Consider the following 144179-nt stretch of genomic DNA (forward strand, 5'->3'; position numbering starts at 1 on the left):
ATAATATCAATCACATTCTATATAAAACTCTTATTTTTAGTTCAATATAAAAAGAATAGTTATTTTTTATAGATAATTATCCCAATTTAACCGATCTGCCCTATTATGTTGATGTCATTATCAAAAAATGACACATGTCATAATCCTATTAATTTAAGAAGCCTATAAATAGAGGTATGGAGGATGGGGTATAGAAATTGAGAATTCTATAAATCTAGAATTACAGAGTAAAATACATAAGTTCTGCCAAAGAGTTTCAGTATTTATTAAGAAGAGTTTTTATCTATATTATTATTAGATGTGCAAAGACTTTCAGTATTTATTTATTTATATAAAAAAAAAATATAAACTCTAAAATCTACACAATAAAGTGTTTCTATAAAAGTCTAACACAAATTACCTATTTATCTATTTATTGTGAGTTTTTTAATAAAATAAAATCTAATTAGACAAGTATTACTAATATAAAAAATTATTTATTAATTGATATAAAAAGAGGTTCAAAAGAGTTTATATAAAAAACTCTAACACAAATTACCAATTTATTAAAATAAAAATATTTATTAATTGATATAAAAAGAATTTTTAAAAGAGTTAAACTCTAACACAAATTACCCATTTATTTATTTATTATAAGTTTTTTAATAAAAGAATTTCTAATTAGACAAGAATTATTAATATAAAAAATATTTTTTAATTGATATAAAAAATAAAATAATTTTTCTAAAACTCTATCACAAACTACTTTTTACTATGAGTTTTTTTTTTTTTTTTTTTTTTTAATAAAAACTAATCTAATTTGACAAGAATTATTAAAATTTAAAAATATTTATTAATTGATATAAAAAGAGTTTTTAAAAGAGTTTCTATTAAACTCTAATACAAATTACTGATTTACTTATTTATTATAAGTTTTTTAATAAAAGAAAATCTAATTAGACTAGAAAAACTCTACCACAAATTACCGATTTTATTTTGAATAAAATTATAAGACATTAGACAAAGATATATTTTAAGATTTTATATAAAACCTCTAATATAAATTACCTATTTATCTATTTATTTTGAGTTTTTTAATAAAAGAAAATCTAATTAGACAAGTATTGTTAATATAAATAATTATTTATTAATTGATATAAAAAGATGCTTTAAAAGAGTTTCTATAAAACTCTAACACAAATTATTTATTTATTTATTTATTGAAATCTAATTAGACAAGAATTATTAATATAAAAAAAAAAGATTATTAATTGATATAAAAAGTATTTTAAAAATAGTTTCTATAAAATTCTAACACGTATTACCTATTTATCTATTTATTATGAGTTTTTTTAATAAAAGAAAATATAATTAAACAATAATTTATTTAATGAAAATAAAATAATTTTTATAAATTTTACCACAAATTGGCTGTTTTATTTTCTATAAAACTCTATCACATTATTTACAAAATATTCAACACGTGCATCGCACGTGCTTTTTCCTAGTATATATATATGTGTGTGTGTGTATATTTTTTGTCTGTGGTGTATAATGACTAAAACCCTTTTTAGTCATTTCACAAAAATATATATATTTTTTATATATTATAAAATGTGTTACAAAGGGCATTTTAGTCCAATTTTTATAAATATGACATATTTGCACAAATGTCATAGTTTAGTGGTGTTTTTTGTACTAGAGGGGTGCAATATGCACTATAAGCATACTATAAGGGTGTTTTTGCACTTAACCCTACATAATTATCGACTACTTGATACTGCGCTAACAAAATTAAGGTATGATTTGATAATCCAATTCTTTATTCTTAATGAATTAAATGCTTATATATTTAAGTGCGTTTAATAAAACAGCTTTGATATCGTTTAAAAAATAAAAGTCAATTAAAAAGATAAAATTATAATTTATAAGTTATAATTTATCAAACACCACCTTAATGTTTTATAGAGAAATTATTTTATAGTAGGAGGGAAATCATATAAGGCCAACTATTCACAAGTTGCTATTCAATTAATATATCAAAATTATTTAAATCATAAGCTGTTACTCAATTAATTTATCAAAATTATCTAAATTTTTTTAACTGTATATTTAATGGTGTGACAATTTCAAATGAGATGAGCTTACACATAGACCCCAAACCATTTAATAATTTTTAGGGTAAAGTGCAAAAAACTCCCTTGAATTATTGGTTTTTTTTAACTAATCCCCCTAAACTATTAATTTGTTACAATTAAGGACAAACCCATCACAAAAGACTATTTTATCCTTTGTTATTAAATTTGTCATTTCTTATTAAATTATTTTTTATTATATTTTATCTTATTTAAATATTAATTATACTTGTTGAGGGTGAAATCCACGCAGTCCGATACGGTACCATTTTCCTGCAAAGAAAAGAGTAGAAGATCGATGAAGCTTGATGGCACCGGTGTGGTGCCTGCCAAGAGCTCTCCGATGATCAAGTCAGTCACCGGAGATCTAAAAGAAAGGTAGGGATTTAATAATAATTTTTTGTCGTACCTTTATTAACTGGTAGGATCTCATTCTTATAGCCGCTTTCCCTTAGTTCATTTGTGAGATCAGAGAAGATCGTTTGTTGCCAGATGTGTCGGGGATATGATTTACCCCTTTGACTTTCTCAAATTGTGTTAAAGTTATCCTTACCCTGTTGAACCATGTCGTCTTTCATTATCCTGGATAAGAAATGTCATTATTCTTATTCAATGGAAATCTTTATCTTTGATAACTAAATATTATTGTTCAAAAGTAGAAGAGGTTTGGCGGCTGGTCAACACTTAGTTACCTCTATCTTTAGGTCAAGGTAGGTTTATTTTTCCCTATCAGTTGCCCCCCATTCCCAAGCTTGCTCGTCTAGCTTTGGGAATGTAATTTTTTTTTTTTTTTTCTTGCCCTGCGGACAGTTCCCGCGGGTACTGTTCACATGAACAGTAACCTCTTTTTTTTTTTTTTTTGCTACCATTGGGAACTCTTCCCTTGGTAATATTTCCTTGGGTACTCTTCCCTTGAATAATCTTCCCTTAGGTAATCTTCCCTTGAGTACGCTTCCCTGAGGTAATGTTACCGTGGGTAATCTTCCCTTGAGTAATGTTCCCGCGGGTACTATTCCCTTGGGTACGCTTGCCTTGGGTAATGTTACCGTAAGTAATCTTCCCTTAGGTAATGTTCATTTGGGTACTCTTCTCTTGGGTAATGTTACCGTTGGTAATCTTCTGTAATACCCCTAATTTTCAAAAGGATAAAATGGGAATTTAAATTTGATTTCTGGTGCATTTTTATTTGGTTACGTGACTTATGTGTTTATTTGCGTAATTGTCTAATTGGGTATTTATTTAAATTAATTGTTTAATTGTAATTGGTATTTGTTTTGAATGATTTATTTAATTATAATTATTTATTTGCTTTACTTTATTTATTTGTTTTAATTGTAATTATTTAATTGTAGTTACAGATGTGCTTTATGGTGGACGTAATTATTTAGTCATTTATTTATTACATTGTTTGCGTTATAATTAAGTTTAGGATTTTATTTTATGTAAGTAGGTTAGCCGACTTATAATTAGGCTGGAATTAAGATTAGGGTTTTATAGGAGCATATATATATATGAGTTTTGGGTCTGTAAGGGTTTTAGAACCCTTTTCCCGTAACTGGAGGTAGAGAGAAAAGAGAGAGGGAAAAACAGAGGGGAGCTTGAGAGGAAACTATGAGAACCAGTTAGGATTTCGGCCATAGACTAAGGCTCAGACCAAGGAGGAAAGAATTGATGGCTTGTGGGACTGAACCTGAGCAGTAGAAGGTTTACCGTTAGTAGCAGTTGTCGGAGAATTTAAAGACAACGTTAAAAGGGTTTCAAACCGAAACCTAAAGACAAGTTTCATTCTATCTCCTTCTTGTAAACTTGTGTTCTGTGCATTCTTTATGGTCTCCAGGAAGTTAATTAAACTTTAAAACGGATGTTTATGCATAAAGAATCAAGCTGCAAAATGTTTCTACGTTTTGTGTAATTGTAATTGTTTCTTGCATAAATTGTTGCTATTCAGTTTTAATTTTTGTCAATCAATTTATAATGGAATTTGAGAAGTTCTAGGACTGTTAAGACTTGAATTGAACTCTAGAATCTTTAAAAAAATTAGAACAGACAACTAGAACTTCGCTAGAAGCGAAGAAGAAGACCAGAGGCGGAGGAGCAGGCTCTCAGGGAGAGAGAGTCGACTCCCTAAGTGAGGGAGCTGGCTCCCTTGAAAAAAAACCCTTACGGAGTGTTTTGTGACATTTTTCTTATCGCAGGGGCTTATATATAGTTTCTGGAAAGTGAAGGGTGTTTTAAATGTTTAAAAATTAACGTATTAAAACCTTAAAACAGTTGGTTTATGCTAGGGTGCTAATCCTAAAGGGCATCATGAAACATAAACGGATGATAGGCATGTTATCAAGGAAGGAAGAAGGTTTAAATTGCTAATTTGCTTTAGGAATTTAAACAGACTGGTGTTCAATTATTTATGGGATGTTATATGAATAATATATATATAATTTAATGAAGGCCAGGAAGGTTGGTTTACTGGCTGGGTTAATGGACTTCATGACATTTTATAATAGTTTGCATGTAGTCACAGAACATGGAAGTTATTTCTAGTGGTCGTTGTAATAAATTAAACGGACTAATAGGAATGTATTTTAGGATTGAAGTGTAGGTGCTCTGTATATACTTTTGAGCATCGATATATCTTGTTTTAGATTCATAATTGAGAATTTGATGAACATCATGAAATTTATATATTAAGTTGCATGCTGTTAAGGATTGTGGAGAGTTTAAACTACTAGTCTTGCTTAGTAAATTTAATGGACTGGTATGAAAGTATCTTTGAGATTTTGCTTGGATATGCTCAGTTGATACCGCTGATTATCATTATAACATGCTATGGATATAAATTGATAAACTGTTATATTTTCTGTTTTGTCAATTAGATGGATATGGATGGTTTAAATTGTTTATCAATACTTTAGCAATTTAAACGAAAGTTCTATGATTATAATCATTTACTGGATGCATAATAGGATCTTATCTAAATCTGATTTCTCTTATGTTGGTTTCTAGATGTACTTGATGTTCATTTGAGTGTGCATCATTTATGGATCATATGCATTATATGTACCGATATGGGACGGTGGCATATCAGGAACGGATTAGATCAAAACGCTAAATCATACATGTTCATACATACGGAATGGATTAACTAAAATAGTTAAATCCTACATGAATGCATGTCTTGTCAACTAAAACAGTTGAACGACATATCAAATATTTGTTTATTTTTCTGCATTATGAATGATAGGGATTTAATTAAAATATCTAAATCCTAATTATATGTTGTGTTGGCGACAGACAGATGACCGGCATAACATTGTATTTGGATGGAATTTATATATATATACTTACGGTATTATGATATGAGCTTGAGTCTCAGGATCATGGTTAGGGTGCGTATATCACAAGGAATGAGTAACTAGATATAGCTGATATTCCCTGGTAGGTCTAGGTGCACATGCACACCGTAGACTAGCGAGCGTCCTATAGTGTGTATCTATATCTATATGGACTATATTAGTTATTGCCGAGTTATTTAGGATGTATCTGCGTATCGGGTTTATGTATGGATTGTAGTAAAATGGAACTTGCATGTAGGCCTGACCCACTCTTATTTTTCAGGTGTTTGTCAATACCAGGCTTAGAGCTTGATCGTGATGAAGCAAATACAGTCATTCACTCTTCCGACTACATAAGATTTTCTTTTATATTATAGTTTGGATGGTGGTTCTGTAATTTATTTTTCAATTGAGATTATTAGGGGTCCACTAGATAGATTCCCGAGTTGTACGGATTGAAAAGATTAAATTTTATTAATCTATTATTTTGGAGGATTTTTATATTTAGAATTATGTTCAGTGTATTATTTTATTTTAAAATTCTTTGGTACTCTTGCTTGTTTATATATTAATTGTTTGGTATCCTTTAGATCTGTACTCAGACTTGATCACCCGTGACTCTAGAATTGAGGGTTATCACATCTTCCCTTGGGTACTCTTCCCTTGGGTAATATACCATGGGTAATCTTCCCTTGGGTAATATTCCCTTAGGTACGCTTCCCTTGGGTAATGTTACCGTGGGTAATCTTCCCTTTAGTACAGGATATTTATTTACTATTTCTTATAGTATGGGGATATTGATTACGAGATTCATTCAACCCGAGTCCTTTTAGTACATGACATTTATTTACTATCCCTTATAGTACGGGAATATTGATTACGGGATTCATTCAGTTCAGATCCTTCTAGTACAGGACATTTATTTATTATCCCTTACAGTACTGGGATATTGATTATGAGATTCATTCAGTTCGGATCCTTTTAGTAGATGATATTTATTTACTATCCCTTATAGTACGGGGATGTTGATTACGGGATTCATTCAGCCCGGGTCCTTTTAGTACAGGGAATTTATTTACTATCCCTTATAGTACGGGGATATTGATTACGGGATTCATTCAACCCGGGTCCTTATAATACAGGACACTCATTATCATCCTTTATAATACGAGGATATTGTAAGTATAAAGATAATTGACCAAGAGTTAATGCAACTGAAATGAATTTTATGAAAGACCATCATTGCCTCAAGGCTTATTGAAAACAAAATAACACGTGAGGGAGCTATCCTCCATTTAAAATGATTAACTGAGATGCCCCTAGTCTTTATTTTGAATGACTTGAGAAGGTTAATTCCAGCTATGAGACAATTGTTAGTCGGTATACTCATATGAGTCCTCCTCATCGCTTTGGCTGAAAAATGATGTCTTATAACTGGTAACCTTTTCATCCCTGGGGAGAGGGGCTGACCTCTTCTTCCTTTCCCATCCGTGCATTCATGGCATCTTCAACGTTCATGTGTTTCTACGCTTTGATTAACAACTCTGCCATGCTGGTGGGAGGTTCTTTAGATAAGGCGAACAAGAATCTGGAGGTTTGGAGTCCTCCTATGAAAGCGGTCAAAGTCACCTTGTCATCCACCTCTTCTACCTGCAACATCTCTGTGTTGAATCGGGTGATGTATTCCCGGATCGACTCTCCCTTCTGTTACTTCACAGTAAGTAGGTAGGTGGCCAACCTCTTATGTTTCTGACCTGTAATGAAGTGGCTCACAAACTGCTTACTCAGTTCTTCGAAGGTGTTAATGGTTCCTGGTTTCAGCTTGTTGAATCAAACTTTTGCCGATCCCTTAAGTGTAGTGGGAAAAGTTCGGCACATGATTTCATCTGGCACGACGTATAAATGCATGAGAGCTTGAAAGGTCTCCAGGTGACCGAAGGGATCTTTGGTCCCATCGAAGTTTTCGAACAAGGGCATTCTGAACTTGCTAGGCAATGGGCATTTTCATAACGGCAGGGCTGAATGGCAAGTTGGTCCTCTGCACCAGGTCATCTATGGCGGCAGGACCTTTCCCTTTCATAGCCTGCATTACATATTCCATTTTCACCTTAAGATCCTCGATCTGCAGGTCAAAATAGGTAACTTTCTCTGTCTTTTCCTTAACACAGAAGGTTGTGCCTGCCTGAGACTGGGGATTCCGCGGAGGCGGAGTAGGAGGTTCTCTGTGTCGGTTTTCGACTTGGCTTTGTTTTGCCTCGAACTCGTGAGGAGGATCGTTTTCTCGGTCCTCATCGTTTTTTCCCCCATCATTCAGATTTGGAGTATTTGGGTCGAATAATTCTTGTTGAGATGGTGGTCCCGCTGGGATAAGATGTTGCAGGGTCTCTGCATTTTGCTGGATCAACTGGTCCATACCCTGATTCAGAGTTTGGACCTGTAGTTTTAACGCTGCAAGCCGTTCTTGGTCATTCGGGACATCTGGGTGTTCACCCAACCCTTCTCTTTGACTGGATCCCTGCAACGATGTTTCTTCTCCAGTTATCATATCGGACCGCAAGTTATGATACCCCTCGTTTCTAGAGCCACGGGTGATCAAATCCTAGCACAGATCCGAGGGATACCAACTGTGAATATGTAAACAAGTAAGAATAAAAACTGATTTAAGAATAAAATAATAATTCGCTTAAAGAAATCTAAAATGAAAATCCTCAAACCTTAAATAATAAATTAATATAATTAAAATCCGTACAACTCGGGAATCCACCTAGTGGACCCCTATCCCAAATCCTTAAAAAAATTTACAGAATTAAAAATCCAAAACCAAAATAGAAAGGAAGTCCTATGTAAGCGGAAGAGTGAGTGTCTGTATCTGCATCAACACGATCAAGCTCTAAGCCTGGTATTGACGAACACCTGAAAAATAAGAGTGGGTCAGGCCCACATGCAAGTTCCATACTACTACAATCCATACATAAACCCGATACGCAGATACATCCTAGATAGCTCGGCAATAGCTAAAATAGTCCATATAGATATAGATACACACTATAGGACGCTCACTAGTCCAATAGGCCTGTCTCAGCCTGAGTAGAGATACCATGCAAATCGCACATACCGTGGTCATGTGTATCTAGACCTACCAGGGAACAACACCTGTGTCCAATTATCCATCCTAGGCGATATACGCACCCTAACCATGGTCCTGAGACTCAAGCTCATACCATGGCACCATAATGATATGTATATAAAGTCCGTATACTCCTAATACAAAATATCATCCCTCTTCTATAGTGGTCTGATATAAGTATAACAATCCATCCAGAAACCAAAGTAGGTCATTCAATTCATAATTGATATGACACAAATATAAGTGGAACTGAACCTTTATGGTAAATTCACACCTCAATCCAGAATAGGTAGGTTATAGTGTTTGAACTAATCTATACCTAGTATGCCACCGTCCCATACCGGTGCATACCATCCTCCATCCAATATAGTTGACAAATTAATAATAAATATTCATCAACCATACTCCAAAATAAACATAAATACAATTTATTATATGTATGACCAAATTATGCATCCAGTATATGATTATAATTATAAAACTTCCATATAAATTGTTAAAGCATTGATAGACAATTTAAACCATCCATATCCAACCAATTGACAAAACAGAAATTTCAATAGTTCATCAATTAACACCCACACCATGGTATAATGACTATCAGAAATATGAGCTGAGCACATTATATTAGACATCCCTAACCATACTCTCATACTAGTTCATTTAAATTATTAAAACAAAGACTAGTAATGAAAATCCTCCTTAATCCCTGACGGCATGAAAATTATTGTTTCATTACATGACGTCCTTTTTAATCCTCCATGTTAAAACCTGTGCTTGACATAATATGTCAACTAAGAAGTCTCACAACACATTATATACAACCCCAATGGTATTTTTTACTTACTAAAATAAACTGGTTAAAACAAACCGGCAAATAAAACTCCTCCACTCCTGACAGCATGCAACAATGTATTTAAATTACATGACGTCCACAACCACAACCCAATGAACCCTCATGGAACTTAAATATATTACAAATATCTTTGGTACAACATCCCTAAAATATCTTTCAATTCAGTCCATTCAATTGGTTAACCAAACTAGAAATTTAAGACTTTCTTCTTCCTGGACAACATGCACATTAATTTTTTTTTTTTTTAAATTCATGATGTCCATTTATATTAACACACTAGCATATACTAACTATTTTATGGTTTTAATAGGTTAATTTTAAACATCTAAAACCCCACGCCACTTTCCATTAATTTCATTTAAGCCCCTGAAATCAGAAAAACCACAAAAACCCACGTACTGGGCATTTAGAAAATTTGAGCCGCCTCCAATTTTAAGTTGAGTTGGCTCCAATTTTAAGTTGAACCGCCTCAACTCTTTGTGGAGCCGGCTCCACTTCAATGGAGCCACCTCCATTGAAGTGTGGAGCCGCCTCCACTTCCCCAGCCTCCGTTTTTCACTCTCTGCTTCCTCTGTTCTTCGTCTTCGCTTCCGGCGGAAATTCCAATTGTCTGTTCTAAGTTTCTTAAGAATTTTCAAGGTTCAATTTAAGCCCAAATACTCCTAGAAACTTCTCCAATTCCATTGTGAATTAATTGACAAAAATCTAAACTGAAAGCAAAAACAGTTTATGTTTCTCTGTTTGTCTTCCTTGATTCCGGTAAAGTTCCATCCTCTATTCCAAAAGTTTTCTTAAAGTTCCTAAGGTGCAAGATAAGTCCCAACAGTCTTAGAAACTCCTTACATTCCTTTCTGAATTAATTTATTAGAGTTTAAAACATAATCCAAACAGTTTATGGAAAGAAAGCAAACCTCAGTTATTTATACGTTAATCAGTTTACAGTCCCGCAAATATGCATTAAACACCAGTTTAAAAAATTTAATTAATTCCTGGAGACTATATAGAATGCACAGAACACAAGTTTACAGGAAGGAGATAGAATGAAACTTACCTTCGAGATTTTTGAATTAAAAATCTTTACACCGTCTTCCTAGATTTTTCGGCGATCACACACTGTTCTAACTTCTCTGTTTCCTCCTTGGTTCCTCACACGAACAACACTCCTCCTATCCTTCCTTGGTTCAACCCATAGTCCATGGCTGAAATCCCATTTGGTGGTTCTCTTAGTCTCAAACTCCCCTCTGTTTTTCCCTCAGACATCATTACATGCCTCTGTATCTCTCTATCTCACAATACGTGAATAGGGTTTGGTTTTTTTCCTCACCCTAGCAAACGTAAAAGATTATATATATATAAGTACTTACTAAGACCTAATTTTTTAATTCCCAGCTAACTATAAGCCGGCGACCTAATTATACAAAAATAATAAAACCCTACGACCCAAACAACTTATAAAAGCTACCAAATATAAACTACCAAAGACACGTCAATTAAAATCAATAAATCAAATAAGTAAATTTAATCATAATTAAACAATTAAATAAAACCAACCAATAAATAATTACAATTAACCAATTAAATAAAACAAATACATAAAGTCAATTAACCAATTAAATTAAAATAAATTCCCACTAAATCAACTAAGCAAATAAACCACATAAGTCACATAATTAAATCAAAATGCTATAAAAACAAAATTAAATTTCCTTTTTATCCTTTTGAAAACTAGGGGTATTACACAAGTGCATATACCTAACCGAGTAATTTTATTGATTTAAGGGAATCATCGTTCCCACAGATGGCGCCAACTGTTTAGGGTGAAATTCACGCGGTTCGATACGGAACCGTTTTCCTGCAAAGAAAAGAGCAAAAGGTCGATGAAACTTGACGGCACCGGTGTGGTGCTTGCCAAGAGTTCTCCGACGATCAAGTCAGTCACCGGAGGTATAAAAGAAAGGCAGGGATTTAATAATCATTTTTTGTTGTACCTTTATTGACTGGTAGGATCTCATTCTTATAGCCATTTTCCCTTAGTTCATTTGCGAGATCAGAGGAGATCGTTTGTTGCCAGATTTGTCGGGATATGATTTACTCCTTTGACTTTCTCAAATTGTATCAAGGTTATCCTTATCCTGTTGAACCACGTCGTCTTTTATTATCCTAGATAAGAAATGTCATTATTCTTATCCAATGAAAATCTTTATCTTTGATAACTAAATATTATCGTTCGAAAATAGAAGATGTCTGGTGGCTGGTCAACACTTAGTTGCCTCTATTTTTAGGTCAAGGTAGGTTTATTTTTCCCTATCAATACCATTTACCTTAATTTTATAATCAGTATCAATTGATTATAAAAATGGAAAAAAAAAATAAATTTGTAGCTATCATTTTCTAAAATGATTAACTTAGTATAATAAAAGTTATTATACTCACTTTAAAAAAAATTAGTGTAAAAAAATATCTTCTTTTTCAAACAATATTCATAAAAAATTAATAAATTACGTAAATAAAAAATATATTCTTTTTAGTGCAATATATTCATAAAAATTAAGAAATTACTTAAATTGTTTCAAAATTTTGTATTTAAGATTTTTATTTAAATAATTAATTAAAAAAATTAAAGGCAAACTTATGCAAATTTAATGGAGAATATTTCATCAAATTAGTATGAAATTTTTTTATAATTTATTTTAATAGGAAAAATATATCAAGTGTAATTCAATAAGAAAGGGTATTATGGTTATTTAGTGAAAAATAAGTAAGAAAATAGGGCATTTTGCAACTAAATGTTACAATTTAGGGGGTTTTATGCACAAAACATAATTCGCCGGGGGGGTAATTTTCAAATTTAGACATAATTGAGGTGTTTATTTTTTGCACTTTACCCTAATTTCTTCATGAAAGAAGTTATTTGAAGTTGGAAAAGGTGGAATCCAACGGCTAGTCGATTAGGAAGTTTTTATTGTGACAATGATGATCGTGATCGTGATCGTGATCGTGATCTTGATCAGGCTAGAAGAGAATAGAACATCGTAGGTCTGATCTCATGCGAATTGCCTCACGATTTCAGAAGGCGACGTCGTTTTTTGTAGATTCCAAGCTCTAGTTTGTCTTGTACTATCTAAAATCTTGATCTTGACAAAAATAAATCAATTCGATTCCAAATCTCCTTTCATCTACTAACCGCTCAACTTCTAAGCTTAAACCCCGCGAACGTCTTTTCCCTTTTGTTCAATTCCATTTTCGAACGTTCTTTAATCTGCATCTCAAGAAACTCTCAGTTCTTCGATGGCGAAATCTAAACCTTACACACAGTTTATTTCCTGGTAGGTTTAATCGCAAATTGAGCAATGTTCTTTAACGACTTGTTTCAACGGAGGCTGGCGTCTCTGCTGCGGCCATGGCTTCGACAAGAACCGGAGTTGGAATTCAAGCTAGGGTTTCTTCGTTCTCATGGAATCGCCAAGAACCTCAGCTTCGATCCTTCGGTGCTCAACCAGTTACTCGATGAGTCCACTCCTTTTTCTTTCAAAGACGTCAGAATCGAGCGCTTGAGCCTTCGAGTATCATACTGGTCAGTCCCTACTTTCGCAATCGAAGTTCACGGCGTCCATGTCACTCTATCAGTAGGGTACGTCAGTAGACTCGATGCTTTCTCTCTACAATTTATTTATTCTTGGTGACTTCTGATTTTTTATTTTTGGGTTTTTGTCTTCTTTTTGAAGAGAAGTGAACGAGGATAGAGGATTGAGACCGAGACCAAAACCAACTGATACGTTTTTGGAGGATATGAAAAAGGTTCTTGCTCAAATTGATCCACAGGTATTTGTTTTGACACTCTATCTTTGATTTAATCCTATAATTTTGCACACCCGCAAACCCCGATTACCCAAAATAACGTGAACGAACGTCAACCAGGCATTGGAAGTTTGATTATGAAATAATCTCCTAAATATTCAATTACACTAATATTCTTTCTGGAAATAATTAATTATCTCCTTTTACAAAAATCATTTATCACCCTTTATAAATTTACAAAAAAAATATTCATTACATCTAAAATTATTCAACCTCAATAAATTGCATATTTCAGTAAACTTCAAACATATCGATCCACCTTATGAACTTTCATTCAAAATGATTCTTCCAACTCCGTAACCTCAGAAGTAGTGAGAGGGGTGAGCTTGGAAAATATACTATCAGTATACAAAACAATACATAGATATATAGATGACATCCCTCCTACGAACCCCATGTGGTTGTTGCACTTCGCGTAATCAGGCACTTGGCCGTTCAGCTTTCATTCTCAGCTATAATTAGGCATCCGCCATCATGGATGCCGTCACCTACCCACATACCAATCCATGTTTTTCCATCGATTCATAATTCCAAAACTGTATATATCATCTAAATATATATATTTTTGTCAAATTGAGAGCTGGTAAAAACAATTTCATAAACAAATATTTTTCATATAAACAAGATGCTTTTGAAATCAAGGTCCAACATATATCGACGTATGAACGGTGAAGCATATATTTTGAAAATATATAGCAAACATGCATGAAATTGAGAGTGAAATACCTCAAATTGGCGTCCAGAAAGTGATAGCAAAATCCCATTTTTTTCCCTCTTCTTTTTTCTTCTTCTTATTTATTTATTTAATATTATTATTATTTTTTCTGTACTGACCATATGGGCATCTTTCTCTTTTTATTCACTGCATACATGCACCTACATGTTTTTTTTTTCCCTTCATATAATATTGTATTGCTTGGACGCATGGGACAATATCTATGGTTGGTCTTATTTGGGTTTGAGTGAGAATACAAGTCTAAATCAATGGGACACTTGTTCAAATTTTAAAGAAAGATAAAGAAGAAAAATCAATAGAGAGGCATATCACAATGTGGCTTTGGACTACAAACACCGATGCCTGCTTGACAGCCAATTGCCAAATAGTTGTGAAAAACATTTGTATAGTTAAGTTGATAATTATCTAGACAAAGTTGGAGGAGGAAAGAATAATTGCTCTCTTACTAACATAAAATGTTAACATTTGCAGAAGAAAAATAAAGGGAGAAGGGAATGTTACTGAATAACTGTCAGCTGCAATTACGGTTCTGTTTGGTTACAATTTAGATGATAAACTAGAATCAAATCGATCCTAAGGGTTCCCTAAAAATTGTAACTAAATCGAACCACCTAAATGAAGTCTAATTTAATCCATCTTTTGTAATTGAGATGAAATTTCCTCTACTACTTACTGAAGACTTGAGAGTGCAACTTCTAAAACCCCCTTTTAATATAGCAATAATCTAATATGCTAATAAAAATGATAATATATTTTATGAAGGTGTTCATGTGAATGAGGGTTAAGGCTTGAAAAAATATATATATATAACCTTGATTATTGTGGTGCGAGCCTATCATAGCAAATGTTATCAACCAACCAAATGAAAGCGATTATATATACGTGTGATATCACGGTTTGGTTTGGTTATGTGATCTCTGAGATTTGACATAATAAATTATAATGATTCAGTTAATTTTGGAACTGGAACAGAACTATTGGGCTATGGAACAGAACCAAACATAGTTCAGATTGAATTGACGGCTTGACAGATCCGTGTGCACCCCCAGTTGCAATAATGCTACATGCAAAATCATATTGTCCTGATATAAGTCCTTGAACCATGACTTTTTTGCCTGCAAAGGACTTCCATTGCAACAGATGGACACTTTATAAATGCAAAATGAGTCCAACTGTTCTGTTAGTTGGCCTAAACTTAGGTATATTTGCAAATCCATCAGGTATCGAACAATAGTTCAGAGTAATCTGGTTCATGTAATGATGACTCATATCTTTTATACATTAAGAAACTCACAAACAGCGTGCTATATTCTCTAGGTCTCTAATTTTCAACTTGCTTTGCATGCACTAACATAGATTTTGTTTGATCTGCAAAGCTCAACCATAATCACTGAATTTATTATGGATTTCAGGGTAGTGCTTTGCATGACATGGTGGAGAGGATTTCGGACATTGGTCCTTCGATTTCTTGGTCAACCTCTCTCCTCAATGTTATATTTAATCGTTGCCGATTGCAGATCCATGACATTCATCTCCAAGTGCTGTTTCCGATCCTAAATAGTTCCTTTGCATGTTTGTGGGAGATAAAGGAGGTTAATGCAGAATCTCAGTATATTGAGCATGGCTGTTTCCTTAGAGGGATCATAACTTCACTCTTTTTGCCTCTGAAAGAGAGCACTCTTAGTCTTGACATGAGAGGTTTCGAGATTGGATTGAAGAGTGAAGATCGCATCAGCTATGTCTTACCTTCGTTGGACCTATTCACTTATATCAAATTGAAAGATCTTCAGCTTATAGACTTCAATTTCAGCATACCAGAATTGAGATTTTTATTTTCTCCTTTAGACCTTCATATTATCTTAGCATTTGACAGACTCTCATCCAATAAATCCAAGTGTGCTAGAAGTGGTAGGCAACTGTGGAAAATAGCTTCAAGAAGAATTTGTTCTTTGATTTCAACTCCTAGATTATCATGGCATAAATTAGTTGATGATGTTTGTCTATGGTTACGTTATGTCCATGCTTACGAGAATCTACTTTTACTAGTTGGATATCCTACGGACAACACTATAAAAAGATCTGTTGTTATGATGTCCCAGGACAACATATTTTCAAGATCTCTTAAAAGCCAATGGAATTTGATTTCTGAATTTGAGAAGCTTCTTCCTGCTGAAGCTATTGCACAGGCACGGCGAATAACCCGTTATAGAGTAGCATTGGATGTTCAGCAGGCCAAAGATCATTCCAATGAATCACTAGTCAATAGTCACTTCCAGAAGATCCTTCCAAGGCTAGCACTTATTTGGAATATAATTTGCAGCATACTCAATGCAATTATACACTCCCTTTTTCTGCAAAAGTTTTCTACTGACCATCAAAATATGGGACGCTGTGGGGTTGTTTCAGAAGATTCCTGCCTACAGCGTCGCTTCAGTCTAAGCATGGGAAAATTTTCAATCATGGTTTTTCCAGTAAATGCAGCTCAGCCTCCTGCTGGTGGGAACCTAGCCTCAGATGTTGGGATATCATATTCAGAGTTACTTTCATTTTGTCTTTCAATTGATGCATTTTTCTTAACACACACAAAAAACATATGTGAACAGTGTTATTTCTTTACATGTGGGCACTTGAAGATTTTGTCATCTGTTGTTGAAGATGGTTCATATAATAATAAAAGTTATTTGAAAGAAGTCCGGAATAAGGAAGTTGATGATGCGAAGACTATTCTATGGGGTGAGCCTGCACAGATGTTTTGTCCTGCTGATACTAGAACTAGTTCTACCAATGACACTGAAGGGATTTCTATCCCGTTTTTGGAGAAACTTCTCAGTGAAATGTGTTTAAATTGGAAAAAGTCTTGCGCAGAATTTGAAAGGAGTAAGATGCAGTATATGGAAAATCCATGGATTCTCTGTGAGATTAAAAGCTTTTTGACAGATCATGGCCTCAACAATCTAAATAGTGGGGTTTGGAAATGCAGTTTGATAGTGGGAAAATTGAACTTTGTCTTGGATTTTTTATCCCTACTATCAACTGCTCTACTTCTTAGACAGATGCAACATACCATTTGCTGGGTTAATAGCTGCAGGAGGACAAAGGTTTTTTCACCCTCTCCAACAACATCTGAGGATTCACCAGTGATTGATTCAGATGGTCAGTGCGAATCATATACTACCCGAAATGAAGTGACAATGCTTAGAATGCTTCCAGTGAAACATGTTCAAATTGGTGTTTTCATTGCTGGTCCTTGCATCCAAATATCAATGAGAAAGGAATGGTTTCATGGTGGGAATGCAGATCTGAATCCTATAGTTGCACCAGACCTTGTATTTGACGTCCAAAACATTGAATTTGCTGTTTGGCCATCTTTGAAATCTGATTTTGGATCAAGTGGGTGTTCAGGGTTGGATGATGCGGGACCAGATTGCCTTGGGTCGATGGATCCTCGAATAATTGAAATCCCCAAATCTGATAATGAAATTTATTCATGTCATGGGCTGGTTTCACTCTGTATGTACCTAAAAGTAAATGGTTTAAATGCTTATTTTGGTGACTCATCAGAAAATCAACAGAACCAAATCATTGTTCTAAATCCTACAATCGTTCGGTTATCATCATTGAGGTAGGATTTTTAATCTTCTATTTTTGTTTAATTTTATTCATCTTTGAAACTTGGTACCTCAAGATGCAGGAAATTTATTAATCTTCCTGCTGCTTATTATGGTGACTCAAATTGCCTGAACCTTTTCCTGTCAATCTTTTATCCTGGAATTGGTATCTTCCTGATGCTTATATATATATCTTTCAGATGATAATGAAAAATTATCAAATATAAGAAAATTTTCTGATCTTTATTGTTACTTCAGCCCTTTGTTTCATAGGGATTTTAACTTCTTACTTTAATGGAAATCACCAATTGGAAGCAGGTAAGGCTGCACATTTGGGTTGGGGTGGCTCAAACTTAGCCAGCGTAATCGATTTTGTGGATTGGGCTGGGCCAGGGCCAGGGCCATTAAACCCTAAGTTGAGTTTAGACTTGGGTTCATAAACATGCTACCTCAGCTCAAAGAAAACCTGTCCAATTTGAGGCAGTAATAATTTCACATGTAATGCATTTTTTATTATGCCAATATGTGGAAGATTATACTTTTAATTAGAATATAATATAGTATATTACAGAGGAAAATTTTAATTTGGTTTGTCCCTTGTAGCAAAAGTGATATGAAATGCTAAAAAACTGCCAATTTATTGCTCTGTTTTTTATATCAGAACTTCAAGCTGGACCAAACTCGACGCAGACCTGTGGTTGGACCCGGTAGTTTGGGTTGAGTAATTGAAGGAATACCGAGGCACCTCACTATCATTTGTCCATTGCTCTATTTCTTACTCTCCTTGACTCATACTTCTGGCTGGAGTAGGCATCTTCAGCATCCCTTCCTTGCTTGGAACTTCTTGTAGGGGTTTTAGAGACTTTAACTAATAGTGGTTAACATCACATGTGGGTGACAAACCATTTTTCAAGTTATCTGAGCAACATTAGAGAAAACCTCTTTAGGCACTCTTATAGACTGGTCACTTCAGCATCCATTTTCTCCAATTTTGTTCCATTACAACAGCATATATAACCTTGGTTTCTTTGCTCTCACCTTCAAACTTTCTTCTTGCTAAGAGCTTCTTGTTTTGGCTTAGTTTCTTGACTTTATTTAGTTCTTCAATTTTTGTGTTGGTGGTGATTTCCTCCTTGTTACACATATAAGTTTTCTTTCACACAATAATATACGTCACAATGTAAGAGGCGCTTTCAACCAAATAATATGTGTGAAATTAGTGGGAACACTATCAATTTAAGTAGAACCTTCATATCGACCAGAAGTAGTAGATATTAAGCGACATTGATTTACTGGTATTGTGTGCAGCACGATGTTGTTGTGGGTGTGGTTTAGCATGAATTTGTAGGGGCTGGAACCACATTCATGCAATCTCCATCGTCAATGCCAGCTTACTCAACTCTTTGGTTCATGTCTTTAGTGCTTTAAAAATACTAAATCTCTTCCAAATATTCATCTTTAAACTTCAGGCAGTGAGTATGTGTTGGACCAGCATAGCAGGGGAACTATCCACGGCAGAATCTGCAATATTAGCATTGTGCTTCGTGCTATCTTTGCTTCCCTCTTTCCCGGCCTGGCCTTATTCAACTTAACTCTTCTTTTTTCTCCTTTTCGGGATTTAGGTTGGAAATTGATATGCCACATATACTATTTCTCTGCTCTTGAAGCAAGAATCCTTGACGTCATGCTTTCTTGAAGCGACCCTTTCCTTAAGCATCATTAGGAGGACTTAGCAGTTTGGTTTGCCATCATCGAAGGTATTGCTTAGCAGTTTGGTTTGGCATCATGAAGCCCTTTCATTGTGGTTTCACCGGCTTGAGAAGTAATTTTCTTGATGGTTGGCACCTATATTTTCTTGATGGTACTCCTTCATATCAAGGGCCTCTGGGGATGCATGCTTCACATTGTGATGGGTTGTGCAAGCAACTCTCTTCTTTATACAAAATCTCTGGTCAGATAGGGACCTAGTCAAAGTGTGACAAGGTTAAGGGCCTCTAGGGATGAATGTGTCACATTGTAATGCCTAATACAACTAGTTTTTTGTGTGGGCAAAGAGTTTGAGGGTCAGGTAGGAGACGTACCCAACCTTTGACGTCGTTCCATACAAAGTGATTGTTTTCAAGCTTGAACATGTATTTTCACACTAGCTAATCCAAGCTTTACCGTTGCAGAAGTAGTGGTACCGGCCCTCAAGCCAAAATGTGACTAGGATCTTTAATAATTTCTGTATGTCTTAACCTCATCAAACTTTGCATGTATTTCATCACTGTCGTATTTCCTCACTTGAAATTTAACAAGTTGTTTGCATAACTTGTCGTGTTAGTTGGGTTAAAAGAAGAAGTTTTGGGTTTTGACGTACACAAACTGAGATCCAAGAGCTATATTTATATACAAGAATAGGGTACAAAGAAAGGAAACCAAATCAAAGAAAAACAGGAAATATGCCAAAATTTACGTGATCTCATGATTATGGGGATCTTATCTACGTGATCCCATATAATAGGGATCTTACATAAAACACTCAATAAAAGGCTGAAAACAACTAATAAAAATAAAAATAATAGTAATACAGATATTTCAACACTCCCCTTCAAGCTGGAGTGAAGATATCAATCAAACCCAGCTTGGTAATTGAGGAATGAAACAAAGATGGACCAACGGATTTGGTGAACACATCTGCCGATTGATTAGAGGACCGAACAAAGCACGGCTTGATAATCCTCAAACGAACCTTCTCTTTGATAAAATGAATGTCCACCTCTATATGTTTAGTCCTTTCATGAAGAACAGAATCTGAAGCAAGCATAATGGCTGACTTATTATCACAAAACAAGTTTGAGGACTGTTTTTCACTTAGCCATAGTTTTTCTAAGAAAGATCGAAGCCAGAGAATCTTACAAGTACTCTGGGCCATGGCACGATACTCGGCCTCTGCTCAAGATCACGAAAGTACAAGTTGCTTCTTACTTTTCCAGGATATAAGATCTCCATAGAAAGTACAGAAGCCAGATGTGGAACATTTGCCAGTCTTGGACTCAGCATAGTCTGCATCACTGAAACAGGATAACCCAACCTGCCTACTAGAATAATAGAATAATCCAAGTCCAGGACAGGACTTACGATATCGAAGAATATGATATACCGCATCCATATGGGTTGTACGAGGAGCATGCATAAACTGACTCACAACACTAACAACAAAAGCCAAATTAGAACGGGTGTTGGTTAATGTGTTAAAATTTATACCACTCGCAATAGTACAAATCCTTTGCAGGATAAGGCTACTTAGAGTGTGTTGAACCTCAGGGACTATGGCGGTTTATCAAGTTTTCAATTAATACTGTTTTAATTTAGGAAAAGGATTTGTTTGTTGTGTGTTGTGATTCAATAACATAAACAAAATTAAACTAATTGAAAGATTGAGATCAGAGAGAGAGAGAATCTTAGGGATTGACTTCACCACGAACCTCATACTATGGTCAACTGTTCAACCTTAGGATTTCAACACTTATGTATAACTCGGAATTAAACTCAATAACATTCGTTTAATTCAATTTAAAGAAAAATGATTCATGAATTTCAGTTAATAATAACCTATCTTCGGTTGGCACGAATTATCTACCTACCTACTTCTAACTAATGTTGTAGTATAACTCGTCTTCCCTAAGCATAGACTATGAAAACATTTATTCACAAAAAACATTTGAACACCATTGCATGATCTCTATTCTTATTGTCCGAAAAGCCCTTAGCCGCCAATCTCACACAAGAAGAATAGGTTGAATATGGTTTTAGAAGAATCAAATCTAAGATAAGGTATTAATTTCTCAAAAATCAATTTATTTCATTAAAATCCCAATTGCTTAGAACATCTAAGTCAATTGCTCAAAATCATGCAATCACAATACATAAACAGTTGAAATCCCAAAGTATAGAACAATCAAACTATAGCAATCAGATTCAGGTTACATCAATGCCCTAAGAGAGGATTTAGCTACTCATGACGATGGAAGATATCATCTGTGTTGTCGTAGGCTTCATCATCATGAACTGCACTTCTCTTCTGAGGATCTTCACCTTCTGTGCTTCAGGAAAACTTCAGAAACCCTAAAAGCCGCCACTAGATCTAAAGAATAAAACTAGAAAGAAGAAGAGTGAACAAGAGAGCTTTTCTGTGGCCTTGTGCATCCTTTTATAGAAGCAACTGACTTTTATCAATGGCTCGACGGGCTTTAGGCCTTCTGGGGTCATCTGGGCCTGTCTGGGACTTATTAGGACTTAATTAGAATTAATCCCGCAATTAAAAAGTCTGACTGAAGAGGAAAGGCTCGAGCAGAAAAGCTTCTGCTCGAGCTTTTTGGCTTGTGCTCAAGCCTTTTAGATTGTGCTCGAGTAGGAATTCTATACTTAGCCATTTTTCTTCACTTTATTTCTGAAGCGTCTTTTTCATCAACACTTAGAATATTTTGGGACTTCTTCTTCAGGGGGCTCGAACACCTTGGCTTGGGTGCTCGAGCCTTTTGGATGGTGCTTGAGCATTTTGCATTCTACTCGAGCTCTGGCAATTTGGAACTTCCGAAGCGTCTTTTCATCTTCCGAGAGGATTTATGCTAGAGCCCTTTTGCGAAGGATTGAGCAACTTGGACTTCTGCTCGAGCAGGAAAATCTCTGCTCGAGCTTTTTTGCCTTGGTTGCTTTTCTTGCTTCAGTGAACCTTATGCTCGAGCTAGGAACTTTGTGCTTGAGCTTTTGCACTTGAACTTCTCCAAAATCACCATTTTAATTCCAAGCTTGCTTTAGATGATCGGGGACAACTCTGTAAGCCTCGATATCAATATTTAAGTCTCCAGCATCCCGATTTTATCATTTTATTCGGGAAAGTACTTACAAAAGCAAATAAACTAAAATCAATCTAAAACTGGATAAAAGTATCACTTAAGGTCTTAACATACGCACGTGTAGGGGCTCGAATATGCAATATTCAGCGCTCATCATTGGTAAGATAAATTAATCTTCCTACCAAGCGCTGATACTGCGAGGGATTAGAAAGGAGATCTCTAGACTCAGCCGAGATCTTCATATACGGATCCATAGGAGTGGAAGTAGGTTTACACCCAAGCATACCCATGTCTCGAAGAAGATCCAAGACATACTTCCTTTGTGATAAAGAGATACCCTGCTTAGATCTAGCAACCTCAAGTCCCAAGAAATGTCTGAGCTGCCCAAGGTATTTCACAATAAAAGCTTTAGCCAAGTGAAGCTTTACTTGAGCAATCCTAGGGATGTCATTGCTAGTAATGATGATATCATCAACATAGACAAGAAGAATGATACATCGACCAGTGGAGGAATGGTGGATAAAACATGTATGTTCAGAATGGCATCTAACAAACTCCATGGATAGAATTACATCACTGAAGTGGCTGAACCAAGCTTTGGGAGATTGTTTTAACCCATACTAAGATTTCCGCAATCGACAAACCTTTCCAGCATACTCCCCCTCAACACGAAAACTGGGTGGAGGATCCATATAAATAGTTTCAAGAAGGTCACCGTTAAGGAAAGCATTCTTTACATCAAGTTGGTAAAGAGGCCAATTGTAAGAGGCAACCAGGGAGACAAGCAAACGAATTGAGGTCAATTTAGCCACTGGAGCGAAGGTATCATTAAAGTCTTTACCAGGAATCTGAGTAAACCTTTTGGCCATCAAACGGGTCTTATATCGATCAATAGAGCCATCGGCCAGATATTTAACACTGAATACCCATTTGTAACAAATAGTCTTTTCACCAGGAGGGAGAGATACAAGCTCATATGTTTCTTTTTGCTGCAGAGCATCCATTTCTACCATCATAGCAGTCATCCAATTGGGATTACGGAGAGCCTCAGAGACATTTCTAGGAATGGAAATGGAATCAAGTTTACCTAGAAAGGCTCGATAAGACCCTGAAAGACCATCATAAGAGATATACTGTGAAATAGGATGATCATTACTACAAGCGAATCTAAATCGAGCAGGGGGTTTGCGGTCTCGAGTGGGATACCAAGACTTAGGAACAGGGTCAGGGAAATGTAAAGGAGAGAGAGGAGATTTACCTGAACTTGTATCTGAGGAGGATGAAGGCAGTGGAGGCGGAGCACGAGGGTGGCGAGAATAGACCTGCAAAGGGAGTCAGGAAACCACAAGAGAAAACTCTTCTTGAAAAATAGGAAGAGGATGAGCAAGAGGAGAAACCTCTTGATTGGGAGTAGAAGTTTCTTGCAAGATAGTGTTAGAACCATAAAAAAGGGTATGCTGATGAAAGGTTACATCAAGAGGGTGATACATGTGTTTGTGTACAGGATCATAACATTGGTAACCTTTTGACATTGAAGAGTATCCTAAAAAGATACATTTAATGGCCTTGTCATCAAGTTTAGTACGAGAAGGGCTACGATTATGAACAAAACATGTACATCCAACCACTCGAGGCATAATAGAAAAAAGAGTAATATCAGGCTGAAGCACTTGTAAGAGGGCCTTACTATGTAATACTCTACTAGGGGTACGATTAATGAGAAAAGTAGCTGTAAGAACCGCTATGTGCCAGTATGACTTTGGCACATTCATACCACTTAAAAGACATCGAACAACTTACATTAGTTGGCGGTTTTTATGCTCTACCACACCATTCTGTTCAGGGGTATATAGACAAGTAAGTTAATGAAGAATACCCTGTTGGTTAAGTTGAGACCAAAACTCATTGGAAATATATTCACGACCATTGTCGGACCTAATATTCCTAACAACAGTTTTATATTGAGTTTTGATCATTAGGAGGAATTGAGTGAACAAGGGAAAAACTTCAGATTTCTTTTTAAGTAAATATATCCATGTGCAGCGGGAATAATCATCAATGAATGTGACATAATAACGATGCCCCGAAAAAGCAGTAACAGGAAAATGACCCCACACATCAGAATGTATTACTAGGTGCACGATGCATATGAGAAATATAACTAGTTCTAGTATGTTTAGGAAGCTCACAAATCTTACATTGAAACTTCTTATCCTTACAAGCCGTTATTAATGAAGGAAAAAACAGACATAAATATTGAAAGTTTACATGCCCAAGGCAAGCATGCCATAAATTTAAAGTCTGAAAAGAAAAATCATAAGATCTAGAAACTGGAAGAACAGAGGCTTGAAGGCTTGAAGCAATTGGATGAGGTGTCGGTGGAGGATCCCTAAAGTAGTAGAGGCCATTGTGCTCGTATCCCTTGCTAAAAATCCTCTTCGAACACAGGTCCTGTAAAACACAGTAATGAGGAAAGAAAATCACTACATAGTTTAGTGATTTGGCAAGTTTGCTAATAGATAGAAGATTAAATACAAAGTTAGGAACATGAAGAAAAGATGGCAAAATAATATCAGGGGATAGATGAGCATCTCCTTTACTACGAATAATGGGAGTAGAAAATAATGACAACTCACTAGTTATGTGATCATTGGCTCCGGAATCCAGAACCCAAGTAGGTTTTCCCGCTTTAACATGAAAAACAGAAGGAGTACCTGTAGCTATAGTAGCCGTGGGAATAGAATAGCCATCCCTGGTAGATAAAGCTCCAAACTGCTCCTGAAACTGACTAATCTGGGACTGTAAGTGATTGAAGTCCTAAAAAGATGGTCTGGGAAGGAGTTGAAGGAGGAGGGACAACAATCTATGGAGTAGTATACCCACCAATAGTATCCGCTATTGCGGCATTGCGGTCACGGCCAGAAGGACGATTACGAGAAAATTTCTGCTTTAGTTCGGGATGAAGCTTAAAGCAACGATCCTTTATATGACCCGTGGCTCCACAATGTTGACAAATAACCTTTCCCTCTGAAAGTTTAGAATTAGCAGCAAGAGCCATCTGATCAACTGGAGACTCTGGTAAAGCTACTGGCTGAGAGATCTGACATCTATGCTCCTCATGGTCAATAGTAGCGAAGGCATCATATAAATTAGGCATAGGAAAGGTGTTTATGATCTGAGTTCTAAGAGCATCATACTCAGATCGTAAACCCATAAAAAACTGGTAAGTATGCTAGCGGTCCAGTCTCTTGACCAAAAGAGTTGCAGCTTCTTCAGAGAAATCGAAGAGAGGTTCATACTATGCTAATTCTTCCCACCTAGACTGGAGGTACCTAAAATACTCTGATACTGACAGCTTGGGTGTCTCCTGAGATGCATGAGCAATCTCCTTATAGAGTTCAAAGATACGTGCGTCATTGCTGGAATGGGCATACATCTTGTTAAGGGCTTGCCACAGACGAAAAACGGAAGTGTGAAACATGAACACATTATAGATACGTTCCTTCATTGAGTTGAAGATCCAACCCAGAATGGTGCACCTATCCATGTCCCATGCAATATATTTAGTATCCATCTTTTCCGGTTCCTTGACTAGACCCAAAAGCCAATCAGTTTTCCCTTTCCCTCTAATATAGAGTTGAAAAGAACAGGACCAAGATATATTTATTTTGAGGGAGAACTGGTGGTAGGGATGCGGTAGGAGTCTTCTACTCCGACCAGTCTCTGGAGTCATAAACTCCGGTGAAATCTTCTGCTACTTTTCTTCGGTTTCGTTTTGATTGAGTGGTTTGTTGTTTCTGGATTGTTCTTGTCTGTGTTCATTTCATCTTTGTCATGCACTCGTTCTTGGAGGTTGCCAGACTGCCCTGATTGTTTGAAGGTGGTGTTGCGAGATCTGCAAATCCGTATAGGGGACCATCGATTTTTTTGGATGATGACTCGGTTGGAAGGAGAAAAGAAGACCTTAGGTCGTGTTTGGTAGGTAAATTTGATAAGGAAGTGGGTGACGGGGCTCAGATTGCGGCGTGGGCTTCGAGAGCTTGGAAGATCTCCTCCGGTGTGTCGGTCTTGTCGTTGCCGGACTCGCTTCTTTTGTTTCGGCTTCCCTCTGTGGCAGAAGCAACTTGTGTCCTTAAAGAGGGTCGATGAGACTGGGGGAAGGCAACTCTTCGTGTGGATGCTTGGAGCTTCAGGGTGGGGTGTTCGGAGGTCTTGAAAGAGAAGGGGTTGAAGAAGGTGACGATTTATGGTCTTCCCCTTCACCTGTGGAGCCATGCTTTGTTTGTGACGGTAGGCGATTTATGCGGCGCCCAACGGGTTTATTTGGGTGGATGCCGATGAGGCCATTGATGCAGAAAGAGTTCCTATTACAGTGTTTGATGGAAGGGTTTGTCCACCTTTTGTTTTCATTCATGACGATCGGTACTGTTATAAGGTGGCAGTTTGGGAGGAGAAGCACCCCAAGCTTGTTTCGACAACGGATAGCTTGGAAGGAGGTGATGGTTCGCATCTGCTAAAGGAAAAAGAATGGTTGAGGTGGGAATCCATGGGGAAGAAGGGGATGGCAGAGTTCCAGAGATGGAAGATTTGGAGAGATGCGTTGTGGATCCGTAATAAGGAATGTTTTAGAAGGCTTTTTGTTCAGAAACGTAGGGATGGGTTGTCGTCTGGGTTGAACCGTCGCCGGCAAAGTCTCCGGCAGATGCAGTGGAATGGAGGCTCCACTGAGATTGGTCGTCGGCTACTTTTGCAGCGGTGGGATCAGAAAGGGTTTCGTGGTTGTGTTCAAGCACAGCAAGCGCGTGGGAGTGGGAGGGGGAGGAATGTTGTCCAACCACGTGGTTGGCTCCCAGGCGTTGCCCGTTCACAGTGGAAAACAGCTGTATCCATGAAGTTTTCAAATTCTGCTAAGTTTGATTCTTCACTTTCTTGGGCTGGTAAGAATCCGAAGCCCACATGCGATGATGGGCCTAACATTGGGCCGGGGAATGGGGCTTTAGTTGCTTATGAGGGTTGCACTTCTTCTGGTGGGTCTGTTGAGAGGCATCCGGTTATTGGAAGGCCCGTTAGCGGTTTGAGGATGGATTGAGGGCTGGTTGCCCATTCTTTTAAAGATGGGTTGGATGGTGGGCCGGTTGCCCATTCTCTTAATGATGGTTCGGCTTGTGGGCTTGCTGGGTTGAAAAGTGGGCCGGTTAGTGGGTCTTCTTGCTCTGGGCCTACTTTGAAGAACAGATTTGGGCCATTGACTTCCTCTTCTGTCGGCAGAGACTTGCATTTTTCTGGAAGAGTCAAGGAAGATCGGCGATCAAGGGATCTGGTGCAGCGAAGACTTCCGCCCAAGAAAAAGATCTTTCTTCCTGCTCTCTGCAAACGTTGGACACGGAAGGATAAGCAGAAATGGGTGGCGTCCGTGTAGTCGGATTTTGATCCGGGTAAGTCCACTGTCGTTTCCGGGGCGCCTCTTCCTTGCTTCTTCTCTCCCTTTGCTTCTTCTCCTTCTCAGGGGGGGTCGAGAAAGTCCTTTGGGTTGGTGAAGGGTGGGGCTGACACTAGGGCTGACACTGTCTCTACCTCGGCTCCGGTAGTAGAGAGGGAGTCGGAGTTGGAGGGCTTTCATGATGGGGGTTCTGTTAATAAGGTGGGTTTCTCTCGGCTATGTGAGAATAATTGTAAGGGGGTGACGGTTTGTGTGGGACATGATGTTAAGGTGAGCATTGATGATGATACGGCTAATGTGTTGTTGAATGAGATTCGGGAATCGGGCTTGATTCCATGGGAAGATTTAGAGCAGGCAGCGAATTTGGCAGTCCTGTTGGCAGCTGTTCCTTCGGAGGGGGAGTGGGTGAATGGCCAGAATGATGTCGATTCAGGGCATGACTTTGAGGAGGAGTGGGTGAGGGAGAATGGTATGGATGTGGGTTCTATGTTGGGTGTGTCATTCGAGGGCAGGGAGGCTGAGGCGAGGAGTTTGTTCACTGATGTTCTTGATTCTCATCTCAGGGAAAGGGAAGGTGGTAGGGAAGGGGTGTAGGAGGAGGTGGAGGAGTTAGTGATGCAGGGATCCAATGATTTTATCACGTATGAAAGGAGGAATGGGGGATCCAGGGAGAGGGTTGGTGGAAGGAAGGGTGGGTTTGCTTCTTCAGCTGTTTCCCAATGAAGCTACGTATCATCTCATGGAATGTTCGGGGTCCAGTTAGAAGAAAAATGGCGAAGTCGGTGATTCATAAAGGGGGAGGTCATGTGGTTTGTTTACAGGAAACTAAGCTTGCATCGATGTCAGATAGGATGGTGCGAAGCCTATAGGGAGGGAGATTTGTGGAATGGATGTCTTTGGATGCTGTTGGGTGTTCGGGGGGCATTCTGATCATGTGGGATAACAGATGGGTGTCTCTGGTGGACTCTCAGGTGGGAGTTTCTCTGTTTCTTGTGTTCTCTCTCTACTGGAGGATGGTTCTCATTGGGTTTTCATCGGTGTTTATGGTCCTACGGAGGATAGTGAGCGCCATTTGCTTTGGGAGGAGTTGGGGGGGGGGGGGGTTAGAGGTCGTTGGGTTCTACCGTGGTGTGTTAGAAGGGATTTCAATGTTCGTTCTCCGTTCGAGGGATCTACGGGGGGAAGGTGGATTTTTGACATGGAGTCCTTTTCGGAGTTTATTGATGTGTTTGGGTTGGTGGATTTGCCTTTGGTTGGAGGGCCGTTTACTTAGTCTAGTGGCAGATCTCCTCCTACCCTTTCTCGCCTTGATAGATTCCTTGTGTCGGGGGAGTGGGAGGAGAGATTTTATGATGTTGTTCAGGCTACGTTGGCTCGTCCTATCTCAGATCATGTTCCGTTGATGTTGGATTGTGGTGGATTGCGTAGCAGATGTTCTCCGTTCAGATTCGAAAATATGTGGCTTCGGGCTGAGGGTTTTTTTGGAGAGGGTTCGCCTTTGGTGGGAGGGATTCGTGGTGGTTGGCACCCCAAGTCATGTGCTCGCAGGCAGTTTTCGTCTTTTAAAAGGGAATCTTAAGATTTGGAACAAAGAGGTTTTCGGGAATCTGGAATGGAGGAAAAATCGGGTTCTTGCTGAAATTGCTGGTATTGACCAGATGGAAGGCCAAGGGGATCTGGTGGACTCTCTGAAGGTTAGAAGGGCGGAGTGTTAGGCTGATTTTGCTGAGATTGCTATTATGGAGGAGATCTCGTGGAGACAGAAATCTAGAGCTTTGTGGCTCAAGGAGGGGGACAGAAACACAATTTTTTTTCACAGATTGGCCAATGCTCATAGAAGAGGCAATCATATTGGGAGAATTCGGGTGGAAGCAGTGATTCTTTGCAAGGAAGATGAGATTTGCAAGGGATTTACTGAATTCTTTAAGAAGTTATTCACAGAGTGTGTTGGGTGGAGACCTTTGCTTGAGGGGTTGCAGTTTGCCACTATTTTTGGAGAGGAGTGTTTGGGTTTGGAGGGTCCCTTTTATGAGGAGGAAGTCCTGATTGCTTTGAAGAGTTGTAACGGGGATAAAGCCCCAGGTCCAGATGGGTTTACCATGAGATTCCTTTTGGAATGTTGGCAAGTGGTTAGAGGTGATGGGCTTTTTTCATGCTTTCCATGTTCAAGGGTCTTTTGAAAAGAGCTTAAATGCCACGTTCATTGCTCTCATTCCGGGGGGGGGGGGGGGGGCTTGGGTTTGGTAGTTAGGGATTTTTGCCCTATCAGTTTTGTGGGGCGTTTCTACAAGTTGTCGGCGAAGGTTCTTGCTTCTCGACTGAGGAAAGTATTGGATGGCATTATTTCGGATTCTCAGAATGCTTTTGTGGGAGGCCGCCAGATTTTGGATTCAGTCCTTATTGCTAGTGAGTGTGTGGATTCCAGGTTGCGTAGTGGGGTCTCGGTGGTTTTGTGTAAGCTTGACATAGAGAAGGCTTATGACCATGTGAGTTGGAGTTTCCTTCTTTACCTTATGGAGAGGATGGGGTTTGGTGATAGGTGGAGGCGATGGATTTTCTTTTGCATTTCCAGTGCTTGTTTTTCGATTCTTGTGAATGGAGCTCCTTCCGGTTTTTTTCTCTAGCTCGAGAGGCTTAAGATAGGGGGATCCGCTCTCTCCCTTCCTGTTTTTGTTTGTGATGGAAGCCCTTAGCAGATTGTTGACAAGGGCGATTGAGTTGGGCTTTTTGAGAGGCTCTTCTGGGTAGGAAGGGATGTTGACTCCCAGTTGGAGATTTCTCATTTGATGTTTGCTGATGACACTTTGATTCTTTGTGATGCGAATGTGTCCCAGTTTAGATATTTGAGATGCGTTTTGATTTGGTTCCAAGTTGTTTCTGGTCTGAGGGTGAATGTTGGTAATAGTGTTTTAGTGCCGGTGGGGGAGGTCCCTGAGTTAGAAATTTTTGCTGCCATTCTTGGTTGTCGCACGGGCTCTTTCCCATCTCTTACCTTGGGTTGTTGGCAGCTCCTTCGAGGTGTGTGGGGGTTTGGGACCTAGTGGTGGATAGGTTTGAGAGGAGATTGGCGGGGTGGAAGAAGCAGTATCTCTCCAAGGGAGGCCGGGTCACTTTGATCAAGAGCACCTTGTCATGCCTTCCCACTTATTTTATCTCTCCTTTTCAGATTCCCTCTTCTGTTGCGGAGAGGATTGAGAGATTGTAGCGGAATTTTCTTTTTTTAGGGTGGGGGGGGGGGGGGAGGGAGAGTTTAAGTTTCATCTTGTTCATTGGGAGCAGGTTTGTAAGCCAATTCGATTTGGAGGTTTTGGTCTTTGTAGACTGATGCCTTTCAATAAGGCCCTCCTTGGGAAATGGTTATGGAGGTTTGGTGTGGAGAGGCACTGGCTTTGGAGGCGGGTCGTGGCGAGCCGGTTTGGGGAGTTAAGAGGTGGTTGGAGCTCTTTGGAAGTGAGGGGGGGTCTCGGGGGGTGGGGGTTTGGAATTTTATTCAGAAGGGGTGGGATCTCTTCTCCAAACATGTTCGTTTTCGACTCAGAGATGGGAGGAGGATTAGTTTTTGGGAGGATGTTTGGTGTGGGGATGTTCCTCTGGCTCGTGCTTTTCCTCAGCTTTACAGAATTGCTTCAGATAGGTAGGCCTTGGTGGTTAACTGTTATCACCTTGATAGTGGAAGACTAGGATGTTCGATTTAGGCGATTGTTTCAGGATTGGGAGATTGAGGAGGCCATTCGTTCCTTGGAGTTACTGTATCGCCAGAAGATTGTGGTTGAGGAGTCTGATTGTTGGACTCGGACTGCCAACTCTCAGGGGTGGTTGGAGGTGAGATCTTTCTTTAGGTGTCTCTCAGATGATCCTAGAGTTTGCTTTCCTTAGAAGTCTGTTTGGCGCTCTAAGGCTCCTTTCAAGGTGGCTTTCTTTGCGTGGACCTCTGTTCTGGGAAGGATCTTAACCCAGGATAACTTGAGAAGGAGGAACCAGGTGGTGGTCAATCAATGTTATACGTGTCTTTGAGATGAGGAAACAGTGGATCACCTTCTTATTCATTGTACCATGGCTCGTGATTGCTGGGACTTAATGATTGGGCTGTTTGGGATGCTATGGGTTATGCCAGGAACCGTTAGAGGGTTTCTTGAGGCTTGGATAGGTTGCCAAGTGGGGGCCATATTCGGGATGCTTGGAGGTCTACTCCTCTCTGTGTGTGGTGGTGCTTATGGCTTGAGAGGAATAGAAGATATTTTGAGGGAAAGGAGATGTCGATTTCTTTGCTTAATTTTTCTATTCTTTCTATTTTTTTTTGTTGGGTTTAAGGGAGAGATCATAGATCTTTAGAGGAGATTGTCGATTTTCTGGCCTCTTTGCAGGCTTAGTGGCCCTTTGTGGGTTTTTGTATTCCTTTTGGGTTCTGCTCCCCTTCTAAGCGCTTTTATATGATTTTACTTATCAGAAAAAAAAAAAGAGAACGGGACCAAGATATGTAGTTGCGCCCATTCAAGAGCACACTAGTAACCCGCTGTGCCGAAGATAAAGTATGCTGGATCAAGGATAAAGTGTCCTTTTGGCTATTAGAATCAGTCATAGTACCAAAATAAGGCTGGTTCACACGTCAAAGCAGGAGGAAAGAGAAAAAAAAAACAAGGCCGGAAAAATCGGCGCTTTCCTCCAAATATGTTGCCGAATAAACACTAGCAGCCCACAAAGGAAAAAAACATCAGAAGGACCCTTGGGTCATAAAAAAAACTAAGGGAATTCTCCTAAAAAAGGAGTAAAAAACAGAGGGTTACTTGAGGGGTTTGGCGCAAGGGTTGGGAGGAGATGGAGGTGCGCCGGTGGCGAGGGAAAATGGAGAGAGGGAGAGAGAAGGTGATGGCGTTGGGGAGGCGAAGGTTTTTGTTTTGCTCTGATACCAAAAAGAAGAATTTTTGGGTTTTGGCGTACACAAACCGAGAGTCAAGAGCTATATTTATATACAAGAATAGGGTACAAAGAAAGGAAACCAAATCAAAGAAAAACACGAAATATGCCAAAATCTACGTGGTCCCATTATTATGGGGATCTTATCTACGTGATCCCATGATAAATAGGGTTCTTACATAAAACACCTAATAAAAGACTTAAAACAGCTAATAAAAAAAAAATAATAATAATACAGATATTTCAATAGGGTTATATATATTTGCTTTTTTGTTTTTTTTCCTAGTTGGTACTCACACACACATGCCTCCATTGAGGTTCGAACCCCTTACCTCCTTTGGGAAGTAGGGGCCTGGTACCGCTACGCCACTGGCCCGTTGGTTATATTTGTTTCTTCTCTTGCCGTGTAGCTGTTGGGCTTTTCCAATCTTCTTGTATCACATTTTTGCAAGGCTCACCAGCTTCTTCTTAACCAAACTTGCCTCCTGTAACATATTTGATCAATAAAGACACTCATTCACAGACAATGAAATGACAAAGGCTGTTGATGCACTGTCAAAGTCCAACATGTCAACCTTCACCTTCTTTTAGGATTATCGATGTTCCAGTTCATGAGTCAATTCCAACCCAATTGAGATTCAATGATATTACCAAATAATATCAGATAGTTTAAATACAAAGTGGAATTGAAAGATCCTATTATAATCAATTTGAACCCAGTTTTAAGTACATCGAACTTGGATCTCGGTGTTAGCATCAGATTCTGATTTGAGTCTAGCCAAATCCGCACTGAACTAATCCATTAATGGTCCCGTTCTGATAACTTCCATAGTGTCACGATGCTTGTAGTAGTCTCTCCCAAGCAAAATCCATTGATCCTATCTCAGTCTAAGAAGGGGTCTGGTAGTTTGGTGGCCTATCAACCCCAGAATGGGTGGCTGGTGCACTTGGTGTCCATCTTGCTCAGTATCTTTTCATCATCTGTACTGTCTCCTGGGACTTTCTTCCATTGTTGGCTCCCGTGTTACTGAAGATTGATAAATCTACAATCTTATCATAGGTCTTCTAAACGGGTGTTTGGACTATGGAATTGATCCACCAATTGTAGTAGTAACTCTTCTCTGATAATCAGTTAATTTCCCTTGTATTGTTATCTTTGTGTGAATAAAAAATGACGTTATCCTGTCTCTGTGATACCAAATCTGATGTAGGATCTTTACTCGAGCATAAAAAAATTGAAATAACGAATGGGGAGCCTGAGATAATTGTTTGTTGGTTGAAGAAGAAGAAGAGAGATTAAAATAGATAGGAGAGAAAAGACTAGGCAATCACACCCAGTTTCTTAGGCACTTGCACCTAAGGAGAGATACACTGTACATCACAAGTAATAAACCTAAAATGATTTTATTAATCCATTTTAATCCAACACACATAAGTAGGTCCTTACTGGAAAAAGAACATACATAAGTAAGCCCACAATCAAAAGCCTCTTTGGCAGTGACTCTACAATTAAAGAGCAATATTATCAAAGTACCCCTAATTTGGAAAACTTAAAAAAAGAAATGAAAAAAACCCCATAAAACAACAATAGAACTTAAAAGAAAAAAAACACTTAATCCCCTAGAAAATAGCAATTTAATTGAATATGGTTTTCCTCTTCTCTTATAGTTTTTATTTATTCATTTATAAATGTTTCCAGCACATCATTTGCATCACAACCTCTGAAGCATACGTGTTTTAACCCGATGAAGAACCTCATCGGACTCTTAAGCTGCTCGGTTGGTTTTAAATTTTGTTGATTTTCTTCATCTGTGTTGATGTTTTGGTTGGTTTTAAATTTTGTTGGTTTTAAATTTATTATTCATAATGTTCATATTTGAAATTTCATATATTTCCTGGATTGTCTCTGTAAAATATTGAACTTAAGTTCTTTGCTGTGAATATTTATTTTTTATGTTATTTGTTTGCAGAAGTTGTGTATGTAAATCATGTAATTTTCTTGTTCAAAAAACTATTCAAATTGTGGTTGTCTTATTGCCTAAAGTAGGAATATAAATCCTCCATGCTCTAAGCTCTCTAACTTCCTATTTCCTTTTACAAGCTTGTCTCTTGTAGAAAATGATCTAACTATAAATTTAAGCACTTTTCTCAGTAAGAAAATGGACGTTGATTCTTTTTCTTTATTAATTTCTCTTACATTTAATCCTTATATTTCTTTGGAATTCATGTTCAGGCATGACATTTTTGTTTCTATAATGTTGTTTTATGCTTAAAAATACTGAAATATAACTTCTATACAGCTGTCGAACAAGTACCATGTAAGCCCTCAAAAGATGAGACTTTTGTTTGTGATTGTGAACTCTTTGTTTGTGGTGCAAATCTTGTAATTGTTATATTTGAAAAAAATGCTGGCTGAACTTTTACTTGATTCTGTTTTCTTTTGAGAAATTCTCTCCCCCCCAACTCTCTACAAACACATGCTCACACACAGGCGCCAAGTGCCATATTTCCTGATTGTGAAGGTACTTTATAAATGTGGCAGGCAGGATCTTTATTCATTTAGTACAGCAGTCGTTGCTTTCTCAGCAGCTTTGCAAGGGATGGCTACTGGACTCACTTTTTTATTGTATATGGATGAGTTGTTTGTTTTGGTTAAGGTCAGATTCTGTTGTTTCTGTTATCTTTCCATTTCTGCATCCGGTTGTTATTATTGTCTAAATAGTTTAAGGCATTTTATCTTCTTTTTTTTCCCTAGTTGGTACTCACACACCCCCCTCCAAGGAATTGTTTGCACCTAACAAGAATCAATCCTGAGACCTGATGCTTCATGAGGCATTAGGGCCCAAGTCTTTTCCAACTAGGCCAACCCCTTGGGGTTTTAATGCATTTTATCTTGTTTAATTTCTTTTAGTTTTTACTTTTTTTCATATTGAATGCCTGGAGGTCACTTCTCCCTAATGTCTTTTGGGGCTACACTATTACATCTGTTGTAGTTTTTGTTACATCTTGAGCACATTCTTGGTTAATTGTTCGGTAATAAAACCTTCTGTATTGTTCGCTTCCACCCTTGGGTAATATATGGTGGTTCAAAGTACTGAATCAGCATCCATGTCTGTCCTACTTCTTTATATAGCTAAAATGACTTTGACTCTTGGAGAAATGTTTCCCCTCTTACCGGTAGTTTTCTGCCTTAGGATATTCTATTGCCCTAACTTGAAGATCCTGTGACTTTTCATATTGGATGAATATATCTGGTCTAACAGTTTAAAATTCCTGGCTTACCACTAATGGGTAGTGAACAGTGTCTCGAATGAACAATTATATCATTTGTAGGCAAGATTCTAAACATCACTTTGTGTTAAACCTCCTGCATGTAAGTGGCATTAATACGTGGGTGGTTGAAACTAGAACAAGAATTGGGTTTAAACAAGGTCTCAAATTCCAGTGCTGTATTAAACTTTTTCTGATCTAAAAGTATAATAATTTTAATAGTCTCAAATGCACACATGAATTTCTAGTGTTTGATTCCATGACTCATTACAGTGGCATGCCCCTTCATCCTCTTTTAATTCACCTTACTCAACGATCATTTGGAAATTTACTTGTAGTTATTTGTTGTAGTTTATTAAGGCCTCGTTTGGGGTGGTTTTGTTTTGCTGTGAAAAGTGGTTTTGACAACAAAAGCTTGTTTGGGTGTGTTATATTGTTTTGTTTTGGTCCAAAACAAACCCACAACAACCCACAACATCATGTATAAATTTGAAAACAAAAAAAAGATAGCTTTCAAATGTTTTACACAAAACATTGGGAGACAACTGAGCAAGTTACTTTGCACTTAAATAGGAGCCTATATAAACCTTATATCCGCATGTCTTTTACGCGACTCTCTCCATCGCACATTCTCTCTCTAGAAACCCCTCTCTGCTCAACGCTTCACCGCTAGCCATCCCTCCTCCTCCACCTCTGGTAACAATGAGAACGCCGATATTGCCAGTCACCAACACTTCTGTGATGCATATACACACACTTTTCGGAAACTAGGGTCCAGATTATAGATTTACGCCCGTCTATGAATTGCTCGAACTTAGTTGAAACCTCTGATTTACACTTATCTATGGATTGCTCGAACTCAATTGAGACCCCCGATTCAATTGTCCAACTTGAAGCCAAAGTGGTTTTGCGGAGGGCATGTTCTGGTTGTTGAGTTTCTTAACTTGCGCTCTTGCTTTATTGGTGGAGTTCAAGTGGGTGAATGTCCCATTAATCAGATTTGAGTCTTGGTTTGTGTTTGGTGATATTTTCTCATGTTTTTAGATGAAACATTGAATCGCTGAACTCTTAAAGACACTAGCAATCTGATTTTCTGTACTAGATAGTCTTATGAGGTACTTGTAACTGGTTCATTGAGCTTGATGGATTGTGCACAAGTGGTTTGATGGATTGCTTTTTAGAGTGACTGGTGCTTAAACATTTAGATTCATGTACAATTATCTCAAACAAAGTTTTTTTTTGAATTGCTTGAAAGTGGTATTTGAAAGAAAATGACAATCCATGAGGCTGCTAGAGGGGGGGATTTAAAATGACATAAATTGATTCTATTCCATTTTTTCCCTACTTCATAAATTGATTCTATTCCATTTTTTTCCCTAGTTCATAAATTGATTCTTTTCCAGCAAATAAGATGACTTTTCCTCGTATTTCTTTTGTTTATAAGAACTTCATTCATTCTTATGTATTTAATTTTCACTACTTAGATATCTTGTTTGCAATATATCTCTTATTATACCTACCAAAAAATTTATGTATCTTTGTACAGTATTTACTGGTTACCATGGGTTTTATATGTTTCATTCATTAGTTGTTTTACTGTTTAATGTTGATCCTCGATAATAAAAGTAATGTGGCAAATAGAAACTGAACTTTTCATATATATAAAGAGTTGATGTAGCGCACTTATTTTCACATGAAATTTCTCCTTGTATGGAGAAAAAAAAAAAAAACTACAATGAAATAAAATTTTCATATTTTCTTTTCTCCAATCTAATGATCCAATTACAATTAAATCCTGAAACAATGGATGTATGCAGTAAGATTTCAGAATAACATCCTTCACCAAAACTTCTTATGTAGCTTTTAGATATTATGACGGAACCTAAGTTCCTCTATTGACAGTTCAATATGAAACTTATGCATGACTCTTAGCACACAAGTTTATTCTATTAGAGCTAAATTTGATGTCTGAGCGTAATGGGAATCTTTTAAACCATCCCCTTGCAACAAGATGTGCTTGCAATAGTGATATTTGGAATGTCAGTCCCCTTGAACTGTGATATGTGGAGAAGTATTGAAGTTGGAAGAGGGTAGTAGATTGTAGGAGTGGCTCATTCTTCCCATTCCCATACATTATCTTGAATATCTTGTTTTATTATTTAGCAAAGGAAAAAAGAAAAAGAACTATTGTTCAGATGATTTCTGTGACGGAGAAACAATTCTGGCCATGGTTAAAAAAAAAATTTTGGATGTAAGTTTTGTTTTATTTATTTATTCTAAAGAAATTCAATTTCCTTTTCAGTTGGCAAAATACTAGAAATAGATAAACCTTTAAAAAAAAAAAAAAAAAAAAAAAAATTATTGAAAAATTATTGAAAAATTATTTTAAAAACTGTTAAATGAAAAAATCATATAAGAAGTTCATCCTTAGAGGAGCATGGTAACTTCAGGGAGAACATATTTTTCAGAGGATTATGGTGTATGAAGTCAAAAATGTCCCAAAGAAGATGAAATAAGGAAGGGCTTTAAGACTAGATGGTATTCGTGTTGAGGTTTTGAAGTGTTTAAGAGATGATGGTGTGTCTTGGCTAACCAACTCAGAGAATACTTACCCAAAAATATTTTAGTACCTATATATATATAAAGAAAGGGTATACAGATTTGTGCTTATTATCATGGTATTAAATTAATGAATCATACTATAAAACTTTGGGTTAGAGTGATTGAACATGGACTAAGATTGAAACAAAAATGTTGAAAAATCAGTTTGGATTTATGTCGAGAAGGTCACTTATTGAGGAGACTAATGGAATGATATAAGATTGAAGAAGAAAAATCATATATTTTTTTATACTAATTTAAAGAAAGCCTATAGTAGGGTAGTCAGAGATCTAATATGGCGAGTCTTAGAAAAGAAATGAGCTACAAATGGATATATTGGTGTGATAAAGGACATGTATGCTGTAAATTTGACTATAACTAGAATAACTAAGGAAAAACTAGAGAATTTTCAATTTCTGTTGGCTTACATCAAGTGTCAGCATTAAGACCATTTCTTTTTGGCTTAGTTATGTCTGTACAAACAAGACACAATTAGATTATTTTAATTCAATTAGAGGAGGAGTAAGTGCTAAATGGGAGTTTGGAGGGAATAGGTAGAACTAGAAGGATTTAATATAAGTAGGAATAGAACTTAATATATGGAGTGTAAGTTTAGTAAATCTAGAAATACTAATAGGGATATAGTGAAAATTGAGTATCAAGAGATACCCCAAAATGAATATTTTCACTATTTAGTGTTATTTAAAGAATCAATGCAGGATGAGTTAAATGGAAGAGTTCGTCTAGTATACTGGGTGGTCGGTGTAGCCCTCAAAGATTGGAAAGGAAGTTCCATATTAGTTTTACTTTATGGGACAGAATGTTAGGCTATTAAAAAACAACATATGCATAAAGTGAGGTTGCAGAAGTGCGGATTTTGAGATTTATGTGCGACAATACAAGAAAGGATAGAATTAGAAATGAAGACATTATGATATGGTTGAAATAGCACCCATTGGAGATGAGGTAAAAGAAAATCGATTAAGATGGCTTGTGCAAAGAAAAGAAGAATGACATGATCCACATTGAGGATAATGCTAGGGGAAGAAGAAGATCAAAATTAATGTGGGTAGAGTTAGTAGAATAGATATGATAAAATCCGGTTTGATTGAGACTATGACCTTTAGATATAGCGTAATGGAAGAATAGGATTCATGTAACCGACCCCAAAAAAATTGGGAAAAGACTTTGTTGAGTTAAGTTTGAGTAATTTTTTGGAAAGCATTGAACAAAGTATCTATTTGCAAATTTTGAAAATGTTGTAAATCCTTGAAATCTTGGAGGTGATCCATCTATTTGAAAGTATAAGGCGAACTGATGATGAATATATTACATTCCTTACCTAGATTTTTATTACCATGTCACTGTTATCTACTTGTGTAGTAACACAAAATGATTAAAAAAAAAAAAAAAAATTGCTAATTGTTATTAGATGCATTAGATTAAATCATAAATAGAGTAATTGTTTCATTGAGAACCAGAAGCTTTGTGTTTTCATGTTTACTTCTCAATAAAAGAGAGAGTGTGCTGATTGAATTATTGGAGGATGGGTTGGGTGATTGTGTTGATTTATCTTGTTTTATGGTGAAAAACTTCCGCAATTGTGGTTGAGTTCCAATGAGTGAAAGAAGGATGCATGCTCTACTACAAAAGAAAAAAACAAAAGATTCTAGGATGTCAACGTTCCCGCTGTGTTAATATTTCTTCCCTTCTTCCAGTGAGGTGCAGTATGTAACTTATCTCCGTCTGAATTTTAGAATGGGGCACATGGTCATATTCTGCTTTTTGGCCTTTTTGGGCTGATTCAGTTTTAGGGCAAGTAAGATGCTTGAGAGGTTTTTATTGAGGTCCACTAACAGTTGGTATGTGTGAGGTGTTTGATACGTTGATAGGTATATGCATGACAAATAGGTTTCTATTTTTCTATTATTATCTATACCAATAATTTCTTTTTCAAAGGAATGAAAAGTTTGTTGTTAGCGTGAAAGTTATTCCATGTTGCTTATATTGTTTTGATTGTATGTATGTGGTTCCTTGAGATACTTATGCATCTTTAGTTGATCAGTAGATCGCTGCCTGTTAAATTGATAATAATTTATGCATCTTATGAGTGAAGGAATTATTTATTGGCAGGTGATGGTTGGCATACTTTCTGCAGTGTCATGTGCTTTTACTAGTTTTGAATTTTTTGATGGTGTTAATTTTCAAGAATTTTCGAGGCAAGAGATGGTGTGTGCTGATTCGGAAAGTGAGGGGACATTCGTGATGATGGCAAAAGGGACATCGTTGATCTGTATGAGAACTCTGTTTGCTATTAATGGCAGTTTCGAGTTTAAGTCAATCGATATGATTCTTCATGATTCTAGGAAAAGCAATGACATGGAAACTTTTACGATACCTGTTGACGTTGAAAGTAGCAAAAAGTTGGCCATGTGCAGTATGCCTGAGTATGGAATTTGGGTTTCTATTCTGCGAACGTCATTGAACTTTTCTTTTGAACGAGGGAAAGTGGAAGCTTTCTCTGATTTCTCTGGAATTCGGTCTGTTATTTTCAGGAATCAGAGTGAGACTGGAAAAACCTCTGATCAATTTGAACTCAGACGTCTGCTGCAGCATTCTCTGAATTGCCTATGTGAAGTGTCGCTTTCTCGTTGCACATTTACTTTTTGGTTTGGATACCTTCATAATGCCTTGCCTTCAGGAAGTGCGAGTAATTCAGACGAGGGTTCTACTTCCAGAGGTAATTGTTCAACGACCTTGGAAGATTCACCTTTGGATATTGATACTGAAAGGTCAAGGATTCCGTCTTTAATTTTTTTTCAGAAATTGGGTTCTTCTCCAAATGTCGTGGCCCTGGCATCAAGTCACAAGTTAATTGTAAAGATTGTAGTTAGTGAGATTTGTATGGCCAGGTGCTCTCTAAAGAATACACTGATTGAAGGACACATTTTGAATAATCTTGAGTCCTCAATTATCGTTGGGGGAGAATTTCAGACATTCTCATGTCAAATCCAGGTTCTAATTTTGTAAATGCTGCAAATTTATGCTTGCTCCTGTGATCAACCTTCCCAACATCTCTTCTACATTGTCATATATATTAAATATGGCTATACTGTTGGGGTTTTATGTATTTGATTATTAGTTGATCCAAAATCAAAACGTACGATAAGAGTGACACAGAATGCTATTGAACAGGGTGGTACTATTTTCCTTGAAATATCCGCGCTGGCGATGTTTGTTCAATGGTGTGCTTCATTCTCTCGTTGCATCAGAAATCTTCTACATGTTTTACCGTCAACTCAGAAAGACATAATAGCTGAAACTGTGGAGGATGTAGTTATACTGGATGCTCAGCCCAGCCAAGGAACGCAAAATACATTTCCACAAGTGCAATGGGAACAGCTGGAATTGTTCACCATTGATGTTTCTCAGTTTTCTCTCATACTTGTGGCCGCAGATGAATCTGGTATAGGCATCTCTTTTGTTATTTGTTATAAAATTATGCCAAATGCTTCAAATTTTCAACTTTTATGCAGGCCTACTTCGCGAACTTCTGCTTGTGGCTGATGTTCATTTGAACCTTGATTTGGCAAACATGAACAGAAAATTCTCGTTTGGTCTTTCTCGCTTGTCAATTCTTTCTCAAATCCTTCAGAAATCTGTCGAACAGCGAACTTCTGAAACTCAAAGTCCTCATTTTTCGTCTGCCTCATCAAGTGATTTGTCTCCTCACATTGTACGCGGGGATCCTACGGTAGAATATCAGCATACAGATGGGATTCATCCAGTTCTCGACCATGCAAGTTGCTCAAGCCCTCCTGTTTCCCAGGACGAATCTTTCGGGGATAATTCAATACCTCAATTCTTGCATTTTAGTCATAAAAACTATATCTTGAAACAGTTAGGTGCTTTCATTTCAGTCCAGATACCTGTATCAGGAGACGAGATCAGTCCTCTGCGCTTAAATCATGATTGGGTCGGCAGTGGTTCTATCACAGGCTTTGATGTGACAATCTCTCTGCCTGAAATACAGGTGAGCAATGTTTTATCGCATGTTCCTGTTCTTTATGAAGTTATGACTTAGTCAATACAGTGTCTCTGACATGAGTATGTGACTGAGTAGGCTTTTATATATTATCATTAGAAGTATATGCATCCTTTTGTTTTGTTTTCTTCTGTATCTAATGAAGTTATTGAAACATAATTTCATAAAAGGTGTCTGATGCCACTAGCGTTTGCATATTATTGTTAGATGCATATGTGCATAACTTGTTAAGGCATTTTGTAATTTTACTTTAGGTGTAAGTCACTTGGTTTAACTTGGTTTTATTTTTTCAGATGCTTTTATCTACTATTGAATCCGTGGCTGGGGTTTTCAGCAAAGAGACATCTGGCAATGTGGAACAAAGAAACTGGTCAAATAACCAAGAATCTGACGGAAGATTGGAAGAAGGAGTTCCTGATGGTATTTTTATTTGTTGGCAGTCTTCTAATGTGGTATAGATATCTTTATTGCAATTTGAAGTAAATTTAATTTAGCATAACTTCATGACTTACTTAGGAGCTATTGTTGCAATCCAAGATGTCCATCAACATATGTATATGACTGTTGAAGGTGTAGAAAACAAGTACAGTTTAGTTGGTGCAATTCATTATTCACTTGTTGGAGAAAAGGCTCTTTTTAGGGTATGGAATTTCTATAACCTCACATTTCTTTTAATACCATCATCATCATCATCATCATCATCATCATCATCATCATTCTTGCCTTTATCCCATATGGATGGGGCCAGCCACATTTCTTTTAATAAAGTTGCCCTAATTTGAATGATAGTTTGTTCATAACATGTACTTGAAGTGGGAAGACCCTCAAATATTTACTTAAAATCGGAGTTGCTATGTTAGTTGGAGTTCTGAAAGCCCTTATATTGTTATGTTCCATGAGACGGTGACAGTTTCTGAAGTGGTTTCCATGCTACCGCTTGCAAGCTTCCCTTATATTTTAAAATTTAATATTATGGTAATGCACTGTTCTGTAAAAGGCTAAGGTAAATATAAATGATTTACAGAATGCTTCTTTAAGGAGGAGCTTCTCGATGATGTTTATGATCTATTAATTTTGGACATATTCAGGCACTTTTTCCCTGCGTATGTATAAACTTCTTTTCTTGCACCAAGTGCCTTATGGGTTGCAAAGCATATTGTAATTTGCCTTACATTTCTTTTTTCCTATTTACTGGTTGCAGCATTTATTTTGCATATTGTGATTGAAATGTAGCTCCTCCCCTGCTTCTTATCCAACCATCTTTTTGGGACAGCATCAACCGTAAGCTAATTTCATTTGAACGCTGACATATTATCAAAAGAAGTATGTGCACAAAGGAAATATTTTATTTGAATATTGTTTTCTTCAGATTGACAGCTTGTTGATTTATGGTCTTTGGTGGCCACCATCTATATGTCAAGTCAATTGTTAACGGGCATGCCTTTGATTTGTGTAATCAAGTGATTGCATTGATCTGGGTTAGAGTTTGACATGTATATGTAAGAAAGGCACTAAAATGGAGGAGTGATACATGGACAGTTGTTGAATTAGTGAGGACTAAGATCACATGATAGCTTGAGTAGACAATATATATATATTTTTAAAATTTCTGTTGTTGGGATTAGGCACTTTGAACGATGGTGTTTTACCTGCCGTTCCTCCTCTCACCCCACCTCCCTATCTTTTATGAAGTTAATAATATTTTATCCATTTGTGAACTCAGTCAAAGTGATTATGAACTTATCCCGCTCCTCAGAGGTTTTAAAGTATATTTTACTCTCCAGTTTTTACACTTGCTGCACTATGTTGTCAACCCTACATGAGTTTGTTGGTTTGTACTCCTTTCTTCTCTTTTATTTATATTTTATGTCTACTGTGCCTTCTTTTATTGGTAAAAGGGTCATAGAAAGCAAAAGGAAATCTTCATAGGGTGAAGGATCTCCATCCCTCTCAAGTCTGTTGAGGAGGCTAAGCAGATATTCTGGTGGTCCTTGAATAATGTGAACCCTAAGAAGAGATCTTCTCCCATACTTGTAAAGCCCGCTTCACAAAATCCCTTCTCTAATGAGCCTGCAGGTCCCAATTCCAATATAACATCTCCTGGCAGTTTTCACTAAGAGCCCTTTTAGTATCCGTGTCTGGAATCTACTTCTGACTCCACAATTGCTCTCAAGTCTTATGGCTATCTGAGCATCCATTCACAGGTCACATTCTTTAATCCCTCTTTCCAAGCATGGAGGAGATGGAAGTTTAAATGTAAAATTAGCATAGTCATTGCTTTCTAAGCAACATCTTTTTAAAAGATTCATTATTGGAGGATGTCTTATTTATTGATTATTGTGACACAAATGCATCAATAACTTAATTTTACATCCTTTTCTTTTTCCTTTCCATTTCGTTGTTCTTTCCTTCTTGGCCGGGGGCCATTTTTATCATATTCCTTGTTCTCTGTTCAAACTTATGTTTAGGTGAAGTATCAAACTCAAAGGAGATGGAAGTCGTCTGTTTTGTGGTTCTCCTTGATTTCGTTGCATGCTAAGAATGATTTAGGGGAACCATTGCGATTGAATTATCGTCCAGGATCAGATTTTGTTGACATCTCCAGCACAAATGATAATGGGTGGGCACTTTGGAGAACTCTTTCTTCTAAGCCTGAAAGTTATGAGGGAGATATTGAGCTGGAGTCCCACAACCTTGTGGCTAAAAATACATTTTACCTTGTAAACAAGAAGAATGACAGTGCTGTTGCTTTTGTTGATGGGGTTCCTGAGTTCGTCAGCAAGCCTGGAAACTTATTCAAGTGGAAAGTGTTCTGTGATCTTTCTCCAGCTTGTGATGCTGTGTTGCTAGATAGCTACTCATTAAAGGAATCTACAATTAGTCTGCAACAAAATTCACATGTGAATAAAGAAAGAAGAAATTTACCTTATATTGTTATTACAATTGAGAAAGTTACTTTGACCATTGTTCATGAACTTTCAGATACAATGGAAAAGTTTCCACTTCTCCAGGGATCTATCAGTGCTGATGAATTCATTGTGCAAATTCTATTTGCTAAAGCCAGGATGATGTGCACATTAAAGATTATGCTAACTTACTTTGATTCCCGACACAATTTATGGTAAGTGTCTGTGATAGAAAATCATAAATCCAGTTTTTGACGTTCCCTTCCCTTCTCTTTGAAATTTAGCTGCAACAGATATGATTTTCCATATATTTTCATTGTATATCCTTTTGTTTATGAAATTGAAGGAGAGAATTAGTTCACCCCGTTGAAGTAATTGTTTTCTATCGCTCCAAGTTCCAAGTTCAAGATTCAGAAACTTCTTTGCATGGGGTGCCTGTTCATTTTTATGCTAGAATTAAAGAGGTTAGTATCATGAGAAATCAATTTACTGTCATTTAAGTATTTTACAGTGCTTTTCATCAATTCATTCTGTGCAAATTGGCAGTTGGGGATATCAATAACAGAGCTTTCGTTGGACATACTTCTGTTTGTGATTGGAAAATTGAATCTGGCGGGTCCATATGCAATCAAAAGCTCCATGATTTTGGCCAATTGCTGCAAGGTTTTGTACCTTTTTATGTAATTGATTCATCTGAAACGCTTGTGTCAGCCTCTAGTTGAGTTTGTGAGTTTGTGGTTCTATCTCCATATGCATGTGTGTGTGTGCATGTGTTTGTGCTGATGCTTGTGGTTGTTTTGAGTATATGTTTGTGTTGTTTTGAGTGTAGTAATAGCTCTGTTTGACAAGCATGAGAACGTGAGTTTGTGCTTTTGGCCTTTTACTTTTGTAAGTGGGATGCGCTTTTATGAAATCATCACTTATCAAAAAAGAAAAAAAAAAATTATCTCCAATTTTCCCCTCTTAAACATATGTACCGCATACACTGGATAATTCCCTTTTTCTAGAATATGCTTTTCCCACTGCAACAACTTGTTTTCCTTTTGATGAAGTGTATTTACCTACAGTATTAGTTCTTTTTGCTGGTTTATGGTTCACAATTCTATAAATGATACACTCACAGAGTCACAGTTACCAAGATGGACATCTATTTTGGGACGGAGGGAGTACTAAATAATGGAGGATTCGATGTAAGATGATCTGCCCCAACCAGAAACTAACATGGCCAGGATTTTTTTTGACTTAAGAAAGAACAGAGCCTGGGTGTGTTGGTTTTAAATTGACACAAACACTGCCACAATCTGAAATAGCTGCATATTCTTAACAGGCCTTGATCACAGCTTCTTTGGAATTTGGTTTGTCCTACTTTGATAATTTCTCCATAAAACTGTTGCTGAAACTTTGCTTTCAAGAACTGTAATTAAAGTATTAACAAAAAATATCAGTACATATTTTATCTACTGATTATATGTTTCTTGTTTAAACTGCTGTTTCCATTCTCTTTTTTTCTTTTCTTTTCTTTTTTTTTTTTTTGTACTCATTTGTTTTCCCTTTGTTTTAAGTTCTTCTTAGATTATTTCTCATAATAATTTGATTTGAAAATATGAACAAACATTGGAATTTGGGTTGGCAATGATCTTAGAATCCTCAAATTTCATTTCTATTCTTAGTGTGTACTGGTTTCATTTATCAATAAAATAGAGGATAGAAGGGGGCTTTTCAGGACCAATAGTAGAGATATTTCCATTTTTCTTCTTAGTGTGTACTGGTTTCAGTTATAAAAAGAACAAAGGAGGGCTCTTCAGGACCAATATGAGAGATATCTCTAAAGAACAAAAAATATATACTGAGTAGGAACTTTCTATTCACTTCTGCAGATGTTGATGTTGTTATTGTTTCTATTTATATCAGATCTCAACCGGTAGTCTTATAGTTGGAGATTTTTGGCAGTTAATAATATTGATTCTTCTCTCTCTCTCTCCCTTGCGCGCGCACTCACACTTATCCTTTCTGAATTTCTAAGACTGAATTGTGACTTGGCACCTTCAAATGTATTGTTAATTAATAGTGTCATGTGGCAGGTGGAAAATCATTCCGGCTTAAATCTTGTTTGTCACTTTTATGACAATCGAGAAGCAACAATTGCCAGAAAACAGTCAAGTACCATTATATTAAGGTACCACCCTCTTAAATACATCGATCCTCAATGATTTTAATAGAAATTGCTTAATACAATTTTTGTAATGTTGGATTATAAATGTCATTAATAGTGTGAGTTATTATAATCTCATTGTTTTATGCACTAAACTATAAATATCACAAGGGGGAGAAACCTTACAGCACCCTCTCTCCCACAAAGTTGCAATTAAGACTTATTCAGGTGAATGTGCAGCACTGTTCATGAGCACTTTAGCGGTCACAATAGAAATATTATTCACTAGAATATTAGGAGGTAATGTGCATACTTTTTCTTGCCACTATAACTATACTAATAAAGTGCATTTTTGTCTTTCCTATTTAGTTATGCTAGAAACATATGGTTAGTGTAGATAATAAAATTTATATGGTGATTTAATCACCATTGGATCGATTAAATAATCAAAATTCTTCTTTGATTGGTCAGTCAAAAATTCACTAGGCGTCAATAGTAATTTGACCCACCATGCAATATGGGTCAAATCAAATTACCCAACAAGCTTACACCCACTTGAAAATGGGTCAATTAAATGGATAATCCTAATGGTTAAATCATTGTAAGTTATATCTTAACATAAATAAGTATCACGAGTGTTGAAAAAGAGATATTCGATTTTAATAAGACCAGATTTTAGGGGATATGATAGGCGTGTAAATATAGATAGTCAATGACTAAGATTAGGAAATTCTATTAGCTTCTGTTAGTGTACAGCCTGTAGCTTCTGTTAGTGTACAGCCTGTAGGTTGCTGTTACAGCTTGTAGTCAGCCTGTAGTTTCTTTTTTTTAGCCCCTTGTATTTCTGATTTAACTAAAGCATTTTAAACCATTCAAAGTATGGTATCAGAGCATCTTACCGATTCTTCTGGAAAAAAAAAAAAAAAAAAAAAGCTAAAGCATTTTTTTTTTTTTTTTTTCTCTTCTCCAAACAACCCTAATCACCATGTATGATAACGTACCTGAGTCCAAGACCAAGACTTTTGAGTCCCAAGTCCAAAACTCTCAGACACACTCGGTCCAGATTACCACAATTCGGCTAAATGGTGAAAACTTCCTTCGCTGGTCCCAGTCCGTGCGGTTGTACATCCGAGGCAGAGGCAAAATCGGCTACCTGACAGGAGAAAAGAAGGAACCGAAACCTGAAGATCCATCCTACTCGACCTGGGATGCAGAGAATTCGATGGTGATGACCTGGTTGGTGAATTCTATGGAGGAGGACATTAGTTCTAATTATATGTGTTACCACATAGCAAAAGAACTCTGGGACAATGTCAACCAGATGTATTCAGACCTAGGAAATCAGTCTCAAGTCTATGAACTAACGCTGAAACTCGGAGAGATCCGTCAAGGAGATAACACTGTTACAAAATATTTCAACTCTCTAAAACGTTTGTGGCAGGACCTTGATTTGTTTAGCGATTATGAGGAGAAATCGCCTAAAGATTGCAACCATTACAAAAAGAAGGTGGAAGACAACCACATCTTCAAGTTTCTCATTGGACTCAATGTCGAGTTTGATGAAGTGAGAGGCAGAATAATTGGACGACAGCCCCTACCTTTAATCGGTGAAGTCTTCTCCGAGGTTCGAAGAGAGGAAAGTCGCAGGCTGGTCATGCTTGGAAAAAAGTTATCAAATGGTGCTGTTGAGACCTCGGCCCTGGTCGCATCTGAAGCGAATATTGGCAGGAAACATAATGAAAAGCCCTGTCTTTGGTGTGACCACTGCAACAAGCCTCGCCATACCCGTGAAACCTGCTGGAAAATTCATGGTAAACCAGCGAATTGGAAGAGTAAGCAAGAAGGTAGATTCAACCAAGAAGGTAGATTCAATCGAGCCCCATCAGCTCATGAAGCCGAGGCACTTCCCTTCAGCAAAGAACAGATGGATCATCTTCTAAAATTGCTGAAATTCAATTCCTCATCTGGTACTCCTAATGCTTCTCTTACTCAAACTGGTAACAACTCGAAGGCTTTATCTTGTTGTTCAAATTCCAATGTTACCCCACGGATCATTGATTCAGGGGCTTCTGACCATATGACAAGTTTTTCTCATTTATTTCAAACTTATTCACCCTGTTCTGGCTCTGAAAAAATCAGAATAGCCGATGGTTCTTATTCTCTTATTGCAGGCAAAGGTTTGGTAAAACTTTCAAAAATTATTGAGGTTAAGTCTGTTCTTCATGTCCCTAAGCTTGCTTGTAACCTTTTATTAGTTAGTAAATTGTCCAAAGACTCTAATTGTCGTGTTATCTTTTTTGAATCCTATTGTGAATTTCAGGAACAGAGCTTGGGGAAGACAATTGGCAGTGCTAAGATGATAGATGGTCTCTACTATTTTGAAGATGATATTTCAAGTAATAAAAAGGCTCAAGGTCTGAATAGTTTTCATTCTATCCCTGTTAGAGAACAAATAATGCTATGGCATTTTAGACTAGGGCATCCTAGTTTCTCTTATCTTAAAAGATTATTTCCTACTTTGTTTAAAGGTTTGGATTGTTCATCTTTTTATTGTGAGAATTGTTTTTTATCAAAGAGTCATCGTACTACGTATTCTCCCAAACCTTACCAAACATCAAAACCATTTTATTTATTCCATAGCAATGTTTGGGGCCCTTCTAGGATCATAACTCTTTCTGGAAAAAAATGGTTTGTGACTTTTATTGATGATCATACACGTTTGTGTTGGGCGCATTTAATGAATGAAAAATCAGAGGTTGAAAAATTATTCAAGGATTTTTATATGACGATTGAAAATCAATTTCAAACAAAAATTGGCATTCTTCATACTGATAACGGCACCGAATACTTTAATGAAGTTTTAGGAAGTTTTTTAACAGAAAAAAGGAATTTTTCACCAATCCACTTGTGTTGACACGCCCCAACAAAACAGAATTGCTGAAAGAAAGAATAAACATTTACTTGAAGTTTCTCGTGCCATCATATTTGCAATGAATGTTCCTAAGTATTTGTGGGGTGAAGCCGTTTTAACAGCAACATATTTGATTAACTGGATGCCTACTCGTGTTCTTAACTATTTTACACCCCTTGAAAGCCTTACAAAATCTTTTCCTGAAACTCGGATTTATTCCAACCTGCCTTTGAAAGTATTTGGGTGCACTGTCTTTGTCCATTTACCTAGTAGACTTCAGTCTAAATTGGATCCTCGGGCTGAAAATTGTGTATTTGTTGGGTATGCCCAGAATAAAAAGGGGTACAGATGCTTCAATCCGAAAACAAAAAAAATGTTTATCAGTATGGATGTCTTTTTTTCTAGAAAATCATCCTTATTTTCAGAAAACTTTTCTTCAGGGGGAGAAAGAGTGTGAAGAAATTTTTTGGGAGATTTCTACTAATATTCCCTTACCTAAAACTATTGTCTCACACTCTATTACTCCAAACATTGATCTTTTTAAACAGGGAAATGATGTTCTAGAATCAGGAAACCCGGGGCCTCCTAGTACTAATCTACCGAGCCTTACTGTATCTCCAACAGGGGGAGAAATCCTACCAACAGTTCCAAAAAAACCGAATCCTGAGCTTCTGGTTTATAACAGTAAAAAGACTCATCAAAAGAGTAGAGAGCCTACTATTGTACCTGAGCAAGGCCAATCAGAGGTCCCGAGCAATGACTCCCTGAACACTCAAGGTACTCTAAATCCTAACTTGTCTACAGTTGTCCCTACTATTTCTGATCGTACAGAGTCACCTAGCCAAGTTCCTGTAGACCTTGATATCCCTATAGCTTTTAGAAAACGAATCCGAACCTGTACCCAGCATCCTATTGCCAAATACTTGTCTTATGATAAACTTTCCCATAAACATAGGGCCTTTACTTCAAATATTTCTCACTTGTTTGTTCCAAGAAACATTCAGGAAGCACTAGATGATCCGAATTAGAAATCAGCAGTGTTAGAGGAGATGAATGCTCTTAAAAGGAGTGGAACGTGGGAGATAGTTGACTTGCCCAAAGGAAAGAAAACTGTTGGGTGTAAATGGGTTTTCACTATTAAGTGTAAAGCTGATGGTGGTGTGGAAAGGTATAAGGCAAGACTTGTGGCGAAAGGTTTTACGCAAACGTACGGCATTGATTACTAAGAGACGTTTGCTCCTGTAGCAAAAAGAAATTATATCCGAGTCTTATTGTCGTTGGCAGTCAATTCTAACTGGCCATTACATCAGTTGGACATAAAAAATGCCTTTTTAAATGGAGATTTAGAAGAAGAAGTGTTTATGAGCTTGCCACCTGGGTTCGAAGGAAAACACGGTCAGAGCAAAGTCTATAAACTCAAAAAATCCCTGTACGGTTTGAAACAATTTCCAAGAGCGTGGTTTGAACGCTTTGGAAAGGCTATGAAGGGTCATGGGTATCATCAGAGTCAGGCAGACAATACCATGTTCTACAAACACGGTGAGGAAGGGAAAATTGCCGTTTTAATTGTGTATGTGGATGATATAATTTTGACAGGTGATGACATTGAAGAGTTGACTAGACTGAAGAAGAAACTTGCTAAAGATTTTGAAGTCAAAGATTTGGGAGCATTATAATACTTCCTTGGAATGGAATTTGCCAGGTCAAGAGAAGGAATTTTCGTGAATCAACGAAAATATGTACTTGATTTGCTTAATAAGACAGGACTACTCGGGTGTAAAGCTGCTGACACTCCAATTGAAGTCAACCTGAAGTAAGAAGCTGCCGAACCCGAGAATATGGTTGATCGTGAAAGATATCAGAGATTGGTGGGAAGACTAATTTACTTATCTCACACACGCCCAGATATAGCATTTGCAGCCAGTATGGTGAGTCAGTTCATGCACTCTTCTGGACAGGAACACTTTGAAGTAGTGTATAGGATTCTGAGGTACTTAAAGGGCTCACCAAGTAAAGGATTTATGTTCAAGAAACAAGGTCATTTGCAAGTGGAGGTGTACACAGATGCTGATTGGGCAGGAAGTATAGTTGATAGATGATCTACCTCAGGATATTGCACCTTCGTTGGAGGAAACTTAGTCACGTGGCGAAGCAAGAAACAAAATGTAGTAGCGAGGAGTAGTGCAGAAGCCGAGTTCAGAGCACTCGCCCATGGGATTTGCGAAGCTATGTGGTTAAAAAGACTCCTTGAAGATTTGAAGGTTACTGTTTCTCCTCCAATGAGAGTCTACTGTGACAACAAGGCTGCCATTTCAATTGCTCATAATCCAATCCTCCACGACAGAACCAAACATGTGGAAGTTGACAAACACTTTATCAAGGAAAAGCTTGACTGTGGTATGATTTGCATTCCTTATGTCTCTACTACTGAACAAGCTGCAGACATCCTTACCAAAGGACTATACAAGAGACAGTTTGAAGTTTTAAGAAGCAAGCTAGCTATGGAAGACATCTACAAGCCAGCTTGAGGGGGAGTGTTAAAAAAGAGATATTCGGTTTTAATAAGACCAGATTTTAGGGGATATGATAGGCGTGTAAATATAGATAGTCAATGACTAATATTAGGAAATTCTGTTAGTGTACAGCCTGTAGCTTCTGTTAGTGTACAGCTTGTAATTATAGCCTGTAGGTTGCTGTTACAGCCTGTAGTGAGCCTGTAGTTTCCTTTTTTTAGCCCCTTGTATTTCCTATTTAACTAAAGCATTGTAAGCCATTCAAAGTACGGCAATATACAGATTCTTTTCAATCTTGAAATCGCCTATTACGAGTAATATATGTTAGAATGGATAATTACGACAGGTGACACATATCTATGTGGATAATTATCACAAATGACACTTCAAAATTTTAGTGGATCTTCAAATCAATGGTTCTCTTAAACATTAGGGCTCTACCTCTCCATTGAATCTGTAAATAGAGGCTCATGGGTGAAGAAAGACAACAAATTAGAAATCTAAGAAATCACTGAAACTTTCTCCAAGTTCACAAGATTGAAGGTTCAATCTCCACACATATCTGTAGTTCATTTGTCTTCAAGTCTCCAGTGCTCCAACAAGTTCAAAGGATCACCAAACAGCCCTTCGAGATCAATCTTCATTAGCCGTCTATAAGAACTCTTCCCCAAGCTTCTTCAGCGGTGATGAATCAACCCGATTCAAGCTCAATTTTCAACAGCCGTTTGTCCAGACAACTGTGCACACTTTTTACAAAAAATAATAAATCAAGTGTTTGTCCACTATTTCAGTTCCATAATATTTTGGACTCGAAGTTTGTGTGGACAACTGGGATTAGATTTACTCTCGGGCCAATATGAACTTTAACCAAGGTTTTCAGGTCTTCGCTTTCTATAAAGAAAACTATTGGTGGTAATTTAAGGGGATTCTTTTTTACTATAAATGAAATTTGCCTTTTGACTATTATGCTTTTCTGAGAGCATAAGATTTGCTTGGTTTATGACCCTTCAAAAAATTTTCCCCTTCTAAGATTTCAGGCTTCAACAAATCTTGAACAATTCCTTTTCATCATCTTCGACACTTTACTGGATCAGTAGGCAAATCTTGGCAGTGGTTGAGGACGTATGAAATAACATGATTGCCTATCATCTATTAGAAAAACTTATCTTTAGATAATTTGGAATGTGAAAAGATTTCTTAGCTGATCCCAAGTAGTTGGAAAAGTAAAGGTTGTGTTGACTTACAGTTCTTGTTTATAGTTCTCAAATAATTCCCTCTCTAACAGTATGTCTATCTATCCATGCATTTAGACAGCTCCTATCCCTAACACACACATACCCAAAAAACATATATTTGCATTAAGATTGTACCTAGTATATGTATGGTAGTATGTTTTCATTGAGATTTTATTGATATCAATTATTTTTGTACTTGTGCATCTGCATTTTTAATTAGAAATGTTTGCGCATATGATTAGTATTTGTTAATTTTGATTAGCACGTGGTTGTACTTTGTTAGGCACCTGAATTTGGTGAATCAACCTCCAGAGGTGTATTCAGTCTCAATGAAGCTTGCTTGGCAAGGAGCCGCTTTAACGTTGCCAATTCATCTCTCTATGTTAGATGCTGGAGCACTTGCTTGGAGAACACGCATTTTATCATTAAAAGGTCTGTTTAGCCTCTATCTTCCCTGTGCAACAAGAAGAAATAGCTTTGATTAGTTATTGAATTTCAAAACATTTCAGATATTTATGTACGATTTTAAAAAATGGTTAGAAATCTGCAAAAGTCAAATTGTTGAAGCATTTATACGGGGAAATTATGTAATCTCTTAAAAGTGAGGACTATTTTTTGTACTTTGATATAATTGAAAATTTGGCATTACTGAAATATGGGCTCTACGTGAAATATTTTTATTTTTATAGATATTGTCCAAATTTTTATTAGAGTGGTGATCCTTCTAAAAACATAATGATTAGATGTCCTTGTTAAAAAAGAATTATTGGAGGTCAAGATTTTTTCCGAGATTGGAATCAGATGGGAAATATTTTGATAAGGTCACTTGTCGGTTAGATAAAGCTTATAATATAAACATGTAGAAGTGTTACGACAATCGCATTGAACCAAGAACAAAACAAGAATCGCGACAAAAAATTTAACACGCCACACACAAAGAACACAAAGATTTACGTGGTTCAGCTTAAGTCTAACCCTACTTCCATGGTGATGATCTGGTAAAAGATTTCACTATGCGAAAAAATAGGAGATTACAAGTTTCAACCTCCGAACCCTAGCTCTCGCTCTCATTCTCTTTCCTGCGATTTTCAGTGTCTTGGGTTGTCCCACTCCAAACCCTGAGCACCCTTATATATCGGGCTACAAGAGAGTACTAAATAGGGTCCATGACCTGCAGAGAAAAAAACAGGTGAAGATTTTTCCACTGCCCCCTGAACCCCCAAAGCACTTTTCTGGTTGAAATCGGGTCGCAATGCGACTCGAGCTGAAACAGTAAATGGGCCACCACATCACAAGAAGGATGGTCAAACAATACTTGGGGAATGAATTTAAGTGGCTTCATATTCTCTTAGCTTATTTACAATGCACTTGACTACATATATTCCAAGGAAGTATTTATAACTTGCTAGTTGTTTATTAAGTGCTGTAAAGAATGAGATAATAGAAGCATAGATTTCAATAGTGGACAGAATACACTAATACAGATCTAGTGTAATGAGGTTTTGAAACTTATTCAGACCTTGGTGTATAAAAAAAATGAAACACGAGAAGATCTGATCAAGAGAGTATGTTGATGGGCAACTCATACCTAAAATAGTCAACTTCTAGTATAGCTTGCCTCTATTGTTCTGTATAGAAAAGGTGGAGGAGGGGTAGGGGGAGTATTTCTTTGAGCTTGTTACCTAAAAGTGAATCTTCTGTTCTTGTCTCCAGTTACGGTAGAAAAAAATTGTATCTTCTAAAACAGAACGTTGGACATCCCTAGAGAAACATGGTTTGTAATGGATGAATAGGATAGCTCCTAAAAAGAACTTTACCTAGCACTGTGCCTCTAAAAATCTTATGTAGGAAAAAAAAAAAAAAAAAAAAAAAAAAAAAAAAGGGGGAAAAAAAAAAGAAAAGGATGACAAGTGTATGGACGTGATTCTCGTTAAGGGCAATCACTGTGACAAAACTAGAGGTTAGGTCTGTAGCCAATCTAACCCATCTAATACCCCAGGTGTACGGAACTGTTACTGGATTTTAGCGATTTGGTTTTTGCTACTCAATCCCTTTGCTGATTCTTGTTTTCTATTTTCATACTTGGCATACTTGGCACTAAATTACCAATGATGCTATAATATGACAAAACTGAATTCTTCCTGGGTTTGACCTTTTCCATTTTTCATCCTTGTGCAGATTCTAAAACATACCCAGGACCATTTGTTGTGGTTGACATTTCTAGAGACACAGAGGTATTTTCTCAAATTACTTCTTTTGAATAGTGAGTAATTGGAGATTCGGGAAGGAATTCCCACTTTTTTTGGTTCCCTTGATTTTCTTTTTCTTTGATATTTGTAGGATGGTTTGTCAATTGTGGTTTCTCCTTTTTTAAGTATACACAATGAAACTGAATTCTCGATGGAGCTACGTTTTCAACGGCCTCAGCAAGAGGAAGCTGAGTCTGCTTCGGTAGTTCTTAAGGCAGGGGATACAATTGATGATTCTACTGCTGCATTTGATGCTATGAATTTTTCTGGTGGGTTAAAGAAGGCATTGATGTCTTTAAGTATCGGTAAGCACTTATAACTTATTTTCCCTTTCTGAAAAAATAAAAATAAATAATAAATAAAATAAAATAAATCTAACCGGATATTGTTGGAAAATAAACTTGATTATAGTATTTAGTCCTTCCAAGTATTTTCGTATCCATGATGCATGTGTGCATTTATCGTGTTAGTGGTAGTAAATTGTCTTCGTGGGATTTAGCGTGATAGTGAAGGTTTTGTAAAACCACAAGGCATGAGAGTTTAGATTACTAAATACCATGTTAGTGGGAGTAGTGGGAGGTAAGCCTACTAAAGGTTATGCTAGTGGGAGTTATTGGGCATTTAAATGTGATTGGTTACATATGTCTTAGAAGCCTATATAAACTCATGTACTGTACCTATTTTATAAGTGAATAAGATGGAATAGTAGAGAAGTGGAATAAAATATATTTCGAAGTGTTCCTCTATCCACTTCTCTTCGAAATTATTGAGTGTTTGTGTGTGTATATGCCACTTATTTCCAACAAAGTGGTATAAGAGCAAAGCCAACAGATATCACATATGATTTAAATTTTGCAAAACTATCCAAGTTCTAGTAATCACTATTATAACAGACGAAATGACAATTTGAGCACACATATTATGTGGTTCAGCCACTAGGGCCTACATCCACGACACAAAGAGCCCAAAGGACTGCATCACTTTTATAATGCTCTCTCAACTCATACACGATACAATGGTGGAAGTTCTTTATATAGGAGAAGAAATCATGAGAATGGAAATTAACACAGAAATTGGGAAAAACTGGAGTATATTTCATGACTTTCTAATACAAAGCAACCTGACCTTTATAGGCTGAATACAATCAGATCAGAATCCAGTAAATTAAGGAATATACAATCAAATCCCTAAGATCAGAAAATAAAATAAGTCAACCTAAACTTTAATACACCAGCTATATTAGCCTGTAATTAGTACAAAATCAGACAGTTAATACTTTCCAAATTTATCTAACAATTACATAAATCACGTAATTCTCCAACACTCCCCCTCAAGCTGGGGAATAAATATCTCCCATCCCCAGCTTGCAGACAATTCTTTGAAATGCAGGACTGGCTAACCCTTTGGTAACGTACATCAGCTAGTTGTCCTCTTGTTGAGACATACGGAGTGCAAATTAATCCATTATCGAGCTTTTCCTTTATGAAGTGGCGATCAACTTCCACATGCTTGGTGCGGTCATGTTGCACTGGATTATGTGCAATATTGATGGCTGACTTGTTATCACAATATAACTTCATCGGCCTCTCAACTGAAACTCTAAGATCCTTCAGGACTATTTTCAACCATAATAATTCACATATTCCTAAAGCCATGGCACGAAATTCAGCTTCTGCACTTGACCTTGCAACTACTGGCTGCTTTTTGCTCCTCCATGTAACAAGATTCCCACCTAGGAAGGCACAATAACCCGAGGTTGATCTTCTATCTGACACTGAACTTGCATAGTCTGAGTCTGTGTAAACTTCTAAGTTCAAGCACAATCCTCTCTTGAACAATATGCCTCGACCTGGACTAGATTTTAGATATTGCAGGATTATGTATACTGCTTGGAGATGTACTTCCTTTGGGTTGTGCATAAATTGGCTCACTACACTAACTGCATAGGCGATGTTAGGCCTGGTGTGAGACAAGTAGATTAATCTTCCAACAAGTCTTTGATACATTCCTTTGTCAACTGGCTCATCATCAACAGTTTTTCCAAGCTTATGATTCGGTTCAATGAGAGTCTTCACGGGCTTACAGCTTATCTTTCCTGTTTCTTTCAGTAAATCAATAACATACTTTTGTTGTGAGACGAAAATTCCTTCTTTGGAGCGAGCAACTTCAATTCCCAGGAAGTATTTCAGCTTGCCTAGGTCTTTTATTTCAAATTCCGTGGCCAGTTTAGCTTTAAGAGTTTCCCTTTCAGCTTGATCATTGCCAGTGACAGTAATATCATCTACGTATACAATGAGGACTGTAACTCCCCTTGAAGAAGAGTGTTTTGTGAACAAAGTATGATCACCTTGACTTTGTTTGTAACCCATTGCTGACATTGCTCTTGCAAACCTGCCAAACCAAGCCCTGGGGGATTGCTTCAGTCCGTACAGTGCTTTCCTTAGTCTGCATACCCTATTCTTCTTTGGAAAACTAAATCCTGGAGGAACTTCCATATATATTTCTTCTTCAAGATCTCCATGCAGAAATGCATTTTTTACATCAAACTGCTGCAAAGTCTAATCAAAGTTAGCAGCCAGAGACAATAAAATTCTTATTGTGTTCATTTTTGCCACTGGGGCAAAAGTTTCTTGATAATCAACACCAAAGGTCTGGGTATATCCTTTTGCTACTAGCCTTGCCTTGTACCTTTCAAGAGATCCATCTGCATTGAATTTTACTGAAAACACCCATTTGCATCCCACAGTTTTTTTTCCCTTCGGTAATTCGACCATCTCCCAAGTCTTGTTCTTTTCCAGTGCGTCCATCTCAACTTTCATGGCCTGCTTCCATTCCCTGCTGTTTAATGCCTCAGACAATGTTTTAGGAACGGCTATTGAGTTTAGCTGAGTAAGGAAGGCTCTATGTGAGGGAGATAATTTTTCAAAGGAAACAAAATGAGAGAGTGGATGTTGTGTACACCTTCGGGTACCTTTTCGAACTGCAATGGGTAGTTCTAAATCAATCTCATCAAACACAAGAATGGAATTGTTTACCTGAGTAGTGTTTTTCTCCTGAGTGGTTTCTTTCCCAAGCATAGGTTCTGACTTTTGGGCTTGCTTCGGATTAGTCTTGCCTCCCTTCCTTCTTGAAAAAACTTGGAAGTGGTTTAGTGACTACTGGATTGATTGATGGAGTTGGATTTTTAGGAAGAGATTGTGGTTGAGATTCAAGACATGTCACACTTGGATTTTGAAGCGGAGGAATATCAGAACTGGGATCGGAAGTAGGTAGTGAAACCTGGGAATGAATGTGATCCGAACTTGGAGAAGCTGCGGTAAGAGGGGAACCAAAGGAAACCGAGGCAGGAGCGGTTGCAGAACTTGGACTCAAAGATGGTGGTGACAATTTGGGCATAAGATCGAAATCGAGGACATCTGCATCATCATCCTTTTCATCACTTGTTACCTCCCCCTGAGGAGAAGGATGATGAAAGAAACTCTCATGTTCAACAAATGTGACATCAATTGAAATGTAGGTTTTCCGAGTAGGCGGATGGTAACATTTGTAACCTTTTTGAGTTGAAGAGTAACCTATAAAAATACATTTAAGTGCTCGGGGATCAAGTTTGCTTCGATTGTGAGCATGAACATGAGTAAAGACAATACACCTAAATACCCGAGGAGACAACCTGTTTGGAGTAAGGAAGTCTAGAAAATGATGTGAAAGTGTTTCCCAAGGACTTCTAAAATCTAAGACTTTGGTAGGTAATTGGTTGATGAGATGAGTGGCTGTGAGAACGGCTTCCCCCCAAAAATATTTTGGAACTTGTCTTTGAAAAAGAAGAGCACGGGTAGTTTCAAGAAGATGTCCATTCTTTCTTTCGGCCACCCCATTTTGTTGGGGTGTGTCAATGCATGAGGACTCATGAACTATTCCCTCCTGATTCAAATATGGTGAAAGAATTTGGTTAAAATATTCTCTCCCGTTGTCTGTCCTCACCCTTTTAATTTTCACCCCAAATTGAGTTTTTATCATGTTATGAAATATTGGAAAGATATTGGCTACATCAGATTTTTGCTTCATGAGAAAAGTCCAAGTTACTCGCGTACAATCATCTATAAAAATGACAAACCAACGTGCCCCAGAATAATTAGCAACCCGTGAAGGACCCCAAACATCACTGTGCATCAAATAAAAAGGAACTGATGATTTATTATTGCTCAAAGGGAAGGAAACACGTTTGTGTTTGGCAATTTCACAAATATCACAATGAAGTTGTTTCAAATCAACATTTTTAAACAAAGAAGGAAATAAAAGACTAAGAGTTCTGAAGGAAGGATGACCAAGTTGAAAATGATGAAGGAGAATTTTGTCTTTATTTGTGGAGGAATCAGACAGAAGCACAGATGAACAACCAATTCCAATACTTACTTTTCAACTCATGGGCTCGAGACAGTAGAGACCATCCTTTTTTTTAGCATGCCCAATCGTCTTCCCCGAAGCTCTGTCCTGAAACACACATGAATTTTTTGAGAAAATAAGATTGCAATTCATATCCTTGGTGATTTGTTTGACAGATAAAAGATTGGTTGTCAATTTGGGCACATGTAAAACATTTTTAAGACACAAGGAAGGTCATAAGGATATGTCCCCCTGTCTTGCAATAGTGACTAAATTCCCATTAGCTATGGTGATCTTTTTATTACTAGGGCATGGTTTATAAGAAGAAAAAGATTGGGATGAGTTAGTCATATGGTCGGTTGCGCCTGAGTCGACAATCCAAGAGTGTGGGTGGATTAAAACATTATCTGAGACACTAAGAGCATGAGAACCAGAATACATACCAGAAAGTGCTAATGAACAGGCACCTGTAGGTTCTTCGAGTGAATTAAGAAGGGATCGGAGGCGATCAATGTCTTCCTTACAGAATTCTTTGCTGCTGGAATTCGGTTGATCACTGGTATTATTAGTGCTATTTTGTGCAACGTGGGCTTTTCCCTTTTGCTGCCAGCTTCTTCCTCCGGAATTCCAGTTTGACTGATTCATGTTTTGTGGCCTTCCATGTAGCTTATAGCAGGTGTCCTTCGTATGACCAGTTTTCTTGCAATAGTTACATACCAGATTCTCTTTGAATGTCCTCTTCGGGTCAGATTTCTTATAATTAGTAGTAGCTGAAGACTTCTTCTCCAAAGTTCGCTCACTAGCAGCGGTTGTAAGGAGTGCCGATCTTCCAATGGCTGCGAATCCAACATAACTCCTCTCCTGCTCTCTTCAACATGAATAGTTGCAATTGCTTCATTTAGGGAGGATAATCCTTTCCCCAAAGTCTGAACTCTTACAGTATCGAATTCCGGATTAAGGCTTGCTAAGAAATCATAGATTCGGTCTTTTTCTATGAAAGCCTTCAACAACGCAGCATCCTCGCTATTCTTCATCTCGAGAACCTGGTAATAGTCCAACTCGTACCACAAATTTTTCAAAGTGTTGGCATACTCTGTTACAGTCTTGTTCCCTTGTTTTGTGGCAGCTAGCTTCACCTTGATCTCGTACACCTAGGCTGCATCATTTTTCTTCGAATAAGTTTGTCTGATCGCCTCCCATATCTCTTGAGCGGTTGTCAAAAACATGACAGTATCACTTATCTCGGGTACCATAGCATTCCATAGCCATGCAATGACCATTGAGTCTTCTTTATCCCAAGCAGCAAACTTTGGATCTTCTTTCTTAGGCCCTTTTCCAAGAAGATGGTTGAGCTTGCCCTTCCCTTTCAGAAAGGTTTGAACAAGTTGAGACCACTTTAAATAGTTCATTCCATTCAGCCTATACGCAGCTTGAATGTTCTGTAGATCTCCAGGAACCTGTTGTTGGATTGTAGGTTCCTCCGATTGAGAGCTAGTTTGTGTAACCTCTGACATCTTTTTTTTTTCTTCTGTAAAAAATTGAACTCCAAGCTACTATGAAATCTGTAAATGATGAAATATTTTATCCCAAAAAGAGTACCTAGGGCTCTGATACCATAACACAGAAATTGGGAAAAACTGGAGTATATTTCATGACTTTCTAATACAAAGCAGCCTGACCTTTATAGGCTGAATACAATCAGATCAGAATCCAGTAAATTAAGGAATATACAATCAAATCCCTAAGATCAGAAAATAAAATAAGTCAACCTAAACTTTAATACACCAGCTATATTAGCCTGTAATTAGTACAAAATCAGACAGTTAATACTTTCCAAATTTATCTAACAATTACATAAATCACGTAATTCTCCAATAGAAATAATTAGAAAATAGGAAATAAGGAGGATTTTTCTCCACTGATTCCTCTACAACATGGTATCAGAGCCTAATTTCTCTTCCTAGGTTCGGACCCCTATTTTGGGATATTCCCTTAGCATCTGAAATGTTGCTAAGGGTTTCTCGGTACTATTTGTGACTTGTTGGGGCTGCCGTTTTGTTCGACAGTAATGTTCTTCGCCTTTGCCGTGTCTCCGGCAATTTTGATTGACTCGTTTGGGCTGCCGGTGTGTTCGGTAGTATTGTCTTCGTCTTTGCCGTGTCTCCGGCAGTTTTTATCGATTTGTTTGGGCTGCCGGTGTGTTTGGTAGCATTGTCCTCACCTTTGTCGTGTCTCTGGCATTGTTTTGTTGACTTGTTTGGGCTGTCGGTGTGTTCGGTAGCATTGTTCTTCGTCTTCTCTCTTCATCATTAACACTTGTTTTCACTCGTCATCTCAATGGGAAGTTGAGCATTCATGCTCCAACTTGAGGAGGAGTATCAAAGATTTAATGGAGGAATTAGTGGAGAAAAATCTTTCAGTATTTGATGTTGTTTCCTATTATTGAAGATTTGGTGTTACGAGAGGAATCAGTAGAGAAAAATCCTCCTTATTTCCTATTTTCTAATTATTTCCATTCTCATAATTTATTCTCCTATATAAAGAACTTCCACCATTGTATTGTGTATGAGTTGAGAAAGCATTATAAAAGTGATGAAGCCCTTTGGGCTCTTCGTGCTGTGGACGTAGGCCTTAATGGCTGAACCATGTAATATTTGTGTGTTCTACTTGTTTTATTTATCTCTTCACTTCCGTTTTATGCTTTGCAACACTTACGACACTCAACTCAGCAAAGCATTTTGCCAACCACTTGGGATTGGCTACTTGAATCCTAACTCTCCATTCCGCTCTTCTAAGGTGATAGCCTTAGTAAAACCGCTTGTTATCATATCTTTCTTTATTAATTCCATCCATGTCACTTTTGGTCTTCCCCTTTCTATATCATTAATGTGGACCATGTCATTCTTCCTAATTGCTTCTTTGCACATGTTCAAACCATCTTAATCAATTTCCTCTCATTTTATCTCCTATTGGTGTTATTCATTTCTAATTCTATAATTTGTTGTCTTGTGGCACATCCATCCCAACAGTTGCATGTTTTGCCACTCTCATATGTTGTTCTCAGTTGCTTAATATTTTATCCTATAAAGAACAGCTAGTCTAATAATTGTTTTATAGAACTTCCCTTTCAAATTAGCAGGATACATCGATCACAAAATATTCTTGACGCACTCCTCCATTTAACCCATCTAGCCTTAAATTTTATGATTAGCATCATCTTCAATTTCTCCTTCATTATGAATAATAAAACCTAAATGACAGAAATATTAACTTCTTTGTACCTATTGATCCTCAATCTTCACTATATTCCTGTTTGTATTTCTCAATATATTCAGTTTTATTCCTACTTATCTTAAACTCTTTGAATTCTAGAGCTTCCTCCACCAAACCTCTAATTTCCTTTTCTAGTTTCATCAATTAAAATAATATCGTCAGCACATAAACATATATCCTGGAATTTCATCCTAAATGTGTCTAGTCAGCTCATCCATAACCACGAAAAAAATATATGGGCTTAATGTTGACCCTTGATGTAATCCTACAGTTATTGAAATTCACTCGTTTTTTCCACAGTTGTTCCAACTATATAGTTACACATCCACCATGCATGTCTTCTATTGTTAAACTTTCTTTCTTAAAACCTCCATATTAGATTTCTAAGTACCATATCGTTGGCTTTTTCTAAATCAATATAAGCCATATGAAGATCTTCTTTCTTCTCTCTCTATATCTTCGTCCTCAATAAGTAAATGGCCTCTATCTGTCTATCATTGACTTTATCTTCTATTTCCTGTCTTAGTCGTTGTTTAATCACTCTCTTCCAAAGTTTCATAATATGACTCATTAATTTAGTACCACAATAATTACTACAACATCCTATATGAAGACAAGAAAAGGCTGCTTGTAGATTCATGGCATGATTGCTGATACATTTAAATCTTTTCCCTGGGCCTCTTAGTGGGTTTTATTTTTAATGTTTTAATTGAAATGACGAAATTCAAGAGGCAAACTTGGCCAACTTCATTTAATATTGAATAAAGTTTTGGATCGTATGTTTGACTACATGGCAAAGAATTTAAGCCTGGCCTTTTGGTTTGGTCCACTTGTGAGACTTGGAATTGGCCATACATGTCTATAAAAAAATCATGCTTTCAAAAGTGTGGCTTAAAAGGAAGACCCATTGTAAACATAGGTGGTCCCATTATGATTTTCAGACCTTAAAGTTGCATATCTTTCAACATTTGAATCTTCAAAATACTTTAGCATGTAAGGGCAATGATTATCTTTCTTTTTTTTTTTTTTATGAAAATTGTGTTTATTATAGAAGAGATATTTTATTGTGATAATCGAAATAGTTAAGTTACTTTGAATAGTGCATTTAATGAAAGAATTCTCTTGAAAATTTCATTATTTATTAGATTGGGGCTCATATTTCTGCCCATGCTTTTCTTATTGTTGTTGCCGTTGTCATTCTTGTTATTAAAGTCCTTAATGTTGTTATTTTGTAATAAATTATATAGTTTTTTTTTTTGGTAAGTTAGTAAATTATATAGTTGACCCTTTAATCATTAACTTTTTCTACCTTTTAGCCTTTCTTAATTATTTTTTAGGAATTTCCATGTTGAATAATTTAAAATTTTCTCACTTAATTGTTAACCGTGCTTTTAAAACATATTTTGTAGTACTAAGTGGTAAAACATATTTTATAGGGTAAACTATAATGACCTCCCTTGAGGACCTGAGGTTTGGTCTAATTGCAAGTAAACCGAAGGTTTGCCATTTTTTTACGAAGACCCCCTATGTCAGATTTTGTAGTGAATTTACTTATCTACCCTCGTTATTATATTATTAAAAATAACTAAAATATCTGACTCTATTAAATTACAAGTTTGCCCACCTTAAAAAAATTATTATTTTTTCCTCTTCTTCTCTCTCCCCTCCACCAACAATCCACGGCACCTCCTCTCTTTCACCGCCACACCTAAAACCATATATATATATACACACACTTGCATATATATATGTGTGTGTGTGTGTGTGTATCTATTTGTCTCCTTCTGGACTATAATTAATGCTCTGTAAATTGGGGTCTTTGTTATCTATACTAAATGAAATGAAGGCACTAGACTGCTTCTGTTGGTTAAGTTTTGGATATGAGGTCATCAATGGAATTCACGATGTTTTCTTATATTCTTTATTCTGAGTTAAGATTTTAAATTTCTAATGTACTTAAAATTATCACAATAGTACAAACAAAAATAAATCCAAATCAACAATGATAGGCGGAGAGAGAAACCCACTTATATAAACTAATATAAGTATTATAATATAAATCGAAGGAGAGAGAAATTCATGCTACAAAAACCTCATTCTACAAAAACCCAAACCCACGATGAACCCAATCGCACCTCCAACAAACCCAATCAAACCACAACGATTTTATCGGGAGCGAGACTCAGACCTCATTGTTTTGCATATACACACACCCTTTGCGAGATAGAGTTCGGGATTGGGGGTTTCAAAGATACCTCATTGAGAGATCCAAGGAAATCCTAGATTGCAAGAGGAAGACCCAGCAGAAAAATAACAGGTCCTGTCAATCGTCTATTTTCTCCTCTCATCGGTGATTCCTTTCGCTGGAGTGCAATCTGGATCCCATCCCACGACTGTTGATTTATTCACAATAAGATCAATATCAATAAAGGGATTTTGGTATCGTTCATGTAGAGACATGGGAAGAGATTCTGATCGTCCAATTCGGCGGTGGTTGGGTGAAGTGCTGAGAATGCGTCAATGAGGGTTTCACGGCAGACTAGTCTTTTTTTTTTTTTGGTGTCATTGGCTACGTCGGCTTGCCTTGGGTCGGTTGAGTGATGGTGGCCCTTTAATATTTTGTGAGTCATGTAATGTATACAGGCCATTAATACAACCAAAAGCAATGGATAATTATAAACAGAGGCAAATTTCCCAAAATTACTTATTTTATTTATTCACTACATGGATCATTACAAACACAGGCAACTAGGAAAACTGATAGACTTGATAAATAAAATAAAAAAACTAATAGACCCATTTGCAAATATATATATGTGTGTGTGTATATATACACAGATATATAGATTAGATACATATATATAAGAATGGATATTAAACAAAAAAAATGGAAATCATGGAACAAACCCATCGGCAAAAATATATTTACAGATGGAGATTAAATGAAGAAATGGGAACTGACCCATTTGCAAACATATACTGTATTTACATATTGAGGGGAATGGTGGCAGTGATGGGTGGGTGAACAAAGAGAGGGGGAGGGAGAGGGAGAGAATGGTATTTTAGTCCATTAAAACATGATTTTTTTTTTTTTTTTTTGTTATTTCATGAAATTATAAGGGTAATAGGGTCTTTATACTTGGTTGATGGGCATTTTGGTCTCTTCAATCAATTTTTCTGACAAAAAGTAGTGTTTTTGTACGGAGGGGAGTCTTTGCAAAATGAGGCAAACCTCAGGGGGACACACTGCAAAAAAAATGCAAACCTCAGGGGAGGTCATTGTAGTTTACCCTCTTTAACAATATTAAGTAGTAAAACAGAAAATTTATATTTTTTCTATGAATTTAAATTTCTCATCATTCGAAGTAGTTCTTACATGCAACAGACATTAAATTACTCTTGCAGCCATTATGTTCCCTAAGATTTGATTTTAGAACTTCCATTATCTATTGCTATTTTTATCTTCTCATATTTTACTTTTGACTGTTTAATATTTAGTCCCTGCTTCAGGAACAGAAGTAAGGAAATGTGCTCATCATCTTTGTCTTGTGTTAGTGCTGGATTGTTATAAGAACTCATGTGATTGGTAATTTAATTGCAGGTAACTTCTTATTTTCGTTTAGACCTGAAATTATAGATGGCTTAAGAAATTTTAAGAAATCACTTTCAGTGGAGTGGTCAGAAGAGCTTAAGGGCGGGAAAGCTGTTCATCTTTCTGGATTATTCGATAAATTAAGTTACAAAGTTCGGAAGGCTTTATCTGTTGAACCAGTGAGATGTTCCTTCAGTACTGCACATTGTTCGCTCAAATCTCAAGATGGGCATGTTGCTGATGTTCATTTCCTGATTCAGAGCATTGGAAGGGATATACCTGTTGTAAAACCTCAGAACAATGGATATACCCCTGGAAATAGGAATTTGCCAGTCGCATTACGAGAGCAGAAGGAAATTTTCCTTCTTCCCACTGTCAGGGTTTCTAACTTATTGCAGTCAGAGATACATGTGCTTTTGACCGATAGGGGTAATAGCAGAAGAGGTCTTGTCTTTTAATCTGTACAAATGTTTTCATTACTAATTTTTCATCTTGGTGCAGATCCGTGTGCAGCTGTTAGCTGTGACGACATTGGAAACCAGGCAACTATTCCTTGTGGATCAACTGTTGATTTATATGCTAACCCAGCCACAATATACTTTATTGTTACTTTGACTGCATATAATTCAAGTTGTAAGCCAGTGAATAGTGGTGACTGGGTTAAGAAGTTACAGAAGCAGAAAAATAACGTGCAACAATTGGACATTGATTTGGAATTTGGTGGTGGGAAATATTTTGCTTCCTTAAGATTGTTTCGTGGGTATAGGGGCATACTGGAGGTAATTTTGAATCCATTTGATGATTCATGGTGGTACCTTATAAATTTCTAATCATGCAATTATATGTTACAAATTAGATTTTTAGTCATTTGCAAAGCTATTGTACTAGTTTTTTGCACTTGTCTACTGAATATTTCAACTTGGCTAATTGTGCCTGCTTAGAATCCTGTTGGAAAGCTAAATTGTATATCTTTTTGCAGGTGGCTATCTTTACGTCATACACACTGAAAAATGACACCGATTTTTCTTTGTTTTGCTTTGCACCCAATCAGAAGCCTCTATCTAGGTATGCACTGTATTTTACTGTATTCAATCAATATTTTTGTGCGGTTCATTACATGCATTTGTTATAATTATCACCTTAAATATATTCATGCAGGGATGATGCTGAAAAGCTTAGTTTCAATATTCCTCCAGAGATTGGATCTTTTTTGCCTCCAAAATCCACTAGATCGTGGTTCATGAAGTAATGCATTTATTTTCACTGATAATTACAAATTCCCCTCCCTGTAGTGCCAGACAAATGCTTGATGAGCCGTAGGTGTTTCTATCTAGTAATGGGTGTCTCATTCATGTTTTGTTGCCAGATACAACAAGGTGCACTTAAAATTGTTGGAAGAGAAAGCATCTGAGATGTTATTGGACTTGGACGCTCTATCAGGTCCTACAGAGATAGGCCTGGAAGTAGAGGAAAGATCTGGATTCAAACATATTGCAAAGTTGGGGTTGTCTTTAGGGCCAATTATGAGTAAAATAAATGTTCCATCACATATAATTTCTATTGTCCCGCGATATGTTGTATTCAATGAATCTGAGGAAATTGTCCTTGTTCGTCAGTGTTATTTGGAGGTTAGCGCTTTTTTTATAATTATTTTATTTTATTATTATTTTAACAATTCTGGAGGGGCCTCCTTTTTCTTAATGTGTGTAGTTTATGCGCTAAATTGTATTCTTTTCATTTATCTTCGGAAAGGATGGCATGGAAGGGATAGTTCCTATTAACAGTAAACAGAAAATAGCGTTACAGTTGCGGAGTGTAACAAGCATGAAGAGAGAAGTGAGTGTTTTCGAGAACCTTCTCAGAAAACACAGAAATTCTCATGATGATTCATTAGTATTTATTCAGTTCCGCCCAAACGAGGATGAATTGGGTTGGTCAGGGCCAGTATGTATTGCCTCAATGGGACGTTTTTTTCTGAAATTCAGAAGATCCTTGGATTCTACCAAACAACATTCAAATCAAGTAATTTCACGCGGCAGTATTTTACCGGAATTTGCCGCTTTGGATGTGGTGGAAGGAGGTTCTACTCTTGGTTTGCACTTCCATAGGCCACCAAACATCAATCTGCCTTATCGGATTGAGAATTGCTTGCATGAGACATCCATCACTTACTATCAAAAGGTTGTGTTGTTAGTCAACATTTTCTCAATTACATATATATATATATATGTAAATATAATTATTTACATATATTTATACTTCTAAATTATAATTGGAGAATTTCCAGGGTTCATTGGAGCCAGAGATTCTTGGAACTGGAAGCAGTGTTAATTATGTTTGGGATGACTTGACTCTTCCTCATAGGCTGGTTGTCCGAATTAATGGTAGTTACTACTCTCTTTATACTTCATCTACACTTCACATAATATTTAGTAATTTAATCTCCTTCATATGTTTAAGTCTGAATACATGCTATGGGGAATGTGTTTCTGAAATTCTATATACTCACTATGTCAATGTTTCAGCTAATGGCGTGCATTCTTGCACAAAGAATAAGTGTTTTCTGTTTGTCTTTGTTGAATGAAATGAGGATACATTTATGACCCGCTTTTTCGGGATGGGTGGCCTCCTATCAATCATCTTTCTGTGCTGATGCATGCATGGCACCTATTTGTTTATCTTGATGTTGTCATTTTGACATCTAACCCACGATAGTGAAACTGTAGCCTGTACTGTACTTGTCATAGTTAAAGAATTGGGATAAGTTTTTTACATTTGGGATGATAATGGGGGCTACAAGTCCTTTGAATGTGGGCTTGCACATGACATGATATGATCCGTCTGAAGAACCAGGAAGGGAAGGGTGAATTGGTTCTTGTTTTCTAACTGTTTTTCAATTTCTCAAACACTTGGCAAACAAAATAAACAGCAAACTGTTTTACACCACACACACAAAGATCAGACACCAGGATATACATGGTAAAACCCCAAAGAAATTGGGGAAGCATCCATGAGGCTCTTAAGCCTGATCAACAACCCACTATGTTAAAAAATCAGGACAAAGCACACCGTCAGCAGTGTCTCACACTCTTCACTCACCTCATTGTTTTGTAAACTCCCCCTGTTCACTACACCCTTTTCACCAATACAACACAAACACTCAACTCAGAAAAATGAAATAGGATTCAGAGCACAAAATACACAAGAATAGGAATTATGCCTAGTGGATACAGAATTTGAAACAATGGAGCAGCTTCTTGGTTCTGCTGAAGGCAGCAGTTGAATTTCAAGAATCAAGTTGGTGCAATAGGCTCAATAAGTGCTTCATTCAGCTTTTTCTGGATAGTGTGTAGCAAATGAAACTTGCTTTCAGCTCAAGAACACACCAGTGAAGCTTCAAAGTTGCTGGAATGAATGTATTAGTAGGTTGCTGTTTGCATAAACTGATCAGTATAGCTGCTTGAACCAGAAAGTGCGGATAGAATGGATTTTGCTCATACGAATGGAATTAATCTTAGCATAATTTCAAAAGAAGCTTTAGCTCACTCTCAGATTTCTATACCTCAGCCTTTTCTCTCTTGGATTTTACTCACCCCAGTAGAATTGGCGTACATACATAGCTCATTGCTTATGACTGATATATAGACAAGATGTTCTCTCAGGAGATTATAATTGATGAAGAATCGGGCCTAGCCAGAGAGCTTAAAGACCACATGGCCCACACCCACTATTGGAGACGTGGGAAAGAAAGATGAAATTAGGGATTTTTGTTTATTTATTATTATTATGGGATATTTCAGCAATTTAGGGTTTTATTTATGGTAATAGGTTGATTAGGGGTTTTATTTGATGCCTATTTATAAGCTGGTTTAGACAATGTGAAGGTCAGCTTTTGATATTGATTATTGATTATTGTTCAGAAATTATTGTGGTTTCTTCTCCCTTAATTCTGATTTCTCCCTCTGTTATTCTTCTCTTCTCCCTCAATTCTGATTTATCCCTCTGTTATTCTTCTCTTCTCCCTCATTCTGATTTCTTCCCCTATTATTATCTATTTCTCTCTCAATTTCTATCTTAACCTCTTTCTTATTTACTTGAATTTTCTTCTCGAATCGCCCCTACCCGCTGCTGCATCAATAATTGTTGGAGAGAATATGCTAGGTGTCCTATGTGGTACTGTGATGTTGTGGCCTAAATTTGGTTCCTAGTCGTGTTGTGACTTGACGACCCGTTGATTGAGCTTTGTGTAGGCCTGAGCCCACCAAAGTTCTGGGGCGTCCCTCGAGGAAAATTTTTGACCCATTTTTGCTTGCGGGTCGTGAATCCTATTTAGTACTCTCTTGTAGCCCGATATTTAATGCCTTTAGGGTTTGGAGTGGGACATTGAGAGACAGTAAACATCATAGAAAAGAGATTGAGAGTGAGAGCTAGGGTTTGGGGATTGAAACTTCTAATCTCCAGATATTCGCATACTGAATTCTTTCGCCGGATGTTCACTGTGGACATAGGCTTTACCGAACCACGCTAAATCTTTGTGTTCTTTGTGTTTCGTGTTTATATTCTGTTATGATTCTTGGTTTTTTTTGGTGGTTCGCTTTGTTTGTCGTAACAGGTACAATTCAATACAATGAGCTGTTAGAAATAAAGTGGCTGTTAAGAGCGTAAATGACAGATTTGCCCCTTATAGTTGGCTGCCTATCTAAATTTGAAATTAAAGCAGTCTGTAAGGGCAAACTGGACTTTTAGAATGAAGACAAAATGACTTCTATAAGAATTCCAGCTGGTGATTATTCTCCTAACATGCTGCAAAATGACAATTATGCCCTTTGAAGGCCGTTAAAGTAGTACATCTGAATTTAAATTTTCAGCACTGGTTTAATTCGGTCAAAATTGAATTTATGTTGATTTGACATTAAAAAATCAAACCTTAGGCAGGACATAGTCCAACATCGTCTGCATTCTACACACACACTCGACACTCACATTGCGGTATTAGTTTGGGAGAGAGGAATATGTGGATTGTTCAGTATGGTAGGTGTAACAGGGGTCATTTGTCCCACATCGGATTTAGATGGGAAGGTGATTGGGTATAAATGGGTGGGTATACAGTACTACCCAACAGTTTGAGCTTTTGGGTAAATGGGCAAGCGTCCACCTGTTACAGTTGGTATCAGAGCTAGACCCAATCCTTGATTCGGTGTCATGCCAAGCTCCCGGCCCATAAGGCGTCCGGGTGAGCCACCCTAAGTAGGCTGGGTGGCCCGACTGCAACGAGGGTGTTGTGAGTTTGGGTGGGGGGAAATGTAACAAGGGTCATTTGTCCCACGTTGGGTCTGGATGGGAAAGTGATTGGATATAAATGGGTGGGTATGCAGTATTACCCAACAGCTTGAGCTTTTGGGTAAATGGGCAAGCGCCCACCCGTTACAGTAGGATAGTAAAGACCCATGAACACCAAAATGCATCTTGGTGAGGTTACATTACAAATACAACGAACCAAGAGCAAACCAAGAATCACGGCAAAAAAGTAAACACGCCACACACAATGATTTACGTGGTTCGGCAAAGTCTACGTCCACGGTAAAGATCCAGTGAAAGATTTCATTATGCAAAAAATAAAAGTTCACAAATTGCAACCCCCAGGGCCAAAACCCTAGTTCTCTCTCTCTCTCTCTCTTTCCTGCAATTTTCAGTGTTCTCTCATTATTCCACTCCTGTGACGACCCTGGTTTTTAGGCCAGCGTGTCCTGTGATGAACCGTAAGGATGATCCGATAACGGATCCAAATGCGGAAACGAAAACAGAAAACAAGACTCTAAGAAGTCAAAGTGACCTTCCATGAGGTCGTGGAACTCAACAAGAACTGATGCGGAAACAAAAGATCGAAAATATGACAAATAAGCCCCCAGGGGCAAAATAGTCATTTCTGAAAACTGTAGATTCGGGTGCCACCAAGCACACCGCTAGAAGGACAACGAAAAACTAATCAAGATGGACTCAAGAATCGCATGATTCGGAGTCCGGACGAAGGAGAAACGGCATGACGAAGAAAAACGAGCACTTAAGGCAAAAAGGGTAAACTGGTAATTATCCAGGAAGAACTGGGTGCAACCGAGCACCCCGTTGGAAAGACAGCGAAAAATTAGTCAAGTTAAAAAAAAAATTCACTTGAATTGGAGTCCGGGCGAAGGAGAAAAGCCCAAAAGAAGAATTGATGTCGCGGCGGCCCAACGAGGGGCCATGGCGCACACAGCGCCCATGCGCGAGCCCACCGGCGTGCATGCCGGCGCCCAAAGACATGGCATGGTGGCAGCCCTTGGCTGCTGCTACATTTTTTTTTATCTGCCCAGAACTGAGGCTTGAAACGGAGGTCAAGACGAGTTTTTTTAGAAAAACACGAAGAAGAAACCCCCCCTAAAATCGAGGGTCGTCACAACTCCAAACTCTAAATGCCCTTATATATCGAGATACAAGAGAGTACTATATAGGACCACGACCCGCAAGAGGAAAACAGGTCAAAATCCCATTCATCGAGTCACAACGTGCCCTAAGCCGAAACAAAATTCACGCCACAACATCATAAATTATATGTTGATTCTTTAGACAGTAGGATGAGGGATTTTGAGAGCTAGTACTGCAGGTAAAGTATAAAACTTAGCTGTTGGTGTTATCTCCCAAAATAATGTGCTTGTGATACTTTTGTGGCTTCCAACAATGAGGAAATTTTAAAACTCTACAGTATCTATCGGAAGGGAATTTAAAATCTCCAACTTAAGAGCCTTCGTAGTATGATTCAGTCCTTTTTCTCCCTGGAAAAGTATATGGAGATGCAAGATATTGTTAAAAATAATTTTTATAATTTGCTTGGATGGGTTTGGGGGAGAAAATCCCGATTCATAATTTGATTAAGAGGGAAGTTTTTGGCCTAATTGTTATAACATCTATGAGAAATGGGAAGAGACAGTTTATGTACTGCTTTGCAGTTGGTTTTATGCGGCATGGTTTTCTACTATTTTGGGGGTTCAGTGACAATGAGGGACATGCTAATTTGTCGGCCAGGTTGGAGTGTTTCCTATATAGAATACGGCCCCTCTAGGTTTGTTCTAATGCATCTGGAGGGAATCCAATATTAGGTATTTCAAAGACATGGTATTGTTTGTTTCTAAATTGAAGAATCTCTTTGGATTTGTTAATGGACTAGGAAAATATTGGAGTTATGTTGATAGTACCCAACAAAGTAAAGTTGATCTTAATCTCAAGGCGTTATAACTCAAGGTAACATTTCAACAGTGTTTACTATACCAACGGGCCAGTGGCCTAACGGTATTAGCCTCTTACCCGTCAAAGGGAGGTCAGGAGTTCAAGTCTCAGAAGAGACGTGTGTGAGTACCAACTAGGAAAGAAAAAAAAAAAAAAAAAACAGTGTTTACTATGACTTACGGTTTTCACATACTTCAGTGACATCTTGTTGTCCTATGTTTTATAATGCCAATTTTTTCCTGCTAAATGATAAATAAATATCAAAACCTGTAGAATTTCATTTTCTCGTATGTCATGGTAATATCTTTCGATGGAGTTATATCTGTGAGTTATATTAGAATTGAGTTTGAGGACAACCACTTCGGCAATTGGTGCCGAAGTTTAGTTTGAATCCAATCAACCCCTCCCAAGCACCCCGAGTTATGTACATGTGATCTTAATTATTAGCTTTTGGAAGGTATGTTTCTATAAGCAATTTTAGAAATCGAGAAAAGAAAAAAATAAACTGCTGCCATGTTTCTAGGAATATTGATACTTGTCAAGTAATATGGAATTTTATGCACTACTCAATTCTGCAAATTAGCAACCCCCAGCATAATAGTTAATGATGTAAACCTGTTAAGAAGTGATGGTTGCTCAAACTTGTCATCCTGCCCTAGATTGAAAAAAATAAAAAATAAAAAATATCAAAAACAAGTGGTATTGTCTAAAAACCAGCTCTATAGTTGAAGAGGTGGGCCGGGGCCCCCTTTACCCCCCCCCCCCCCCCCCCCCCCTTAGAGGTTTGTGTTGGAGTGTGCTGATCGGACAGACATGGCAGAATGGGAACCGGATACCCGTGGGAGATCTCAGGTGGAACAGTGGGATAAAAGTTCAAACGGTTGGGTTTTAAAAAGGAGTTGCAGTTACATGGAGTAGTTATTTACTACTTAAAAAGGTTCCTGATTTGATATATCTTTTTCATTCTTTGCACATTCTATTCTTCTTATTTGGATTTAATCAGTTAAATAATTGCAATTTACTGCACCAAGACTACAAGTGCATTTGAGACTGGTTTGCCCTTTATGTAATTTTGTCTTTGTTATAACAAACGCAACAAACCCAAGAATCAAGAATCAAGACAGAAAAGTAAACACGCCGCACAAAGAGTATAAATATTTATGCGTGGTTCGGCAATAGCCTACGTCCACAGTTGGGATCCGGCGAAAGTTTTCACTATGTGTCAAATCGGAGATTACAAATTTTCAACCCCTCGTTCTATACACATTTCATAGTCTCTCTCTTTTACCTCTCCAAACCTTAAGCGCCCTTATATATTGGGCTACAAGAGATTAATTAGGGTCCACAACCCATGAGCAAAAAACGGGTCAAAATTTTCCTCGGGGGATCCAACGGGTTGTCGGGTTATAAGCGGGTCGCAACACAACCCGGCACCAAATTCGGGCCACAATATCAGTTTTAACTGTCAAATAGATATTCCGGGATACAAGAGAGTACTGCACTACATGTCTAATGTTTTATATTAGGTGTGTGCGCATATGTTTAAAATGGAGGTAGCTTTCCATTTCATTTTATTCACTCATGTTATCTCTCAAGAGTTGTACTTTAGTTTATTTGGAATTGTGGCATCATCTTGTTTAGACTTGATTCACATACTTAGTCCTTTTATGCACGTTATTGAAATGGACATATCATGGCTAACTGATGAATATCTGTATATGGTAGAGAATGATTTATGAACGATAATGCCTTGTTTTGCATCTGATGGATCTGTGTTTTTTACTGCATTGTTTGTTATGCCTTTAATGCTAATAATCAGCTGATGATTCAGTGAACTTATTTATATGGTAATTCAAAAGTATATTTTGTCACCTTTGTCTAGTTTTCCTATTGTAGATGTGCATCTGTTACGTGAAATCAACCTAGATAAGCTGCGGGCGTGGAAACCGTTTTATAGAGTCGGGCTACACACAGGGTTGGGGTTTCACATACCTTTGGGTAAAAAAAAAGGAGACCTGAAAAGAACAAATTTTGGTGAATCAAATGGCATTGAGATGGTTAATGTGGGATATGAAGTATATGCAGATGGTCCCACACGAGTGTTGCGGATTTGTGAGTTTTCTGGTAGTCACAAAGCGGATACAGTGATACACTCCAGTGGAAAAATACAACTTAGAATCTCATATTTTGCAATCCAGTTACTTCAACATGCTAAGCAGGTCAGTCTAACTCATCAATGCTTTTGTCACTATGAGATTATTCTTTCTCCAACCCATACAAAAGTATTTTGAATGTCACAACTATTTTTTTGAATGCTTTTGTTCTTCTGGTCTGGTGTATCTATTCGTTATGTTTTGGAGTATCTATGTAGACCTCACAATTATTATTATTATTATTATTAGTTTTTTGGGGATAAATTACTTGGCTTACCCTGAGGTTTGAGCTTATCACCATCAGATTGAACTTTTGAAATTTTTTTGGTCAAATTCCCCCAAGGTGTTGGTCAAATACTGATTCCCCTATTCTGCTTTCTTACCATTTTGCCCATTAAAGATTTTTGCATCAATGCAGTGGTGAATAAAGAAAGGCGGATCTAAGAGCTCCAGCACCAGTCACTGGTCCCCTGCTGCCTTCTCGTCCCTTCAAACAAATCTTGGATCCAAGACTTCCTCCCCTTATCTCTCATCCCAAGAGTATTTGCTTAAGTAATGTGACGTCCGTTTCCTACTTTCTGCATTAGGAAGTATGGTCCTACAACCCAGCGTATTCAACACAGTTTTCTGGTTACTCCCTTGAGCTGAGCCCCTCGAAAGTGGTATGAGGAGCTACTCTCCCTGCAGCTCCACCTTTGGTCACCCTTCGGTCTATCCCAGACGAAATTGCCCTTCATTAAAGAAAATGACACAATTAGCCCAGCTAATCATTCTAGAAAGACCATTATACCCATACTCACCTATCCTCTTCTTCTTCCTACTTCTTCCCATATTCTTTCTACTTTCTCTGTTTAGAACTAATGAAACAAAAAATATTGCAAAAGAGATCAAAACAAATTATTGTAGAATCAACTTGCATAATAATATATATATTAGCATCATTTGAATCCATCACCACCCAAACTTCTCCGTCTTTCCATACTCCTAAATTTTTTTTTTTCTCTACCGCCCACCACCACCCTCTCCCATCTCTCAGCCTGTGATTCCCCCTACCTCCAGCAAATATTCTGTAGCATCCTCAAGTCCATCTTAATTTTCACAGATCCCTTTGAAATTTACATCATGTACTATAGTATTAGTATGTATGCACATATGTCTGTCATATATGTAGATGTATATATACACACATAAAATGAGTTTTGGTTCATAATGGTTACAAATATTATACAGAAGGCATATATATGAATAATTTTGGTTCAAAATTACTCTGCAGATGTGTGAAATTGGTTTCCCTTTCGTTCTTTTTTTAAATTAATTGTTTGAGACCAATATGTGAACCTGAAAGTGGTGTGGGGCAAGCGGTGGCAAGAATTTGTGGAATGCCATGAGACGAGGAGTGGTGGTGGTGCTGGTGGTGGTGGTGGTGCGATGGGGATTTGATTTGGTGTTGCATAGCGAGGCCGATGGTAGTGGTGGAAAGTGGTGGCAGGGGTTTAGAGAGAGATAGAGAGTAGTTCCAAAGGAGTTGGGGTGGTGGCAGCAACGGCAATGGCGGTGGTTGTGGTAGAATGGTAGTGAGAAGAGTAGTGTGTGCAAGGAACGGGGGCAGTAGCAGCAAAAGTAGTGTGGTGGAGAGAAGTGAGAGAGTAGAGGGGTGGTGGTGGTGTAGAGGGAGAGAGAGAACATAAGGGAATTAAATGGAATTGATGCTCTACTTTGATGGTAGCATTTGAGGGGTGAGGTGGTGATGGTGGATGGAAATGGAGGAGATTTTAGAGAGAGAAACTAAGGTCACGGAACATAAATAAAAGAACTAGAGAGGGGGTAAAAGGGGTAGCCCAATGCATGAGACTCCCGTTGTTGTGGTATTGTGGAGTCCAGGGAGAGCATATGTACGCAGTCTTACCTCCGGATGCAAAGATGCTGTTTCCTTGAGGGGGGGTATATTTTTCATTTGATTCTTATTGATTTTAATATTATTTTATTATATCTTCACTTCAATACTAGTATAATAATGAGGGTAAAATTGTAAATAGTCATGTGACGTCATAGAGCCTTGGGGTTTTTAACTCTTAAGGGGTGTCAGAGTTGTTACAGTAAAAGTTCAATCTGTGCTTGTTATTAGTCCAAGCCTCATAGGAGTTCAAGGTATTTTAATCTTTCTTTTAAAATTTTGACCATTCATCAGACTTCTACTGAAATTGGTTGCAACAATGTGTCTATTGCCTTTGCCTGCTCAGTGCTGTCATTTATATCATTGGTTATTCACTTTCTTAATGTAAACCTGCAGTTGCTCTTATCAATTAATAAAGCTCGATGCATGAGTACTTTCCATTCCTGACCTTTTCAATTAGGGCAGCAAATGAGCCAAACTGAAGCTCTAATTGAGGCTTGTTTTATTAAGAACCAAGTCTGTAAGTGATCCCTGCTTGGCTTGGAAAAAAGTGTGGATGGACTCTAAAATAGAAAACATTATAAATTTCATGCCTTTTAAGGACAATTTATTATCTTTAAGAATTTGTTAACTTGTCCACAAAACTGTTACCGTAGATATTCTTTAAAGAATAAATAATAATATAAATCAGTACAGGTCTTTATTGTGAAATCTGATGAGGACCAAGCCATGCTATCAGGTCTTCCACTTCAGTTGTGGCTTATTCTTTTCATCTATAATTTTTGGAATTTAATTTGAGAACCAATTGAGAATTGATATTACGTTGAACTTTTTGATCATGCCTCATTCCAGGCCTGCGTAGCTGTAAACCTACCAGCATGCAATCAGGGTTTAATGTGTCTTCTTTAACCAAAAAAATAAAATAAAATAAAAGAGTTTTTTTTTTACTGTAAAATATGTCAAATTTTAAGGTAAGATGTACATATAAAATCTTTGTATTGATGAGAGTTTTAATTCAAGACCATAAATATATTATTCTACAAACAAGACAGGTGATATATTAGAGGAAAATTCATATAAAAAATGTAAGTTGCATTGAAAATAATTAATGTCTTTACAAGCCAACATTTCTATTTGTTTCCAATAATTTAATATTGAAAGCTGATGAACACAGGAATAAACTACTGTTAATATTTTCTCCACCTTGGTCATTATTCTATTTAACAAAAATTGTTAATAGTTGTGTTTCAACAAATTTAGAAAATTTTATAATGATTCCAATAAATATTTTAGATATACATGAAAAAATAGGACATGACCAACGGGCCAGTGGCCTAGCAATACCAGGCCCCTACTTTCCAAAGGAAGGTTAGGGGTTCGAGCCTAAGTGGAGGCATGTGTGTGTGAGTACCAACTAAGAAAAAATGAAAAGAAAAAATAGGACATGAAAGTATATAAGCTAGCCCTTTTTGGTATGATATGCTTTGTTTTACATCATGGATATTGAGTTCTTCATTTTTAGTTGCAGTATAGGTCTTATGTTCGACAAAATAAATGAAAAAGATTATGAAAATGAGAAAAAAATAAATCGTAAGAACAGAAAGTCCCATGTAATGAGTAAGAATAATATTATTAAACTAAAATTGGATGGTACAGGATGCAAAAAAATAATCAACGTCACAACTTATGGTGCCCGAAAGTTTTGGAGTTTTCAATTTTTTTCATTTTCTTTGGTGTGGACATTTTACATTGAGAGGTAATATTGAAACAAATTTTAGAAAACATGAGCATCGTATGCTAGATTTTAAAGAACACATCCACATATTGATAGTCACAAAAACTCTGCTGAAAGATTATGACTTAATTCTGAACTAGATAATTAATATCCCTCGATGGATTTATCTTCCAGTTCCTTTTGTAGCATTTAACAGCTCTGCTTGTTTGAATTATATATTGGAGGCCACAGTAGCTATGCGCCTTGCTTTCTATACTGCATTTTATTATTGTGCTGGCTAAAATAGCATAGTTGCATATTTTATTAGAACAAATCATCACCTAACACTTCATCTGATATGTTACTCATTGAAGGAGATAGATGCAAATGAGCCATCAGTTTACACACCAATCATAAATACAAGGCTTGAGAATATCAATCTGGATTCTGTGTTTACTGATATGCATAATTACAACCAGATCAGGGTACAGGTAATTTTATTCTTCATGTGCTGGTGCATTCTTGTAGTTGTTGGCTTCTTGTTCTCTCATATATGTGCCTTCAATTTGCTTCTCATAGAAGCAGTGTTGTCAAAGGTCCTTTGTAGCCTAGGCGCAACGTGAGGTGCGCGCAAGCAAGGCACACAATTGAAAAATTAAATTACTATTAAAGCATATTCATATTCCATAATAAAGGCGCAAATGTTGTCAAAGGCGCACCTAGGCACACAACAGGCGCAAGTGTTGTGCCTGTATGAGCGTGGAGCCTAGGCTTGCCTTTGACAACACTGCATAGAAGATCCCAAAAAAAATTCAGACAGTTCCCCCTCCCACCCCAACCCCATCAAAACCCAAAATTTTACACGCTGATCATACTTTTTATCTTCAAATGAGGCAGTCATTGAGTGTGGATGAAAAGTGGGAAGGAGCTCCTTTTGCAGCAATGCTTCGTAGGCATCAATCTGACTATGGTGAAACAAATGATAATATACTCCATGTAGTACTCGTCCTACTTACATCCAGTTCCAATGTCAAACAAGTCAAGTATTCATCAATTATTTTGCAGGTAACAGAAGGGAAGTGTTACTATAGATTCTCCAGACATCCATCTAAAGTTTTTCATTTTTCCTATATGTATCTGGAATTGTTAGCGTGTGAGAAGCTGCATCATTATCATGATCGTTATAATTCCTAACTGTAATGCATGCATTTATGAACTGACTGTTGCAGCATTGACTGTGTAACTTGGTTATGTCTACAGCCGCTTAATTTGAACATTGATGAGGAGACACTGATGAGAACCGTCCCATTTTGGAGAACATCACTCAGTGATTCAAGTACTCAGAGTCAACAGTATTACTTTGATCATTTTGAGATACACCCAATAAAGGTTTGATGTTTTATTTATATACAGGTCTAAAATATCTTTACTAAATTCCTCCTTCATCGTGTCATTTAACTTACATTTATTTCTAATGTATCTGAAGATCATAGCAAGCTTTCTTCCAGGCGACTCGTATTCCAGCTATAGCTCCACCCAGGAAACATTGAGGTCTTTGCTGCATAGCGTGATAAAGGTTTGATGGGAAGCATTTTCCAAATTATCTAAAATTGGTTAGAGTTTTAAATATATATATGTGGCATTTGTACATCATGTCTTGCCATTAACTTGTTCGTTCTTTCTTTTCATATATTTTTTCTGTTTTTTCCTTCTTCTTTAGATCCCTGCTATAAAAAATATGACTGTAGAGCTCAATGGGGTTTTGGTAACTCATGCTCTGATAACCATACGTGAATTGTTTCTTAAATGCGCACAACATTATTCATGGTAAGCATATCGTAACATTCATGTGTTTTTCTTGATATCACAAACTTGTTTGTGTCTAAAATGACTTGGGCTTCTAGGTATGCCATGAGGGCCATCTATATTGCAAAAGGAAGCCCATTGCTTCCACCAGCTTTTGCTTCCATTTTTGATGACATGGCTTCATCCTCTCTTGATGTCTTTTTTGATCCTTCCAGAGCCCTGCTCAATCTTCCAGGTCTCACCATAGGTATTACTCTCTCTATATGTGTGTGTGTGTGTGTGTGTGTGTGTGTTTGTGGGTAATTTTTTGAAGTTTCTGTTGTGATGTTAGTTAGAAACAGCATAAAGAATCATACGAGTTCTGTCTTCTTTAGTCATGGACTTTTTTGTTATTGACGTGATGGTTCAATGTGAAAAAAAATCATGCATGTCACAAAATGGAACTTGAACTTTCATGTGGTTATGGTACTTGCTTAAAGTATTATGTCAAATAATCATCCATATGAATAACTAGCATTTAAAGTATTATCTCAAATAATCATCCATATGACTAACTGGCATTTAAAGTATTATGTCAGATACCAAACTCCCTGGATGTCACTCTCTCCTGTGATGCTTAAAATGCATATTGTTAAGGTGCTCACATTGTAATCCTTTGTTGATGCTGTAACTGTCAAGGACAGGTACATTCAAACTCATCAGTAAATGTATTGACGGTAAAGGATTTTCAGGGACGAAACGCTATTTTGGTGATCTGGGAAAAACTGTAAGTTCTGTATTCCTCCAATTTTAGGACTGCTACTGCAGTTGCCTAAAACATATTTAGCATGTTGGATCTGCAGGTGAAGACGGCTGGGTCAAATATACTATTTGCTGCAGTTACTGAAATATCAGATTCAGTTCTTAAGGGTGCAGAAACAAGTGGTTTTAATGGAATGGTAAAATTCCTCTTCCTGTGGATTCCACTTTGTATTCTACCCTTCACTTTGCTATCTCTCCTTTGATTAAATGCATGCGAACTTTTAAATTAACTTAAAATTTTGAACTTGACAATTTGAACGTCCATGGTTCCCTTCAGGTCAGTGGTTTTCACCAAGGAATATTGAAATTGGCTATGGAACCATCACTATTGGGTACTGCTTTTATGGAAGGTGGCCCAGATCGAAAAATTAAGCTTGATCGAAGTCCCGGGGTTGATGAGGTACTCTCCTTTTTTTTTTCTTTGAGAAAGAAAAGAAACAATGGATCTCCAGTAATGGTCTTGTGTCAGTCTATTCTATTTTTTGCATAGTTTAGTTTATCAAAAAAAGGGTGAACACAACAAAGATTGTTTGGGTAAATCAATAAGTTCATCCTTTGCTGTATTTGCTGATTAAAATATTCTCAGAAGGCTGTAGCCATACGCACAAAATTGATTTGTTCGTGAGTTGATAGAAAAGCTTTTGGGTGCTTAACAGCAAAATATCATGAAAGGGTAGCCTAATCAATATAAAATTTTGAATAAAATTCTTATACATGTGTAATCCAATGGTGTTCATATTTTTGTTTATGTATTATTTATTTCTATTTTTGCAGATTGTAATGTCAGTATGTCATTGTGATAATTTTCTATAGTGCAAGTGTTGAGTCTACATAGTCATTAAGCATTTATTTTAAATAATGCAGTTATATATTGAAGGGTACCTGCAAGCTATGCTGGATACAATATATAAACAAGAATATCTGAGAGTGAGGGTCATTGACAATCAGGTGACTTCTTATTTTCTATAATATTATCTCACTGTTTTAATTATGGAAAGGAAAAATGATATTACGAGTCTGTGTACTGATAATTTTTGTATTAATTCTGAGAGCAGAAACTGGTTTCTTATCTGATGTCTGGGTAGTTACCAAATAATGTGAACATTGGGCATCGCGGTCACTTCGTATTGTGTAACTATGCTGATTTTATATATTACAATGTCAACAGGTATTCCTCAAAAACCTGCCCCCAAACAGTTCCCTAATAGACGAGATCATGGACCGTGTGAAGGGCTTCCTTGAAAGCAAGGCATTGTTGAAAGGAGATTCTTCAACAGCTTCTCGTCCTTTACGCCATATTCGTGGAGAAAGTGTAAGTGTGTTCTTTTGCAATGTGCAACCTTTCTTTCCTTTAGACATCATTTCCTTTACACGTTTCACGATAAGAAGTTTAATCCCTGAACCTTAGGTGGTTTTCCAAGAATGACCACATTTGAAAATTCGGATATATGAAAATCACATGTTAGATCCATTTACTTCTTTTTCTTTATAAGGCATGTTAATTTGATGCTGACTTGCTTAATTGGTAGTGTTATTGGATTTCATACGTCAGTGGCTAATGGGTAGACATAAAACCTACCTGTACATGCTTTTCAGCTGCCTTGACTGTTGAAAGGAAAATACATATTATGTCCAAAATCAGGAGTCTAATCAACAACTGCCAACTAAGTCAGTGGAGGAACTATATATTCTGGTAACCAGAACTCACCGGATATAACTAATATACAGTACTTTTGCCTACAGCAATGGAAAATTGGGCCAACAATGCTGACTTTGTGTGAACACCTCTTTGTGAGTTTTGCAATCCGTGTGCTGAGAAAGCAAGCTGGCAACGCTATTTCAAAAGTGAAGTTGAAGAAAAAGTTGAAAGGAGATGATGAGAAAGCTGTGGTCCCTGCTTCGAAACAGAAAGTGAGGCTTGTGTGGAAGTGGGGAATTGGTCAGTTTGTGTTGTCGGGAATGGTTGCATATATTGATGGACGGTTATGCCGCTATATTCCCAATCCTTTGGCAAGACGGATTGTAAGTGGCTTTTTGTTAAGTTTTCTTGACAAAAAGGACAATGAATGAATTTATACTGTATGTGGTCTCTGATTCTTACTAAAAGGCTATAAGATTCCAATGGAATACAATGATTCGGCCTCCGATTTCTTTTCTTTTCGTACCAGGAATTTGCGTCATTTCTGTTCCACTTTTATGTGTCAATAACTATATATACAAGTAATTTCATACAAATTATGTGAATTGGGATTTGGACTGTATACGATCTATCCATTTTAGTACCCTGATTAGATCATATAACTAAAAAAATCAAGTGTCATAATGCTTCACAAGTGGCTTTTGTCAAGTTTTCTTGACAAAAATGACAATGAATGAATTTCTAGGTCTCTGATTCTTACTAAAAGGATATAAGATTCCAATGGAATACAATGATTCGGCCCCGATTTCTTTTCTTTTCTTTTCGTACCAGGAACTTGCGCGTCATTTCTGTACCACTTTTCTGTGTCTATAACTATAAATACAAGTAATTTCGTACAAACTATGTGAATTGGGATTTGGACTGTACCCGATCTATCCATTTTAGTACCCTGATTAGATCATATAGCTAAAAAAACCAAGTATCATAATGCTTCACGTTCACATGCACGCAAGAAATGGCTTTCTCAGAGGCCAAGAAGGTGAATGTAGCGACAAGGCTGAAACCATAAATACAGTTGCAACCCCACTAAAATGGTATTTTTTTTACTGTCTTAAATTCAGTTTCAATACACGAGTCCCTTCAACGGTTGTAAAAGGAAAAAAAGATTAGAGGGAATAGAGACCCATCTTCATATTTATTTATTGTTATTTAAACCAAATGTTCACGATCATGTTTAAATAAAATGTTCACGATCATGTTTAAATAAGTAGAAGATATAATATGGAAAATAAATTAAAGAAAGAAAATTATTTATGCTAATAGAAGAGACAAAATAATACGTAATTGTTAAAATATATAAGAGCAAAACAGATAAACGTAGAAAGCCGAAATAGGAGTTTTGGGGGGAATTAACCTCTATTACTTATGGTTTTTTTAGCCGGACTATCACCAGATTTCATGGTGTTTTAACAGTTTGATTTATAGAAACTCAGTAACTGGTAATGGGAGCACTATTATCTATTTGTACCTTTTTCTTTCATGCGTAGCGCTGTGTGAAGCAAAGTAATAATTGATCAATTCATTAAAGGACCCTTATTTTGGTAAAGAGGCGACATGTTTTTCCTCTGTTTATTTCCCAATTCTTTTCTAGATTCAAGATGGAAATAAGAAATTAAAATGTTTTCACTGAACTGATAATATATATATATATATATATATATATATATATAAAGATATTGATATCTAAGACTTGCATGTCCTTTCCTTGGTCAGTTAACACCCGTGGGGGTAGAAGGTTTCCTTTTTTGTTGTTATTGTTGGTTGAGAGCGTCTGAAGTACATATTCCATCAAAATAACAACTAATCTTTGCAGTTAATCGGGTCCCAGATGTACCATTCCAACTCCCTCGGATCTCATCTTTTGTTTGGAAGTGCATCCATTAGGATCATAAAGTGAAGATTTTATCAACATAAAATAGAATATATATATATATTAGTTTTATCAACATAAAATAGAATATATATACACACACACATATATTAACAAAGGGGTAATGTATATATTAGTTTTATAATCATATACCATAATGTTTTCTTATAGATTTGGCTATATAAGTTGGTGCAAGTGTCAATATGTAATCCAGTCCACAGATGGACAATGTTACAATAAGATAACTGTCCCCGAAGATGGTAAAAATGCAATCGTGCAATTTCCAACTCAAAACAGTGATATATTCATTAAACAATTAAATCAATGTCATGTTCAACTCAAAACAGTAATATATTCATTAAACAATTAAATCAATGTCATGTTCATCATGCACAATCATGTGCACGGTGGAGCTAAAAGTACGACACCATCATCAATGTAACACGGATCAACAAATCTAATATAACATACCCCATCATCATTTGTTGCCTAACAAGCCAGATGTAGAAATGAGGCGTAGTGCTTGGTTGGAGTTGTTCAAAACTGCAGATGATCTTGAAACCCGCATTTTCCTTTTCTTCAAAAACTCTAACGAGTTATGCAGGCATTGAGCAGGTGGAATGTCGTTCAAGATAACAGGTTCTGGCCTGTGAAATCATAAATAAGCCAAAATTTTATTTTTGTTCTATAGGTGTATACAAAACAAAATATTCATCTAGTATGGCAAAACCAGATGTCCCTTACCCAGAGTTTTTGGGCCTTTTCTTTTTTGAGGAAGGCTTTTTCTTTGTATCCTCTTCCTCAGAGTCTGATAAGAAAACGTGTCTGCAGATTAAGTAACCTACGTTAGGATGTTAGCTTGAGATGGAGGTTCATAATACAACTGCATGCACAGAGAGAGAGAGAGAGAGAGAGAGAGTCATAACATACTTCTCACGAGCTGCAAGCAGTTCGACAATGTCATTTGGTAGCATTCCCCCGGTATCTAGAGACTCCTGGTTTGTTCCAGTTTCTACCACAGCTTTAATGCTTTCATTTCCTCGTGAAGGTCGTGGTGTTATCTTTTGAGCCCATTGTCTGCGACGTTCTTTTCCTTCACGAACAACCCTACAAAGATCAAAATATAGTTGCCAAGAATCATGCATATAGTAACGTTGACGTTATTAATTGCAGAAGAACAATCTAAAGAATCCCACATTACAAATCTATCAATAAACTATCATCTAAACATTTAATATCGCGTGGGCTTTCAAGAACACTTCCAAACATAAGCCAACATTAGCATGCTATGGGTTTTATGTATAAAATGAATCTGATGAACTATTGTGATACAAAGGAATCCATAGCCTAGGTTGATTCTCTTAATTTAAGAACGAGAAATACTTTACTTTATTGCAGAGTAATGTTACATGGAGTCATGGACGACTCAAAATTTCCTTTGGTTGGGTTTATTCACTTCATTATAGGTTGAAGGGAAATAGAAGTATAAGTCTTCCAGCCACTCCTCCAACAAATATGGCAGGTAAGATTCTGTTGTGTACTTTCAAATTTCCATTGATTCTATAAATCTCAAATATCATCACTACACATCGGGCAATGTGACATCCAAATAACCTTTCGAAAATATGTGTGTGTGACATCCAAATAGGAAGACCCGAAGAGCATTGTTTTCCTAATCCTTTCAACACATTTTGGAATGCAAAAAGAAATCAAGCTTTGGTTTTGTAATATGATATCTCTGCAAAAGTAAAAAAGATTAAAACTGTCATGATGGCTTAACGATGGACAACCTGGGGAAGAGAGGTATGGCGATTCCTAACCAGTGTTGCACTTGCAACAAGTACGAAGAACTAGTAACATCTCCTTTTCCATTGCGTGGAGACTTTTGGTTTGTAGGGCATTGTGCTCTCCTTGTTTGGCTTGCTATGGGTTATGCAACCGCCTATGGAGGATTTTCTTCGTTGTTGGGCGGGTGGTTGCATTAGGATAGAATCTGTCAGGGACTCAGGCTTGGCACAGAATGATTTTGCTTCATGCGATGCATAATGGCAGTGTAGAATGGACATATTTGAGGATATAGCTAGTCATTTACGGTATCAACAAATCAAAGTTTGAAAACTCCAGTTTTGGATGTATGGGTGTTTTCAAGACACCTTATATTCTTTTATTGATTCCTTGGGAGACATGTATTATACTAAAAGAGTCTAATAAACTGTCTCGTGTAAGAAATGTATGAGCATCATGAAATGCATGTGCATCAAATGCTGCCCTTAGGGTGCTTTAAACCATTTCATCAAAAATATGAAAAAAGAATTGAATTAGCTCTGAAGTTAGATGAACTGATATGAAGTGGTGTTTACTTTTCACTGAAAACTGCCATTCTGAACCCTTGACAAGTGCTAAAGACCTTCTATACGAATTTGAGTTTTTGTGCTACTCTTTTCGAGAAGGATGGGTCAATTTCGAAAATCTCTCAATTTTTGTTTTCCGAACTAAGGCTCTTCGGTTACTAGAAAGAAAGACAAATTGAATGCAAGAAGTTCAAGGCTGTACTTTTTTATATGCTTTGTTCTAAAGACATTAATAACAGTCAGCTGAAGTTCATGTGAAAACTTACTCCTACCAGGATCATCTAGCTAATTTCTTAACTTCGCTTTTTTGGAACCAAACCAACAAAAATATATTATCACAAACTCCAATTGATTTTCTTTCCCTCTACTTTCTCAATAACCGAACAGGGTTAAAATTGAACCCAATACCTAATTTGTCTCTGCGTGTGTTTTGTGTGTGTGAGAGAGAGAAGAGCATACCTAACTTTATTTTCTCTCTGAACTTTTCGTATCTCTTCGTCTTGTTGTATTCCCTGCGATACAGAAACAAATCAAACAAGATTAAAACTAAAATCACATGATTTTGTTTCAAATCAAATTTGTTATTTTTTTTTTCAACGTTTCGGTTGATTGTAATCGATTGCGAAAAATGAACGCACCTGTTCGGCTGTGAATTCCTCGGGAGCGTCAGAATCGTAATCTTCTATTCTTTCCGACATCGATAACAAAACTCAAACTTCACACTCTCAAGAAAGAATGAGAAGAGGAGAGAAGAGAATTCCTAGGTTTTAGGATTAGGGTTTTGCTGTTTTCCCACTGAGTTGACCCCGATCTGGGTTGGGCCGAGTGAACCGAACTCAACCCCAAAATAGCAAAGTCCAGGCCAGAGAAAGACCAACAAAAAACACATTTATGTGCAACCAAACCCAGAAAGCTGTTTTCCCCAAGGCTTGGGCTACTGTGAGCTTTTGGGTTGAACACCTTTATGTGACACAAGCCCAACCTACTAGATGATGAGCTATACCATTAGTTTCTCGGGGCACGGATACAACTGAGAAGTTTGAAATCCTCTATAATGGAACATAACATTGTGGGATATGTGCACATAAGGGTGGCCACGAATTCGCTCCCAACGGATTAGACAAATTTTAATTCGCCACTGATCTGTTATCCCACGGATCGGATCCGTGTAATAACGGATCGGATTGGATTTACAGTTGAGTTTTATCTAAATTATTTATTATTATTTTTATAATTAATATTATTTATTATTTATTATTTATTTATCTTTTAATCATAACCCAATAGATAAAATTTTAGTTTATTAATATTAATTCATATATTTAAATAAATATTAACTAATACATCCTTAGAGTCTATTAAATTATTACTAAGTAATTAAATTAACTAACATATTCTTTGAATATATATATAAATTTCACGAATATGATCGGATTTTTAATAGTTCAATCGGTGATCCGGTCCGTGAGTTTAAAATTCAATTTTTTTGAATCTGTCACCGATCCGTGAGTGTAGCAATCCAATCCGTTCCGCACGAATCGGATCAAATTTGTGGATTCACGAATTATTTGTCCACCACATGCCATTCACAGCTTTGACAAACCTCAAAGATAACTTTCTCAAATTCCCAATAAAACGTAAAGTTCATCGCTTGCCTCAATGAAAGAGCTTCAGCCTTAGATGGATCATTAACTGGAGAGAAGAAAAAAAATTATGCTCGAAGAACACATCCAGATTCATTTCAGACCACTATCGCTCCTCCAGCTTCCTAGGTTTTCAAATGAAAAGCCGTATCCACATTAACCTTCACAAAATCCCTTAGGGACAATCTCCATGTCTGACTACAATTCTGATTTGAAACTAAGAAAGATTGGTTTAAATTAGGGAAAAAATTTAACGAGGCTTCATAAAATTCCCAGAAATGAGATTCAACTTTTAAAACAATATCCATCTCCTTCCACCATTGTTTCTCATAGACCCAGGCATTTCGAGCTTTCCAAATTTGCTAACACAAACTCGCTGCAATACCCTTCAAAATCCAACTACTTGGGATCTCCACCAAGCAGGCCATTGATTCCCATCCTCGGCGGCAATGGTCAATCGGCAAATCATGCTTGCAAACTCACGCTTCCGCACTCCAAATCACGCCACCATGCGCCTCAAGTGGTAATCCTACTATTTCATGCGCTTTCGCACGCACCAGCGGTAATCTCGCACCTCAACATGTCGGATCAGCTCTGTCACCGCGCCACTACGCACCATCAGTGGTCATCATGCGCTCACATACGCCTTCAACGTGGTAAATCTTTGTAAATTCATCACCCATCAGTTTAAACATCAACCTATTCACGTTCCACACCTACTTCCAAGATCTTCACAGTTCCACCCTATGTCACCTGACATGTCAGCATTGGTGTAACGTCAGACATATTCTGCAACGGTGCCAGTAGTTATGCCACGTCACTTACCACGTCAGTTACCACACAGCGGAGGTGCCAACAGTAGTGCCAAGTCACCTACCACTTCAATTGCCATATCATCAACCACGTTAGCATCGTTGTCATGTCAACTACATCAGAGTGAAATGATTGTCTTCAAACTCAAGATGGCTTCATATAACCCACCTTAACTTTGAGGGGCTGTTAGAATATATTATAAAATATATTGTTACTATGTATTGTTAGAATATATTCTATAATATATTGTTATCATGTATAGGTTTATCATATAAGGTTTAGGTTTACCATATAGGGTTTAGGATTACTTATTCTCCACATATATAATCTCCTACATAAATCCCTATATGGTAAACCTAAACCTTATATGATAAACATATATATGGACACAATATATTATAGAATATATTCTAACAATACATGGTAAAAATATATTCTATAATATATTCTAACAATAAAATTCCCAGAAATGAGATTCAACTTTCAAAACAATATCCATGTCCTTCCAGCATTGTTTCTCAAAAACCCAGGCATTTCGAGCTTTCCAAATTTGCCAACACAAACTCACTGCAATACCCTTCAAAATCCAACTACTTGGGATCTCCACCAAGCAGGCCATTGATTGTGGCCAACCATAACTTGCTCCATGCGTAAGGTAAGGTCGAGAGTCTCCAAACTTGAACAGCTATAGAACAACGATCAAGTAAGTGAGCAATTGACTATGGCTCCTCCCCACACTTAATTTTGAATTTGAAGGGGAGGTGGTGAATTTCATGCATTTTGAATAGAAAAAATTACGTATAGGTAGACTCGATAGCCTTAAAGAACAAAATAGTCTAATTTTAAAGTTCATTTTTCAATTTGATTAAATTAAACAAAATAATTACAAATACATCAACAATTATTGTTAAGATCCAAAATACCAACTCTTGTTCTAAAAATTTTATGCTCGAAGAACACATCCAAATTTTTTTGAATATTATATTAATTTTAAAAAATAAATGTCACTTAAAGTGGGCTAGAATTAACTAGGAAAAAAAAAAAAAAAAAAAAAGTGGGTTTGAATTTTAAAAGACAATATTTTCACATCTTAACAATAATTGTTGATGTATTTGTAATTATTTTGTTTAATTTAATCAAATTGAAAAATGAACTTTAAAATTAGACTATTTTGTTATTTAAGGCCACCAAGTCTACCTATACGTAATTTTTCCTATTCAAAATGCATGAAATTCACCACATCCCCTTCAAATTCAAAATTAAGCGTGGGGAGGACCCATAGTCAATTGCTCACTTACTTGGTCGTTGTTCTATAGCTGTTCAAGTTTGGAGGCTCTCGATCTTAATATCGGACACTTAAATTTGGAGGAAAATAAAAAATAATAGGGCTAAATGCTCTCACACCTCATGAGGTTTCAATGTATTGCTCTCATATAAAACCTCATATAAAACCTCAGCCAATTTTGCTAATACACCCTCGTGAGGTTTGGTTCGATTTGCTCACGCACCCCTCTTTTAAAAATTATAAAATAAAATACCTAAATTACCCTCCTTTATTTCAAATACATTTTTATTCTTAGACTTTTTTACCCTCAACTTGTTTTAATCTGTTAATGCCACTTGCAGTTTTATTTCTGAGCTGATCAGTGGGCAAGGATTGCCACGGTGGGTGTGCAAGGAAGCAATCTCTGAACGCCGGTGGTAATCGGACGGCTATGCAAGGAAAGACCCTTAATTATGTTCTCTGTTTTCTCTTTCTTCTTCAGCAATTACAAGGCTTCGTGCTTCTGAATTTTCATCATTTCATCTTCTTCCATTTTCAGATTCGCAGCTTCCTCTTCCTTCTACTGCTTGTAAACCTCCATTTCTTCCATATATCTCTCCATGTTTTTCTTTGCCATCTACAAGTTTGGGTTAACTATACACACGCACACATACGAACAGGTGAACAACTACAAGTACAGAAATCTAAGCTGAGAAACACTATGAAATAAACAATGACTCTCTCTAGAATTTGGTAAAGTAAGAGAGTGGAACAAAAAGGACATTAGACAACTAAAAGGAAAATAAAAATATACCCAACAAGAACGTCGAAGTTTTTAGCCAACACCTTGAGGAAGTTTCCGGCACCAGAACCCATCTTGCTTTTTAAAAAAAATTAGTTCCATTAGCAAAAAGATCTTGCTCAGGGCATAAACAAATAAAAAGATGTGTTGGGCATGAAGTAAACCTCTTCATAAGGCTTTCTCTGTTTCTCTGTCATGCTCTTACACTCTTCACCTGTGATCTTTACAGCCTGCAAAATAATCCCAAATTCACAAATTAGAATAAAACTAATGGCAAAGAATGAAGAGTTTGAAGGTTGGGTATCTTCATTTATACCTCCAAAACATTATTGTTCTCTGCAAGTAACACTGAGCCGCCGCAAGTCAGCCGACCTCACCGTTCCGAGCACCGCAGCAAGCTCACGGCCGATTCAGTTCCTCCTTGCCGGCTGATTCTGTCTCGCCGGTGCAGCGCCGCAGTTCCTTCGCGGCCTTGAACCACTTCTTATTCTCCTAGGACGTCACCTCCTTTGGCAATTTCTTCTCCGCCGCTATCTTCTTATCGGCCTTGGGAGCCATTTTAAAGAGAGAAAACCAGTGGAATTCTAGAGAGAGAGAGTGCTGGGAAAATTGAAGGAACAGAACGGTGAAGTTTCAGAACATGGTGGTAATATTGTCATTTCATAGCTTGCTTAGATATATGTTAAATAAAACAAGGGTATAATAGTAAACTCACTTTTTTCATACTTTAGAAAGGGGTGTGAGAGTCAAATTAGTTGAGGTTTAATATATGAGCAATAAACTGAACTTGGGGTGTGAGAACATTTAGTCCAAAATAGTAATAATAATAAGTGAAAAAGGGTAGATAATTTATTATAATAGATCGAGTACCCAACGAAAAGTTTAAACTGTTGAGATATTATTAGCATCCAATCATATATATATATATATCCATTCATTTTTCATCCTGCGACGAGCCCCTCTCTTATTTATTTATTTATTTATTTATTTGTTACAGATATAATCAGTGCTTTCTTAATACTTCTACATAGAAGATCAAATATGAAAAGGATAAGAGAGTTGAGGGAAATCATTATAATAAGAATTCATATTTTAACCTTTTCCACTTAGTATAAAATAAAGTAATTATTATTATTATTATTATTATTTTTTCTCTTCAATGCCTCTTTTTCAATACAAGATGAATGATTATTATTCATTTCCTTTGTTTTTACTCCTCACTTTTCCAAATTTGACTTCTTAATTTTTTATAATGATTATTTTTAGCTACGGCTCAATTCCTTACATGGATAAAAATGCATTTTGAAAAATACGAATGTGTCCAAAAATACTGTGGAAAATGATGAAAATTTGAAATTTTCATAACTAACTATCAATCATGTTCTCATTTTCTTTCCTCCCTAAAAATACAATTTGAAAGACACTTATTTGTCCAATCGTGTAGAAAAGGATTAGAAAAAGGGAAGGCAACTCGAAGTCAAGAGTTGAATTTGGTTGGTTTTTTTTTTGTAAATCTAATGTGGCATAATTGATTTATACAAAAAAAAAAAAAAATTTGATTATTTAATTTTAACTATAAAGGTTATTTAATATTTTTTATTTAAAAATACACTTTTCAATAATAATTAATTAGTGTCATGTCTGGATTCATATAATTTTTACAAACTTACTTAATATGGTTGATTTATTAATGTAATGAGAAAGATATTGATCTAGTTGTGTAAAAAGGTTATGTAAAATACATAATAATTCTACACATTAATGATGTGGTAGTATATCTTAACAGACTAACAGAGATAAAAAAAAAAAACACATTTACATAAAAAAAATATATATATATACATTGTTTTAACATACCATGCTTTAATCCAAGAATCAGTTCCTTTCTATTGACCACAGGCTACAATTCAAGAACATATCCTAGTCATTAAAATAATACTACATATATATATAACTGGTGTAGCTGTATCTAGTTACACATAATTCAAGCAATTTTACTTTACACCGTCCCACTCACTAATATCAAAATAGCATCCCAATATGAATATACTTACAAGTTTTCAACCTATACAGGTATGTATATATATATATATATATATATATATATATATATAGAGAGAGAGAGAGAGAGAGAGAGAGAGAGCATGTGTTTAATTGGGTAAGTGGGTGTGCACGCGCCCCTGAGTTGGCCGTAATCTATAATATATGTGGTAACTATTTTAATTTTTTTCATATATATGAAAAAAATTATACAGTGTCCCCTCAATTTTGTAGTTCTTAAAATTATATCTTTATTTTTTCTTTATTTCTCTTCCACTCTTCAAATTTCATAAATTTTCTTAATAGAAAAAGTCAAAATTTCCTTACTCAATTGAAACTTTCTAACTTTTTTTTTTTAAAGTTCTCTCATTTTTTTTTTCTTTTTCTTTTTCTACTTTTACTCCTAAAATTCTTCTTTTTAACGTGCATATTTGAATAATTTTCTTCGTCTTTATCTTTTGAATTTTATAATTATTATATTATATATATACTTCGTATTTGTTTTTTTTTTTTTTTTAGGCAGCATGCCCGGCCCCTCCCTCACTTAAAATCTTAGCAATCTTAGCTCCGTCACTGCATATAAAAGTAAAACTGATTTAATTTGGCTGGTTTCTTGACAAAAATAATGGAAGGATAAAGTAATGTGTCATGTGCCCGGTTGTTTTATTATCCAAGTAAAACTGGACTTAATCAAAATGATTTGGATTAGGCAATTAAGAAAGTGGACAAAAAATGTCAAATCTCCCACAGATTTTGAATTTTTTTCCCCTTTCCAAATGTAGAACTTTTAAGTGCAAAAAATTCTCCTCTACTGTCGATATAGTGCATAGTAATTCCTGTGTGATAAAAAACTCTCTATACTATCAATTTGGTACAAATAGATCCCTGTGTGGTATAAAATGACGATAATACCCTCACTTCAGTTGAATAAATTAATAATTATACATACCGGCCATATAAAATAACTTTTTTGTCCAAATTTGTGTAAAATTGTGTTTGTTTGGTAGAAGGATAAAATAAACCTCAAATTGTATAAAATAGGGATAACCTAAACCTAAATATAATTAAAATTAAAACCAAACATTCCCCAACTATTTTATATAGTTTATGTTTTATAGTTTTTTGGGTGTTATATATATACTATTCTCGACAAGTATATATATAAGAATGTTATATTTGTGAACAAAGCTCTCCTCGATTTTCGTATGATGTTGCTCATTGATTTTCATCGTTTTGCCCTTTAGCCATTGATGTGTAATTTAGCATCTGATTTTTGCCCTGTTGCTTGGATGAAAAGAGGGCAAATTCAATTATTTTTTTGATGTCTGTCATCATATTTAGGAATAATTTATTTAGTGTGTCTATTGGCTTTTTGGCCTTCAGCATAATATACTGTAGATTGACCTTGATCTTCCACTTGTTGAACGACGCTCTTGCTTCTATGAATCCGACGATAAGTTATTTTTATTTTTTAATTTTTTCTTTTTCTTTTTTTTTTTTGGGAGAGAGAGAGAGAGAGATAGGAGAGGAGAGGGATGGAGTGGGCTTGAGAGTAGCCGTACTTCGCAACATTCGAGTCCATGTTGCTCAAACCCTAACCCTAAATGGATCAAAACTGAGCCTGTGTAGCACCGTCCGATCTATGTCGTCTCACGGCGACGATCATCTCGACAAAGAAGAGGTCATCGGAGACGATCATCTCGACAAAGAAGAGGTCATCGAGAGAGTCTTTGAAATCGTCAAGAGATTCCCTAAAGTCAATCCTTCCAAGGTCGGTCTCTCAATTGCCTCATTCGTATCTCGTACTCTCAATTAAGAAGAGCTAAGGAATTAATATATATCAATTAAAAGAAAGAGTTAATACCTTTTTATTTTATTTTTTATATATAAACATTTCCAATTTCCAAAAAGTTGTATCTTTGAAGGTTTTTTTTTTTTGTTTTTTTTAACAGTAAACTAGCATAACTCTTTTATATATATATATATATATATATATATATATATATATATATATATATACTCTTAGTTTGTTGACGGTTAAATATATATATTTTTTATATGAACTTTTCTTATTTTCAAAGAGTTGTAGTCAAATTGAAATACTTGGTGTTTTTTTTTTTTTTTTTTTGGCTTCTTAATCTTAATAGTTGACTATTATAGTATTATATATACTTTATATATATTCACACAAAAAGACATTATATATATATATATATATATATATATATATATATATCTCATAACCCTAGAGAGAGGGGAGGAAGAAATGGTATAGGCCTAGGGGGTTAATATGCATGTCTGGTGAGGGGTAAATTAGGTATCAAAAGGGTAAAATGGGATTTTTAGTTTTACTTTTTGTAAAAAGATGGTAAGACGGACTAGTTCTGTACCTTTTTTGAATTTTGTGAATTTGCATGCACATTTTCAAAAAATAAAAATTAGTTTTGCACAAAGTCTATATATCAGGGGAGTTTTTTGCACTTAACCCTAGTTAAAAATGCAAAAAACTAGTTGAAGTATCATTAAAAGTGAAAAATATCTCCTGAACTATTTGGAGTTACAAATCGAACCCTCATTTATATCAATATTGCAAAAAGGACCCTCTTGGTCACTATACCACATTTTTCGGCACCAGGAAGGTCAAAATTACCAAAATACCCCCACTTATTCATTTATATAAAAAAAAATTAAAAATATCATAAATGTACAATACTCATAATACCCTTCAGGGGCCATATTGCAACTAACCAATAGTTCAAGAGGTTCTTTGCAATTTGTCTAATAATAATAAACAAAATAACTAATAATATTAGTAATAGTAATACTAATAGTAGTAGTAGTATTAATAATAATAATAATAGTAAAATAACAAAAATAAATTGCTAAATTGCAAGATATGTGAATCACTTACTAGCAATTTATTATTAGTTATTATTATTCTTATTATTAATTTGCATGGGTTAAAAGTGATTCACATATCTTCCAGCTAAGCAATTGTTTTTTTTTTTTTTACTATTATTATTATTATTACTATTATTATTATTATTATTATTATTAGTACTACTACTAATATTATTAGTTATTATTAATATTCAAAATATTATTGTTATTATTATTATTGATAATGTTTATTATTATTAGGCAAAATTGTAAAAAAAAAACTCCTGAAATATGGCTCTTGAATGGTATTATGGGAATTGTACATTTATGATATTTTACATTTTTTATATTAATAAGTGAGGGTATTTTGGTAATTTTGACCCTCTGGGCACCGAAAAATGTGGTCTGGTGACCAAGATGGTCCTTTTTGTAACATTGGTATAGACGAGGGTTCGATTTGCAATCCGAGATAGTTCAGGGGTATTTTTCACTTTTGGTGATAGTTTAGGTTTTTTTTTTTTTTTTTTGCACTATTGCCATAAGATTACAAATATTAAAGAAAAAGCATGCCATATTCAAAAAACAATACTTGCCTACTCACATGTGAGAAGGTAATCTCTAGTGATTGCTGATGTGGTTTAATCACAAATGCACACATAATATCTTATTTCAAAATCAAGAAATTAATAAATAAGAAAAATATTTTTTGGGGGAATAAATTCAATCACTCTCTATATTTTCCTTATTTATTACTTTTTCAATTTTATAATTACAGACAATGTGTACATTTGTGGTTGAACCACATCAGCAGTCTATATAGATTACTTACTCATCATCACCAATGAAATAGGTGAGTATGGTCCGATCTCAAATGTTTGCTCGGGCAAAAATAAATAAATAAACGACTAGCTAGGAAATCTAATTTTTTTTTTTTATGAAAGGTAAATCTCATTTAAAAACCTTTTTTTAATACTGTACAAGTATTTTGTAAATTGTCGTATGCTCCAATTTACTTTATTAATAATTAAAAATGTTGCACGATACCTCTGTCGGGAGAGAGACAAGTTGTAACATTTTTAATAATTAAGGACGGCAACTTGTAATAATTTGTATAGTACATATGAATTTACTCTGGGAGGGTGAATTATACCGTCCATAAGCCATCGCTATAATTTTTGTAGTGGGTGAAACCTTGCAATATTAGTTGTTTTCATCTTGATCCAATACTCTCCTCAAAGGTCAATGCTACCATAATTATATTAGAAATAGTAATAGTAGTTGAACGAGCCAGGAAATACTTGGGGACAAACTAATATTTAAAATTTTTAAATATATCAATTGATTTTTATAGCTTTTTTTTTTTAATTAAAAATATGTCTTAATATATATTCTTAAGAGTATATAGTTTCACTTGTTGCATCTTACAATTGTTAGATTAAGTTGAGAGACTATTTTTACAATCTTCTTGTTCAATAGTTCAAGGGGTAAACTTACCGAAAGTGTCCTTGAAATAACTTTCTGTTTTTTTTTTTTTTTTTTTTTTTTTTTTTTTTTTTTTTTTTTGAACTTAAATAGAGAGGAATATGTACAAAGTAATTAAAACAATTTACTCCGTAATTAACAGAGGCAGAAAATTAATAAGGTTGCGAGCGAAAAACACTTTTATGGTATACATATATGCTGCGTTTGGTGTATAAAAATAAAATGGAATAGAATGATTATTTTCATTCTATTTTTTAATTGTAAATATGAAATGTGTATGAATGAAATGATAATAACCATTTTACTATTTGATTGGATCAATTTAAAATTTAGAATAGAATAAATTTCAAATTGAGTTTTCTAAGATATCCTTGTAACAAATAAATTAAATTAACAAAATGACATTCTTATATAATAATTTAAAAATAAATGGTGTCAGTTCAAAGTAATGAATGATGGTGACAATGGTGGCCGGTGGTAAAAAGCGATGACGGTGGCAGTGGTGAAAGCGGTGGCGGTGGCGGTGGCAGTGGCGGTGACAGTGGTGGTGGTGAAAGTCAGTGGCGGTAGTAGTGATACGTGGAAGTCAGTGGTGGTGGTAGTGAAAGTCAGAGGTGGTTGTGGTTGAAGGTAATGGTGGTTTTTGAACTTAAAACGTGAGGTTTTGTGAGAAGTTGATTTTTTAAAAAAGAAATTACCTGGGAATGAAATGACCATTTCATAAGTTTAGTTGTTGAATGAATTTTCATTCTCAGAAATGAATTTTTATTTCAATGGAATGACATTTCCACATTAAATTGCATACCGTGGTTGGAATGAACATTCCATTCTATTCCATTCCTGCGCACCAAACGTAACAATACTCCCTATACGTTCTATTAAATCCATAACTTTAAATTTTGGAGCAAATAAGGACCTGAATGCTGAAAAGATTAAAGTGTCCATTTATAACTAAATAAAAAATAAGTAAAAAATAAATAAATAAATATGAAATGACTAAAGTGTCCCTCTTTTCTTTCCATTATTTTGTTTTCCCTTCATCATCATCACTACCGGCAGCAAGCATGTCCCGGCCTACTTCCTCTCATTTTGGTGAGGTTGCTGGACTGGTCATTGCTTACCACTGCTTGTTCCTCATCGGCAGCGACCTTGGGTGACTGTTATTCTTCTGCGGATTAACCAGGTTGTCGTAGCACAACCTGGTGAGCCCCATGGATGGCGATCCAAAGCTTCTACGATAAAAAACAGAGCAACGATGTCCATTGATTTTGGCAAACTCAAAACTAAACTTCAGAATACTTCAACCCGCGGCAAACCCAAGTTGCAAACGTCTATGTTCTATGACCTGCATGCCCTATCACCAGTGACCAAATCGAGAGCAACAGACCATTAACAAACGTCGATGCTCCATGACATGCATGCCCTATCACCAATTACCAAACCAAGAGCAACAAACCATTAACACCAAGAAGCTCCAAGAAACAACATCCATGAAAACAAAGAGAATGTCTGAGTCTCAAGCACCCAAACGGTGAAAGCTGATAGAAAGAGATCCATCGTTGTACTCCATCTGAAATAATACCGGGAACATCGGTGATTTTCAGTCCGTTGAAAAGATGCATTACCTAGCGGTCTTCAGTGTATAATATATATATATATATATATATATATATATAAAAGGGTATTATCCAAAGAAAAAAGAGTATTTTCAAAATTTTACATCTTAAAAATGTTAAATTGTTAAAAAATAGTGAACTCAAGCTATTCTTTACTTATCTTTTCAAATGTAACGGACTGATGTACTTAAAATTTAAATATTAAGAATGTTTTTCTTACTTTTACCAGACTAATATAAAAAATGATAGAATAGTGAGAAGAATCCAGTGACAACCATTAAATAAAGTTATACATGGCATCTCCTTTTTTTCCATTATTGAAACATATAGATAATAAATATCTCATACCCACACACACACACACACACACACACACATGGGCGCACATTCTCTCCATGGAGAGAATATTGGGTACCCCAAGGGTACCCCGTCAGCTTGTTCCACCTGGTATCCCAATCCAATAAAAACATGACAATTGGCTAACTTTTCACATCAGCTTCATACTCAACATGCCACTAACGGAACGTCGTTAACTTCGTTAAAAAAAAAAAAATTATGAAACCTATCTTCTTCGGCATATAACTCACCGAGCCGGATCCAATCGGATCCGAGAGCGCAGGGCCGACCGGTGTGTGAATAACCGCTGCGATCTTCACCGGAGCGGAGGCGAAACCGAGTTGCAGACGGAAATCCTGCACCACGACGCTCAATAAACTGACCATAATTTGGCGAAGGCGTTGCCGTACGCGCCACCTTGGCTAAATCCAAAGGCGTGTACAGGGATCTTGAGGTGTGAGTAGTGCGTGGAACAGACGACGGAGGATTGACGCCTTTCCATCGCCGATTTACCGGCAGAGACTGGCCCGTCGTGAACGTCTTCTAACACCTTCGCTGCTTTTTTCAGCGCGTCGGTGAAACTCGAGCCTTGGCCTGCCACAAGTGCGTCGGCGATTCGACGCGCCGATGACAGGCCGTTCACCGTCATTCTTTTCAGTGGCAACAACCTCTTGGAGTTCGCCGAGAAAGCCACAATAGAGAGACGATTGGCGGATGAAAGAGACGACACGATCAATCGCATCGCGTGTTTCATCATCTACAATTTCTCTACCGTCACGCTTCGCTCACATCTAATACTATCACCAAATCGACCGGTGCTCAACGCGCCATCTTCTCTGGCGCCGGCGGCGCTCTGACCTTCAAAACTATGGCGTATGTCTCGTAACTCCGCGTTACAGATTCAAGCAATTCTCTCATCTGGGTCTCTAATCTTTAATTCTTGTGGGTCTTTAGCTCAGACTCGTTGGTGAGCCAACTCGGCGAGATCATAAGGGACATTTCTGGGCTACCCGAGAACGAGCTTTGTGCTCGGCGATGGCTGCTGGTTGGTAGGGCCGGCGATGGTGAAGATGATTCCTCAATCCGGTCAACGCTAATTTTTTTTTTTAACAAAGTTGACGCCGTCTCCGTTAATGGCATGTTGAGTAGGAAGCTGAGGTGGAAAGGTAGCCAGTTGTCATGTTTTTATTGGATTGGGGTACCAGGTGGACAAGCTGACGAGGTACCCTTGGGGTACCCAATATTCTCCCCTCTCCATGGCACTTTTCACTGGAAGGTATCCATGACAGATCCAAAGGTTGGGATGAAAACACGTCAGCATATTTTGTCATGTCATTGCCTTGCCAGCGATGACGAAACACCAAGCACCAAGTCAGCAGTAACTTTTAAACTTTATTTTTTTTTATCATATACAAATACTGCAGACAAAATACATACTTAACATATTCGAATATATGTGGGCCAAAAGAAGGCAGACCCATGGCTTCCCTTTCTTCTTTCCTCTGCTTTTTCTCTCCTCTCTTCATCAACGTCCTCCACCATTACCATCCCTCTCTCCCATTCCCACACAAACCCATCTCCATCTCTAGATCCATACCAAACCCTCGCCCATCTAGCCTCCAAAATCTTTGTGCGCAAATAGCCAGAAAGTGTGGCCACTAACAACTCCAACCCTTTGTTTCCTTCTGCTTGTATCAACTCAGAAAATGCATCCACATATGGCCTCCATTCACACCAGGATAACCCACCTAAAAAACTTTTCTTTTCCCTCACTTTCCTCAGATCCAAACACGTACATCACGGAAGTTCGATTCAGTGAAAGAAAATAAAAATCACAATCACATCACACCTTTAATTATAGAATTATAACACAATAGATCAATCATATCTAAATTTACAAAGGATCTCAGAAATCAAGAAACTAGCACATAGATAGGATACAGATATGATCATACAAACACATATAATGATACGAATTAAACGAAAAGCCAAAATTAAAAGCAGAATCCAGACAAATTCAAGCTTAAGTTCAAGTCATTTGCTTCGGTTATTGAAATTCATCTTCTCGTAGTAACGAATCGAGAGCAGAGACAGCGAGAGATGAACCTCATCCTTTCCCCAGCGAGTTTTAGCGGTAGCGGGCTTCGCCGGAACCGTCGGATGCGGCAGAGGAGGTAGACACGGCCACGCCAACGACGAGGAGGAGGAAGAAGAGGAAGAAGGCGGCTTGGAGAGAGGCCAGAGGTAGAGAGAGTGGAGGCGACGGCTATTCTCTCTTTTCTTCCCGTCAACCCGCTGGAATTTCCGGGTTTGGCCGTGGCTCTGCCTCGCTGCCGAGTCAACTCAGTCTCAAAAAGTTCTCTTATTGCCTTCTCTCTTCATAAGGCAATAAGAGATACATGCGAGGAGATTATTAGATATGTACGAGGTAAATACTTTATGCACATACCTGCCATGTCACCCCATGCCATGTCACACACACACACACACGTATATATACAGTAGATATATATATGAATGGAGCTTTAATATGTTGTAGCAATTCGCAATAATTTTGAAAGCGTCACAAGTAAATTTTTTTTTTTTTGGAACTCATTATTCTTAATTGTTATTAGTTAAGGACTGAGCGTTTTTCAAACAAATTTGGGAGCCCTAGCCCCCTCTAGTTGCATCCACGATGATGATTGAAGTGACCCCAACTCCGGCCAAAGTATATAATGGAGTTGCTCCTGAGATGAGCAAAAAAAAGCTTGTTGGAAAAACAACCAATCCGGATTGGGATTTTTGGCCGACATGCCTACTTGATGTTATTTTTATCATAAATTTTCTTTTTCCTAAAATAAATAAAATAATATAGCCAAAGCATGTCATATTCAATGGTCCCCAAGGTCTTTCAAGTTTGAGCAAAGCTTTTTACATTGGTTATGGAAAACAAATATGTGTGCGCGTGAATGATCTAGAAACAACTTTATCAAAAATGATTTTTTGTGAAATTATTTAGATTTCACCATCTCTATACTACATGTAACAAACAATCACCAATAAAATAATTCTTTTCTGATTGAAGGAATATTAAATAAACTCATTTCACTCTCACAAAATGTAAAAACACTAAAGTTTGGGAGGGATTGAGTTTCATACACACATATATATATATATGGATGATAACCAACTAAAAAAGTCATGGATGCAACTCCAGTGGTGGATTTGAGCCGCACCTGCTACTCACCTTTCTGGTTGTTCAACTGCTTTTGCATGTCACTCTTCTAATTGTTTTTTGACTTAGCACTTGTCACCTTCCATTTTTAACTCCGGGTATATGTTAAGCATTTCTACAATCAAGTTATCATAGTTATGTATCATATATTTGTCAGTATAAACACTTGTTACAAAATTAAAGAACGCATATAGCATAATAGCATAGACAGTATCGATCTAACTTTTTGTCCTTTTTCCTTTTTCCTTTTTCCGATAATTTTTACTTGACTAATTCACGAAATTCGTGCAAAATTCATCCACACATATTCCTTACATATATATATATATATACATATATATATTTGCATGCTTAAATTCAGCCCTTGATCTATCACATCCAGCACGCTATTTGGCAAACTAGAACTCACCCAAGTCTGTAAACAATTTTTATCTTTTTTTATAAAAAAAAAATGATAAATATAATTTTTATGACTGGATTGTTTATAATTCGAAATATTTGACAATTAGAACAGCTGTTCTGAGGTTGGATTGAATTTGGTAAAAGAAATGGAAAAAGAAATCATTCCTCTTTGGAAAATAATAGAAAAAATATATGCTTAAGATTTTCTTAATAAAAACAATGGATTGCAACATCACATATTTATATTTCTCTTAAAATATGTATGAAGCACTTGTTTTATAAATCTCAAATGGTATAATCGTCATGTGATGGTATGCCAAATGTGTTTGTCGACTGACATACACCAAACAAATAAAATTCAATATATAACTCAAGTTTGTAATATCAAAGTTTCTTTTATTACATCATTGCTTTAAAATAAATTAAATGTGTATTTTGAGCAATTTATATTCATTAAAAATATCAGTAAACAACATGAACTTAGTGTGTGTTCATGTACACGCGTGATGGCACACGTATATAGATAGATAATGCATGAATAAAGGCTTGCCACGTGTTCACGTGTTTGTCGTTGTGTACCGCGTATTAATGGTCAGAGGCCTAGAAAAATAGGAGTTGTTCAGTCAACGAATTTGGCTATGTGGAGAGAGATATTTATATATATTAAACAATCAAATCAGGTGTTAGTCTTCTGTTTTTTTTTTTTTCGATGAAGCTTCAAAGTGTTTGCCCAAAGACTCGGCTGGGCCGTCTCGTTTCGTTAAGTCGTTGAAAGGGATGGAAGTCTAAGATTTTATTAAAAATGACAACCAAGTACTCCTAAATAACAATAATAATTACAACCCACTCAAAACTTTATAACAATTATTACCATCACAAAGTTGATTACATGTTTTGTTTTTTTTGTTTGTTTGTTTTTTTTTTTTTTACTCTTTCAAAATCATTTATTAGTATTACATTCAACTTAGTTTTGGTCAATGGATCTATTTAGCTTTGGAGGCAAAATGATGTGCTCACACTTATCTTAAATTCATTCACTAAAGTTTTTATCAAAGATGTGTATATATATGTATCGACATAATGAAATATATAGTAAAGCGGGAGCAAAAATGTGATAAAACTAGTTCATATATTTAGATATAATATTTGCATGTATAAGATTAATGTCTGCACAAACTAGCTAACTGCTTTTTTTTAATGAATTGTTACATCATTATAATTTTTGGAAGTTTATGTCAAATGAAACATTGTTTCATTAATAAAGTTTATGTTGCACTAAGAAGCACTAAATCAATGCTTTGAATTTAAAATTTAAAATTCAAACTGTTAATTCAATACTCAACATAACACAATTTACATAGAATAATCGTTTGAATAAATTGCTTAATTTTAAATAGTACTCAAATCAGTGTCCCTTTCAATTGCTTAATTAAAGATTAGTGACGAGTTTGGAAGTAAGGGCCCAAAGAGGCCATTTGGTATTTCAATTAGGAGGAAATGCCGTCATTTTATTTATTTTTTTTCTTCATTAAATCACTTGTCTCATTAAGCTTTCAGTCTCTTCTAAGTTCCAAGTTTCTAACTAACAATTTCATCTTCGGACTAAATAGGTAAATTAATTGTAATAATCGGGGCATTGATGTAAATAAAAAAGTGTTCATGATATTCAAGCATTTCGAGAAACGGAAGGACAGAAAGGTCATTTAACAAAACGCACCGCATCCGCAATTGACATTATGACTTTTATTTATTTTTTTCAGTGCCATTCGGAGTAGCAGAGTGGCGTGAAAAAGAGGAGGAAGCTCTCTGATCGGAATTTCACGCTTTCGATCAAATCAAAACCCTAATTTGCAGGCTGAGAGGACGACTGTAGAATACCTTTAGACTCATTAAATTTGAATTGTCAAAGCTCTTATTGCTTCTTCTACTTCCAAATCACAGAGCAATTACAGCCATTGAATTTGTGCAGAGGTAAACATCGCATTAATACTTATATAGACGCGTTCTCTCTCTCTACACATACATATATGTAGTTAATACATATGATCATCTTGTATGAGCATTTAATGAGAAACATGACCTCCTCAACAACATCAACTGCTCTCTTAATTTCTCAATAAATGGTAGAGGTCAAAGTTTTATTTTGCTAGAGCAGAAATCACATTTCTTGTTTTTAATGCGATCGCTGGTTCGATATCGATTTAGCTCGATTGTTTCCTATTGCAGAAAGGTGATGATTGCTGTGTTGACTTCAAATTCAGTTCGATTCAGTTCAATCCATGTCGAATATGTTTCTTCTTCGTGAATTCACAATCATCCTTGTCGTAGCAACTCTCATCATCTCTTCCGCCAAAGCCAACAATTGCAACAGAACCTGCGGATTCGGTAAAGGAAATCACAATCGCTTTCCTTTTCCCTTTGGATTCTCCGGCGACTGTGAAGTTCTTCTGGATTGTAGCCACGGCGAAGCTCGCATCGGCGAATTCCATGTTCGGAATGTCACATCAGATAGCATATTGATCAATCTTCCGGCTAATTGCAACCGTTCAATCAGTGACATCAGGAAACTCTTCGGCAGAAACTATGCCCTGACTTGGCGAAACGGCCTTCTCTTGCAAAATTGTAGCTCACCGCTCAGCGGTTGCGTGATACCGAGGAGTATGCTACAGAGTCAATTCCAGTTGGAAAATTGCGATTCGAGTAATGATAATATCACTTGTTATTCAGAAGAGAAGACAGAGTCGGAGTTCATGACATACAATAACTTGACCCGGACCGGCTGTAATTTCGTGTTCTCTTCCATAGCCGTCGATTTGGGTAGCAATTCGAGTAAGAATCCGGTGATTTCGCTCGAGTTTCAAACGGTGGAGCTGCAATGGTGGTTGCTAGGGGCGTTCAGTTGTGATCCAAATGCGGATGATACAATTGTGACCCTTGCCGATGGAAGTAAAGGGTTTCGATGCCAGTGCCGGAAAGGGTTTAAGGGCGATGGATTCGTCGGCGGCAATGGTTGCCGGAAAGGTACGTCTTAATTGCCGGAATTTAAATTTGCTTAATTATTACTGTTTTTTTTATTTTGTTTTTGGTGGATGGCCTAATTAGATTTGACTCTTGACAAGTGCTTAGTGGGATACGTATTGGTTGGGTGCCATTTATTTCTTTAACTAATTTGGGCATTCCACGAAGATGTGGTGGGACGCGAGGTTTGGGAATATTTATCTGTGCAAAAGACTAGAATAACCCTGGAACTTTGAGGGGCTTTATGTGAATGATGCTATGCATATGGGGGCAAATTGGTCATTTTGGCCTCTAATATTTAGACTATTCAACGGTATTGTAGTCTGTTGAATATTCCCCATCTATCATCCCAGTGGGTTGACTTTAGGTATTCACTTTATTTTTGGTGCGTTGGGAACCCGCAGTGTTTGTGGGGAATGGAACTGTTGGTTGCCTTTTCTTTCTAATTACTAATTCCTAAAACTATGAAAAGCAAAGTAAAGTAACATGTCATCCAAATAGAATTGCCATGATAATTCATATCTTTTGGCAGTAATTTTTTTGTAATTTCAAGGCTCATTAATAATGTTTAGTCATTCTGCGTGAGAGATTTCTGCTTATTGGGACTTACCGTTTAATCTGATTATTAAAGTTTTATCAAATTTCTTGTCAATGGTTAAAATACTCGAGATATAAAAGTAGTTATACAATGGTGAGGAAAACTGGAAATTTTTGGAGAATGAATCTCATTCCGTTGAGTTTGTAAGAGAACATATATGTTGAAACCATGAAATCACCCATCGAAAAAAAAAGAATCATGAAATCACCCATTGAAAAAAAAATCATGAAATTATTCAGAGCACTGGTCTAAACTATCATTAAGCAGCATGGTTACTATCTTTGACCACTTCTGCTGTGAATTTCATGGTCATTCTAAGGCTATAAGTTTTGTCAAACCAACTAATGGTACATTGCACGTGTCTTATTTTTTTTAATAAGTAACATTGAACATGGTTTGGAGATGCAACGGTCAAGTCACGCCAAAAAAGCATGCTTTTGTGATCAAATTTTGACCTTCATGAATTTTTTTTATACCTGGTTATTAGCGTTTATACAGGTTGAAAGTTATCTTTGCCAATAAACAATCTCCACAGTCAAATCCTTCTAAAGTTGAATCTGAATATTTTATAGATTGAGATTAGATGGAACACATGCTCAATGGATAGAAATGTATTTCACACGAGGAAAAGTCAAAAGAAAAAGAAGACTGGCTGTATATTAACTTGCTCTTGATATGAATGAAAACAAGCACACGTGAGCAAAGCTTAACTGATGACCAATCTTCTTCATCTATACTGAACTAAACCTTCTATCATGGACTGAACTCCAAATTAATGGGAAAGGTGATTAACGTGGGTGCACCATTTAGTTGACACAACAAGAAAAGAAAACATCATTTCAACTTGGCAAAACACGTGGAAGTATATTATTAATGTTTTCCATTTTGTTGTGCTTCAAATCTTTGCTTATTAAGAGTAAGATAGACGACTGCAAACAATAAAATTAAGAGGATAGCAATACCATAGGTTTCATTCCACACTAGCCAAAATGTAGGAACATTAAAACACTCACATGACATTTCAGGAATTTTTCCTTCTTTAAACAAGTAACGAGTTACATTATTACACCATAATTATAAGGGAAGCCCTTTCCTCCTATCTTCCCCATGTTGAAGATGACTTTGATTGGGACAAACAATAGGCTAAGAGGTTTCTCTTCTTTTCTTCCACGGAAGCATGTGTAAGATTGATGTTTTACTCTGTAAATTCATGAAATAGTGTACCATCTATTCAACATATTAATTGCTTTTCTTAGTTACGTGTGATGAAAAATGTGTTAAGCCGTTTGATAATAAGGAGTCCAGAAACGCTTTGATTGTTTAATAGAATGTTCTTTCCAACATGCAAATTGAAGAATATTCATATATGCTGACTTTTTTATGTAACTAAAGTGAATTCTTCAAGTCTTTACAATGTTGTCGTTTTTTTTTTTGGAAGTTGCTATGTTGTCTTTGCTAACCCTGTTTCTATCTGTTGATTGCCATGTCATCAGACTCTGATTGCAGTGCCTCAAAATACATGTCTGGTAAATGTGGAGGAACTACAAGAGTTGGTATTCTTATTGGAGGTAACTTTTCTTTCCTAAATGGCAAGAGATTGCAGCTTACTAATTCTCAGCTTTTTAAGGAAATGATTTTTTAAAAAATTATGACTTCGAACTCTTGAACCAGTTTGGGGAGTGTGTGCACACATGTGCATTGATTACCTACAAAAAGAAAAAAGAAAAAATCGAGAACCAATGTAATTATGTTGGATACAACTGTTGGGAAATGTGCAATATTTAAAAACTTTTCGAGGGATTTAAATTCATAGATCTTGATTCATCACATAGAGACAAGTTTTATGTAAAAATAAAACTTGATGTATCATTCAATTAAAAGATTGAATACTTACATCAAGGTTTGAGTAAACCTTAGATCTCTCCTCTAAAGTTAATGTTCTCACTTATTGTAGATCTCTTTTGCTAGACACCTTTTCCATGGATCTCCATCTTTTTGGTAACGGTCTTGCCTTTAGGAATCACTCATAAGCCTCCATGAATGACCTTGGAAAATTAGACTTGTGGGAGCCTCCATTAGATGAGAACACTAACCCTAATTTTCTAGAGAGAGAAAATTTATTCATTTTTCCTTCTTCCAAAAATCGCCCCCAAAATATACATAGACCATGTATATTTATAGGCAACATTTTGTTTAAAATCACACGAAGGCCTTCGAATTTACTTTGTGATCAACCACAATCAATACAAAATAAATACAAGTAGCAATGATGCAAATATTGAAAATATAACTCTCTAACTATTAATTACATAACTACCCAAAGTGTCGGTCTAAGGATTCCGAAGAATCCGCCGAACAAATCAAAGTAATTATTAATTAATAAAAGAGTCTATAATTTTCTCATGCTTAAGAGTCAAATGCCATGACGGTGATAGGGAGCAATTGCATACGACGGCTCTCGCAATATATCTCAACCTAACGCGGATCCAGTTCAAATCTTAATTAATTATGAGTCCATCCATAATTACCGACTATGAACTATTTATGATTACTATTTATATATCATGCATTGACTGCCATCACATACATATATATAAATATATCTTGTAATCAAATGGACACTATCAATTCTATAATGAATCGAAATATAATACATTGAATTCACCAATTGTATAAAACATAAATATTTCAGAAACATCAGGAACATATGTCACTTTAATCTAAACAGGAATTTGCTATGCCAGGGCATATAAATCCTAACAGCTCCCACTTGCCCTCATAGCCAATTCAAATTGCACCTAACTCCAATGTTATCCAAATGATGATCAAAATTATTGATCAATGACACCTTTGATAATGGATCAACAAAGTTGTATTCCAATGCAATGTTCTAGCTACAAGTACATTTTCTTGCCGGACAATATCATGTAGAACATGATACTTCCTCTCAGTGTATCTTGTTCCTCTATAGAACCTTGGGTCATTGGTTTGGACTACTTCTGCACTATTGTCACAGCATAGCTCAATAGGCAGGCTAGTATACTCCACAACCTCTAAATCAGTGAGATCAAACCAATAGGCTTCCTTTGCCGCCTTTAAGGCTGCAATATATTCCACCTGCAGGTTTGAGTCAGCAGTTGAAATCTGCTTAACAATCTACCAACTGATTTCCCTTCCATTAAGTGAACATACACTAAGTCATGAACCTCATAGTATTTACTTCTGATTGAAAATCAGAACTAGCATACTTGATTAGGACCATATCATCACATCCATAAATGAGTATGAGATCATTGGTTCTCTTTAGGTACTTAATGATATTTTTCACAACAGACCAGTTGTCAAGTCCAGTATTGGACTTATCTTTACTGACTATCCCTACTATGTAGCGGATGTCATGTTTGGTATAGACCATGGCATATATGAGACTCCCATATGCCAAAGCATACAGTTCCAGTCTCATTTGCTCAATCTCCTCTGATAGTCTTGGAAAACTACTTACTAGAGAGAGCGATCCATATCAATAAAGCAAGAACTCATTCTTTGAGTTATGCATACCAAACCTGGTCAAAACTTTATCAATGTAGGATTATTAAGATAAGCCTATTTTCCTTTTAACCTGATCTTGCAAAAGCTTGATCCTAGGAATATAGCTTACATCTTGAAAATCCTTCATTTAAAAGTAATTGAACAACTACCTCTTTATCGATGACAAAACTTCCACATCATTCTAAATGAGTAGGATGTCATCAATATATATAGAATCAGAAAAATAATGACATTCCCTTGTACACTCATGATTTATTCACTAAGAAATCTTCTGGTATCTTTTTGTAGATTAACTTGCCTTCCATAGGAATCACCCTACTAGGAAGTTCTACAAGATCCCAGAATTTATTAGAATACATAGATTCCAACTTTGATTTCATAGTAACTTGCCAAAACGATCTGTATCCATATCGGTTCACGCTTCCATGTAGCTAACTGGGTCCAACTCATGTTTAACAGGGATGTCTATAATGGTCTCACCTAAAAACATGATTCTATCGGATTGGATGATAATCCTCCCACTACATCAATGTACCGATGCATGAATCTGTGTACTAGATGATGCTAACGCATCAATAGGGAATTCATATATTATTCTCAATCTCTATAATAAGTGTGTTCACATGTGGTACATCTGGTACTCATACCAAATTCTCTAACATTATGCTACTAGGTATGTGATTCATAATATGATTCTCCTATAGATAAACAGTGAGTGAAAACAATCAACTTTTATCTTTGAGATCATAAAATAATCCATCCTAGTGACTTTAGAGTAGCTATCAAATCTAGCATGCCTATGATCTGCTTCCAACTTACTTATCCATATCAAGCGCACATGTGCAAGACTACCCCATATGTGCATGTGATTCAAACTAATATTTAGTCAAAAACACAGCTCAAACGGTATCCTTGAGACAGATTAAGATGGAATGCAGTTCATAATACGCATCGACATCATTAACGCTGAACTCTTAAATGAAAGAGATAATGTAGCATAACTGTTCATAGATCTAACCATGTTAAGCAGAAATTATGTTATTCCTATTTGACACCTCAATCCATTGAGCGTCAATTGCGGAAAACTGGTACACAATACCCTCATTGACTATATAGTCTTTGCACTATCCCAAGAAATTCTCATATCCACGATCAGATCGAAGTGTTTTGATAAGTTTACCTAATTTGTGCTCCACGTCAGTCTTGACACTTTCGGAATATATCAAAAATTTAAGACTTGTGTCGCATCAGATAAATTTATCCAAAACGTGAGTAATCTTGCTTGGATGTTCATAAGATCACACGTGTCTGTGTGTACCAACTCCAATTGTTCTTTATGTCTATTTCATTTGGCTGATTAAGCCCTTAGGGTTTTCTATCATTCAATATAAAATTCACAAGTTGGTTTAGGCTCCTCTGCCTCACTAGGTTATAAACCTTCTTTGACTAATCTTTGAATCTCATTTTGATTGATTACAACCCAAAAATAGACACTAAAAATACAACGAGTCAGGAATAACAATTTTTCTCTTAACATTCAATCTAGAAGATGCAACATTAGTTTCTTCATCCTGCAAATCTTAAAAGTTTGTGATTATAGTATATTAAGCATCTTTCAATGCACCAGAAGCAATCGCATATCTATTCAATTTTATAAAACCAGTTTTACAAAATAACAACACAGTTTTTATAAACCACAAGTGAAACAAAAATTAGATAGCGTCTAACTTCTGTGCGTAAAGATAGTTCTCTAATACTAATATCCTCATACTCTCTAATTTCAGATGTAATACTCCCACTGACTTAGCTACAACCTTGACATCAGGTCAAGTACAAATATATTCCATATCATCGAGGCTTCTGGATTCCTGAAATCCTTGCAACGAATTGCAAACATGTTTAGTGGCTCCAGAATCTATCCATCAGGAATTAATAGATACAACCACATAACATGGCTCAAGAATTAAATATATATTTTCCTATACCACGTCATTGCTTAAACAGTTCGTCCTTTAGTGTCTTCGTTAGCAGCAAAAGAAACAATTTAATTTGCCCTCAACATACACTGCCTTATTCCCTTTAACCTTTTGGATACCCATGTTTTGTGCTAGCCTAGTCCTATTATCATCCTTCTTCTTTACTTTGCCCTTCCACTTGGGCCTAGAAGAAGATGGTATAGACTAGGTTAGATTAATAGGAACGCCTATACTTTTGATTATCCCTTTATCTGTTACCAATTCTATAAGAATATCAGCGAGTGTGAACTCAAACTGATTCCTTATTTAGTTTACTCTGAAAGAGCCGAACCAGTTTGGTAACAAGGCAATAATTATGTCAATTTGAAACTTACCATTCAAGTCAGCCCTATTGACCTCCAGTTCAATTTTTAAATAATAAACAATTATTTTTCAAAATCCGATATCAAACTGGAGTTCTTCAGGCTATCTTGATGGTATTTAAATTTGACACAGTACTTAGGCATATGCTCTATCTAATCTCACTAAAACATCTCATTAAGTATCTTAAAGTAAATGAATTAGGTATAGGAGTATTAAATACATTTTGTACCCTTATGTTGTGAATAAAATATCTAAGTTCCTTTTCCAGTCATTATAAAAGAGGTCCACATACATTGAATATGTTAGCAAGCAGATAACATGGATTAGACATAATTAATCTGAATATAAATGCATTCATACAATATGCAAGGTGAATTATTTATACTGTCATGCATATTTAAAATTAAAATGAGTTTGTTAACCACATAATATAATAAATCTCAATCGAACAAGAGATCATTATCATTATTGGTGAACAATCCCTTTTAATTAATGCAGGTCCCTCAACTCTGTAGCATAATAAATCAACCAATCAATACGTCAATAACTTATCCTGTTGGAAGAGTTCATTATTACCATTATTGAGATTCATTTACTATTAGGCGAGCACTTCCATTAAAATAGTATGTGGGTCCCTTAACCACTGCATGAAAAATCGGATAACCAATACGCCAATTACTTATTCGGTTGGCGAAGTTCATTATTGCTATTGGCGGGCAAATCCCATCATCTCCATATCTCTTAAGACAATGCCTTGTCAATCTATATGAAATAATTCCCGATTATGTTTAGCCTTTCTAAAATCACCTAGTGTAGACCACTCCGTTGGGGAGCTAACACTACTGATTTTAGATTGAGTGTATAACGTTATTAATGCTCTAACAAAAAAATAAAACATTAAATATGTGGTCATTATAATCTAAACTCTTTAAATCATGCGTAGGGCCTTATTTTTAAAGATCTAATTACAATGAACATTTAATATTTTTATTTTCATGAGACAACCATTCTTGTAATATTAAGACTCTTCAAATCATGCGTGGAGCCTTATTTTTGAAGATCTAATTACAATGGTTTTACTAACGAAGGCCATGGGGTAATGTATAAAAATCCCCGCTCCCACTCAATTTTTAATCATTAATAATTAGGGTTTTGAATTTATTCATTTACATGATATAATGCATGCAAAACGTCTTGATTTTAATCCAATTAAATTTAGAAAATACTTGGACATTTAAATGATTCACTAATGTTTAATTTGAAGCACACTTTAAAAATAATTTATAAAAATAATTTTTCGTTTCCCAATAAGTGCCCTCAAATTAATTAGTAATCAAATCCAATTAATTTTCATAATTTAATTAATATAAATCAAGTCATTTAATTAAATATCATGGATCCAATGAATGAATAATAATTAATAAACAATTATCTATTCCATGCATCACATACATCAATAAATGACAGATAAAGCAAATAAAAATGGCCAATGGATTTAGCTTTTAACATTTAATTGCTCTAAGTATTGCGCAAGGGTCAATAAAAAACTTGTGAACACCTGCAGAGGCATGTACGCGTTCGAATTGGTCAAAACAGCACCTGGAATAGCAAAACAGCGCTTGGAACGCGCCCGGAGGACCCCGCATGCACTGGAAAGCGCCTGAGGGATGAAGCAGCGCGTGGCACAGGGCCCCACGCGCTTGCACGCGCCTGGAAGGCGCTGCAGCGTGTGGACGCGCCTGCACGCGCGCGTGGATGTTGCAGCTTGGTTTAGCGCGTGCTAAACACGCTCCAGCAAGCTACTAGATACCGGCGCGTGCTTCTCATGCGCCGAAAGGTTCTTTGGTCTGCGTCCCTTGGCGCGTGATGTTCACGCTCCCCTTCATTGGGTGTAACTTGAACTTGTCATGTACCTGCGCTACATAGGATCCTTTCTCAGCTTCCATAAACTGATCCAATGGTTCATGATCCGGTTGCAATAAAAGCTAGTGTACCATGCTACACTGGATCAACAGGCTTTATTCCGGCGCCATTCTTGCCGTCGGCAACACTTCGGTCGCCGAAAAATCGCCGAAAATTTTCAGAAAATTATTTAAAAATTCCAGAAAATATAAATTTAACCCAAAAAATTCCAGCAAAATTTTGAAAAATTCCAAAAAAATTCCAGAAAATTTCTGAAGCCTAATTTAACCCTTTTGGACCTTCTTGAAGCTTCATAGCACCCTTTGATGAATATTACATGGTTTTAAATAAATTTACAATTTGAAATACAATGGAAAAAATTAAATTACATCATTGAACTTTCAAACGGCTAAATCAAAGCCTTAATTACATTCATCTAAAGATAAAATTACATTCCAATAACCTATAAGCTTCATCCATGGCCCAAACATTCATCATCATCCATTCACAATTATACATACATCATTATGTATCAATATATTAAATCATACATTAACATACATCAATATATATATATAACTTGGATCCATGATGATGATTTTGATAAAAACATGATCTCTAGTAATGAATCAAACCATGCTCTGATACCACTGTTGGGAAACGTGCAATATTTAAAAACTTTTCGAGGGATTTAAATTCATAGATTTTGATTCATCACATAGAGACAAGTTTTATGCAAAAATAAAACTTGATGTATCATTCAATTAAAAGATTGAATACTTACATCAAGGTTTGAGTAAACCTTAGATCTCTCCTCTAAAGTGAATGTTCTCACTTATTGTAGATCCCTTTTGCTAGACACCTTTTCCATGGATCTCCATCTTCTTGGTAACGGTCTTGCCTTTAGGAATCACTCATAAGCTTCCATGAATGACCTTGGAAAATTAGGCTTGTGGGAGCCTCCATTAGATGAGAACACTAACCCTAATTTTCTATAGAGAGAAAATTTATTCCTTTTTCCTTCTTCCAAAAATCACCCCCAAAATATACATAGACCATGTATATTTATAGGTAACATAAAAATAAAGAAAAAGAAACAACAAATCATTCTCAATCTCTAATTCATATATCTCAAATCTAATATGATTCTAATATCAAGTTGGGCTATGAGTGAGAATCCATTGGGCCTATTATTTTATTGGCTACAATGAATTAATAATTGGCCCGGTCCATGGACCCAATTCAATTAATTCATAAATTAATTTCTACTCCACTAAAAGAAATTAATTGAACTCCAATTAAATAATAAATAATCTCTAAGTCAATATTGCACTTTGACCCCTCTATGCATAATTAGTTATCGGATAAATAAAGCCATTAATCCGACTACTTAATTAATATATTTATTTTGGTACCATTGATTATTTCTGGCTCGATCACAATAAAACATTTGTTTGACAAAAATAATAATTTAATAAATAAATATATAATAAATCATTTTGTCTAAAACCACACGAAGGCCTTCGAATTTACTTTGTGATCAACCATAATCAATACAAAATAAATACAAGTAGCAATGATGCAAATATTGAAAATATAACCCTCTAGCTATTAATTACATAACTACCCAAAGTGTCGGTCTAAGGATCCCGAAGAATCCGCCGAACAAATCAAAGTAATTATTAATTAATAAAAGAGTCTATAATTTTCTCATGCTTAAGAGTCAAATGCCATGACGGTGATAGGGAGCAATTGCATACGACGGCTCTCGCAATATATCTCAACCTAACGCGGATCCAGTTCAAATCTTAATTAATTATGAGTCCATCCATAATTACCGACTATGAACCATTTATGATTACTATTTATATATCATGCATTGATTGCCATCACATACATATATATAAATATCTCTTGTAATCAAATGGACACTATCATTTCTATAATGAATCGAAATATAATACATTGAATTCACCAATTGTATAAAACATAAATATTTCAAAAACGTCAGGAACATATGTCACTTTAATCCAAACAGGAATTTGCTATGCCAGGGCATATAAATCCTAACAATAACTTGATATGAACTGTGTTGCCCCTGAGTTCCTGGTATTTCCTTTTTGGTTGTGTGTGTTCATCAACTTTTTTAACACTACTTTACTGGCTATATGCCTATAACTGATTCAGGGATTTGTTTCTTAAACCAACTTTTACTTCATCCAATGGTTCCTGTTTCTCTCTTGTTTGTGGTACTCTTTATATCGGTAAAAGCAGTTGCCTTTTGATTCCAAGATTTCATGAATTTTTTATATGGAAAATTTTATTTTAGAAATAGCCAATGCAGTTCTATGCAGAATCTGATCCCATTTGAACTTTCAAATCTCAATATTCTTTCTAGGCCTTGACATTTAGATTTTTAGTGCAGTAAGTTGTCTTGTCTTCAACTTTCTCCATTATAAAATGTGGAATTTATTGATCACTGATGATGATTCAAGAATTCTGTGAGATTTATGTTGAAAATTACCTGTCCAGTAATTCTATAGCTAAGTGGTAGAATGTCAAGGCAATATTATATGTGTTATTCCTACCGGCATGACTTGAGAGTTGAGATATTCCCTCAACTTTTTGAGCATTGAAAAGCTGTTGAATGTTCAAGTCATTCCTACATTCCTACTTACTTCAGCTCTTCAATATGGTATCAACAAGTATAATAAAGTCAAATCCAGATTGTGGTTATGTTGTGATGGTATTCTTGTAGTTCAACTTAATGTTGACATGAATAAACTTTAGCTTGGTTGGCTGCTGCTGCGAGCCTGAGTCAAAGATGTTAAGTCTGTTAGAAATTATTTATATATTTAGCCATGATGTTGCTGAGAAACACAAGTAGACAGTAATTTGTTACTTTCACTAAATAATCAGAATCATGTTGAAGTATGTATTTTTGGTGACATTCAAGAATCCAGAGTTTTGTTAATTTCACACATTATTCACTTTGTTTTATTCATAGGGGTTATTGTTGGAGCTTCATTAATGGCTGCTTTAGCTCTCATCTGCTACTGCATCCGACGACGGTCCAATTCTTTGAAAAGCCAAATGAGTGCAAATCGGCTACTATTTGAAGCTGCAGGCAGCAACAGTGTTCCTTTGTACCCATACAGAGAAATTGAGAGAGCCACTTATGGCTTCTCTGAGAAAAAAAGGTTGGGCACTGGGGCCTATGGTACAGTTTATGAAGGAAAACTCCACAATGATGAATTTGTTGCCATTAAAAGAATTAGACACCGAGACGCTGACGGCATTGAACAAGTCATGAATGAGATCAAGCTTCTGTCTTCTGTGAGCCATCCAAATCTAGTCCGCCTCTTAGGTTGCTGTGTAGAGAACGGTGAACAGATCTTAGTATACGAATTCATGCCCAATGGAACTCTATCTCAGCATCTACAAAGAGAAAAGGGCAAGGCCCTTCCATGGACGGTACGCCTCACCATTGCCACTGAAACTGCTCATGCAATTGCTCATCTCCACTCTGCCATTAGTCCGCCAATATACCACAGAGACATCAAATCTAGCAATATACTTTTAGATCACAACTTCAACTCAAAGGTAGCAGATTTTGGTCTTTCTAGACTTGGTATGCCTGATGATTCCCACATTTCTACAGCCCCACAAGGGACTCCTGGATATGTTGATCCTCAGTACCATCAAAACTTCCATCTTTCTGATAGAAGTGATGTTTACAGTTTTGGGGTAGTTCTTGTAGAGATCATAACCGCATTGAAGGTGGTTGATTTCTCTCGACCTCATAGTGAGGTGAATTTGGCTGCGCTTGCAATTGACAAGATTGGAAAAGGTTGTGTGGATGAGATAATAGATCCATTCATTGAGCCACATAGGGATGCTTGGACACTTTCATCTGTTCACAAGGTGGCTGAGCTGGCATTTAGGTGCCTTGCTTTTCATAGGGACATGAGACCTTCTATGATAGAAGTGGCAGATGAGTTAGAACAGATCAGGATTAGTGGGTGGGCACCGTTGGAGGAGAATATGTTCATGGCATCATCAGTGGCATCCTCTTGTTCATCGCCTTATTATGGAAGTGAGAAGTCAGTCAGTAGTGTGACAGTTAATAAGGCAGGTGTGGGGAGTCGGAGATTAATGGTTCCACATAGAGCAGCTGATTGCCTTGCTCCGATGGAGGAGGAGAAGGATAGCTCCCCCGTTTCTGTGCAGGACCCTTGGTTAAGTGAGCAGAGCTCGCCTTCAACAAACAGTTTGTTGGGTAATGTAGTTCAGTGATTAAAAAAGCTGCTGCTTCTTTGGGTGCCTTGATTCATCTCATGTTGTGAATAGCAAGTTGTTATTTCTTACTTTATTATTACTACCTTCTTATAGATATAGTATGGATTTACTTATCAAATATATATATATATATAGATATAGTATGGATATCCTTTTGTATGCTTGACCTTCCAAGCCTTTCTTTATGTTTTTCTACAAGTACACACAAAATGTATAAGTCATCACTGAACAAATTACTAATATATAAAGCATACGAGCTTATGAACTGACTCTGTGTGTGTGAACTTATCTGTGTTTGAAGCAGGTTCAACAGTTTATGCGGTCCTTTCTCTTTAAATATTCAAACTGTGGCTTCAGATGAACACAGGAAATAACTGTAGAAGGAATTTGTTAGTTTGAGGTAGCAGCAGAAGCAAGTGTAGAACCTTCAGACTAAAGCATTCAAGTAAATTCAGCATCCGGACCTTTTCTTCTTTTTTTCTGTATGCTGGTCCTCTAGCTCCTTTAGGTCTTTCGGATGACGTACAAAGCAACATTTGAATAGTATATAGCTTAGTTATGTACTCGAGAACATATGATCTTGTGATGACTTAGGGAAGTGAACTAGGACTTCGTAAGCTCATATCACCGGTGAAAATTAAATTGCAGGTTCGATATGTTCAGACTGACAACTTTCTTGTCCAGGAAACTAGGAGTTATTATTTTTGCAAGCCCTGTCTCTGTTTGCTTGACTTTCTTGTTTCAACTAATCTCATGGTGTAGTTCGACAGACCCTCTCCTACTGTTGTAAAAGTACATTTCCCTGTGTATATTCTCGTATACACATTGTTGAAAGTTCATTATCCGGTATATGTCGTGCCTACACAAGTAATGCTTGGAGGGGAAGACTCGAGGCAGAGCTCTCTTTTTGTATAAAATGGCTGGTCCTACTGTTGTGTGTTAGATAACTACCTCCTTTCTGGTTCTAGCTGACCATCTAACAGTTAAACAAGTGCGAATGTTTCGCAGCATTGCTGGACTTGCACATTAGGTAGGTCCTTCAGTGTTGATCGATAATGTGTGATCTGCAGCATGCCTAATGGCCTATTTTCTGACAAACATACTTCTCATGCAGTTACAGAAATGATAGCTCTTCGATCAGATGATTGAGTGAATCAAGACAATCAAGACTAGTCAATCATGCAATCCTTTCAGTATGGAGCATTAATCCAGATATATATATATATAAGCTAGTCTTAAACAGTCAAGTCAAGATCCCGAATCAGCAAAAACTCACATAATTGCCACAAATTCGGCTATAAATTCAAACAGTTTGCATACTCACTCAACTGAAAAAAACACTGTTCAAATCATCCCAGATTTTTTCATGATCAGTTGCATGATATGTCTGTTTGATTGGAATAAACTGAAAACTATCATGAAGGCATTCCCAGTAAGCAAATTGAAATGGTTTTCTTAAAAAATTGTTCCTGTACAAGTCAGCACCAAACCTGTGCCAAGATTACATTTTCCGTGAATCCAGAAACCATTTTGTGAATACTACAAATACAGAATATGTTATATTTGTTATATACAAATAGCTAGCCATGACTTCTTGGATCAACAACTTGGTGCACCTTCCTGGCTTCAGCACTTGAATACTGTCCCACAACACGGGCATGAGGTATGGATGCTTCCCCATGGGCAAGGGCTTCAATATTCTCCAGCAGGTACTGTCTTGGAAGCCTGCCTACAACATTACCCTCCTCATTCCCATTTCTGTCCAAGAACGCAAAATGTGGAATACCCTCAACACCAAACTCATCTAGTTCTTGTTCCCACCTTGTGTTGTCGACATTCAACATAACAAAATTCACACGGTCCCTGAAAAAGAAAAAAGAAAAAGGTACTGAAATTATGAAAGCAAAAGGTGATCAAAGAAAAAGAAAACACAGGTATGCGAACTTTGCCAACCAATTGCTGGAGAAGTTCGTATCCTATGATTCAAAATAAAACTAAAAACCTAATAAACATAATTTTATTTTTAATCTTCCAAACCATTAAGATAGAAACAAAACTATTAATGAATATCATGTGACACATAAAAACTCAAAGTAGATTACTTGTACTGCTGCTCAACTTTGTACACATCCGGAGCTAATTCTCGACATACTTCACACCAATCTGCATAGAACTCCACAACAGTGGGCTTCCCGTTTGAGAGAGCCTATATATAAGCAGCACAAGAACTCTTTACCACACAATAATAACAAAGACAACATGAAAATCAATACAAAGGCAATGGCAAAAAATTCACTCATAAAAAAAAATAATAATAAAAAATATATATATTTACTTATCAGGCCTATACGCTGGGTCCATCAAAAGAAGACTTTTTGCATGTGATTTAGGCAACTAAGACAAGTTTACAGAAATAAACTAAAAATTCTGCAATCTAATCCCTGTTCCTCACCAATCCAAAAAAGCATAGATGGATTGCCACTAATCCTAGCCATTTCACAAATATTAGTCCATAATCCATTCAAATAGGATATAACAAGCATGACATGAAGTATATTTAAGTCATGAACACATTTTGCTATCAGGAGAAAAAAAGAACCAAGTTGAGCATATTTGAAATCTTCATCCAGCCCCTCAACCATGCTCATCCCAAGCATGCACCACACGTACAAATAGGATATACCAACCAGAAAAATCAATAGAAAACTGATTTGTGCTACAGGGTCATAGAGAGCAAACCTCTTCATAAGGTAGTGCTGCAGCGGATAGGTCCTTCAAAGAAACACCTAAATCTAGTCGCCCTGATAAGAAAAGACCCACTGCTGCAAGGGTGGAAACAACAGCTATCTGCTTATTGAAATTTTTGTTCGGATATTCAGGAAATCCAGTATCAGAGGAGGAATCCGTGGGTTGCATGGTTTTGCCATTGCCTGAATCAGGCTCTACAAGCAGCTTTTCCTGCATATAGATGAACTAATTAGGCATATTTATAAAGTTTAACTGAAACAAAGCATTCAAGAAGAGGAACAAATTACTTGCCAAAACAAGCAAACAGAGGTTGATGAGTTACCCAACAAATTTCGGAAAAAGACAACGCAAAAAACACAAGGAGCTTAGCATCAAGTGTTTCAGGTTCAAGACAGACATCAGTCTCCTTAAAGATGCATCTGTTGTACATCAAGCACAACGGGCTCTCAAGGCATGCAAATATCTCCTTTCTACCTCCACAACCCTTACCCCTAGTAGCCAACCCCCAATTAAATTTCAGACTGAATCGGATAATCAAAATTGCCTCCAAAGCTGTAGTACAAAAAAAATAAAAAAAAATAATAAATAAAGAGGCTCTGGATGGCACTTTAACCCTTCGAATGCCTTCACAATAAAAATTATAGGTTCTATGCCTATGTAAAAGCTTATAACATCCTTTGGCCTCTCAAAACCTCTCTAACGTTCAGCATATAAAGCATCTTAAAGACAATTAACCATATTAAATGAAGAGAACAAGCAACTTCAATTAAATGCTGAGTCATAGGTCATGCTCATATACTAAAACACTATATTTTAATCAACAAGAACACAAATATTAGGGTGACATATAGAAACAGACACCCTAGAAAACTATCCTAAAGAATTTATGGAATAAAAATTACTTTCTAAATTTAAATGACAAGGGGAACACTAATTTATCTTCAGTTTGGGCTTAAAAGATAATCTTATTGAGGTCAGCTAGAGTTTCCATGCGTTCCTACTAATTTTTCATCTCTATAAACTTGTGCATATGATAAACATCCTTGGTTGCTGAACGAGAATGACCAACAGTTCAATTGAATGACAGTGATTGCAGGAAAGCATACCTACCCTGGATGTCTGATCAACTCAAAATGGAGCAATAAGAGACTTGTGGGTCGGACCATATCCTTGATAATATTTCAGCTCCAGACCATGGAGGGTCCAAAGGTCAGGAAACTTAGTTTAGAGGCTGCAGCTCAACCTCCAAGTTGTGGAACAACTTTCAGCGAGGAGGTTCAAATGATCATGGTTAGAAGGGTAACAGAAACATGGTGCTTTAGAAAACAGTGAGGTGATGAACAAAAAACTCTTATGTTATGTTTGGGAGCACCGAATCAGTGGCTTGGATTTGGGATTGGAGGAAATTTAGTTCAAAATTTTAACTAAAGTTCCTCTAATTCCAAATCCAAAGCAACATTAGAAGCTAAACATTAATCCACTAATTTCTAGTCAAACTCTAACATCGTAATGAACTTGTGAGAGTTTCTACTGCCAACAATTTTTTCCCATTTTCCCCTCAATCTCCAATCAATAAACCCCTTTGTCCTTGACGGGGCACTATTCTCCAGTATGCCACCATTGACATCCCTGCCGAATCTCGTATCACTTTCCGTAAAGCACTTGTTTTTATCCAATCCAAACTACTCCTCGAGAAAATACTTCACGCAATCATGGACTCATTTTAAAAGTGAAACGAACAAAAATCAAGTTGTTGAAACAATGAATACCTTGTATTTGTCAACCTGTCACACACACACACACACACATATATATATATCCATTTTCTCTAACATTCAACTAGATGATACCCAGATCTCTACAAACTAAAATGGGTTGAGTCTCTAGTTGCTGACTCTCACGGTAACAGATCAATACCCAATTGAAAGAAAGGAATGAAAGTATAGAACATAATTAAATTCGTGTATCAGTTCTTAGTAGTCTAGATCAAGGCAACAACAGAAGAAAAACCAGAAAAAATTCTAGAGAGAACGATACCGTTGAGTCGTCAGTGGGATTAGGGTCCGTTTGGCAGTAGATTCTTTGATATCCTTGGCGAGTTCTATTCTGCAACTGAATTAAGGGTTTGATTAGGCGTGGAGACTGAAAATAACATGGCCTGAATTTATGGAGTCCGACAGGGTTTGAAACCAAGCCAGCCATAAGTAGCGTTTGGCTGTTCAATTCTTAAGCTTTGCAGATAAGACCCCAATTGCTTGAGTTGCTGACTTCCATCCCCAGACAACAACCTTTATTTATTGTTATGATTACTATTAATTATTGTTTTTTTGGTACATTGGTTAATTTAGATTTGTAGTAATTCAAAATACCAATAGTAAAAATAAAAGGATGTAATTTACTCAAAAAAAATAATATATATATATATAATAATGTAATTCTAACTTGTTAAATGAATTGGAAGCTCAACTCATGAGTATAATATGCAACTTTAAATTTGTTTGGTTTATAACTCTGACAATAATTTTTTGTTTTTAAAAATAAAAAAGAATTTATTTAGTTTTTTGAAAATTATTCTTTTAAAATTCAGTTATAAAAAAATTTATTTTAAAACAATTGTTTTTTATAATTATCTGAAAATAGTTTTACGTTCAGAGTTATAAACTAAACAGACCCTAAATACTCACTCAAAAATCAATTTTAACTTTACTCTAATTTAATATGTAAAATTTGACTAATTTAATTAATTTTTTCTTTTTCGTCTCAACTAATATCGTTTTGATTGGAATAGACTCCGTTATATTTTAATAATAATATTATGAACAAATATATCCCTGATAGTTGGTATTTATTTTCATTTCCCTGCAAGGAAACGGATGTCTAGAGATTGTCACGTAAATTTGTTTATTATGACTGCATATTTTTTCAAAGTTTCTCTACTTTAACAAAAGCGATATTCTATTGAGCAGTGTATTCATTGAAATTGCTTGAAAATACTTCCAAGTCCAACTAGTAGTTTCAGTCTATCATTCGCACAACTCTTGAAAATGATGACGGAAATGTTCCAACTCAAACTCTTCTACAGTGACTTCCAAGCTTGGAGCGAACCCTAGTAAAAAAATGATGAAATTAGGATTCCGAACTGTAGGGGTCTTATTTAGAGTCTTAATTAAAATTTTCATCCTAATACAAAAATAATAACAATTGAGTTTTTTTTTTTCAAAAATAAAAAAATAATTATAACTTAATATAAAACAAGAAAAGCGATCCATTTGAACTCTAAAATAATAATTACATAGAATATTGTAATGTAAATTCTGGTTACACATCAATTTTTTCCCAGTTTCCATGCATAATTTTTACTTGATTTCAAATTAATGGATTAAAATTGAATCACAGTAAAAATTATATTAAACATTAGCTAGGCCCCAAATTTATGAAAGTTGAGTCACAAATATATTAATATAGTACTTATATTGTTTGAATTTGGTATGGTGGTAATCCATAGCGGGACACGAAAATAGTTTCCCTTCTACCCACCGTCCCATTATAAAATAGGAGTATAAATTTTTACATTCCATTTTTCCGCCAGAAAAGGGTTTTTGAAGTACAGAAAACAAAAGGCTCACTTTCAAGAATTAAGGGTTTCCATTTCCGTTCCCTTTTCGTTCGAAGTGGCCATGGCCGACGAAGCTCCTGCTTCTTCAGAAACCCTGAGCCCAAATGTCAACCAAACGCAGGCTTCAGTGGAAGCAATCATCGAGTCGAACGCTCTAGGAGGTACCGAGTCTTCTTGCAACAACAACGGCGAGACCTCTGCTCTTACCTCCGACGCCGACCGCGAAAATTCTCTGGAGTACGCGGACGAGTTGATGGAGAAAGGATCGAACGCCGCCAAGGAATGCGATTATGCAGAAGCCACCGACTGCTTCAGCCGTGCCCTAGAAATCAGGTTAGGGCTTTTACTGGTCCGTTTCTTGTATGTCTATTTTTGAACTCTGTTTGGATGCTAAGAAATGTAGGAAACACGTTATCAAATTTGGAACTTTAAGCTGATAATTTGCCATTCTTAAATTTAATATCATAACTTCAGATAATTGAAGCTACGTGTTTGTTTTCTTTAAATTGTGTTAAGGTTCTAATATTGTATGGAGCTGAGAATGAACAAAGAAGGAGGAGGCACGAACCTAGGAGATAACACACATATATTTGATAACTAAAATTTCATTAAGCCCCTCAAAGGGGAGCGCACCGAGGAACCTAATAGATAACATATTACTCCGTATAGACTTAATGCTAATATTGGATTATTGAACTCATGTATTTTGTCCTTCTGAGACCCTTAATATTAACTAGGGTTGGTCTGAACCTATCCTGACTCGAAATTTCCTAAGAGTGGTTTTTAAGACTGTAAATGAAACGAGCTGTTCACGAACATCTCGATTTTGACTTGATTAAAGCTCGGCTCTTACTTGTTGCCACTGATTAAATTCTAGCCAGTTTGCCATTCTTTGTGTGTTCCTCCTGTTGTAATAAGGGATTATTGACGGCAATTATTCTGTTCTTTTTAATTATGATCAGGGTTGCACAGTATGGCGAACTTGCTCCTGAATGTGTCAATGCATATTATAAATATGGATGTGCCCTGCTGTACAAAGCTCAAGAAGAGGCTGATCCCTTGGGTTCTGTGCCAAAAAAAGAGGGTGAATCTCACCAAGATTCCGACAAAGATGGATCTGTTAAGAATTATATGAATGGTGAATCTTCTGCAGCTTCTGTTTCAAGTAATGCTGATCAAGATGGAAGTTCAAATCATAAAGAAAAAGCTCCTGAAGATGGTTAGTAATTTTTGGCAATGATACTTGGTGATAAGATAGGATTCTGACAAAGCTTATTGAACAATTGGTGAATATATTGAAATAATGCATTATATAAAAAGATATGTACACACACACACACATACACATACACATAGATAAGATACACGCTTAAGTCACAAGTGGGACTTAACTCTGTGCCTTTCCCTTTTGGGATGGCAGTAGATTTTTAGCGAAGGTACGAGTTGGTTCTTGAAATAATGCCGTAAGAGTTGGTTCTTGAAAATGCTCTGTTTTAGTAGTATTTAACATGATTTTTAGGGCACATCTTTCCATTCATGCTGGGCACACTGGACACTTATTAATGAGGCACTTATATTCACCTTGTCGCTTCTTGTACTCCTACTACAGAACTCGCTCCTGTTAACATAAAAAATGTGCAGGAGAACTTGTGAATGACGCATTTTGTATTTGAAACCCATGTTAAATTTATTTTTTCTTTGTTGAAAATTAATGGGCTTCTGCATGTTCTCACAATGTCAAACATATGGAAAGTAAGTGCGCCTTTAATAAATTAGCTTCAGAGAAGTGAACAATGCAAGTTGTGTCTGGATTTTGGTGTCTTGGTCATTTGTTATTATTTTTTCCTTGAGAAGAACTAATGTTTGTTGTTCAGTCTATACACTTTACTGTATGCATTCTGGACTGCCTTATTCGTTTTACCACATGTATGTTAATTTTTGAACGTGATAGTATTGCTATGGGCTCCAAACAAATCAAGATTTTCTTTTGGTCTGAAAAGAAGTGTTTGTGTGAAGTTGATTTATTTTTAGGTCTTATATTTGTTAAGAGTTCAATCACTTGGAGCTTCTTTAGATTTTTTTTGTTTTTTAGTTTTCTATATCAAGATGGGTCTTCTATCTTCAAAGGCGAGACTCTTTTTTTATGTGTTTGTGAATTTTGTATGGTTACTTCCATTTAGCGTGAATTTAAAGTTCGAACTGCATAACAAATGGGATAGGTTGCTGTACTAGCCAGGTCATGTTGGATAATTCTTGTGGTAGGTCACTCTGTTGCTGTTATTATTTAGCCTTTAAGGAATTTAACATTTACTCATAGAGGGTTGATACCAACCTGTGAATTGTTTGTATAATATCTGAAACATTATTGATTGTAAATTGATTTTTCAAAGTAAATCCAATATACTTGGGATTGAGTCCCACTGGTTCTAATTCCTCTGTTCTAAATATGGAAAGTTTAGGTTGCTCTAGTGCTGTTTGACAATACATTATTATTGTTCAAACTGCAGTTTGTTAATTTTCATGTTATTGTTGCGGTGAACCGAGATGAGTCGATATCTTTTGTGTGTTCTACTTTATTTTTATTGATGGCTGTTTTAATGGAATAAGGGATAAAAATGACTGCTATAAGGTTCTCAATTTAAAGTGGTTGTTAGGATGCCTTTCAAATTTATTAAATATTCAATTAAGAACCGCAGCATGAAATGCTTTGACAAATTGTAATTTGTAAAGTTCTATGATTAAGACAACTCTTATCAACCTCTATCCTATTTTAGAACCTGTTCAAGTTGTTCAACCAATTCCTAGTTTCCCCTAAACTACCCTTTGGTGGACCCTAACCATAATTCTTTGTTTTGGTGATGAATATTTAATGTTCCTGCATGAGATTGTCAAGGATAAGATGTATAAACATATAGAAATGTGGTCCAATATCAATAATGTGTACAAAACCTGATTAATTGTCTTCAAGGAGCACATTTTTGTAGGATGAATTACCCACCATGAGGACATTGCGAGAGCTTCTGCATCTTCTAAACAAAGATTAAAGAAAGAAGTCGATCTCTTTGTTACTAATGCTGTCTGATAAACCAGTCTTGATTGTGTCTTGCTTGGTTAATCGAAGTTGTTCATATAAACGGTTTTGTCCTGATTTTTTTTTTTGATGCAACATTACATATAACGTGTGGTTGTTAGGAGCATGCTGGAGTAACCAGCCTCATTTCTTAGTTTGAGAAACAATTTGTCCATGCTGGCATTTATGCTTATGTTTTAGGAGAAATTATTAGATGTTCCTGGACCATAAGACACTTGGGGGTTCAGTCCGATCAAAACTCATGTACAAGTTTTTAAAAATATCTTGTTAACATTCTTCTGGGTCCACTTTCTTAGTTGCAGAGTTTTGATTGGACTGGACCACATGGTCGAGTCTAATAATTTTTCATGTTTTAACAACATTATGTACATTTTGACAATTGACATATAATTGCTCATGATGGCACACATGAACCAGAATATGTACTTATGTATGCGTCTCTGTCTGCCTATAGCCATTTCAATGTCTAGTTTCTTGTATAGATGTGAATGAGGAATACATATTCCTCTCACGTGCATGTTTGTATGCGTGGATGCATGAAATTACTAGCTCACATCTGTGCTAGAAGACCTTATGCGTGACCGGTGCATTAAATTATTTTTTTTCCCACTCCAATACAATGAAATATTATTTCTTTGATTTATGAGTCCTTTCCTCTGTCCATATCTCATTTTTGGCTTTATACCTTACATTTATAAACCGTCCCTAATTGTTGGCCACTAGAAACTTCTGCTGATTTATGCAATAGCATGTTGTGTAGATTATGGTTCCTAACTTTAACCTGCAGTTTGTGTGGACGAAGTATGTTTTCATTTCAGAATCTGTTCTGTGATGTTACTCATAATAAGGAAAAAGATGTTGCGCCCTGGAGGATACTTGGTTTCTTTATTTAAGCACACCCAAAAAAGTATTTCTACACATTAAATTCTTAGAGTGCTTAATCCTTTTGTTTCAGTTACTATTTCTAGAGTCCTTTCGTTCTTTATAGTGTGTTCAGCAACTGTGCTGATAGAGTTGGATTACAGAGGGGAGAAAAATTAAAAAGGAAAAAAAGATAGAAAAACCCGTTAGTGGTGTGGTTTTTGTTGTTTGGCCCTAAGATTCTGGCAGAGTTGAGATTACCAAAACTTAGTTGGTTGTGATACCCCTCGATTCTAGAGCCACGGGTGATCAAGTCCGAGCACATAATACAGGGGATATCAAATAATTAATATTTAAACAAGCATTTGAATACAAAAAGAATAATAATAAATAATACGCTAAGAAATCAAATAACCAATTGAAATGCAATTAAAACAATTAAAATAATACCGAGACTATCATTTTGAAATTAGGGGTATTACATTTTTCTCCCCTAACAAAAGGAATTCCGTCCTCGGAATTCACCCTTACCTTCTTTCATTATTTTTGGAAATTGTGAGCGAATGACATCCTCTCGTTCCCAAGTAGACTCAGCCTCATTATGGTGACTCCACTGGACACGTACTAACGATATGACTGTATTGCGAAGAACATGATCCCTACGGTCTATAATGTGACACGGTGGCTCCACATATGTTGCATCCGGTTGTAACTCAATCTCACCCACATCTATATGCTGATTTCGATCCTCACCTCGCAAAAATTTCCGCAACATGGAAGCATGGAAAACATTATGGACTTGATGCAAGTGGTTCGGAAGTGCTAACCGATAAGCTACAGTTCCAATTCGATTCGTAATCATGAAAGAACCAACAAAACGCGGGGACAATTTCCCTTTCTTCCCAAAACGCATTACTCCCTTCATAGGAGACACTTTGAGTAAAACCTGATCTCCAACCTGAAACTCAAATGCACAAGTACGACGATCTGCATAACTCTTTTGTCTATTCTGGGCAATGCACATACGATCCCTAATAAGAGCGATCTTTTAAGAGGTGTCCTTAATGAACTCAGGACCCAAAAATTTGCTCTAGCCAACCTCCATCCAACAAACAGGAGATCTACATGGTCGGCCATATAATGCCTCAGACGGTGCCATACCAATAGTCTTCTGAAAGCTATTGTTATATGCGAACTCCACAAGTGGCAAACACTCCTAGTGGCCCTTAAAGTCAAGGACACAATAACGAAGCATATCCTCCATTATTTGATTAACCCCCTCGGTTTGTCCATCAGTCTGAGGATAATAAGCAGTGCTAAGATGTAAATCTGTACCCAAAGCCTGTTGAAAACTCTTCCAAAACCCTGATACAAAGCTTGAATCCCTATCTGATATAATAGATAACAGAATGCCATGCAACTTCACAATCTCTGTAATGTAAAGTCTCGCCAACTGTTCCAAAGTGTAATCAGTGCGAATAGGCAAGAAATGAGCTGATTTGGTCAACCTATCAACGATGACCCAAATGGAATTGTGATTCTTAAACGAATTAGGCAATCTCTCCACAAAATCCATAGAAATACTCTCCCACTTCCACTCCGGTATAGGTAGTGGTTGTAGTGAACCTGGCGGTCTTTGGTGATCGATCTTGACTATCTGGCAAGTACCACATTTAGAGACAAAGATAGCAATGTCCTTCGTCATACCTGCCCACCAAAACTGCTGTTTCATATTCTGATACATCTTATCTCCTTCTAGATGAATGGAAAACTCAGAAAGATGAGTCTCAGTCATTACATCCTTCCTCAAATCATCAGCAGAAGGTACTACTAAACGCCCTTTGTACCTCAAGCCTCCATCAGTCCCCATATGATAAAATGGAACCTCTCAAGAAGCTATCTCTGCAACCATATCAATGTACTGCTGGACTTTGAGTTGTGCCTTTAGTATTTTGTGAATGATCAAAGGTGTAACTACCATACAAGCCATAAAAGTATCGGATAACTCATTAACTGTTTTCAAAGCATCCCACGCAGTGGCGAATAATGCAGAAAGGCTAGCATAGGGTCGGCGACTGAGTCACTGAGCGTATCTGCCACCAAATTCGCTTTCCCTGGATGGTACTGTATAGAGAAATGATGGTCTTTCACAAACTCTAAACATCGGCGCTGTCTCATATTTAGTTCCCGTTGAGTGAACAAATACTTCAAACTCTTGTGATCACTAAATAATCTGAAAGACTCTCCCAAGAGATAATGCCTCCAAATACGTAAGACAAAGATCATAACTGCCAACTCCAAATCGTGTGTTGGATAATTAAACTCATGAGGCTTAAGCTTACGAGATCTATACGAAATTGGTCGTTCCTCCTGCATTAAAATACATCCAAGACCTTGCAAAGAAGCATCTGTGTAGACAAGATACTGTATCCCGCTCTGTGAAGTAGACAAAACCGGTGCAGAAGTCAACTTGCTCTTTAGCTCATCAAAAGCTTTCTGACAGTGTTTATCCCATACGAACCGTACACCCTTCTTAGTCAAATGAGTGAGTGGTCTCGCTATCTTCGAGAACCCCTGAATAAACCTACAATAGTATCCTGCCAATCCGAGAAAATTTCGAATCTCCGTAAGCGAGGTAGGCTGTCCCCACTCCACCACTGCTGAGACCTTGACTGGATTTACCACTATCCCCTTCTCTGACACTACATGACCTAGAAATTTTACTTCTCACTTCCAAAATTCACACTTCTCGAATTTGGCATATAACTGGTGTTCACGAAGCGTCTGCAACACTGTGCGAAGATGTCTAGCATGATCGTCCGCCGACCTTAGAATAGATCAAAATATCATCAATGAATACGATAACAAATTGATTTAAGTAAGCCCTGAAGACTCTGTTCATTAAATCCATGAAGACTGCTGGTGCGTTAGTCAATCCAAAAGGCATGACATGAAATTTATAAGAACCATATCTAGTGAGAAACACTGTCCTAGGTACATCTTGCTCCCTAACCCGAAGTTGATGATATCCAGAACGCAAATAAATTTTAGAAAAGTATGTATCTCCCTTCAACTGATCAAAAAGATCATCGATCCTGGGCAAAGTGTACTTGTTACGAATAGTAACCTTATTCAATTCCCTGTAATCTATACACAGGCGAAGTGAACCATCCTTCTTCTTCACAAACAAAACTGGTGCTCTCCAAGGTGAAGTACTCCTATGACTGACTGAGCAATTGCTGAATCTGATCCCTCAGCTCTTGCATCTCCACTGGTGCCATTCTATATGGTGCCCTAGCAATAGGCGCAGTGCCTGGAGCTAAATCAATCACAAAGTCTATCTCTTGACTAGGTGGCAACCCTAGAATCTCTTGAAAGACATTCGGAAAATCCTCTACAATTGGTATGCTGTCCAGTGATACAGTAATCTCCTCCTCATTCGTCTCCTCCACATAGAACAAATAGGTGCTAGAAGCCCCTTTAGAACATAACAGACCTATCATGTCCTGACCAGGTATGTCGAATATAACAGACCTATCATAACAGTTAACTTGGGCATGGTAGTGAGCTAACCAATCCATCCCGAGTATCACGTCATAAGTGTGCATGTCCAGGACCAATAGATTGGCTAGAAATCTAAGTCGACCAATATCTAGTGTCACAGGCCCATCACTCTCATGTAAAATGGCAGTATCGCCTATAGGTGTAGAAATACCATGAGGTCTATCGCATACTCGCGTCGTCATCCCAGATTATGCAATAAAAGAATTAGACACGAATCAATGTGTAGCACCTGTATCAAACAAAACATGACCATGTGTACCATGAATAGGAAACATACCCTCAACAGCCTGAGGCGCCTGAACATCCTGTGACCTAGGGTTATACACCCTGCCATAATGCAACTAATGAGGTGCCTGTCCCTGTGGTTGCGGTGGTGGTGGTAAAGCCGGGAAGGTCTGTCCCTGAATGCGTAGAATCTGTGGAGCGGGTAAAGGTAATGGTGCCCTCTGTTCCTGTTGCACATGTTGACTCTGTCCTGTTTTAGGACACTGCCTGGAATTGTGTCCAAGTTCTCCACAAGTGTAGCAAGTACCCCTGAAAGTACCAAACGGCCTCCTCTGCTGGTTAGCCTGTGGCTGATCCCGTCCTGCCTGTGGTTCCCCATTCTGCTACCTCTGAATAGGTGTCCTATCTCTGTGAGCATCTGAACCACCCTTGTGCTTCTTCCAAGACTGTTGTCCCTGAGATCTGCCCTTATCATTAAGTCGGTGTTCATTGCCATTTTCTTTTTCAGCTGACTGATTAGCAGAGTTTCTGTCACCTCGCTTCTCACCCCTAGCCTGTCTGAAGTCCACGGTTAACTGATCATGCTGTAGAGCGGTGTCTACCACCTGAGCATAAGTAGTATAGGCTGGACTACCTGTAATAAATCGTTTAATAAACCACATAAGCCCCTTTAATGAAGCTAGTACATTTCTTCTTCTCGGTATCCACCTCGTCTAAAGCAAAAAGAGATTTAAGCACGTGAACTTTTGCTCATACTTTGCCAATGTCATGTTCCCTTACTTTAGATTAAGGAACTCTTTCTTCATAACTGTCCTGACTGCATATAGAAAGTACTTCTCATCAAAGCGAGCACTGAACCGATCATAGGTCAACGAAGTCCTCTCCTCTGCGGTGGTAACTGACTCCCACGACTGGAGTGCATATCCGACAAGCTTGAAGGTAGCAAGCATCTGCTTCTGAACCTCTGTGCACTTAAGCATGCGAAAATATCGCTCGATGTTATTCTTCCACTGGTGAGCTACTTTCGCATCGGTGGAGCTTGAGAATTCAGGTGGGCTCTCTTTTGTAAAAGAATTCCTAGTCTTCTTCCAAGTATCTGTCTGAACCACTGGTGTTGGTATAGGTGCCTGCTGGACCTGTGGCTGATTTCGAAGTGCAACTGCTACACCTGTTTCATAGCCCGAGCAATGAAGTCGTTTATGTGAGGAGGATACTCTGGATCCCTGCCCTGATTGTAGGCCCGATCTTGAGACTCCTGAGTCTGTTGTACTTCCTCCTGCTCAATGTGCAACTGATCATCTTCCTCCTGCTCCTCCTAAAACCTAGGCAGTTGTTGCTCTTCCTCCATTTGCTGACGCTGTAGGAAATCCTGCTGCCTACGTGTCGCTCCCATTCGCTGCCTGTTTCTCTGATTGTCCCGTCTTCTTCTAGCATTAACCATTTTGTTAACATAGAAAGACAGACATCAGTACGATTTAAACAGATCGTAAAGGAATACAATGAATCCTAAACTTAGGCTCTAAATAAAAGAATACGCTACGCGGAAGTCTTAAAACGATAGATTCTTAGAGACACTTGAACCTGGAGTGCTCTGATACCAACTGTGATACCCCTCGATTCTAGAGCCACGAGTGATTAAGTCCGAGCACAGAATACAAGGGATATTAAACAATTAATATTTAAACAAGCATTTGAATACAAAAATAATAAATAAATAATAAGCCAAGAAATCAAATAACCAATTGAAATGCAATTAAAACAATTAAAATAATACCGAGACTATCCTTTTGAAATTAGGGGTACTACATTGGTGAATGATTATGTTTGTTCCGGTTGAGCAATATGGTCACCAAAAGTATCGGAAGCAATGAAGCGACGAGGATTCTTTTGGTCTACTTTTTATCATATGATGCAACTGGACAATAATCGAGGTGCCAAATTAACTTATATTGCTAACTTGCTTCATCCCCTTAGATTTTCAAATGTGTGTGTTTTTCTGTCACTTCTATGCCTAATATAGTATGGACCCCATTGTCTGAATATCCTAATTCTTCGAATTATAATCCCACCCCCCCCCCCCCAAAAAAAAAAAAGTGTTTTGAAATGTTATTGAGTCATTTCTTGTTTCAGTTAAAGGCCTTGCATAAGTCGGAGCTTATTCTCTAATTTTGATTGTGAGAAAATTTTCATCTCCATTTATGTGATTGGACAAGTAAAAACATTTACCTTACCTTGTTTACCTTTGTGTAAACGAGGTCCACTGATGATATTTTATATTGTCCTTCAATATATATATATATATATATTGGTTCTGCAACATAAGTTTCGCTGGTTGACTCGGTAAGATGAAGAGATATATGAGCTTCTTCCAGGTGGTTTTTTTGAAATAAGGTCATAGGAAAGGATGGTGCTTTGCTTGAGACACCCTGAGTTTTCATTCAACTTGGGGGCATAAAGGATTTTAAGGATAAATCAAATTATTTTGAAATTATTATTATTATTTTTAATTCAATAGAGACTATTGGCTCAATAGCACAGATTAAATCAGCATAAATCACTCTTCGGGGTTTGTCTTTTTTTTATACTTGTCCTACTTAACGATGTTCCTCTGTTTAGCGAAAAGGAATTATTGCATGACAAGTTTTCAATGGTGAAGGTACTCTTGTATAGTCATCTCGGACATGCAAAACATGATATTGTCTAAATTGTTGTTTTTTTTTTTAAAAAAATAAAACAGTAATTGATTTTTGTAGCTTTGGAGGATGAGTTTCAGCATCCTTCTATTGCTTCTGAAACTGTTTTTCTTTCGTCCTCCTCCATTCCCTATCACCAGTTATTCTTGCATTCTGCCCGTCATATGCTGGATTGTGCTCAAATTGTCAATTCATTTGGGAGTCTTTTCTCATCAACAAAATTTCAGTGATCCTAGGGAAATGTTAGACAGGTTTTTACTTTTATAAGACATGAATTTTTGTGCACTATGCGTTTTGAAAATTATTGGGACATAACCGTTATTAACTTCCTTCTCCATTGTGCCTAACACAAATGAAAATAATGGGTTAGAGTGCTGTAAAACGGGGCATGGATGGCAAGACTTGTGTTGGCAACTCCTAAATCATAGAAATTTTGGAAGAGAATTGTGAGAATGATGTCTTATTATGTTATATGTCCATTGAAAACTAAATTTGTGACTTGTCCGTGTGTGGGGTAGTATGCACAAGTTATAATTCTCACCTCGTCTTGTGCTTATGTTTCTTGGAAAATAGTTTCTGGTGGGAAAGAGCAAGAAGATGAGGAGGAGAGTGACAATGATGACCTGGCTGAAGCAGATGAGGACGAATCTGACCTGGATTTGGCGTGGAAAATGCTGGATGTTGCAAGGGCAATTGTTGAGAAACACGCAGGCGACACAATGGAGAAAGTGGACATATTGTCAGCTTTGGCAGAGGTTGCTTTGGAAAGAGGTATGTGTTATTTGGTTCTATTTTTATATATATTTTTTCACTCATATTTTAGTTCTTTGTGATTAATATATATATATATATATTTACTTTATGATTAATATAATTTGTCGGACTTTGCTCATTTTTCTAAGCATTTTATCTTGTTAAAATATTGTCCTTGTTTTGCTCCATGCAGAGGATATTGATACTTCTCTCAGTGATTACCTAAAAGCATTATCTATTTTAGAGCGCCTGGTTGAACCAGACAGTCGACATTTGGCTGAACTGTATCCTTTTTAAGGTTGAAACTTTTCTATATCTTGAGGTGATAACTATCAGAGGTTATTCCATTAGTGTATTATTTTATGACCTGGGTGCTTCCATGCATTACTTTGGTTCCATTCCTATCTTTCTGCTAAATTATCACCTTAATAATAGGATTCAGAAATTTTAGGATATGTTTGTGTTTGGAAATTGGTTCAAAGGCTCAGGAAGCAATTCCCTATTGCCAAAAGGCTATATCTGTTTGCAAGTCTCGCGTGCAGCGGCTCACAAATGAAGTAAGGACTTCATCAGGGTCAACAACAACATCAGCTGTTCATGAATCTGACCCAACTGTCCAACATTCTTCCAGTGGAGGACAGCCTGATGATTCCGCCACAGATAAAGGAGCAGAGATTGAAACACTCTCTGGCCTCTCTGGTGAGCTGGAAAAGAAGGCAAGTGTGACTAAAGTTCTCTATGAGATATGTTACAAGATTAACATTGTATTGTGCTGTGTTAATTCGGTTCCCTTAAATTGCAGCTTGAAGATCTGCAACAGCTTGTCTTGAACCCAACATCAATTCTTTCAGATATCCTGGGCATGGTTACTGCCAAGGCAAAGGGCATTGAGAAGAGTGCTTCTTCAGCTGTAATGAGCTCTTCGAGGATTGGTAATGCCAACAGCAGTGGAGATTTCGAGTCACCTACTGTTTCTACTGCTCACACAAATGGTGCTGCTGGGGTGACACATCTTGGTGTGGTGGGAAGAGGAGTCAAGCGCATGTTGATGAACTCGAGCCCATCAGAATCTAGCTCCATGAAGAAGCCTGCATTGGGTCCATCACCGGATAAAGGTGATGGGAGTGCCTCTTGAAGGTTTGGCATTACAGAATCTGTGATTTTGTAGGGGGAGGATAAAATGTAAGGTAAATTTGGAGTTTGAATTGATGAGGATCATGGATGTTGTCTTGGAGAATCGTTTTCTACCTGACAATTGTTTTAAGTTAGTATGCTGTGCCAGGTGGAATTCTCATATAAGTTTCTACTTTCTTGTAATTTGAATCTAAACAGAAGTCTTACTTTGCAAATCTTAATCCATGATTTGATATTGTGATGCTAACTTTGGAATGTGCCTGTGCTCTTTATCAGCAATCCCAAAAGCAAAATATTTTCAAAAAATCAACAGAATAAATATATATATATATTGTTGGGTAAGGTAAAGTTTGAAATTCTCTTGCAAGATATTAGGAGGTCTTTTAAAGCTATGTTGGGCTCCATGAATTTCCATGCGGCCTTGGTTTTATACAGGCAAACATAGCCTAAAGATATTTCCAAGTCTGACGAATGTCCCTTACATTATAAAGCTTTTTCACACACTATATGAGTGTCTTACCAAAAACAGGTATAGAATAATACTCCACACAATAATACCAAAAAGAATCCTTTGTATTTGACATATCATATGGGTGAACAGGAACAATTGGCACTTCAATCGGAAGCGTGGCAACCCCAAATCAGTTGTGGATTGTGCCCTTTTCAGTTTTAATGAATTTTGGGAAGCAAAATCGCAAGACGGTCGTTTGACTTTCCCTCACTTCTCTTCTCCCCCTCATCCTTCTCACTGGCTTCCGCCGACTCTCGGTCGCCTCAAGCTCAATGTTGATGCCGCTATTCCGAATCATATTAACGGCATGGGAAGTGGTTTCATTCTCCTCAATCACCTTGGTATTACTCTTCGTGTTGCAACCTTTTTTCTTGAAGGCTCTCACCCTCCTGAAGCTGCCGAAGCTAGATCGATCAGGCATGGCATTCATCTTCTTGCACATTGGGGTTCTCTGACGTTGACATTGAAACAGATTGTGCAAATCTTGTCAACGCCTCTCCTTCAAGTGAACGTGCTGCTGTCATCTACGAGGATATTAGATCCCTAATTAGCGCCTCACAATGGCTCACTCTCTGCTGGGCCCCTAGAATCTGCAAACAAGCCGGCCCATCTCCTAAGCCAATGGGCTGCTAGGAATTCTTCTTCTGTTCTTTCTTGGGCCTCTCTCCCATCTTGGCTCTCTTATGCTTTGTCTTCTGATTCTGTTTAGCTTCTTTTCTTTGTCAGGACACAAAAAAAAAAAAAAAAAAAAGGGTGGCCTACAAACACTAAATTTGGAACCAATTATTTTTATGATATATTTATTTTATTATAAAATATATTTCAAAATTACATCAAATAGACAAACAAACATAAAATTTATTTAACAAATTAATTAAAAAAAATAAGGAAAAAAAAAGTATATTAATTACTTTGTAACAAAAATAATATGTATATTAACAAAAGTTTATATAAATATATATATTGATATGATTATTTTATAAATTACTCAGCAAACTACTAGTAATTAAAAAGTATGCCACTTAGAAATTAACACACAACAATATATACACTAAAAAATTAACAAGTATATTAATTGATAATTATACTTTCGCTTATAGATTAAATTTTTAATTATTAATATATTATTTTATTTTTTATATATAAAAGGCTTATGAACTTGACTTATAAAAGTGTAATCTTTATTCATTCAATCTGTACTGTGTAAATATAAGTTTTGTTGCACGGTGTAAATTGTGAATGATTGGATTGCATGACTTTTTGTTATAAAATTTTGTTATATATTTTGTATAAAAATACAAAACTGATGGTGGATCAATCTACTTGGAGAATACCAAGCAAAAAATGATTTGATGATGTTTAATTATTAACTTTTATATGTTTATATTATCAAGACGGAGAGATAAAGATATATATATATATATATATACACACACACACACACACACACAGGAAGGCTCTCATTCTCATGCAGTCTAAAAGAACGGATTTTTCAACGGACCAATAGTCAAATAGTCAATTACATAATATTACTTTATCAGACCTAACCATAGTTAATATTTATTACCTTAATAATTAATTTATCATAGTTAGTCAATACTTTTATTCAATCTCTCTTCTCCTTAATTTCTTCCATCTTCCTTGTAATCTCCAACAGTCAATTTGTTCATAAATTTGTAATCATTGCTTATGAAAAAATCCCCCTAAATTAAAAAGAAAAAAAATTAAAAGAGCAAAAAAATTAAAAAAGCTTATTCACGAACCCTAAAAAATTGGTATCCTTTGAACCCATGAAAAAAGCTTATTCAGTAATTATTCCATACTTCGTTCTCAATTTGTTCTTTTAACCCAGCAATGCAATCTTAGTTATTTTCGATTAGAAATTGAGCATCATTCGGAAACTAATTTAAGGATTGTCCCACATGTATTTAGAGTACGGGGAACCAATTGGCATATTGGAAGTATATGATAGATTAATGGCATGAGAATGAGTTAATTTCCAATTTACATTGCAATTGATAAATAAGGTTTAGTTTGATATACCTGCGCAAGTAGTACCATGAATTGTTAGACATGTAGTATTAAAATTCTTGTTAATGATTATCTAAATTGGAGAACTGTGAAGTAGTAAATGGGGGGGGGGGGGGGGGGGGCCCTTTTTTTTTTTTTTTTTTTAATATAAATTGTTCATGAGGGTAGATTACTCCAATTTTATTAAATTGTAAAGTATAATGTCCCTAAATGGTCGAAGTGTAATTTTGTCAATTTCTCATGTCTAGAGTGTCTTTATTCATTTTTGAATCTTTAAGGGATGTTTTTGTCTAAAAAAACAGATAAGTTTCACATGTGTGTCATTTTGACAAACCTCATGAAGTATTACTGCACTTTACCCACACACATACACACACACACACAGTTATTCCACTACTTTATCATGCTACTGTTCTTATTTTAAGTGAACAAATATACTTTAATGCTTTGCCTGTGATCATATGTGTATAATGTTAATTTTTCTTCAAGAAAAAAGTTAAATACATTATAATGTATTAATATTCTTTTTAAGATTACGAGTTAGACATGTGTTAAAATATTTTGAAGTGTTGGAGTAGTGTCTGCGAAGTGTTGAGAAAGTATCCAAAATAATAAAAAAAAAAAAAAATTATTTTTATTTACGAACATGTATATGAAGTGTTAGACACGTCAGACGACACCGACACGACACAACAGAGATACAGTTCATTCCTAGATGTGTCCCTGTTTCATAGCTTAAAAATAATATTAAAAATGTTGGGGAAAAATCATATAACCCCCCTATCATTTTTGTCCAAAAAACTCCCACTAAAATTAAACACTCTCCTAAACTAACAAAATTCATCAAGTTGCCCCCAAATTGATATAAAATGACAAAACTGCTTAATTATTAAATTTAAAACTTATAATATTATTATAAAATTACAAAACTACCCCTGAGTTGGTTGGTATCCCTCTCTTGATCGCCATGTACGGCGACTTCTCCGGCAACCTCATGGTTCAGGCGGTGGTGTTACAGTGCATTATCTGGTACACTCTCCTCCTATTCTTGTTTGAATATCACGGCGCGAAGATGCTCATTATGGAGTAGTTCCCGGAGACCGCCACGTCCATTGTCTCGTTCAAGGTCGGGTCCGACAATCATCTCGCTTCACTGTTTTTTTTTTTTTCTTCTTTCTTTTTAGTCTTTTTTTATTCTTCTTTCTTTTTAGTTTCTGATTCCTATCATTGCAAAAATTCTTAGAAACATTG

General features: G+C 36.5%; 5 protein-coding genes across 8 annotated transcripts; 3 read left to right on the forward strand and 2 right to left on the reverse strand.

The window, feature by feature from the left end:
* The first annotated feature begins 12580 nt into the window (after positions 1-12580).
* LOC132280907 (uncharacterized) lies at positions 12581-85738 on the forward strand. 2 transcript variants are annotated; one of them, XM_059782662.1, is made up of 36 exons: positions 12581-13060; positions 13155-13251; positions 15436-17645; positions 35366-35480; positions 40828-41709; positions 41890-42160; positions 42231-42727; positions 43033-43159; positions 43256-43380; positions 45208-45860; positions 45992-46109; positions 46192-46308; positions 47727-47821; positions 54740-54888; positions 56635-56690; positions 56797-57010; positions 67963-68382; positions 68455-68732; positions 68933-69018; positions 69112-69198; positions 69320-69581; positions 69706-70134; positions 70241-70337; positions 77110-77432; positions 81349-81465; positions 81872-82039; positions 82235-82363; positions 82461-82550; positions 82695-82801; positions 82879-83027; positions 83464-83546; positions 83623-83718; positions 83859-83981; positions 84446-84529; positions 84750-84893; positions 85325-85738. In XM_059782662.1, exons 1-36 carry the CDS (start codon positions 12780-12782, stop codon positions 85649-85651), a joined length of 9606 nt encoding a protein of 3201 aa, XP_059638645.1. In that variant the 5' UTR covers positions 12581-12779; the 3' UTR covers positions 85652-85738. The 2 variants fall into 2 exon arrangements, with proteins under 2 accessions (XP_059638645.1, XP_059638646.1); XM_059782663.1 differs by lacking the exons at positions 12581-13060; positions 13155-13251; positions 15436-17645; positions 35366-35480 and having other exon boundaries at positions 41256-41434; positions 41518-41709.
* Positions 85739-87430: 1692 nt separating this feature from the next.
* LOC132284726 (uncharacterized) lies at positions 87431-90291 on the reverse strand. The gene is made up of 5 exons (XM_059786856.1): positions 90140-90291; positions 89961-90013; positions 88081-88257; positions 87895-87975; positions 87431-87797 (listed from the first exon to the last, which is right to left on the reverse strand). Exons 1-5 carry the CDS (start codon positions 90197-90199, stop codon positions 87629-87631), a joined length of 540 nt encoding a protein of 179 aa, XP_059642839.1. The 5' UTR covers positions 90200-90291; the 3' UTR covers positions 87431-87628.
* A 17462-nt stretch (positions 90292-107753) lies between these two features.
* On the forward strand, positions 107754-121970 carry LOC132282603 (wall-associated receptor kinase-like 14). Of its 2 annotated transcripts, XM_059784332.1 has the most exons (4): positions 107754-107967; positions 108223-109017; positions 111106-111180; positions 120410-121970. In XM_059784332.1, the coding sequence occupies exons 2-4, from the start codon at positions 108276-108278 to the stop codon at positions 121696-121698; spliced, it is 2106 nt and encodes a 701-aa protein (XP_059640315.1). In that variant the 5' UTR covers positions 107754-107967; positions 108223-108275; the 3' UTR covers positions 121699-121970. The 2 variants fall into 2 exon arrangements, with proteins under 2 accessions (XP_059640315.1, XP_059640316.1); XM_059784333.1 differs by lacking the exon at positions 107754-107967 and having other exon boundaries at positions 108026-109017.
* A 1163-nt stretch (positions 121971-123133) lies between these two features.
* Positions 123134-126726, reverse strand: LOC132283895 (thioredoxin-like protein HCF164, chloroplastic). Of its 2 annotated transcripts, XM_059785933.1 has the most exons (5): positions 126487-126620; positions 124772-125001; positions 124441-124659; positions 123804-123907; positions 123134-123564 (listed from the first exon to the last, which is right to left on the reverse strand). In XM_059785933.1, the coding sequence occupies exons 2-5, from the start codon at positions 124877-124879 to the stop codon at positions 123282-123284; spliced, it is 714 nt and encodes a 237-aa protein (XP_059641916.1). In that variant the 5' UTR covers positions 124880-125001; positions 126487-126620; the 3' UTR covers positions 123134-123281. The 2 variants fall into 2 exon arrangements, with proteins under 2 accessions (XP_059641916.1, XP_059641915.1); XM_059785932.1 differs by lacking the exon at positions 124772-125001 and having other exon boundaries at positions 126487-126726.
* Positions 126727-127975: 1249 nt separating this feature from the next.
* Positions 127976-140633, forward strand: LOC132282834 (NASP-related protein sim3). The gene is made up of 6 exons (XM_059784640.1): positions 127976-128398; positions 129028-129284; positions 139073-139270; positions 139446-139536; positions 139695-139968; positions 140055-140633. Exons 1-6 carry the CDS (start codon positions 128127-128129, stop codon positions 140385-140387), a joined length of 1425 nt encoding a protein of 474 aa, XP_059640623.1. The 5' UTR covers positions 127976-128126; the 3' UTR covers positions 140388-140633.
* The last annotated feature ends 3546 nt before the right edge of the window (positions 140634-144179 follow it).

This window comes from Cornus florida, unplaced genomic scaffold (assembly GCF_030987335.1).
Source record: "Cornus florida cultivar Cherokee Brave unplaced genomic scaffold, ASM3098733v1 CherokeeBrave_3.0.0_Hap2_Chr11, whole genome shotgun sequence".
In the NCBI taxonomy this organism is placed as follows: Eukaryota; Viridiplantae; Streptophyta; class Magnoliopsida; order Cornales; family Cornaceae; genus Cornus; species Cornus florida.

Bases quoted from the DNA above. Each gene is read 5' to 3' on its own strand.
- LOC132284726 (XM_059786856.1), bottom strand. From the start codon at position 90,199: ATGTCGGAAAGAATAGAAGATTACGATTCTGACGCTCCCGAGGAATTC. The intron at 88,258-89,960 runs GTATGCTCTTCT...TGATCTTTGTAG, and splicing joins CAGAGAGAAAATAAAGTTAG to GGTTGTTCGTGAAGGAAAAG. The intron at 87,976-88,080 runs GTATGTTATGAC...CTTAATCTGCAG, and splicing joins CTGCTTGCAGCTCGTGAGAA to ACACGTTTTCTTATCAGACT.
- LOC132283895 (XM_059785932.1), bottom strand. From the start codon at position 126,651: ATGGCTGGCTTGGTTTCAAACCCTGTCGGACTCCATAAATTCAGGCCA. The intron at 124,660-126,486 runs GTATCGTTCTCT...ATCTATATGCAG, and splicing joins ATCCCACTGACGACTCAACG to GAAAAGCTGCTTGTAGAGCC. The intron at 123,908-124,440 runs GTTTGCTCTCTA...GCTTATATATAG, and splicing joins CAGCACTACCTTATGAAGAG to GCTCTCTCAAACGGGAAGCC.
- LOC132280907 (XM_059782662.1), top strand. From the start codon at position 12,780: ATGTTCTTTAACGACTTGTTTCAACGGAGGCTGGCGTCTCTGCTGCGG. The intron at 43,381-45,207 runs GTATGGAATTTC...ACTTATGTTTAG, and splicing joins GAGAAAAGGCTCTTTTTAGG to GTGAAGTATCAAACTCAAAG. The intron at 57,011-67,962 runs GTAAGCACTTAT...ATTTAATTGCAG, and splicing joins ATTGATGTCTTTAAGTATCG to GTAACTTCTTATTTTCGTTT.
- LOC132282834 (XM_059784640.1), top strand. From the start codon at position 128,127: ATGGCCGACGAAGCTCCTGCTTCTTCAGAAACCCTGAGCCCAAATGTC. The intron at 128,399-129,027 runs GTTAGGGCTTTT...AATTATGATCAG, and splicing joins AGCCGTGCCCTAGAAATCAG to GGTTGCACAGTATGGCGAAC. The intron at 139,537-139,694 runs GTATCCTTTTTA...AATAGGATTCAG, and splicing joins AGTCGACATTTGGCTGAACT to AAATTTTAGGATATGTTTGT.
- LOC132282603 (XM_059784332.1), top strand. From the start codon at position 108,276: ATGTCGAATATGTTTCTTCTTCGTGAATTCACAATCATCCTTGTCGTA. The intron at 109,018-111,105 runs GTACGTCTTAAT...CCATGTCATCAG, and splicing joins CGGCAATGGTTGCCGGAAAG to ACTCTGATTGCAGTGCCTCA. The intron at 111,181-120,409 runs GTAACTTTTCTT...TTTTATTCATAG, and splicing joins AGTTGGTATTCTTATTGGAG to GGGTTATTGTTGGAGCTTCA.